The sequence below is a fragment of the Oryzias latipes genome, chromosome 13, assembly GCF_002234675.1.
Source record: "Oryzias latipes chromosome 13, ASM223467v1".
NCBI lineage: Eukaryota > Metazoa > Chordata > Actinopteri > Beloniformes > Adrianichthyidae > Oryzias > Oryzias latipes.
In genome coordinates, this window is record NC_019871.2 from 7,089,529 (window position 1) to 7,212,614 (window position 123,086).

General features: G+C 39.2%; 4 protein-coding genes and 1 long non-coding RNA gene across 8 annotated transcripts; 2 read left to right on the forward strand and 3 right to left on the reverse strand.

Moving 5' to 3' along the window:
• Positions 1-444: 444 nt before the first annotated feature.
• fndc3a (fibronectin type III domain containing 3A) lies at positions 445-54,604 on the reverse strand. Of its 4 annotated transcripts, XM_011482314.3 has the most exons (27): positions 54,507-54,604; positions 53,906-54,076; positions 49,384-49,527; positions 34,398-34,473; positions 23,024-23,100; positions 22,689-22,935; positions 22,259-22,567; positions 21,101-21,159; positions 20,246-20,412; positions 20,100-20,159; positions 19,887-20,025; positions 18,332-18,385; positions 17,316-17,440; positions 16,968-17,142; positions 16,706-16,792; positions 13,173-13,311; positions 12,748-12,816; positions 12,535-12,653; positions 10,461-10,566; positions 9,466-9,641; positions 9,231-9,344; positions 8,993-9,142; positions 6,797-7,140; positions 6,165-6,377; positions 5,880-6,046; positions 4,934-5,058; positions 445-2,908 (listed from the first exon to the last, which is right to left on the reverse strand). In XM_011482314.3, exons 3-27 carry the CDS (start codon positions 49,492-49,494, stop codon positions 2,582-2,584), a joined length of 3,735 nt encoding a protein of 1,244 aa, XP_011480616.1. In that variant the 5' UTR covers positions 49,495-49,527; positions 53,906-54,076; positions 54,507-54,604; the 3' UTR covers positions 445-2,581. The 4 variants fall into 4 exon arrangements, with proteins under 4 accessions (XP_011480616.1, XP_011480617.1, XP_011480619.1 ...); XM_011482315.3 differs by lacking the exon at positions 54,507-54,604 and having other exon boundaries at positions 49,384-49,524; positions 53,906-54,374; XM_011482317.3 differs by lacking the exons at positions 49,384-49,527; positions 53,906-54,076; positions 54,507-54,604 and adding an exon at positions 36,433-37,220.
• A 1,817-nt stretch (positions 54,605-56,421) lies between these two features.
• Positions 56,422-67,687, forward strand: rcbtb2 (RCC1 and BTB domain containing protein 2). Its single transcript, XM_004075287.4, has 12 exons — positions 56,422-56,761; positions 58,360-58,494; positions 59,536-59,686; positions 59,861-60,027; positions 60,107-60,265; positions 61,150-61,257; positions 61,343-61,485; positions 62,944-63,134; positions 64,183-64,309; positions 66,029-66,168; positions 66,252-66,382; positions 66,501-67,687. The coding sequence occupies exons 2-12, from the start codon at positions 58,369-58,371 to the stop codon at positions 66,639-66,641; spliced, it is 1,584 nt and encodes a 527-aa protein (XP_004075335.1). The 5' UTR covers positions 56,422-56,761; positions 58,360-58,368; the 3' UTR covers positions 66,642-67,687.
• A 667-nt stretch (positions 67,688-68,354) lies between these two features.
• LOC110016152 lies at positions 68,355-69,756 on the reverse strand. Its single transcript, XR_002874469.1, has 2 exons — positions 69,030-69,756; positions 68,355-68,825 (listed from the first exon to the last, which is right to left on the reverse strand). It is a non-coding gene; the product is annotated as an uncharacterized LOC110016152 (long non-coding RNA).
• A 6,485-nt stretch (positions 69,757-76,241) lies between these two features.
• Positions 76,242-77,992, forward strand: lpar6 (lysophosphatidic acid receptor 6). The gene has a single exon (NM_001309006.1). The coding sequence runs from the start codon at positions 76,578-76,580 to the stop codon at positions 77,655-77,657; it is 1,080 nt and encodes a 359-aa protein (NP_001295935.1). The 5' UTR covers positions 76,242-76,577; the 3' UTR covers positions 77,658-77,992.
• A 16,826-nt stretch (positions 77,993-94,818) lies between these two features.
• On the reverse strand, positions 94,819-115,123 carry nek3 (NIMA related kinase 3). The gene is made up of 14 exons (XM_023961811.1): positions 115,020-115,123; positions 114,752-114,907; positions 114,559-114,652; positions 114,385-114,482; positions 114,232-114,315; positions 113,970-114,037; positions 113,428-113,514; positions 112,278-112,332; positions 111,861-112,061; positions 111,508-111,622; positions 111,275-111,430; positions 111,046-111,177; positions 110,408-110,525; positions 94,819-95,062 (listed from the first exon to the last, which is right to left on the reverse strand). Exons 2-14 carry the CDS (start codon positions 114,866-114,868, stop codon positions 94,996-94,998), a joined length of 1,392 nt encoding a protein of 463 aa, XP_023817579.1. The 5' UTR covers positions 114,869-114,907; positions 115,020-115,123; the 3' UTR covers positions 94,819-94,995.
• Between the last annotated feature and the right edge of the window lie 7,963 nt (positions 115,124-123,086).

The window sequence follows — 123,086 nt, forward strand, 5'->3', positions numbered from 1 at the left end:
TGCTGAAAATCCAACGACGTAGAAAAAAAACTAATTTGTTAAAAATTTGCATTGAAAATAACCCAAAAACCTAATTTTAGTAATTTTCTAATAATGCCATAAAATAAAAAATGTGAAAGTTGGGTAAATTATGATAAATTTGTAAAAAAACTTCATTTCAAAATTATTATTTAGGGTAGATTGGAAAATGGAAACTGAAGAAATTCAAATGTTAATTTTTAAATGAATAAATGGTTACAGTGTCTCTAAATAAAAAAAAAAAAACATTTTTAAACATTGCATTTAAACTAAATTACCTAGATTTGTGTAGAATATTAAAGATTTGTCAATTTCTGATGTAAAACCACAACATGAGTCATGAAAAAAGCACATTTACACAGAACACTGCTGTCAGAACCACAGACAAAAGTCAAATAAATAAAAAAAAGGCTTGAGAGTCCAACGTGAGGAATTATAAATCTTTTATTGTGCATGGATCCTTTGTAGATATCATGGCTATACAGATACACTTTAGATACATATCTATGATTATACATTTTCCCCATAACGAACATTGTAAAGTGATATGTCTGGAAGTATGTATAACAAATTTTTCTTTTTGGAATGTACGGTGTATGAGGTAACTGCAAACATTAAAATTACATAAAAATGGTCTTAATTTTTTGTGCATGTTTTTTGTAGCATTTCTGATAATCTCTGCAGCCTAAAGACTTTGGGTAAAGCCCGCGGTGAAGAGGCGTTAAAATGGCACACGTTTCGATCGCTATCAAAAATAGGAATTCGATTTTCTTTCAATGACCAGGGGACATTTGCAGAATGTCTGAGGGACCAAATCCATGTAATTCTTGCCGACGTTTTGCAGGGTACCGGCGCCTGGTTTGGACAGCTGGGAACCAAAAACAACACCAGACCTTACAGGCAGATCACCACCGAATGACTCGGTGTTTGCAATCTTTTACAAATACATAAACACACAGAAAAAGGCAAATTTCTTTTTGTTTCACAGGAAGTACTTGATAATACATTTTTGTATCTGCCATTTGCGTTCCACGATTACTCAGGATTTATTGTCTTCTCTGGAGAGTATTAACTTATATTACTTCAATATCATAAAAAAATATACTTCACACATGTATGACTTGACAGCGGAAACCAAAATAAATCTTAATATTTAGAACTACTTTCCATTTCTCTCATGATTACATAACACCAAATAAATGCTGCAAAAGAGGAAATAAAACACATTTTAGCGTTTTCTAAGCCTAAAAGAAAATACATCGGAACATAAATGGAAATAAAAAATAAAAAAAAGAAAATACTCCCAAGATTTTTTTTCGCTCTCCAATTAAGGCCTCTGAAACAACTGGAACTTATTTTTTTCTCCTCTTTTTTTTTTTTTTTTTTTTCTCGCTGTTTCAGTGACGTGTAATGTGATACTACAACTTTTAAAACACCCAAAACACAAGTAGGGCTTGCACAATCTCAAAGTGTGTTCTATAAAATGCATCACAAGACCAAAATGCAGTCAGTCAAAGTTTTCTTCCACTAAGGTGCAAAAAAAACCCCAACAAAATCAATTACTGGGGGAGGACAAAATTGAACAGAACGTACGAGAAAGGATACATTTTTTTGTGCTGAACAACAATATTTCAGAGTTAAGCAGCGGTATGATTGTAAAAACAAGCTACAGTAGAACTATGATAGTAAAAATAAGTAGAACTTGCTGTTTCTTTTGTTTTCTAACTTTATACTGAGCTTTTTTTTTTTTTTTTTCCCTCCTCAAACCCACAGATCCTCGTCTCCTCGCTGTACAAAAATATACTAACATTTCTCCAGTCATTTTTGCATCCTTAAACATTCTGAGCATCAAAAGAGGTCGGAAAGTGCGAAATGAACATTTGAAACCGTGAACGACTTCTCTCTCTCTCTCTCTCTGGACTCTGAAACTCTTCTTTGTTTTGTGGTGGTGGTGGGGGTGGGGGGTGGACAGGAAATATAGCCCCTTCAACTGGCCCTGACGCTTTCTGGCTGTGTGCCGCCATGGCAACAACAACAACATGCAGGTTTTTACAGATCTGGCCTCACCGTGGAAAAACACACTGGCCCGACAGGTCCCACGATCAAATACAGGCAAAACGACGCACCCACAGACGCTTTTTTTCTGGAACATCGATCAAAACGGTTCAGAACGAGACATGGAAATATAAATAACAATTTCTATACATTTGATATATGCACCGGTCTCCCCCCTCTGCCCCCTCGCCAGGGCCCTTTTATCATGATTATGCTATTTTTTTTTCCCTTTGCCAATATGTAGGAATTTGAACTGAACGGACGCCGCAGACGTGGGTGACGAAGGCCAGGAAGGTATACCAGGTGCAAACAGAGGTTGATGAGCGCTGTTCAGCGCTCACTCCACCCCCACGCCGCCACGTTCCTCCTGCTGCACCCCATAACAGCTAATGCAATTACTCTGTTGGAACCGGGAAACAGTCACAGTACGAAACAAAGAATACAAAACAACAGAGAGATGGGGGGAAGAATAAAGCTATAACCCTGCAGCTGGGCGGCGCGGCGCTGCTCATTTGATGACAAAGTACTGGATGACGAAAGCGATGAGGATGGCGATGACGGCGAAGACCATGAGGAGGAGGAAAGCACACTGCTCGTCTGTCAGACTCTGTCTGGTCCGGGCGGACTCCGCGCTGGTTCTGAGCCCTGAGCCCGCGGAGCTGCCGCCCGTGGCGGCGGCGTCGCTCCGCTGAAGGGAGAGGGTCACCGTGGGGCTGTAGGGGCCGCTCAGTTCCGTGGCGTCCTGGCACTGCCGGATCGCGCACACACGGAAACGGTGGTCGCTGCTGGTCTGCAGGTTCTGAGCATGGAAGGACGTGGCGGAGCCTTTGTAGATCTGTGGAGGGAAGACAAAGACCGACGGGTTAAAGCAGCTTGTTTAAAAAAAAAGAGATAAATAAAAGGGCCTTTCACTGAAAATTCAAGAGCCACTCCAAAAAATAAACTATGCGTTTTTGTCATTTTTACATGTTATTGGGGCCTTTTTCTAATGATGACAGACATACATAAAGAAAGCTCAAAATTGCATTTCTGAGTATTTCTTTATTAAAATCTTTGTGAATTAAGAGCAGATGAAAAAAGAGCCAATAAAAGATGATCAGAGTGGGGCTTTAAGATGTGAGGAATATATATGGGGAAAAAATAAATAAAATTGATATTGGCAGCATCTTCTTAACATTAGACAGTCGGCTACTGGATATTATTTTCTTTAAAGACCCACTCTGATGAAAAAGGTGTTTTTAGCATGTTCTTGTGGTATTTCTCTCATTATGGAAGACAGAAAATTCAGACTAAAAGTGGATTTCTGAGTATTGCTCTATTAAAATCCTGGTGAATCAGGACTTGTTGGATGCTCATCGTTCAGCAAATCAACCTTCACCGATTCATGGTTCGGCAGTGGTTTTTGCGTCCCTTTCCTGACACAACCCTGCATTTTATTCGGGCTAGGCAGGGAGACTCAGACTGGCGCCCCCTTGTGGCTTAATAGTTATGGTGAATTCACACCGGACGGCATTTGCGAGTGAAATTCACGTCCACCTCTCTTTTTTGACGCACACTGCTCGATACCCCGGTGGCGGAGAAAACGCCAATGTTTTTCTGGACTTCACTGGTTGCCACATCATGGAAAACATGGCTGATGTTGAGCGAGGAGCTTGGCTTCATACGTTCTGGAGAGTTCTACAGAGTTCACCAGATCATTCAGAGTCTCTCCTGGTGCTCTTCCTTCCATTGGCAGGAGTTGCGCCTTGGTTACGGCCGTTTTAAACGTTACTTCCGTCTGTCTGTGAGCCAGTTTGAGCATTAACCGGCTGGGGGAAACAAAAATAAAACTCGGGGGGTCTTTTTATTTTGATGAACATAAGATAAACATCATAACCCAATGGAGCTGAAGTCGGGCAGCCGACCGCCTACGAGCCAATATCGCTCGCTCGATCCCCCGGCCCCAGTGGGTAAAGAAAATAGATGAAAGTTCAGGACAAAAACCCTAGAACGGCCATATTGGATTTTATTTTCTAACCTTTGATCGAGTCACTTGCCAAAGCCGAGTCCTTGATTGGCTGGCACGTGTGTGAATGTGTGTGTGTGACTGGGTGAATGTGTGTGTGACTGTTAAGCCTTTTGGACCTTGTAGGTAGAAAAGCGCTATATAAGTATACGCCATTTCCGTGCCGCGCCCAATGCCCAAATCGTGCAGCAAGACCTATGATCGCATCTGTACATTGACTCGAAATTCCAACTTGGCATCCCTGATGCGCGATCGTGTCCGGTGTGAATTCGGCTTTAGGCAGACGCATTAAGGTCCCACAATGGGGAAAGAAAACAATTCCTGGTTTCCTGTGTAGCAGTCCTACACGCAGCCGACTGAGCCATCCAGCTCTGACCTAAGTTCTAACATAAATGTCTCTAATGCAAAATGGCTTTCACTTTTGATGTCAACTAACATCCTTTGCCTACAATAAACCCAGACGTTTGAATCGACTGAATCCGACAGGGGAGGACTGTCATGTGTTTCAGCGGCTTGATCCAATTGTCACATACGTGTTAGATTAGCATCAGCCTGCAGAGCTCATTATTCCATGTTAGCGTGGCTGCAGGCCATTACGCTGAGCGAATGTGCCGGCAGGGCTGTGACAGCGGCCATACCTTACTGATGGGGCGCTTTTGCATAAAGGCGAGCTTTTAAAGCCGCCGTGACTCAACTAAAGAACAAACAAACACCTCTGTGAAAACAATGAGGCCTTGAATCCACCTGTATCCTGGGTCGGCAGAACGAGGCTGCAGTGATGGATGATGGGTCGGCTGAAGGTCACCGGGCAGGACTTGAGTGCATGAGTAAAGATTGACCCCCAAGTGCAAGTACCTGTTTGAACTCGGAGTTTCCTATCATGCTCTGCAAGGTGTAGATAACAGGATCTCCCTTCATGGGGGGCAGAGCTTCCCATGTGACTTCACAGGAGTTGTCATCGAGACGCTCCACTTTAGGAGCTGTGGGGTAAAGACAGGAGAGATTCCTAATTAAAAAATGACGTTTTTGTCATGAAAAATCTCCAAATTTTAGCATTTTGTGTGTTTTCTGTTAAAAAAATGAGAATAAACATCTGCAAAAGCTGGTATTGTCTTTAACACTAAAGCTTTAGCTCCGGTGTCGACACTTTTTTAAATTACCGTAACTCTTCAACCATTCATGCAACAGATTTTAAAGAGGGGGAAAGGTGAGGGGACTTATTTACAGTTTAAGTGACAAAGTAGGACAACACTTATATGATTTCTGTTAGGAGGATTTACAGCCTTCCCCTGCTTATTCGCATTTCAATATGCGCGGTTTGCGGTCACGTGACTCCTCCAGTTCATCACAAAAACTCAGCTCAAGACGCTCGTATGAGGCTTTTGTGGCCAAAGGAGGAGGGGGAGTGGAGATGAAGAGCACGCCGGGCTGTCGGCTTCCATGCCGGCTGCTAAGGATTATTTCATAACGGTTTCAAACTTGACACGTGTCGAGAAAAGTTTGGATGTGGTGGGGAGAATCCAGCAGTTTTACAAAATAAAACTTCCTCCAGATTCTAAAAAAATAAATAAAAATAAATTATAGTTTGTATTTTTTCTTTGTGGTGCATTACCAACTGCCGGACAGTTAAAGGACTCCTGGATTTAAGGAGCTGCAGGACTGATAAAAGTCCTTATTACTGGCTTTAAAAAAAAAAGCTTTTCAAAGGCTGCAGCAGAGCAGACCTGCACATATGAACTAGTGAACAAGTGAAAAGGGCCGTTTCAAAGATAAAAGCTAAAATGTCGAGGCGAGAACGTACCTTTCACAGGAGCTGGAGGAGAGCGTGGGGTGGTGAATGTGTAAACATTGGAGAAGGGCCCTTCGCCCGCCTCATTAAAGGCCTGGATGCGGAACGTGTAAGAGGTAGACTCATTAAGCCTCTGGACTTTGTGTGTGTGGCATGGTCCTTTATACAGGGGTATAAATCTGCAATGACGGGAACATAGAGGCCCAGAGAGAAGCGGTTTAATGAGCGGCAAGTAAACATGACAAATGTTAGACCGTTTTTTTTTTTTTGTCCAGCCTGAACGCCGGGGCCACCGACCTGCCGTTTTTGTCCCCCATCTGCAGCTGATACTGGAGCGCCTCCGAGGAAGCGGCCTTGGTCGGGCCGTCGCCCCATTTGAGCCTGAGGGTCTGATGACTGAAGGCGGTGCACTCCAGCCGCGGCGGCTGCGGAGGCAGCGGCTTGGTCTTCAGCTTAAAGGTGTGACTGAAGGGCCCGGTTCCCAGGCTATTCTGGGCTTGAATTCGGATCCTGAGACAGAACCAGGAGAAGTGTCACCATCAAAGAGATACAGAGACGGTGCTTACCTGACAGGTGCAAAGACACATCAAAGAGGGATTAAAGACGTGTTTCTTCCACTGCTAAAAGGATTTTTTCCTTCACTGACTGCACAGTTGAAGATGGAGTACACAGCTCTACATCCTTTAACTTTTACCAAAAGTTCATTTTCATTTGGAGTTTTTTAATAATCTCAGTGAATATAAGTTGAAAATCATTTTTGTCCATAAATAATGGACTTTTAAATGAAATTGTATGTTTAATATTTCATTTTTGGCACATTTAAAGCACAAAAACAATTTACTTTAAAAGTTTTATCAATCTGGTTGATTTTCCTTCAGAGCCAATTGGTGCAGACATGTGAAATCAAGCCGTGATGTTTTATCAGGGACCTGTAGCTGGTGTCCGGCTGCAGATGCTGGATGACGTGTTTGTTGACGCGACCGACCACGACTGGCTGCTTCTCTCCGAGGTCGATCAGGTAAGAGGTGATCTCCGAACCGTGATCGCACGGAGAATCCCAGCCGATGCCGAGGCAGGTGGAGGGAGAGAAGACCGGCGAGGGGCGTGAGACGACGCCCTCTTCATCTTCCTCGTCTTTGTCGGCTGTGGTTTCATACTTCTGCAGTTCGGACTCTTTCAGCTGGTAGATGTTGCTGACGGCGGCGGGCACGGAGCAGGGCGTCTGACACAGCACCGCCTCGCTGAAGGGTCCCACGCCGGCCAGGTTTGCCGCCTGTACAACAGCAACAAGACAGCTCTGACCCGTGCGTGGACACATGTAATTCTCAGGTATGACCAGTAGGGGGAGATGTGAGGTAATCATTACAGACCAGCTCAACAGGTGTGCTGTTAGTATGAATCTTAGTAATAATGGAAGAGTTTAGTCAATATTAAGGTTCATTGGATCAAACATCATAATGAAGGAAACTGAACCAGTTCAAACTAACTTCCTGCTTTGTGTCATTTTAAAAGTCAAGAAAACAAGTGGTTACAGCTGGATGTGCAGCATTTTAGCTCCATGTTTGGAATCACGACTCACTAAACTGACTTGCTTTTAAAATAAAATTTCATTAAGCCGACATAATTTCTGCTGAGGCCTTATCAGAAAATGTCAGTAGTTCAGTTTCATGTTTCTTAAAGATAGAAAGAAAATCTGTTTCTGATTGCAATTATTCCTAATTAAAAACATCTCCCTTTTGAGTAGAAGCAAAAAAAACAAAAAACATGACAGCATCACAGAAAATGACTAAACGCAACAGTGTAGATTGATGAGAGAAATCTGTCTTTGATTTAAGAAATGTTAAGAACCAACAAGCAAAATCAACCGCTTATCTGAAATGTAAAATATAATAACAAAGGACATTTTTCAATGATTGTTTACTCTAAAAGAAGCATTGAGATCAATCCATGTTCTGTCCACTTTTTAACAGACAGAAATTAACGTAAAGAGTTTATTTCTCACGAGTGAATTCTTTGCATACATTTTTTCAAAATAAAGCAAACAGACACAACATTAGGCCAAATTAATCCAGAATATATTTTTACTTTACTTCTACAGCAGGTATTTCCATACTGGCTGGAGTAGTATTACAGGAATCTTCACCTTTATCTTTAATCCAAAATATGTTTTACCCAAAATATACGAGAATCCCATCAGTTTGGAACAACCTTGACCACACTGAAATTGAGTTAGAAGATTAGTCCTTGAAGGACGTTCCAGATTTTTTATTTGAAGTATTTATACACACTAGAATAAACGCAGAGGACCTTTGTGAATCAACACTAGAACTACAGAGGCGGCCATTTTGACTACTTTCAAAATTTGCAACACCGTAACTTTGTACAAATAACCTATGGACCAATAAGAGTCTGACTCTTCCTAAACATGTGTATATTTTATTCTATCATTGTGTTATAATTAAAATGTTGAAAAGCATGCTTTTCATGGAAGGGGGTCATATTTTACTATTTGCTACATTTTCCTGATCTTTCTATAGCTTTATTGCCTTTTTTTATGTAAAGCTAGAACTTAGTTATAGCTACATTCTAAACCAGAGAGAGAAAAAAAAGACCAGTAGTAAAAAAAAAAAGGCCTGATAAGATCAATAGTCCATTCAAATAAAGCTAATCAAGCTACAATGTTTTGATCACTGCGGAACACATAATTATAGTTTTCATTCAGTGTCCTAATGTGTTAATACCTATTCTCCCATATACTCTAAAACAGGCATGTTCAAAGTCCGGCCCGTGGGCCAACGTTCAAATTTCCCCCGTCATAAAGTCAATAATGTTCGTCCATTGGCTGTTTTATAATCAGTGTGTATAATTTCTTTATTGTGATAGGCTGAATCACATTTTACCTTCAAAGTTTTAAGGGCCAGATTGATTTGTCTCTGTGCTCAAAATGCCAATGATTTGTACTTCTGAATAAGACAAATAAATATAAATGTAAGTTTTACAGTGAGCATTTAATTGTTCATCTGTTAATCGAACATTTTTTATGAACCCAGATTCAATGTTGACAAAAGCTTTATTCCAGTCTAACACTCGATGTCTCAAAATAAAATGTCAAACAGGCGTCTCACCTGCACTCGGCAGAAGTAGTTGGTTGCAGGGAGCAGACCCCTCATTTCGTGGCTGAGCGCTGACCCGCTGTAGCACACTTGCATGGTGCCTTCAGCTGCACCCCACTCCAAACGAAACTCTGTCACTGGAGCTCCGTTACAGGGAGGGGCCTGCAAGTCAGGGACAAAGAGCAGCTCCCACAACAATGCAGTTTTAGGGAATTTTCAGGTATATCTGTAATAACGCACGGTGTCTTACCTCCCAGCTTACAACCACACAGGTAGGAGATTTGGATGTGGTTGAAGGAGCCTTACACTGTTCTGGGGCTCCAGGGGCAGTTGTGATTTCACATCGCTCCGATAGCGGTCCGAACTGTTTCCACAGAAGACAAACGCACGCAAATGTTTTTAAAGTAGATTGTTGAAGTTGAAGCAGCACAAAACACGCCCCATGCTCCTGTAACTGAAAGATGAGCTTCAGGAGTCGGCCTCACCCCAGCCTTGTTTGCCGCCTTGACCCGGAAGCTGTAGGTTTTGCCAGGCATTAAGGCCCCCACAGAGCAGTCCAGCTCTGGACCCTGGTAAACCTCCCGGCTCACCTCAGCCTGCTGCCCGCTCACTTCCACGCTGTAGCAGGACACTGGACTTCCTCCGTCTACCTGAGGTGGGACTGAAACGTTTCCAGAAGCCGGATTGTTAATCAGAAAAGGGTTACAGGGATGCGCATGCAAAAGTCAAATATGATGCTTAGTTAAAGTAAACAGATTTGATATAGGGCTGGGCGATTAGTTGTTCTAACCGATTCATTTGAATTAATCGGTTAATCGTTGTTTGGAGTAAAGTCAGTGGGCCAGTCTTTCGCAAAGTGCAGATGTAAAAATTGGCAACAAGCAAGGAGGAGCTACTTCCGTGAGGCTGGAAAAAAAAAAAAACTAGCGCAGCTGCCGGGAGAATGCCCACCCATCCACCTAACTTCTGCTAGTTGGCTCTGTGTAGCTTCAGTTTAAGGATCCAGTAAGAACTGGGGGATAAACCTGTTGGATTTACAGCAGCAAAAGAAAATTTTAATTTCAAATTTAAGTGTTGATTTGGAGACAGCTGTGTCATTACACACCGATGCTACGATGCCATATGCTTCGATGCGATCATGCTATGCTATCGAGCTGTTCCGTGTGTCGCTTACATGCGATCACCGACCACTTTTAAGTCAGACTATAATTTCATGGAGCGGACATTAAGATGTGGCGGATAAATACAACAAATTTTATGCATATAACATTTACGAAACTGTATTTTGTAAATATAATAAGAGAGCATTACAAAGCCGGCGTGGAGTAGAAGAAAACAAAATCAAAAGTCGAATTTGGACTGAAAAAATCTGCGATTTAACGCCCAGCTCTACTTTGATATGAAATGCTTGGAAAGCCATGCATCAGCCGTAGCAACAGATGCATCCCACGCAGACCTAACTTTCCGCAGAATGACTCACCCCAGCGCAGTTGGACCTCCCTGGATTTAGGTTTGCCCACCAATCGAGGGGGCTGGCAAGGCCCCGGGGGCACCGCTAGCGTCTGGACTTGCAGAGTCTCCGACATCTTTCAAAGAGGAAAAACAACACAGCAATTAAGCCCCAAAAGAAAATGACTTCACAATCGCACACCATCATCTCATTCTGCCTCGAAATCTGCTGGATGCAATTGTCATTTCCCTTCAGCTTATCAGGCTTGATCCAGGCTACGACAGAGCAGAGAGGAGGGCACTGTGAACGTACTGGGTAATTGTATTTAGGCAGACGGACAAATGTGCCATTTCCTACGCTGGAGTTAGATTAGCCCACGGGAGGAAAAACAGAGCGAAGTTCTGTGACGAAGTCAAACATGTGAGCCGTATGTCACATTGTTCTGCACCAAAAAAGCACAAACTCATCACTGTGACTCATGTGAGCCTCATCAGGAATAAATGCATGCACAAACAGCTGATATAGAAATGAATGAGCAGCGTCTGCAAACCGAGCTAATTGAGGAAAGCATCCTCTGACACATGCAGGGACGGTTAATTGATTAGAAAGTTTTGTTTCGTGTAGAAACAGCGGAAAGCAAACTCCATAACCATAAAAAACGACAATTTCCGACTCGTGTTTGTAAATCTATAATTGCAATTAAAGCCACAAGTGGTGTTGTATGTGAACTGCAGGCTAAACCTGCCCCCTTTTGACATGCCCTAATGACTGAGCGGCTGCTTCACAACCCTCGCTCTCTCCTAATGCTCCTCTGGTCATTTCTGGTCAAAGCTGCACACGACAAATTCATTCCAAAATGTATTATTTTTTTCCAACATAGTGGCATTTCTGTTGATTTGATCTCCATAGCAACCATTTTATGTTTTGGTCACCTGGGGGTGGCACGCAGGTCTATGTAACTTTTAGAAGAATCAGCAATAGCAAATTTTTTGATTTCCATAGCAGATAACAGAGGTTTTTTTTGTTAACCACCCCCACGTTCCAAATACAGTATGTCATTTCATGTTGTATCGTTAGGAATCATGTATTACATATTTTACAATATTTCTGTTAAAAAAATATGCAAGTAACACAGAAACCTCCCTTTTGCCAGCTTTACTTGCTGCAGCTTTTCAAAATCTACAATTTTTAAAACCAACATTTTTCCAAAATAGCTTCCCAACTTTGCTCGAGAAGGCGACGGACTGAAATCCCTGAAAGAGTTTAAATTTGTAGCTGGTACTAAAAGGGATTTCTTTTAGGAAGATTCAAGATGGCGACGTCTTGTTGAGGCCAAAGGTCAAGGAAACTTCAGTTGTAGATTTAACCTGGAGCTGTGTGTGAAATTTTGTGAAGATCGAACGATGAGCGAAAAGGTGAAACTCGACAAGTTTCACCACAAGCCTCTGGTCCTGTGGCCATCCCATAATAATTTTAATACTTCTTTTCGACATGCCCATTATTTGCTTTATGTTTGTTGCTCAACTTTAAACCTTTTCTCTTTTAAGCTCCATTAGAGATTTTTGCCCCACTCACTTTTTTGATGGTTTCCCCCGCTGTGATGTCATCACCCCCCCCCCCCCCCACACACACACACATTTATTTTCATTTTCTAGGTGTGTGCTAATTTGGGTACATTTTAGAGTATGTGGCGGGGGCAAAAATGTTGCAGTAGGAAAAAAGAATAGCAAAAACTATTTGGTCCTTGCAGTCCAGGACTACCACAGACCATAATAATAACAAAAAAGGATCCGATCAGGGAGGAGCCAAGAAATGTTTCCATAATCTCAAATAGAAGGATAAAGACTCACAATATAAAGACGATACAGCGAAAAAATGAATGAATGTCAGAAGATGATTCAGTTTTCTAAAAATAAGACAACTTTTAACTTTTCTAAAAAGAAAAAGGTTTGGGTAAATAAATGTGAGTTATGGTCTAAAAATAATTAGCTTGGCATTTGGTGCTGCATTAATTACAGGTGATCAAACTTTCTGTCCTTTTGTTCAAAGAGCAAAGCTGGGTGCACATCCATATATGCATGTGTTCGGATGCTGCATGACTCACCGGGCTCTGCCCCCCCTCACTCATGCAGTAAACTCTTGTTTGGTAGGAGCAGCCAGGCTTCAGACCGTCACATACATGTTCCAGGGCTGGCCCGGAGTACACCAGCCCCCAAAATGAACCTAGAAAACCAAAACAACAAACATTTTTAATCAATCTATTACAATAAAGTGTTTTTCACAATTTCAAATGTTATTATTTATTTTTTAAACCTACCACTTAAACCCTCAGACAGCTCCACGACATATTTTGTGACTTCTGACCCACCGTCCTCTTTTGGTGGCTCTAATTCCACCCCCCAAAAAAATAAAAAAATTTAAGTTATTACAATAAAATGTGTGAATAAGCAATTATGGAAAAACTGTTTTTACAGTGATTGTTAGAAATGAATCCAGCTGTGATTCAACAGCATCTTCACTTTGCTGCAGTGAGAAAGCAGACAGCTTCACAGCAGAAACACAAAATAAAATAATCTGCTATCCATTGCTCAGACTACCTTGGACCTTAGACGTCACTGGTTTCATTTAGCGTCAAGGACAGCTCCATGACTAAACAAAATCGGCAAACTGGATTTCACAGGCTGTGAAATATGAGCAAGACTGAGCCGCTTTAGGATCCGGAAACTGGGAAGGGAGGCTCACCCCAGGCCATTTTGAAGCTGTTAGGCAAGACTCTTCCTTTGATGACAGGCCTGCAGGGACTGCTGGGTCTGTCTGGCTTCGTGATGAACTCAACCACCTGACTGGGATTACTCTTTCCTTCTGAATTGTATGCTGCCACCTGTTAAAAGTGGAAAGACAAAAGCAGTGTGCATTAAAATAACAGAAAATAGTAGATGTTGAAGGAGTACAAGAATATTAGATTTGGATGATTATATTTTAGAATTTATTTTCAAACTCAGTTGCTGTTTTGTTTTTTGTTTTTTTAAACTGGTCCCTTCTGACACTTTGGAGGTGAGATTCTATATTTCCTCTCTAAATCACTTGAATATATTTTGATGATGGATCTCCTCACTCAAAGACCCACTCCGATCATCTTTTGATCTATTGTAAAAGCATTTCTAGTGGTCTTTTAACTATGATTTTGCCGTATGTAGCAAAGAAAAAAAACCCTGTCATTTTCAGTTGTGGGCAGGACCGTAGGCGCACACCTTCCTCGTCGCTGAAAGATCTCAGTTTATAAGATCTATCGATAGTTTACCTGGAATAATCCAGCCGTACAGTTTTGAGCCAGATTCCAGCTTAGACGAGGAAAACAAAGACGTACGTGGATGTATTTGTCTGCAAGTAGATGCATCAGAATGGAGCTGAGGTTGTGTCCCGCCCTTTGCATACCCTACGACACATTTAAGCTCTTTTTTAAAACTCGATTTTTCATCTGCTTCTTATTTCCAACGATTTGAATAAATAATAAGTCGGAAATGCAATTTTGAGCTTAATATTTTTCATAAATGAAAAAAGACACAAGAACATGTTAAAAAAACAAACAATTTTCAGAGTGGGGCTTTAAAGTCGAGACGGATTTAAAGCTGTAGCAGAGCCGTACACAGAGACTTAAATGCGTTTTCCTGAATGTTACTAAAGCCAAACCCCTTTTTAAATATATACTCAATTCAATTAATGTTGATTTGCTTCAGTGCTCCAAACATTTTTTTTATCAGAGGTGAAACGCAGCATAAATATGTCAACACCAAAATGGAAATGTTTCTCCCTTTTTGGCAACTAAAAAGAGAACAAATATTATGAGTGCAAGCTCCCCAATTATCAGGCAATGAAGAAAATCACTTATGACTGTGGTTTATTTGGTTTTAATGGATTAGTAGGTGTAATTTCACTAAATAAAAGCGTAGCACATAAAGATGATTGCTCTGACAATAGAACAATGATAGAAGTAGCATTATGAGGTTTTGGGGAATTAAAAAAAATATGGTTTAAAATAAAGGAACATTGAATTTAATCCCACAAACAAGAGCTGAAAGACTGATGTTTAAGTCAAATGCAAAGTCTGATCACCTACAGGATTTTGCTTTAGGGCTTCTTATACTTTTGTTCAAAGGAATGTTTTCATTTTATTTGCAAATAAAAACAATATAATTATATGCAAACCAAAGTTTGACGTCTGTGACAAACAAAATGAATCAGAATCACAAACATGCAACATGTTTTTCTGAGTGTTTGTCTAATCACTTGACTTCCTAGCTTAAAACTTCTCAAAATAAAAGGAACTGAAGTCAAAGCAATTCATTATGCAGCCATTAGGGGGCTTGTTCTGCAAGAGAGCCACATTTTATTCTCTGTGAAATATATAGACACATTACAGAATGAAACCTTTTGACATTTGTGGCTATATGTAATAAACATGACGATAATGTTAAGATTGTTAAGGTTTCTGAGGGGTGTGTTCTTTTGATTGACGGGTACAGTAAAAACAGCTGTCCTTTCTTTTTGTGCTAACTCAGACATTGATTAACATTTTCATAACTATTCAAAATATCACGACGCTAAAGCTTAAAAAAAGGCTTTTAAAATGGATAGAGAAAAAAAGGGGTTTGCTGAAGTTATGATTCATTGACGGAAAACAATTTTTGGACTTTAAAAATGAAAAAACTTTCCTAGAATACAAAATAGAAAGAAATACTTTGAAATAACTGCATTTTTTTCCGTCTTCTAAACAGCTGTCTTCTCTTTCCTTTGCCAAAGGAAGTAAATCAGGGCAGGTGTAGAAGAGCGATAACATGCTTTAGTTAATATTTAAAACCTTTTTTACCAAAATCATGGGATTCCAGGAAAACTGCAATTATTTCACAAACCACCTCATCTCCAGTAGCATTTCAACGAGAAACATCTGCAACAACACAACATCCTTAAAAAGCCTGTGGAGCAGAGCTCATTCGTATACGCAACCAAGACAAAACGAACAGTCCTCTGCCTCCGCTCAGGCCATGCAGCTGGATAATTAGAATAAAAGAGAACGGAGGAGGGGGTTGGTGAAAGTGGGATTGCTTGATAAAGCATTTATCCATCAGGAACATTTTTTTTTTTGTAGTGATAAACCACAGGAACTTGTGGATAACTCAGCTTCTAGTCGATTCGAGAAAAGAAAAAGAAAAATCTCCCATTTCATGCAGACATTGGGAACAGGAAACCAGGAAACAACAGCTATTAGGCAGATAACCAATGCAAACACCTGTGATCCAGCTGCCAGCTCCGACTTATGTAATGGAGTGCCACTGCAAAAGCTGAACACATCCGTCTGTTTGAGGGCGGATCGGTTGGACGACAACAGTCATAAGGCAGGTCTTGTGCAATGAAATCAAACAAGTAGGTGTCAATTCATACCAACAATCGTCCAGACACTATGATTGTAAACTTATCCTTTCCATGGTTAACAATAAGTCAGAATGAAGACGAATCTTTGGTGATTTTTACCAATACAGACATAAAAACTACATCCAAACATTGAGATGTTAACAGCATAGCTTTTACTGCAGTGTTTTGATTCTTTAGACAACTAAAACCCTTGAACTGCTTACACAACTAACATATACTTTCAGCAGATTCTGTCGTTAGGCAACACTTGACTAGTTTAAAGTAATGTAAAGCGGTGCGTATTGGTCAAAAGCGGATATTAAAAAGCTGCTTTCCTCCACTACAAAATCTGCTGATTTGTGTTGATTGTGTAAACCACATGTGTCAAACTCAAGGCTCGGCGGCCAAATGTGGCCGCCGGGCCACCGAGGGACCAGTGTATATCCCTTTCAGGTCTTGATCTACAGTTTGCCATTTGATTCAGAAATGTGAGCCAATTGTTTCTGACTGCACAAAAAAGTCTAGACTTTCACTAAAAGAGAAGAGGAAAAAACAGGAAACATGAAAGGTTGAAAATAGCAAAGTGACTTGGGGGGCAGTCTGTCCCAACACCCTGTTAACATCAGTGCCAGCCAAAAGGCCACATACTGGCCAAACACTTTGCTCCCCGAGCTTCTGACTGAAGATCAAAACCAGAGTCCTGTTCATACTATCAGCTGCCCACCGCTCTGTTGGCAAAATCCTGTAAACCGATGAGTCACAAGGCCGGCGTTATCACAGCAGCCCTCCCCGACGTCGGCCCCCTCCACACGTAGACAATACTTTCTAAATTAAACCGCCAGATATCCCGTTTTGACCTCACTTACCCTAAACTTGTACTTGGTGCTCCTGTGGAGATTCCTGATGGTGTGGGAAAGCTCTTCACCGTCGTAGCTCCGCTGGAAGCCGTATCCCTGAGACAAAGATGGAAAAACTCAGGATGAACCATAACCAAGAATCCCTAAGGTCACCATGCAACAAAAACACACGAACCACATAAACTATTCAACACCGGTTATGTTTAGTTTACTACACCGTGAAAAGAAACAGATAAATATTTTAACTGGACATAATCCAACTTTGGCGTACCGAGCCTTCCTCCTCCATCTCCAAAATGTAGGAAATGTCATCCTCCTTTGGAGAACTGCTGGGCCTCTGCCACTTCACACACAACCAGGTCACTCCCGCCGTCTCCAGTTCTGGAGGGAAGGGTGGCAATGGCACACTGCATGAGGTGAACAGGTCCACCACTTCACTGAACTCACTGGGGAAGGGCAGAGAGAGACAGAGGATGGGAGAGAATGGGAGGAAGAGACAGCAAAGTGTGTCAGACGCACATGGACAGATGGGGACAGTGAGTGGAAGAGACAGTAACATAAAAATGGAGACCGGTGAGGGCACCACCCATGGAATAACTGCACTCATTAGAGCTCTTACCTTACACCCATGTCATTTTCTGCTGCGAGGCGAAACGAGTATCTTGTAGCTGGAGTAAGCTTGGTCACTCTGTACTGCTTCTGAGGTCCACTATAGCACTTTTCAAAAATGCCTGTGCCTTTCCCCTTTCCAAACAAAGAAAACATGTTTAGTTAAAGAAATACACCAATAAGATCGTCTTTACATATACAGTGGTCCCTCGTTGATCACAGCAGTTATGTTCTAAAAGTAACTTGCCAGAGGTGAAATCTGTAAGGTGGTTAACTTTATTTTTTTTCAGCTATTCTAGATTACTTAAAGACCCACTGTGATTTAAAAAATTAGTGTTTTTGATGTTTTTAACACGTTCTTGTGGCATTTTTTGATGATGGAGGACATCTATATACATATATACATGAACAAAAAATTAAGATCAAATTGCACTTCTTAATATTTCCTTATTCAAAGCGTTGTACATTAGGAGCAGATGAAAAAAATGCTGTTTAAAAAAAATTGTATTTTTATGTAGAAAATACGCTAGGAGTGCCACAAGCTCCGCTCCATTCTGATGCATCCACTTGTGGACGACTAGATCCACAGCTGGATAGCTCCAATACTGCTCGCCATTTTTGTTGCACCGGTAATGTTAGGTTGGGGGTGTGAGAGGCTGTGAGCTAGCGGGAGAGATTGTAAACAGACAGCTCTCAGGTAAGAACAAGGGAAGGGAGGCGGGGTTGCTCCATGCCAACAACTCAGTTGCTCTGCAGAAACTATGTCCAAGAAAAATAGATCAGAGGATGATCGGAGTGGGTCTTAAAGGCTGTAAACTTCTACCTACTCACTTTATAAAACAACAAAATGAACACATTGAAAATTAATTTAAATTATTAGGATGCAGAACACAAAAAATGACTCAAAATTTTTTACTAAAAGACTCGCAGAATAGCAAGACCCCAAAAGGATGAACCGTGATATAGCGAGGGACCACTGTAAAACAAAGAAATGTAAACTGTACAATCTGTTAAATAAAATGTTACCTCATCCCATTGAAGAATGTAGTTCAGAATTTTGGAGCCATTGTCACACGAAGCCTGATATGAAGCAGACCGATTAGTCAACGGTAACGAGAAAACTTGAATGTCTTTGCCTTTCATGATCAAATATGAATGCAGGATATGTTTGGTTCACAGATCCAGTACTAAACATTTTATCCAACTGACATGTTGCTTTTAGCTTCAAGTACCATCAGGTGGATACCTCTGAGCAACGGCCGCATAAAAGAGTTTGTTACTCAGGGTAGAAAAGTTGTGCTGCTGACTGTTTAGAAGATTTAAGCTCAAACAGGGATAACAAACAATCCAGGCAACAGTGAAACAGCTGAAGATGATGGATGCTTATTGTTCAACAGTCCACAGAGAGTGTGCTTCCTGCTGCCAGGAAAGAGCAATGTTTAAATTCTGAATCTCATTTGGACATGGCAGAAGTATGTTCATCCAAGCATGCCCTCAGAACAGGATTACCAATATGCTTAATGCAGTTAAAGCAAAAAATAAAATTGATTCTGGGTGTTGTGCTTAAATACTGCTGCGCCTAATGCCTTTTACAATGAGGTTGTATGTTTAACGGCTTCATTTCTGACACATAATTGTTGAACTGCTTGGAAAACAATGGTAGGAAATCCATTTTTATTGACCAAATGAAAGAATCATACAAGACAAAACTAAGCAGGATTACTTAAAAATACTGCCAACTTTTAAATGTAAATTTGTTCAAATGATTTATTGTTCCAGCTTTATCTAACAGCCATTTTTGATCTTTTATGTTTTGATTTAAGGTTGAATAAAAAATGCCTGCACAGCAGTGCCGCTTATGTTTGCGACCAAACCGCTCGGCATTAATGCTTGAAGCTCTTTTGAAGTATTTTCATTAAAATGCCCAAAGTCAGGAGCATTAAGATAAACAACAGGTGGTGCTGCTCTGCAGTCAGCAGTCATTAAGCAAATGCAGGAAAATGATGACATTTAAAGAGCGCAGCTGGAGTCGGTTACAGAAATTCAACATTGCCGTTTAATTCTGTGGATGAAAAAGACTGGGATTATTCTGCATTAATGGCATTAATGTCAAAGGACTGTGATAAGATGCTCATGTAAAATCATAAATGGGTTCACTGTCACTAACTTTTAGCTTTGTAAAGGGGTGGATCTGAACACGGAAGTGAGACTCATTGAGTTTTACTGACATTTGGTGAGCAGCATGGATGGTTGATCCTGAGGTATGCTGTGAAACTGGAAGGAAAGCTGCGCGGCTGGCGTCACGCTTTGTAATGAAACAAATCGAAGCCACTGCAGGAAATGTCCAAGACTTGGGGGGTTGAAAACAATGTGTCACGCCCTTAGAAAAAAATGTAATGTTGCTTTACTGAGTGGTCTACGACCTTAAAAAATGTGTGCGTGCCACCTGCGCACAGGTTTGCTAATTTTTTCCAAGCAGACTGCCCTTATCCACTTGTAAAGACAGTTGTTACTAAGGCATTAACTGTCAATCCTCCTGTAGATAGCATATATTCATTTAAAAACTATATTTTCCTTTTACCTTCCACTGGAGAACAAGGGCATTCTTGGTCCCACTGGCCTTCTTTGGAGGATTGGGGGGGTCTGGCTCACAGCTTAGAGTCGTAAAGCTCACAGGTTCTGATGGGCTTCCCACTATAGAGTTGGACATGGCCTGGACCCTAGAAAAAAATAACCGTTACATGGGGTCTGTCTGTGTGGACAGGATGTTAAGCTGGCAGTAGTTTATGCCAACCTGACGTGATGATCGGTCGCCGGTCGTAGACCTTTTAAAGTCGCACTTAGTTCCTCCCCACTGCATCAAAGAAAGTCACGGTTAGTTGGATGTGAGGGCTAAAACTTTGACAGCGGGGGGAAATGAGTCTTCATGTTTGGACTGACCAATACATAGTCTGGTATTTCCCATCTTTCCCCTCAACTGAGACAGAAATGTCATAGCTGAGGGGCTGTGGAGAGCTGGAGTCATCTTCCACGCTGCCATTCTCATTCTCAGGCCTGGCAGGGGCAACCCAGCTGACTTCAGCTCCTCTTGCTTGGATGTCTGACACCTAAAATGCAAAGGTTGGACAAATCACAACTGTAAAAACACAAAACAGTGCTTTTTAACAGTGTCCGCTAAATGTTTAACACACAAATTCAACAATTTGAGCTTTAAAATAAAAAAGTCTTTTCCCTTAGGTTTTAAAACACAGCACTTGACAAAAAGCGAGAGACTTGGATCAAGTCAATGCATCCATGGTACGCTTTTTTTTTTTTTTCCCCCAGCTGCAGGGATGTGCTGTACCATCCTGAGATTTCTCATTCTATTCAGAGGTTTAGAAATACTCCAAACTATACTGCAGGGGGGGAATTATATGTGGAAGAGTCCAATCAGGTCAAGTCCGTAACTCCAACACTCAACCCTGGAGCTTCACCCAAGGCTTTCACTTTCCACTTTTGGTTTCTGGCAGTTGATTCAAACATGAATAGTTTGTTGGAGTGCTAGAAAATAAGCACTTTCTTTTGTAGCTGCTCCTTTCCTGCCTGTATTCATTTTCAACAGCTCTGAACTGAATTACTTTTTGCAGCTTTACAGGAAGTTCCGACTTTCACACACTGTATGAGATAAATCCTCGTTTTCAGTCTGGGAAATTTGAAGGGAGTCTTTGTGGATTTTAAAACACAATTTTCAACAAGGGCCTAAAAATGAACACAGTATTTTAAAACGATAAAAACCAAGAGGAGGTGAATACTCACCACGGGTTTACTGATGGTACTCAGAAATGCGATCAGGGCCTGAGCCTCTTTGTCAAGCACTAAAAAAAACAACAGAACATTTTGTTATTTATTTTTTTCACAAAAACAAGGTTTTTAAGAATAAAGGCAGAAATTTTGTTTGTTTAAATGTTATCAGATTGGTTCGTCGCTACAACGTGCTTCATCTTTCTTTCGTAGAAAGTGTTGATTACAAAAACATGTAAAATTATACCAGGAACATCTTTTCAAATGCATATTTGCATGGTTTTTGCATAGTTTGTCAAATTTACACACATTTTTAATATTTAGTAGGTTTTTGGTTTCATTCCATAAAACTGGACTCTTTTCTACAGAAGTTTGAACTTTATTTTTAAATTGTTTGAAATGTAAGATAGTTGATGTTAAGGAAACTTTAGTTGGTTATTATGAAAAAGAATGGAAAATGAAACTGCTTCAAAAACCAAAATTACAGACTTATTTGCAAATTAAGGACACATTTTCTGCTGAGCCATATGTTATGTACAACTTGAAAAGAGGACAAAGATCCCTATGTGCTCAACCTAGAGCAGGAGTGCTCCCCCTACAGGTGGAAGCAGGGCGCTTTAAAGGTGTTCCTGAGGAGGAAAGACTCTGTGAGGTCTGTGAGCTGGAAGTGGTGGAAGATGAATTTCATTTTTTGTTTTATTGTCCTTTGTACCAAAAACAGAGAATTTGTATGTGTGAGGTAATAGAAAAGAAATTTCCTGATTTGTTTTGGTTATCTGAAAATAACATTTTACGTTGGCTTTTTGAAAATGACATTTTTTGTTTGGCAAATTTTGTGTCAAAGGCATGGACACTTTGTATTCCGTTAGACTCTGACTAGTGGGGGTTATTGGATTTTTGTGATGGGCATGTTTCTATACGTTTTATGTATTTTGTCTTTCAGTGTCATATAAGCCCATGTGGGCTGGGCACATTAGTGCATGACACTTAAATAAATAAAATCATCAAATCATATACTGCGTTTCTTTTATTTCATTTTACTGCAGTAATAGACTACCAAATGATTTCAAGAGCCTTTATGAAGTCACAAGATGTAATTAACTGTTGTGACCATAGGGCAACACGCCATCCCATCATTAAACTGTAAAACCTCTGGACTGCAGCCTTTTGTACCTCTTGACTCCCCGTTTTTTCCCTTGCTGATCTGCTTGTCTGGACAGGTCACCGGATGCCTGTGCTCTGCTTCCAGTCCTTTCCCACCAATGCCGTTGTGAATGTCCACTGCTGGGGGGCTGTTGCAGGACTTTTGCGGGGAGGATGGAGGACTGTCCTTCACCTGGCCTCCTCCTCCTCCTCCTCCACCACCACCACCTCCCTGACGCTCCTTGAGTTTCTTCTGGAGACGTTCGTGTGTTTTGGTAGTTCGGTCGTCTCTGTGGACAAACGTTGGGCGTCCGTGTTGGGGGTGAGAATCTGCAGAGACTGAAGAAACCAACATAGATGAAGTCACAACCTTAAATGCCAGTCGATGTGGTATTAATATGTTAAAAGACTATTTAAGGCTTTTGGCTAAGAGAATGGTCTGTTGTAGGTTTGAACTCACCCTGCTCTGAGAAAATATGGGCAGGATGATATTGGGAGATGTACTGGGAGCTCAAGTCACCCACACCTCCTGCCATGCTTGTGTACAGGTGAGGAGGAGGGGGCATCATGGCGGGGTGTGGGATGAAGGCAGGCATGTGTGCATGGGGAGGAGGTGGAGGATGATGCAGCGGGGAATGTCCCCCTGGGTGGAAATCTGGTTGCTGAGGTAAAACCAGAACCCGCCGCACTCCGTTCTCTTCTATGATCTAGAAAGAGAAAAACAGCCAGGCTTGCTTATAATCCATGAGACTATGATCACCTAACAGCTGAAAAGAATTAGAGTTGAAGAAATACCTGTGAAACGTATCCAGGAGGCACATAGATTGGAGGCACTGAACCATTTGGAGACATCATGGGAACCTGAGCAGGACCTGTGAGGAGACAGGAATCAATGACGCTCCCTTTATTTTAAAGGCGGACAACATTTTCTTTAATTCTTCGTAAAGTGCCTAATACAACACATTTCTCATCATTTTTAATAAAAAAAAGTATATTAAAATGATAAACACTTATTTTCAACCGGATTTCTTTAAAGTACACAATTTAAAAAAACTTTCACTGCTTGACTGTAAAAAAAAAAAATACTATGATTAAACATTCTGCAAAAACAGGCGGGAAGAAAAAGTGCATTTCTCAAATACTGGCAAATGCAAGCAGACCACTTTCCAAAAGTGCTGAGAAACAAAGTTTCTTGCTCTGTTGTTGAGGCCAGTTCAGCGGCTTAGCTCAGCTCAGAGAAGTGACAGCTCAGCAGAAACCCTTGGAGAGGGAAACACAGGCATCTCTCAGCCAAGCTGCACTTTTCTGTTCTTCTGGAACCATGAAACAAACAGTGGGCTAAAACTGCAGAAAACAAGCAGCACAGGACAGGGATTCAGTCTCCTACCAAGAAAATCCACTTTTTTTCTGTAGCTGTGGTTTCAACAGATGATGTCAAAAGCAACAAAACTAAAAAAAAGAAAAAACCTGAACAACTTTTCCTGCTGACATTCAGACAAAGCCAAGTTCATTTTTTCAAACTCTTTGAAGGGGGAGGGATTTTAATTTTTACAATATAGTTTGCTGTTTTGATCTCTACAAGCACCACACAGTCCAATGATGCTGAACATGTATATAAATTTGCAGGATTTAAAATGTTAACAGCACTAAAAACATACATGGAAGCAGAAATTCTTGGGAGGAGCTGCAGTAACTACCGAGTAAACACCTAAAAGAAAAATGACTCAAGTTCAGAGTTCACTGCTGTTCTCCACACAGCAAAGACTGTGAAACACTAAAGCAATAGAATATGACAAGTACTTTTGCAGTGCAAACTAAAGGCTAAACCAACAACAATCTAGGGGATTATAATAGGTGCTGCATATGAGAGTGCTGGTTTGGTGAGCAGCCGTATGTTCTCACTGATTTCATTCAAAGAAACTTTTATAGCTCAAAGCAGACATTTCATTCCATTCTACTGCAGCTCAAAGTCTCACAAAGTACGTCTGTTGATCTGCTAAGGCTAAATAAATAATTGAAATTGCATAGCCATCTATAGTAAAAAGATAAACAATGAAGGGACTTTACGAGACCTGCACAACAAATCTCAAATTTAACGTTATCGCAATATTAAGCTGTGCAATATGCAAATCGCAAAAGATGGCAAAAATTGCAATGAATGTTTACCTTGAATGTGTTAAAATAATCTTAAGGCAGCTTGACGTATTTAACAAATCAAATAAATCCATTTATGCATTTGACCAATCGGTTGGGCCCCGTCACGTTGTTGACCAATCAGACGGAGCTCTTTTATGTTAGGTGTTCGCCTCCTATGCAGACGAAGGTCATTTGGAGTATAATTGATGTTGACTCTTTTTTTAAACTGTTGGAGTGGAAATTATGTTTTTGGTTGTTTTGCTATTTGTTTATGTATCGCAAGTTATATCGTCATCGCAATACTGATCACTAATATCAGGGGTTTTCTAGAGTACACAGAGATTTTACTCAAACTTAACTGACTATGCAAGGTGACAGAGCATTACTCTTCCATTTATTAGGAAGATGTTGGTAAATACAAAAAAAAAAAATCAAGGCAGTAGCTCCTTAATGTGTGGGTCCGAGCTCAGTGTTGAATCATTGACACATCTGCTGTTATGATTTCATGTTGTCAAGCACCCAGGATGGTATACCATGTCATGATCTTATCGCACTGACCTGGTGGACCGTGCTATCTATCAGCCAGGCCATAACAAAACGCATCCACATCACAGAGAGCTATGACGACACTGTGTAGACCAATGATCCTGCAGGGCACATGCTACAGCTAATAAACCCTCTAACATAAAACCGATAACAGATAGGCAGGTCATATTAAAGTGGGACAACAAACACAAACAGAGCCATTTCTTTACCTGGAAGCACAGCATGCGGAACAAGACTAAATCTGAATGCAGTGAGGGGGCAGCTGCATCGGCTCATCCATTATTGATTTCATATTAGAATATAATTCGAGTGGGAGTTCAAAGTGTTTACTGTTAACTCCACTCGCTTTTAAGATAAATTAGGTGGACATTACGCCTCAAAGTACTCGGCTGTGTAGTTGCCTAATGACTGATAAAGGCAATTCTACTTAGTGCTGCTGATGCTGACGAGCAGCAGATGAGACGAATCGCATTAGTATCCTTTGTTGTCCATTTATTTGGTTTATTCCAGCTTTTACACTCTTGGGATAAGAGGGCTTGTAACACATGGAAGCTAGGATGAATGACACTAAAGCAACTGTTGCAGAGGGAGGGGGAAGGGAAAAAAAGGTGGGCGGGGGGAGACGGTTGGGGGCATCGCTTTTACATCAAACTGACGCACGACTACTAACAGCAGTTGGTAAAAAAAGAAAAAAGTAAATAAAAAAAGATAAATAAAACAAAAGGCCACATCGCCCTGCCCCCTCCCGAGTCAACGGGAGCGCCGGTTGTGCTGACGTGGCGGTGGAGTGCCAGCCTTCCAGAAGAAGCAGCCATGAGAAAAAACATCAGCCATCCTCCAGGGGAGGAAAAACAAACGCACACACAAGGGAGAAGGCCAGATACACGCTGAACACATTTATACAAAGATGTGCTAAGGTTGTGAGTCCACACTGAGAAATAATCCATCTCATAAAGTAAAAAAAAAAACAATACAGAAGACAAAAATAAGGGCTAGGAGTTCACACAGGTCTTATGAGGCACACTGCAGACGGAGGAAATTTAGCAGACTTAGTGTTAAAATATTGGCAGGAATCCAAGCACACTGTCAGGTTAATTCTGCTGTACAAATGACTCCTTGACTTTAGGTGGGGGACTGAAATAACAGATCAAAAATATGTTCTTTATAAGCTGCCTGGATTAACAGAAACAGGTAAAAAAATGGAGGAAAACACAGGATAAAACCATAATAATTCCAAAAAAAAAGACATATTTGTCATTTGAGCCCTCAAGTGATGTAAAACGGACCACAAAACTATGTAGGATGTTTGATTACTGATTAAAATTATTTCCCCCCAAAAAATATCAGAAAACGAGTGAAGTAAGGCAGAACATTAAACAATATAAATAAAAACCAAATACTGAACTATTGGTGACAGACAAAAGCAGCAGTTACAATAATTTAAGACCCACCCAGATCATCTTTTGACGTACTGTCAAACATCCCCATTGGTTCTTTAATTATTATTGTGCCCATTTTTAACCAAAATTGGAAAAACCTGTTGTTTTCTAAGACAGTTTCTGCACAACAGCAGTAGTTCATCAGAAATTTGTCTCTGAGTTTTGGGCGGGACTGTTGGCATTGCTGAGAGCTCTGCATTTACAAGCTCTTCCACTCGCTTACAGCCCCTCCCACTCCCAACCTAACATTATCAGTGCAAAAAAATGGCGAGCAATATTGCAGCTATCCAGCCGTAGAGGTTTGAGTATCAGTATCAGACGAGGAAAACAAAGGTGGATGTAGTTGTCAACAAGTGGATGCATCAGAATGGAGTAGAGCAGAGGGTTTGTGGCCCGCCCAGTGTATTTTCTACATCACTAAAACCCTGTTGCTCCTTGATTTACAACCATTGAATGAAGAAATACTCAAAAATGCAATTTTCTTTTTTATTTCCTTTATCATCAGAAAAATACCATAAGAAAATGTTAAAAACACAGTGTTCATCGAAGTGGGTCTTTAATGATGTTTTTTTTTGTTTGCTTTCCCTTTTTCTTTTTTTCTTTCTAGATGAAAATCTGGCGAACAGTTCTCTTTCAGCACGCCACCGTTTTCTTCCAGGGCAGGAAACGTCCATCAATTAGAGGAGCAATAATTTGCAGTAAGCTTAACATTCTATGGACAGATTAGGCAGCCATGCATGAGTACACTTGCCCTCGGCCAGGCTGCTTATCCAAAATATGCCAGTAAGCATCCAACAACTTGCCAATCCTCCCTACACTCAGATGGAGTCAGAAAAATAGGAAACACTTTTCATGTTGATCTGTTTAAACCAGAGCCCACAGGAGGAAGCAGAGCAGAAGCAAACAACGGAAGACTTTAATAAGAACAGCTATTTTTTCCCCAGATGTTAGTAAACTATGATTTCCCCGAGACGTCAAGTCAGTCAGCCGCATGGTTCCTACAATCCCACTGGAGTGACTGATGTTTACAGGAAGGAAGGGAATCAGTAACCTCATGCTTGTGCTTATTACAAAACATCACAGCCTGCTGCGGCTTCGGCTCTGAGCCAGACTCAACCAGAGCAAACAGAGGCCACAACTGCAGGGGCCTGATTTTTTTTTTCTTGTTTTCCCCAGATAATGAATTATTGGAGTCTGTTTAAGAAATAAAGAATGTACTTTAAAACCTCAGCTTCCTCCCAAGTTCCTGTCTGTAAAAAAACAAATCTTCCGAGCTCAGACATGGTAATTTGAATCCAGAAAAGCAAAAACAGTCGACCTGAAATAGAATCATCCTTTATGTGATTCTAAACAGAGAAAGCTTTATTAAAACATCTGTTTTGGTCTTTTCTCACCTTCTTTTAGCACACTTCTCACACTTTCTTACTCTTTAGTCTGGTTAAAAAAAGCAGCGGCACAAAGAGCCTCGAGCGCAGTCATTCTCAAAGCTTCTTACAGCAGAAGCTGTGAGTGAACAGTCTGCAAGCGCATGTTTGTGTGCATATCCTTGGAGTTAGGTGGGGGAGGTGAGTATAAAAGGAGAGTCTTAATGCGGCTGGTGTGTGCGGTCCAATTATGTGAAGCGTATGTAGCGAGCTTGATTTGTGAAAGGATGCTGTGGATGAGTAAATCATTTTCACAGTTGTGCATATGGGTCTTGTTATTGAATAATTTTCTAATGCAGGTGACGAAAAACCCTTTAGAACACAGTTTGGGTTACTATTTTTATGACTTTAGAGCAGATGTGTGCAGGGAAAAAAAGGAAATGTTAATGCCGTTTTAGTTGGGTGAAAATGTCCTTTCAACTTTTGTACCCATAATTGAGCAACGGAAGCACCGGCGTCTGAAACCTGCTGTGTATAGTTTCAGATTCTTGAGATTTTTTAAAAGTTTTATTTCAGTTATTTAGCGATAGGCAAAGATTCGTGCAGAAAATACAGTCTTACCAAAGAAAAGTCTTAAAGTTAGAGCATTTCTTGGTTGTAGCAGATGGACATCGCAAGGTCTGCAGAGCCGGTGGTGACAGAACAGACTTGAATGAGTATGAGTGCTTTTTCTTGTGTTTCGGTAAAATCATGTTATAAAATTAACATGTTTTTATGAACACATTTATCAGGAAAAGTCTCCAAAATGTGTGTTAGCTAGGTCTCAATCCCACGAGCCTGGAAGATATTGATGAGGTTGTGGGCGGGAAAAGGGTGCACTGTCCTTTCCTTTCCTAATGATGCATCATGCTCAGCTGGACCTGTTGACAGCTAAAAAAAATTAAACAACCTTTCATTTTCTATTTTAGAAACATAAGGTGAGTTGGCTGTATTAGGATTTATTGTCACTGAGAAACAAGCTGGATTATTTTTATTTTCCCATATTTTTTATATTAATTCTTAAATAACTGCTTTTTTTTCCCCCTTTCAGTTATTTGCTATTAAGGTGTCAAAAAAAGAGATGTTTATGTTCATTGATTTAGAAGACTTTTTATATTTGTACCAATTTGGAAAAAATGTAGATTTGTCTTTGCATGGCCAAGACAAGGAAAGTCTCACATTAAAACTACAGGAATATCTACTTTGTCCCAGCTTTTCTTGTCAACATGTAGGTCCTCTTAAGGAGAGCCTTCACTAGCTTGATCCTCCAAAATATTTTGGAATGCTAGATATTTGGTCTGAGGTGCCCGCTTGTCTGAGAGGCTCCTGAGTGAGTGTTGCAGTGACAATGGGTAGTAACACTTTGTCTTTATGAGAACCTGTACCATGTACCTCAGATAAGAAATATCTATGTTATGTACTTCAGATAAAAAACAGGCTTGAAATGGGTGTTAATATTTATGAAAAGTGATGTACCTTTTGGGCTAAAAAGATACATGATAGGAGTTTATGAGCCACGAAAACATCAAAAAAAGGTTACCCTAACACAAGGGTCGGCAACCGGCGGCTCCGGAGCCGCAGACAGCGAGCCGAGCCGCAAGCGGCTCCTATGATGTTCTAAGATTGTCTTTGTGCCTTTAACCCTTGTGCTATCTTAGATGACCCCACCCTTACATTGACGTGTTCTCCCTACCATGACAAAGGTGGATAAAGATGGAAAGATTTCATGTAATCCATGGACACCAGTGAAGATCACAAATCATTGAAGAAAAAAGGTTCATAGCACTGTCTAGTGGGTCTAGATGACCCAACTCCCAATGTTAAAGTGCCTAGGATAGCAAAAGGGTTAACACTGTCAGGTAGTTTGAGCGGGCGGAGGAAGAGAGCAGCATGAAACCGCGAAGGGGGCGTTTCTGCAGCTGGGAACGCCGACCAGAGTCTGTTATGGGATGGAAAGTTGTTCTAAAAAGACAGTAAGTGGCAATCTCGCAGGGACACATGAGCGACCAAAAAAAAGCTCTCCCCCCCCACCCCCCCCCCCCACCCCTAGACTAAAACCACCCATTTCCACATAAAATTAATGAAATTTGTTGCTACGATGACCGTATGTTGCACTGTCTGTGTAGAACACGCTGGAAGGGGGGTGGGGGGGGGGGGGGGTGTGTCCAGGGTATCTCCTGCCTTTGCCAATAAGTGGCCGGGATAGGCTCCAGCAGCCCCGTGACCCCCGAAAGGGATAGAACGGAAGAAGATGAATGAATGAACAAATAGAAACGAGTCTGCATCAAAGTGTATTTGTTTCCATCTTCTCACTTATCTTAACTCTGGGTGTTTGACAGACGGAAAAGTCTATTCAAGGTTGTGGAAAATGGACAAAAGATCAAAGGAAACATCCTTTTGAATCAATACTAGCATTGCCAAATGAACTATCGCGATATTTCGGCAAAAACATTTTTTTTCGAACACACCTAGTGTTGCGGCTCCCTGTGCTTTCATCTCAGTGGGAAACGGATCCAAATGGCTCTTTGAGAGGTACAGGTTACCGACCCCTGCCCTAACCAAATCAATATTTCAAATATTTTGAAATGTAAATATTTTGGTCAAAATACCACTAATTTACAAAATAAAATTAGAAAAAAACTTTAGGGGGAAAAAATAATTAGTCCAGTGCTTGCTGCAGAAAAATGGTTTCAGCGGCTGCTAGGTGTACCCTTGATGCATAGGAAGCACTACAACGCTTTGGAACAAAGGGTTATTGGCTTCAAGGTAGCAATGCAGCTCAAACAGATTATCACTAAGAGGGAAGGAAGCGCGACAATGGATTATATCACTATATTTAGTTCATAGGAACCCTCAAGTAAAAGAAAAGCAACAAAACAAAACATATGATAAAAATAGTGCAGTATAGAATCTCTCTGGAAGAAAATCTACTTACCACCAAACATACTTGTTTTTTTTTGTTTCTTTTAAGAATATGTGTTTTAAGAGGACATAAAAGAATGCCAAATAAAAAAGAAAAAAATGAAATTTTCAAGTTTTAAAGGTTTCTGAGGATGTAGCAAAGTCAGTTCACTCTGGGCTTGTTTTTTATTATCAACAAATGATACAAATCCCAATCTATCCTGATGTCAGAGGGCAAAGTACCTCACAAGGGTACCCTTTAAGATTTAAACTATGAACATTGGTGTTAGCGAAAACATACCAAAGAGGAAACATGTTCACTCTTCAAATAACTTTTGGTCAAAACGTCTGGCAAAAATGTTGCTACTTTAAGAAGCAAAGTCGAAATAGACAATGGTTTATACTCAGAAAATGAATCAGTCAGTGCGATGCTGAATCACAAAGAGGTTAACACTGGATCTAATCACTTCACTGGTCCTGATGAGGACTTACCTCATCAGTCACCTAACTTATCAGCTGGCATGGGATGCCAGAGATGCAGTCTTCATATCTGAATTCATGTGATAACTACTGAGAGAGACTCAGGCTGAAAACATAAGGGCATGTCCACTCATGTTCAAGTTCCCTGTAAGGCAAGGGCGACAATGACCAGAAGGACACTAAACTAATAATCTTATATCGCAAAAGCGACCAACTTTTAAAATACATATGGCAACGGAAAAAAAAGTAAAACGGTTAAACAAACAAACACTATTCCAATTAAAAACAAAAACATTTACAAGTATTATTTCTTCTAAAATAATAATTTGAAAAAAGTACCAAGTAGAAAAAGCCACATCTCCTTTACATGAAAACTACATCCATCAAGATTTCCATTCTGGTTATTTTGTCAGTGGAGAGTGGAGGAGCAGTCCTACAGATTGGGAACTTTTATGTATGCAAAAACTTGCAAATTAAAAAGGGATATTCTGCTCCTAAAACAAGCTAAAGAAAATAAAATAAAATCAACCAACCGCATACGCACATATGTGCTCACAAACAAACCCACACGCTCTTCTTCCTCCCTCCTTGCAAAGCAAGCGGTGAGTCATCCCTCTATTCACGTCACAGAGAGATGAGTGCAACCTGTGACAGGCCAGTTAGTAGCAGTCACCCTGATCTATGTGGCACCTTTTAGTTCCATGCATCTTCTCTGATGGAAAAACTATGTATTCCTTCTACCTATTAGGAAGTTTAGTTCATATGGAGGGTCGGTGTGAGCTAAGTCACTGTGAGCTGGCTGAAGTGTCCCCACAGTGAGCCAACTGTCAGAATGCTGGCTGTGCAGCATCACCTTCTACTTCTCCTTATACTACTTTGTCATCCAATGTTGGGTGCTGATTTTCCTTTCTGCTATAACTCGTAACAATAGATAATAAAAGCAGAAAAGGTAGGTCAATCTCTTATCAAGGGGATGCTAAAAACTAGTCTTTACAAACTGGCCTTTGATTTCACAGCAAGTTTCAAACTCACCCATAATGTAAGCATCTGTAATATTGACCTTTTATTCTTCTGTTGTATTAAATCGACAGTTTAGGTAGCAAAATGGGACTAAGCACAGAGCCATTTAAACATCGGGAACGGCTGTTTAAAAATGCACTCAGGTCATCTGTCTAGCCATTTTAAAAGCGTTCCCAGTGGTCATTATGCCGTTTTTAGCACAAATTTGAAAAACCTGTCTTTGTGGGACAAAGTTTCTGTTGTTGGTGTGGAGCAACCTCCCCCCATTGTTGAGAGCCCTCTTCCACCAGCTTGGGGCTTTAAGCAAACAACAAAAAACTTTGTGACAAAGTTTTCCCAACCAACGAAAATTCACCGTATTTTATCAAACATTTGCAGCTATGAGCTACAACTCACACAGTCTTCAATTCATGCTGTCAACAGTATAGATAGTTACGACTCATTGAGGCTTTTACAAAAGCCAACACAATGACAGAGAACTGTGGGAAAGAAAATAACCGCCATCGGGATAAATAAGAATGAGGACATCTAACTAAAAGAAAAAGGCTTTCTGGCCTCCTTCCACCACTACACACTGTAATTATGGCAAAGTTCACATTATAGTAGATAATCTGCGGACTCTCCATTTTGGTTGCTGTCAATTTAAGAAAATGAGCAGCCATGTTTGGTGAAGTCCAACTAGGCGGCAGCGATTCATCATCATAATCGATGTTCAAACAACGAAGGTGGAATTAAAGACTAGGGTGGAAGTAAAGTTCAGTATTGGTTCCTCTTTGTGAGTTTTTTTGGTCGCAAAATTAACTACCACTTACTAAATGGTTGATTAAGTGGCTCTTCAGAAATTTTTGGAAACAAGTTCGGTATGCCTGACTGTAAAAAGTTTAAATGTAAATGTCAATTTTCTATAATACCTATATTCTAGTGATTTGCACTCAGGGGAGGCAGTAATTCATAGAACATTTATAAAATTTGTATTTTATAGATATAATAAGAGACATTTTGTATGAACCTTTATTAGAAGTGTCTTTGTGACATTTCAGAGCTGGGGTTTAACTGAAAAAAGCCCCCCCGTCGTGAGTGTGCTGCATCTTTACTGTCAATGGCAAGAATCCAAAACGTCATCCTGTTTTTGTTATGATTTCATGTAAAAATCAATCAACTGGAGGCAGAATTAGGAAAAAAGTGGTTTTTTTTTTCAGTCAATCTACTCCCCTTTAGTAAATCTGTCCTCGTTTTCTCAGCAGGTTTGAATTTGACTTTACATTTGGTTCAGACTACAGGTGACTGACTGAAAGCCCTCTTCTCATGGGGGTGTTTTCCAGCAAGAAAACAGAAACAACTTATGAAAGTAAAATATTTCCTAGACGGCATGAAAACGCTAAAAGCAGAGAGCAAAGATTGATTAAAAATCAATTCAGGAGTTCCTTTAAAAAAACAGTTGTTTTTATCTGATGTTTTTATCATGTTGTGGCTTCTTCTCTGTTTGCATTTAACGTAATATTTTTAAAAAAATAACACCTAGAGTTCTTCTTTGCAAAATAATGGAATAAATTGGTTGGTAGATTTTTTTTATTTATTTACCAACTGGTGAGTCAAAAATGTGATTTTGGTCACTGGGGTTGTGACTTCAAACTCGGAGCATCAAACCAAACGCAGCAAAATCTGTTTCAAGTCTGTTGCTACCAAAATTGCTCTGCTGAGTGCGTTCCAGTATTTTATGTTATAAGATGCTCAAGCTAGCAGTAGCTCACAAAACTGCTTTTTTCTTGTTGTATTTAGTTGAACTTTGTGTTAGAGCCAATTTCAAAGGCGATGTTAAATATATTCAATCATTTGTCATTTTTGTTAAAGAAAGTAAAAGCATGGAGAATGGAATGACAAAAATCGCAGTTTCCATTTTTGACAATATCACCCAGCTCCATATTGTAGATTTCCAAAAAAAAAAAATACATCTCCTAAAATTAACTGCTAACTTGTCATTAAGGAAATTACAGACACAGACACCGTTTAATATTTACATTCATATTTTAAATAAATGCAGAACCCAAACAACAGATGTTGTCATTAGACAGAGATTAACGCCAGGAAAATTTCATGAAATCTAAAACCTTTATTTTGTCTTCCTTGTTCCTTTACCTAATTGCCAAAGCGAGCGCACACTATGTAAACAGCGGAATGTTGTCAGAACAACAGATGCTTCCACTTCCTACACACACACACACACACTCAAATCAGCCTTCTTACCTGTGATACATTGAAACTGACCATCCTCTCGTCGAATAGTGAAGGCCTCACCCGGGTTTACCTGAACCAGGATTACCTGGAATAAAACAAATGAAAAGAGATTTAATTATTTAAGTAAAATTGAACGCAATAAACTACAAACAAGCCACATCCCCCCCTAAAATATAAATACGTGTTAGGGATGACAGTTTTCAATTTAAAACTGACCCGTTCACCATGGAACCGAATCGTGGGGAAAGTGAATCGTTGCATCTCTACTGCATTACCAGTATGTTTACACTGAAAGTGTCAAACATTTGTTGTGCTCGATTTAAGGACTAATCATTTATCGCTTTACTACATTACACCAGGCTTAGTATGAGCTAACTGAAAGTTTTTTAGCAACTTAAAAAACAAAAAGATTATTCTGACAGTTCTGTTTTTTGTTTAGTAGTTCACAAATCATTTATTTAACACAAACTAAACTGTGATTCAAAAATATCTGTGTTTGAACTGAATCGTAGAGAAAGCGAATCACGGAACCCCTAATATATGTAAATAAAAGGAAGTGGTACAATTTGTCAGAGAAAAGATCAGAGAGTAAATGGATTTCTTCGAAAGCAAATGAAATCCGGTGCCTAGAAACAAGGCTGTAAATGCAGATCCATTGGCTATACTGGATTTTACTGCTCTTGACGATAGCTGTCCACGTGTTTTTAGACTGAGCTTATGTACTGTGTGTACATGAACAAATCACAAATCCAAAATAGCTCACCGATTGATCCAAACGTTACTTAAACTTATTTTCACAATGAATTTGAATTACTGATCTTCTAAGGTCCATGTCGTCAGCACACCTTAAGGAGAGAAGCTCCAACACTATTCCAGAGGATAGCCATGTTTAATAACACAACTTTTAATTGAATTACAAAATCAAACAAAGCCTCCTATTAGTTTGAAGACTATTGGAAGCATTTAAGTATTTAAAACAGGTGAACTAAAAAGAGATTTAAGAGAATGACAAAATCCACATTCTAAAAGGTTATTATATGCTGCCAATGCAAACAAATTATGGATGGAGACACACTGATGAAAATGGGAAGGTGTCAAGTAACATTTCCTAGTAAAATATGATAAATAATATTTCAAAGTATTTACAATAATTTCAAATAATTATGTAGTTTCAAAAAAGATCACAACAAATAAACCATATTTTGTTTAGCAAAAACCCTACTATGAACAGCTGGACTGAGGTCAGATTTCCTGTCACCCACAGGCTACAATGGACATAACAATGAGTCATAGCATTTTATAAAAGACTGAATAAATACAGACTAAAAAAAGAAATAAAAGTGCATTTTTGATCAATTTGTCAAAACAAAATATTTACCAAACTTTTTCAACAAATAAAAAAATATCAAATACAACAAAACAGAAATAAAGTTATCTTAAATTAACCAAACAATTAGTCTGACTTTGTCAATTTCAATAGAATCCTACATGATGTAAATCCTATTATGTGCAATCATGCCCTTAAGTCTTTTTTCCATCTTTACAGGCTAAAAAACAAGCTTGAATAGGTTTTTTGTTTCCTGGCACTATGTGTGGGCACTAGATACCTCGCTCTTGTGGAAGTCGCTGTCATAGAATCTACTCTCCTCTGGCAGAGGGCTTTGGCTATGGCTGTCCTCAAACACTGAAATCATCAGCACCTCCATCTCTCACAGTGCTCCCATTCATGTGCTCAGCAAAGACAGGAAGGAGCCCTTTGACTGCCACACACAGTCTCGCATGTTCCTACGAACCCATACAAGCTGCGTCAGCAGTGTGTGTAACGTGATGGCGGTGGTGGGAGGGGCAAAAGAGTCTAATTAAAGTTTGGACACTTTCTACTGTGCTTTTTGTTTTTTTTCTAACATTTTTTTTATCTATTAAGAAGAATTTCTGTCTATGTATATTTGACATTAAAAGGGCATGCAAAATTGAATTTAATATGTGTGGGGGACATTTTTTAGAAAAAGGGAAATTTTGCGGGGGGAAAAAAATAGCTACTTACTGTTGCCCGCATTGCTTTTTATCATTCAAGCGTCACTATTCACACAGTCACAGGCAGGAAAATGATGCTCCAGGGTCAGCCAGACCCTCCACCATTCCATTCAGCTCTCATAAGGAATCACATGACCTGCGATGCCAACACATCTTGGTAAGCTGGTCTGCAACACCTCCTGCTTCCATCAACTCCTGCATTAAAGTCCGAGTAAAGACTGACAACATGGACGGGGAAGAGCAACAAGGGGCTTGGTCTTTCCTGCACTGGATGGAGCCTCACGGAGAGCGTGGCATGAATCTCATGTTTGCTTAGCCTGCATTCAGCCGCATCTGCTCCAATAGCGGCGCACTCTGCAGCAGGCGGCTTGTTCACTCCTGCTTCTGGCTTCAGTGCAGCCTCCCTGCCGTTCGTATCCACAGCAACCCCTTCAACAAATAAGCAACAGCAATGTCCATGCCAAACCTTCACAGAAGGATCTGAAACCTAATCAGCAGTGGCCACTCTTCGGAAAAGGACCAGAGAAAACAGGACCAAAAATGACAAGAATTTTGGACGTTGCCTCAGTTTGCTATTCTGTATCCTTCTTGCCTTTGTTACTGACTTGTGTGCCAGCTCAGTTAACGCCTGCTGTGCTCCTTGATATGGCTCATTTCAATAGCATTCCATCAGGGTGTGATCATGGCTTTGCTGAGCCGACAAAGATGTAAGGGGTCCACAGCGTGGGGAATCCTTTGTCTGTCTTATTCACATTAACAACAATGGCGTGAGCAAGCTGAACGACCCACGCAGCTTCTGAGGCGCACATCTACGACTATGCTCGAGTCCCTCTGCCTCCCTCTCTCGCTGCTCACCCACCCCCTCATACTCTGCGTGGCTCTCTCTTCCATTCACAGAGCAACATGCCATACATCCTCCTAATACTCCGATCAATGAAAAGATGAGGTAGTGGGATTCCACTTGCTGAGCTCCAGTACTAATGGGCAACTGCAGCTTTGAGTTTTTGTAGGTCGCTTTTTTTTTTTTTTTTTAAGATAACAGAGCTGTAAACTCTCAATCACAACAAATACTTTATTTTTATAGTGACACCATAAACCTCCTGCTTGCAAGTGCATCACGCCAGCAACGTCTTTCCTCATTTTCTCTAAATGGGTCGCTCCTTAAAGTGACAGTGCTGTTTACCAGATCAGCCAGTGTCAAGTTAATGAATCCCCAGCATCATGCAAACTGCTGAGTCGATAGTACATCAGTATCCTCTATAAAAGATTGTTTTTGTTTTACACTGTAGAAAGTTCCCGAAAGAATAAAACAAGACCAAGTACAAAGCTGATAAACATTTGATTTGCACAGCACGGACACTTCTACGTCCATAAATATTGATGACTTTCCTAGGAGTGTAACAATATATTTTAACGATGCAATGAATATCATAGTCTGTTGTTAGGAAATTTTCCGATATTGATTCTAAACGATTTTAAATTCCATCCATTTTATATATACACATCTACATTACATCTGTTTATTAAGTCAAACTAAGTATCTTAAAAAATGTTAAACATAATATAATTTCTGTTTTTTATTCCTTTTTTGAATTCGCACGCACGCACACACACACACACACACACACCCCCGCACAACATTACAGATAAAAAATTTTTATGTCTCAAATTGTCTATTAAAAAGATGGACGTGTACAGCACTCAATAGTTGCTTGGGGCACCCTTTACATGAGTTCCTGAAAACATACAGGCGATAAGTCTGACTCTGTGGAGGTGTTATATATGCCTAAATTGAGCCTTTGCATCATCTGCAAACAGTGGAGATGTGATTTTAAAGTTTCTGTTACATGGCTGCACCAAGTATTTCTGTAAATGAAAGTCATGAACCAAAAAGGAGGGCAACACTGGCCAAATCCAACTCTTACTGAATGAGTCTCACTGTCAATGCTTGTTTTCAAGCATTATTCATGGATTTAGGCAAGTGGAAGAAGCTGAACTACCTTCCATCTTAGCTTTTCCCTGACTATTTCATCCTTATGAATGTAGATTGTTTTGTAGACGGTGTTTTGTAAGGTGGTTGTGATAAAAAGGGAAGAGGAGTCAACCTCTGATCAAAATTTTGGCTCTTGCTCTGCGCAACAATGTGTTTAAGTGTCACCAAACCCCACATTGCGCCTGTTGGTTAAAGGTTGGAGCCAGTATTGGACAGTGGAACCGCCATTAGTTTGAGAATGTGTATGTGCGTGGGTGAGTGGAACTGTGACTGCAAAGTGCTTTGGGCCTTCTGAGAAGATAGTAAAAGCTATGTAAGTATACACCACTTACCATTTACTAACACTTGGCTTAAAAATGTGTTTTTGTATCAGCTACTGTACCACTGAGTACTCTAAAAAGGAGGTTTAAGGAACATTTGCGTGGTAAAAGCTATACTGTTTTTAGCATAATTTGTTTTCCTTTTTATAGAAGATGTCATATGGCAAATATACATTGTGTACCGCAACAACGTAAAGAAAATAAGAAAAAAAAGATGGGGGATATTTGAATACTACCATTTTGCACAGCTTAGTTCAAAAAGAAATAAAACAAACCTTCACAAGTGTGTTGGAAAATTCCAGATTTGATAGTGGAGCCAAACAAAGTTATGTCAACTCTGTTGGGTACACAGACTGATGAGCGGAGCAGAAATAAGGACGTTGTGAAAGACTAATAACACAAAAAGAAATGACAAGTTCCTCCTTTGATAACTACATAGCAAAGCTGTCACTTTATACAGATTTATACCAAACTTAAAAGTCCATATAGCAAGATAGACGAGGCTAAGTTAACATAATAAATGTCTGTTTTGCCATTTAAGGACTTCTTTTACAAGGATGACTAATACTGACAAACCTGTCAAGATACAAAAAAAAGAGTACTCTTTCACACAGATGAATATTCACTGGAGTGTTCAGTGATTGCCAACTCACATTTAAAATGAATTTTTTTTATGGGATGAGGGTGGGGGGTGGGGGTCAGAGATGTAACAGAATATCTTGAAGTTATAAATGGTGCGCAAGGACAGTGACCATCAGCACACACAGGTGGCAACTTCCATGTTTTATTACCCAGTGAATGAGCCTGCTATGTGCTCCTGACGGTTAGTTCTGACGTATCTCTGCTACTGGTGACTCAGGGTTCGGGTTTTATTATTTTTTTCCTCTTAATTGTTTACTATTCGCTGATGCGACTGAGCAGCTGGGTGGACAGGAAGCAGGAGCCAAATGACACACGAAATCCTGCCAGGGTCAAAAACTAGCCAGGAACTATCGCAGTCTCCCTGCAGCTGACGAAACACACTTACGTGTGTAATGATGACTCAAAGTAATTTGATGATCCTTTTCACTTTGCAAGATCTCTTGGAAATATTATATTAGAGCAAAGTTGAAAGAGGAAAAAAATTGGAAAATATTGTAGAAATGTATAAAAGCAAAATAAACCTAGTATTAGTGTCTGTGTGGGGGGGGGGGGGGTCAAAATAAAAAATGCACATCCGAGACATCAAAAATATTGCAAACAGAGGAAATTTTATTCAAGTATTGTAATAAATGAAATGCTATTGGCATAACCCACTGAATTAAATTTCTAATATGCATCTTGAATATTTTTTACAGTGTTGCAAAGTAACTTTAAAATGCATCAATTGCAGTTTTTTTATTCCAATTTTAGATTTTTGTAACTGTCCAACTTGTCAATTCCAATCCTGCCCATCACTGGCAAGGATTCAGGGTACGTTATGGAGGTTCTTGAACAGGTATTGCTCAAGGTAAACGAAGGAAAAGCATTTTTTTTATGATTAGACGGTGAAAAAAAAATATTTTCATAGAAAATTAGATTTACTTTTTCTTAAAATGATAAACTGTTCAAATGCAATGCCTTATGGTCTATATTCATCAATCTAGCGAGCATCAATGCACACTAGTTTTTCACAGAGACTTTGGGGAAATTTCCAGGGCACTATAGATTTGGTCATCCAGACAAAATAGTGAACGCCCTACATAGTGTATTAGGTCATGAGTAGTGAGGGCATTCAAACATAACCTTTGTTTTTTTATGATAAACATAAAGAAAGCAAAATTATTCACACAAAAAATTTAAATTAATAGATAAATTGGACGCCAGAATTTCTTCCCAGCTATGAAAAAACATACACTTATATTAGTTTTTGCTTTCAAGTAGACGGTAAATTAAGGTAAGTTTGCAGCTGAAGTGGTTTGATGTGTATTTCCATCCATAGGCGTCAAGGGGTTAATCATTTTTCCTTTCAATGCTCATTTTATGCTTTCACCGGTCTCAGTAAAGATTGTAGCCACCCCCCAACTGTCATTAGGTGGGAAGTAAAGCTTGAACTGGCAACCGGTTTTGTTAAATCAATCATTGTCATGTTTAATCAGTGTAAATGAACATGAACTCTTTATACTGAAAACAATACAACAGTGGATGGGGTTAATTTAGTCTCCAGTCCTATTATGAGAAAGCTTCAATCTAATTTTGATAAGGAATTTACTTTAGATTTGCATAAATCTAGCTTTTAGAAAGTCTTTCTGCAACATTTTGAAAATTACCAGTATCCAGTTTCAGAGTAATGCAAAGAAATTACTTCATGCATTTGTTGCCTTACGATTAAACAAGTGTAATTCGTACGTTGCTGAAGGTTTAGACTACTTGGGTTGTTTTAGGACACACCAGGCTTTTTTCTAAACCCTCCTTACTCAACACTTTTACTCTGTCTGGTCTTCTAATAACCATTGCAATCATCACTCATCTTCCTCTGTTTTGCTATTAACCTGTCACCTTCCTGTTCCCTCATTTTTGCAGTTTCAAAAATATTTCTTTTGTCTTTTCACAGACAAGACAATGATTTTAGGTTTGTCCACCATCAACAGGTTTCCTTGTGGTAACCAAACTCGTTTTTCTGTCCTGCTACAGATGTTACAGTGATTTTGTGTTTGTCTGTCTGATTCCTGCTTTCATAGGTACTAACCAATGCAGTTTGTCCTTAAAGAGATATTTTAGGGGGTTTTGTGCATTTTCACTAAGACTCCAGCTGGTAACAGCCAACCCTCATTCTTATACAGTCTGGTTCTGCTGGAGGTTTCTTCCCATCTTCACGCTTAGGTGGATTTTTATCTCCTTACTGATGTTGACCGCTTTCAAAAAACCTTTTGAAGTAATTTGCTGGTCACTTATATGGGCCATAATTAATAAATTAAAACAATCCAATTTTATTCCCTCACATTGTTATGGTATGGAACATTTTGAATGAATTTGGTTAAAATAAAAGTAATAATTGAAGCCTACGGTATTTTGATGTTGATTTCCTTTTTATCTGGCACTTTCAGATAACTTCAGTTGCAAACTGGCACTTTATAGGTAAATGGATTTAAATGTGGTAAACTTTTGAGCACAAACATTTTAAAAGTGTTTGCAGCATAAAAATAAGTTATCCAAAATGCTGGGTAAGTCCTTGAAAATATTACATGAAGAATAAACACTTTTGAAGCCTTTAAGTTAATACAGGAATTTGGGTTTTGGGTTGAACAGTATTAAAACCGTTCTTGTTAGACCTGAACTGCATAGCTGCCCTAAATCTATTTTTAAAGCTTGCTCTAGTGTCTCTACAAGTTAAAAGTGAGACTTTTGAAACTTTTTAAGAACACTCCAAAAATTCTATAAATTTTTTACAAGCCATTTCATGGTCACACTGGCAAAATGTGCAGTGAGGCTCAGAAATGTTCTTTGACTTTCACCAACCTTAATTCCAACAAGGCCACATTAAATTTGTTCGTCCTCAATTTTAGCCTACCTTGAAGAGTTCTGTGATCACATCTCATCATAGGCTTCAAAATTTGCGATCCTTAGTTCTTACTTACAATACAAATTGTGAGGTTGAGCAGGACGACATTACTTTCTTTGCGCCTTAAAATTTTCAGAAATACAACAAATTTTAGGATGTAAATACCATAGTCTGTAAATTGTGTTTTATTTCTGCCTTTTGTCTGTAAGCACAACTATTTTTTGCAGTTTCTTTTTCTTGTTTTGGTCTTTCTTGTACTTAAATCCCAACGTCTAAGGCTTTTTTAAGTTTAAGACTATTTAAGGCTCCTGCAAAAAACTTGTGGTCCACATTCAAAAACGTTCTCAAATCCAGGGCTGCAATATCAGTTAGATATCACAGCCAACATTTTAAAGTTCTTGCAGCTTGTTCACAACACTTTATTCTAACTGAACTTTGTACTAGTTCATACAAATCCTATCTTGTGGTTGGTCAAACATTTGAAGAGGGCGTAAAAACAAATGAAAGAGGATTTTGTGGAGTGCACGCCAATCTAGATCCAGGAAACGTCTACATTAATGAATTATGAAGTCGAGGTAAACAAAAGTTTAAAGCTCATTAAAAAGCTAATTTGCTGTAAAAAAAAAAAGCTAAATCCTACTTGTGAGTAAAGAAGTGTCAGCTGTGATCCCATCATCATGCCTGGGGTGTAATCTCTGTGGACAATATTTTCATCCAAGGGTGCTTCAGTTGGTCAGGTTTAGGTTAACTAACATCAAGTATAATGGCCACAATGGAGTCCAAAAGAAACATTTGAAGTTAAAAGAATCTTTGAGATGCTTTTGGATACAGCGTCACACCCAACCCACCCAACTCCCATTTCTGCTGACACCATCATTGCCTGTCCTGTTAATCTGAATATGTGTTTACCTGAGAATATTGCCAAACGCAATACCAGTAGGTGTTGAATTTCACCACCAAAGAATTAGCTATTATATCAAAGTGTTTTTCCAAAGGATCTGAGCTGAAATGGTTTGTTTTACTGGCTTAGAATAAAGTGCCCTAAACCCTGCTGAGTCACAGACTATCCGCCTCCTCACAGCAGTTGACAAATAGTGGGCTCACCTTCATCTTTACAGATTATTCAGTGAACCAACAGAAAAGAAAAAAAAATAAAATAAAAGAGTATGTTACATTTTTGTCACAACATTTTAAGCCCCCTGGCAATTGTGGTGGGAATGTGTCCATGGATCTGTCTCTAAGATTTGGCGATAGGATACAAGGCCAATGCCTCAGACAGTCAAAATAAAAGTCAGGTCTCTGTAGCTCACAGTACTATTAGCCCACATACAAAATATAGCTACAAGCAGAACACAAAATTGTATTTTTTCTATTTTCAGTTTTTAAAGTCACAATAAGATTCCTGAAGAGAAGACCAACTAGACTATCAAAAAAAATGTTTTTGTAAAGAATGTATTCCCTAATATGCTGATTGTCAAACATTTGACTACCAACCTACCACAATCTAGGTAAATGCAAAACAACTTTATTTTTTTCAAAAACATTTCCCATGATGTATATAAAAGAACTAAAAGTCTATTTTTTTCTTAACAGGTTAGATTTTATGTCATTGATTAACATGGAATTTACACCAATGTGTAATGCTGTCTGAAAGGTGCAAAATAAGTATATAAATTTGTCAAAATGAAAGAACAAAAAACCAAAAAATAAAGGCACAAACTCTATGAAAAACATTAAATGGTAGGTCTAATGAAACTGAGTGATGAAGAAACTGGGCAAAAACATACATATCCATCTGCTCAGCCAATAGCTAAGTGCATAAGCTATTAGCTAAGCTTAAACATTGACAGAAACGGACCAATTCATCTGCTACCAATTTAACTGCAAACCAAACTGCAAGAGCAGGGAAAAAAGGCACAGGGGGAGGGAAGCTTAAGTGGCAGGAAACAGTGAATCATACTGAAGCTAAAGTCATCTCTTAAAAGGAATCATCTTAGGTAATGACCCCAAGACAACAGCTTCCTCTCTGACTCAGAATAATTGGTCCAACAGAGCATTAATTTCAAGTCAGAACTTAAAAAAGGGGGAAAAAACAAGAACAAAGAATGAAGTATCCATGCTGCTTCTCCAACTAAAGGTCAGAAACAGTGGGGTCAGCCATCGCTGTAAATCCTCTTCACTGTCACCACAGTCCTGACTCGTTCTGTCAGGGCCTGGACCCCTGCAGCCGTCTCTGCTACTCACTCTGCATTTGTCATGATTTTTAGGCACCTTCACAACACAAATAAGACGCATTCGATTCACAGCAACAGTCAGACAACAATCAGTTGAAAAGCCCAACATCAAGCCACGGAGATGCTGAGCAGTCAAATACTTACACCACACAACTGGTACTTGATTTTCTTTGTCAAGTCTCATAAGTTTAAGGAATCTGAAACCCTCTACAATCTAAATTATACATTATATATCCATAATGTTCCATTTTTCACTGAGCACACCTCAGAGTTAAATTAAAAACCAAATGGAATTAAAAAAAAAATTTTTTCCACAGCCAATCTCAATCTCCTTCATAAAGTTCACCAAAAATCGTACAACTGATGCAATAGCCAAAGATGACAGGATTGACTGAAAACCAAAGATCAGTCAACACTCTAGTGAGAAATTAAGCTGCATCTTACCGCTATTCTCTGTAAACAGCATAGTGGTGCCTGTCGCTACACGACCTGTAATGGCTACCTCATCGGTCCTCGCATGCGCAAATCTTATGCTACACTTTCATATCACATGATTTGCGAGTCAGAGGCGTCGAGTTTCAATGTCAAATCAATGTATAGATGTGATCTGATGTCCCGCGGCGCGATTCAAGTGTTGGGCTCGGTGCATCAGCAGCGCATTTTGAGTGTTGCAGCACTATTTGGATGTCAGACACAGTGCATCAAAAATCTCTGGCAAAGTTGACAATAAGTCAACAAATCGGGACTCAGCTTTAGGCATGTGACGTTTTCAATGTCTCGATCAGCAGGTCGAATGTAAATCCAATATGGCTGATCGATGCCAGGGTTGTCATCCTAAACTTGCATGCATTTTCTTAACCTGCTGGGGTCGCGGGGTTGCCAGAGACTCTCCCGTCTACTGTTGGGCGAAGGCGGGATGAACCCTGGACAGACCGCAGGGTCTATGGGGCTGGAGCAATCGCACCTGTAATCGGTGGTGGCTCAACGACTGCCACAAAGGCTGGGCTTGCCAACTCGCCGGGCCTAGGTAACGAAGCTGGCTCGCTACGCAGGCTGCCTAGGCGGCAGGGTGGCCAGCAGACAAAGAGCCGGTGCGGGATGGGGAGGTTGCTTCCTGAACCTTATATTGATAGTCTCTTTGATTTTTTATTTGTTGGCAACAGAAAACAGAGGAACGAAGGGTATCTTTCTATGAGGAGATGCCCCGGGCTACTGCAGCCACTTTTGTAACCAAATTAACCATTAATAACGTGAGTGTATTAACTGAGTTAATAAAGTGGCGGTAAGTGTCGTATACTGGGGAGTAAACTGCCATCAAACGAGACAGAAGAAGAAAACATTTGCACATGCGGGGTACGGATCGGGTAGACCCAGCTGCGCAGCCTGATTTTCCATCCAGATTTTTGTTTTTCGTCAACATCAAAACAAACGTTTCATTATAAGCATTTTAAAAGATTATTATTATTATTAACAACATATTCTGACGATAAAATACTTTAGCTAAAGTAGACGCATTTTCGTGCATGCGGGGATCGATCGGGGAGCCGTTACAGATCAACCGAAGAACCAAATAAGAAAAGGCATGTTTTCCTGTGGATCAATTCCCAGAAATCTCTTGCAGGAAAACTCCACCTGATCCACCTGCTGCCACTGTATAGCTATAAAAGTAATTTGTGCAAGTGACTTTGAAGTGAAAGCCTTTCTGTATCGACAGAAATGATGCATTATATGTAATATAGCAAGCAACCTTCTGAAACCAAATACAGATCACATCCCTTGACACCAGAGTCTAGAAACTGTGGACATCATTAAAATAAAAAACATAAAAATACACAAGAAATCGTTATTATCATTTTGTAAATTACGACCTGGAGTGGTTGTGTTTTAAAGAGGGATGGCAACAATTACATTTTTTGTCCCCAGGAAACCGTACAAAAAGACACAGAAGGCATTTATTTATTCTGGAAACATTTAAAAGTAGCAAGGCACGTCAATTCTAAGACACCCTTGCCACTTCTGAAAAAAACCTGATCTCCATGGGAACACAGCATGATTAAAGTGGAGAATAAAAAAAAAAATCAAAAACATTTAGATAGAAAGAAGAGTCTCCACACAAAAGCAAGCCTCTTCAAGAAAAATAAGACAAAACATTTCACTGCATGACTGATCTTATCCCCAGGATAAAAAAGTAAGCCAACCAAGTGAAACTAGTCACCATCAAAATGACAAGAAAATCACACAGCCTTGTCAGGGTTGATCAGTGTCACATGGATACTGAAGAGGCATGGCAAAGAATCAACCCCCAATCAAGACCGAAAGACATAACTAACCCGCACCTGCTCAATATGAAGCAGATTCAACAAGAAACTGATACAAGAACAGGAAAACCCTTTGTGTTGTTTCGGTATTTGGTTGAGGAGGAACTTATCTGCATAGCTTAGTTAGCAACTAGAAAAAAGCTAATAGAAGCCCAAACTTCACATTGGTCTAAATGTGACAGTTTGAACACAGTATCACAGTAAGAAGTACATTTAGAAAAAAATGATAAAAAAATTTAAATCATTGTCTATGTTAAGTTAAAATAGATATTACTGTACTAAAAATCAGTAATGACCCGTTGTCATGGTAACAAAATAACTTTAAAAAATAGGCTCCAGGTGGTTTTCAGTTCTAAAATGTGTCAAAATTGCAAAATTATGGAAAGCAGCAGTTATCTGCTGGAACCTTTGAACTTTCGCTTAAGCATTAATACTTGAAACAATCTCAAGTATGGATCAATCAGCCTTACTTTGATGAACCACTGTGGTCAAAAGTTTTGACTTTGACACATTTTAGAACCGAAAACCATCTGGAGTTTTAAAAGTTTGCTCTGTTACCATGACAATGAGTGATTACTGGTTCTTGATACATTCAGTCATTTGTGTTTTTACTTCAGACAATGATTTTGAGCAGGTGTGTTAGAATTATTGCATTAATCACATTTAATTATAAAAAGACAAATTAGTGTTTTGGTTTTTTTATCTTCTCAATCTAATTTTTAATCTGTAACTATTGCCATGTTGTCAAATACCAAAAAAGAGTCCAACTGTTAACTTGCATGAAATTTTTTTGTTTTAACTCTGGGGAAAACGCCTCTTACGTTGCTCCCAGTGCACGTCTCTTGTCAGCCTTTGTACAGCCGTGTACGTGGTAATGCCGCATTGCTGCTGTGACACCGTCAATGTGGGACTTTGTAGTTCTGCACAGAGCTGACGCAAACAAAGGCCACAATGTAACAGCTTTTATCCATTATCTATCTATTATCTATCTAGGTAAGGGAAGAAGCCCAGCGAGGTGTTTGTTATCATAAATTACTGGGGAACCTAAAGGGCTGATAGCATGGGCTGGTAAACTGCGGAATAAGGTAGGTCAACATATACTATATATTATTGTATTAAGAGTAATGTGGTCAATATTTTTTAGATTTCTCAGAAAAGTGTTCCTACTGTTTCTATGTGTCAAATTTGAGAACTCTGGACCTGATGTTTTGTTCTTGTGTTGTCTCAAAATGTGGCTTTTTACAGATTAAAAATAAATGCAATTAAAAATAGATTCATTAGATCAATTAATTACAGGTCAGGATTAATTAATCATGACAGCACTAATTTTGAATTTTTTTTCTTCCCATTTAGTTTTAACTACAGTGGTGCATCCATGTAACAGTAAAACACAACTTCGGGGCGCTCAAACACAAAACTGCCTTGCTGAGCACACATACCAGCGAAGAAGACAGACGCCAAGTAGCGTCTACACTGCCGCGAAGAAATAATGACGGACATTCTAAAATATCCCCGAACCAAGCACCAGTTGGAGCAACTGGTGCTTGAAATATTCATGTTTTCTTTGTATTATTCTGACAAGCGTGTAAATACTTGCTCTTTTCTTCTGAGTAAAAAAGCGACTTTAAGAAGCGTAAAGTTGCGCAGCGCCACCTTGTGTACAGGAGTATTTCTGTTTACATTAAGCGCCATCTAATGTCAGGGAATGAAATTGCATGTTCGCTCGGCTCATCGTCAGCGAAAATCGCCTGGGTGTGAACACAAAAAACGTGGCGAAAAACGCTGGCGAATAACGCCTGGCGAATATTCGTCCCGGTGTGTACGGGCCTTTAGTCACGTGAACCTGTTTGGAGGGTGATGCAGGTTTTTGGGTTGTCTGGGCACGTGGAGGGTCATAAAGAGGAGTAGCTATATCTCAAGGGGAGCCCAGGTATATCTTGCAGTTCCCTTGAGGCTTGTAAAGCCTCTTGAAGGGACATCATAAAAATGGAACATACCATGGTTGTGTATGTAGTTACTGTAGCGTGAGGTTTTAGTAAGGCTGATGCAAGTTGCACACTCCTGTGATGTGCGGGTGATGTTGTTGTATGTTGTCTATGCACGATATGCAAGTGCCCGAAAAACGCCCACTTAAACTAAGATCTGATTGAATAATTTTCTAATTTCTAACAATCAGGCTCCATGCAAGAAGCCTGGAGGGAGCGCGCCCTTATCAGGTGAACAGCAATTTAAAAATTCTGTATGACATGCCTGCATCGACCCTGCTTCACCCTTATTTTTACGCTTGCGTTTTTCGTAAGTTTCGACTGCCCCCCGCCTGTGCATGAACATTTTTGCTCTACGAGCTCACCGAGTGGTCTACGACCTTTGGTGTGGGCCACCCGAGAGTCCCGTTTTTTTTTTTGCCTGCAGACAGTTCGTATCCACCCACAAGGGCAGTTGTGACTAGGGCTTAAGCAACACTGTGTAGCAAATTCCCTTAAGTGTTATTAAAATGCATGGATGGGACTGTCAACAAATGAAAAATGTGCCAACAGAGGCATAATAATGATGGTGAACAGGGGCCGTGTGCCTACCTGCTGGGGGCCCTCGCCATTGACCATAGATGGTGGGGGTGGTGAGGCCAGGATTGGGAGTTCAGGGCTGAGAAGCTGGCCAGACTCCAGAGGTGGCGTGCGGTCTGCCATGTCTCCCTCATTCACACCACTGAAGAGGGACTGCTGCAACAATAAAACAAAGCTCAGTCAGAAAATCAACAACATTGAAGTCCAGAAGGTGTATGATTGGAATTGTTAGAGTGTAGAGGCTATTCGGTCATCTTTATAGTGATTATTTATAACTTTATTAATTAATTGCAAAATGTAACCCAAAATGTCTGTCGTATTGATCATGTTATGACAGGATTTGGTTCCTTGGAGCAACAGGATTTTAAAGGTTTATCTAGAAGACGTTTCCATGCTCACCAGTACAAACGTTCAGCATCTAAAATACATCTGAAAATGTGAATCTTAGTTTTACCTTTGAAAAGAAAAGTAAGACTTTTTTATCTTGCCATTTCTTTCTCTGATGCAGCACAAATGCAGCACATTTGTGAGAAAAAAAAATCATATTTTTTTAGCTTGTTTTATTGTTAGAGGCCACCATGACTCAATAAATACTGTGAACGTTGAACAGCAGACGAGTGGCTTAATACATGCGGCTTTGCCTATTATTACTAATCTTTGACAACATCTGTGTCTCAATTTCAAGCTTATTTTTATACATGTACGATAAACAAATGCAGCATAGCTCACAATCAACCATCTGCAGAACTGTTAGAAACACCACACAAAGGAGGAAATGGTTCACCAAAGAAATTTGCCCTCCAACATAATTACATGTGTAAAATTTGGTAATTTTATTTAGACAAAGAAAAGTTGTGTGTTTGTTTCAAACTTGACATCACAGAGTGAAACTAAATGGATCTGCAGCCTAATTAGATGCTGACAAAGACAAAGATGGGGGGGGGGGGGGGGCATCCCACGACTTTAAAAAATAATCCTAAACACCAATGATGTTTTTAAAACACATTTGGGAAACCATTAGCGAAATTTAGGTTGATCTAGTGCCCAGCCTTTTTATAGTTTTAGATATTACTTAGTGTGCTTTTATATTGATGAAAATAATTAAGAATGTCGTCAGCGTGCAGGTTCTCTTCCTGTTTATTTATTATACTTTGTTAGGATGGAATCTAATTTAGAGTTTGTGTTTAAAATAAAAGGATAACTTGTTCATTTTAATTCTATAATAATTTTTCCAACAGTTTTTTTTTCATATACTCCAAATTCACAACAATTTCAAAAAAGTACTCAGAAATACAATTTTAAGCTTATTTTTCTCTATATCTCGTTGTCCATCATCAGCAAAATGCCACAAGAACACATTAAAAACACAAAAACACAACTTTTCTCTGAGTGGATCTTTAGGCACTCCAGTAAGGCTCCAAAACTCCAACAAATACTGGTAAAGGACAGCTTTATAGTTGATTTTTTATATATTTGATCCCATCAGATAATGTTTAAAAGTGTATTCAGAGTTCTTTGGAGAAATTAAAAAAATTATGTTCTCAAAAAGAAAACGGCTTTTGGATTTTTTGATGTGAAAACAAACATCTAACTGCATTAGTCTAGATTACTCAAAATGGTTAGAACCATGAGTTGAAACTAAAACAGGGGGAAGCTGTATTTAGCTGCTTTGCTACACACAGATGGAACATGCTTCCTCAAGCGCTCAGCTGTTATAATGGTTTGGATTTATCTGCGCTTTTCCCAGACGCTCAAAGCTCTTCCATTGCGTCCATTACTCATTCATACTTGGTGATGGTAGATGCATGGCTGCCAGTTAGCGCCTACGGTCCCTCTGACCATCACCGGGATCATTCACGCACATTCATGCTGGTTAAGGGTCTTGCCCAAAGGCCCTCACTGGGTGATGTTAATTGCTCACCATTAATATGGTAACTGGCCCCAGTACCATTGTTGATTCTCCTCCGGGAATCGAACCCTGGATTCCTGCGTGGTACCAACCGAGCTACCCAGCCTATTGACCAACTATATTTATATTTTAAGTCCATATTTAAAAAGTCACTGTTTTTGCTGCATTTGTTTAAAGTACTGAACTATCCCAGTATTTTTTTCAAATTTACTTTGTGTGTTGGCTGCAAAGCTTCTGCTCCTCTGCAAAGCACTTTGAATTGCCTCTGTGTATGAAAGGTGCTAATCAAAATAAACCTGCTTTGCCTTGGCTTGCACCTCCTCAAAGTTTAAACCCTATTTTTCCACCAATAGAGGAAGAAAATCAGATGATCGGTAAAAGCCAGATAAATGATAGAATTAATGTTTTTTGTCTTTACTTACATATAACATTTGTCTTACCACTGCAGTGAAACAAACCTCATATTACAATTTTAGATGAAAGGGACAATGCATATGTCTTTTTAAAAACTCCTTCTGGGCTAATAAGTCCAGTGTCTTTTCACACCTTTTAGATCCCAAATACAAAGTGAAAAAATTAACAGAAGAGACGTATTTTGACTACAGATTTCTAGCAACTGTTGAGTGCAAGTAGGATTACAAACAACTTGTTAAATGGAAGGTGGAAAAAAAGTTTACACACAAAAGGTAACACAATCTTACAAACTTGCTGTCATGCCAGGTTGAGGAAATTGGATTAAAAAATGTCAAGGCTGGCAAACAATTTGGCAAAAGTGCAACATATGTCCTTGAACCTAATAACATCAGCGCACGCGTCTCTAAACCTCACAGTGATCTGGCTTATCTGTTGGCTTTAGCCCCTCCCCTCCTTATGCTTAAACAACAAGTCAGTTTACAGTCTGATGGTCAATGAACTGCATTTGAGGGAACTGTTGCTATAGTGCAGGGTTGACATTAGATTAGCCTGGTATTACTTGCAGGCTTAAGATGAATAGCAGACTCCCTGTGCTTCCCCCCTTTAGGCCTTCACTGCAGTCATCAGACACATTCTACAAATATTCTATGATTTGAGTTTTATAACATTCACAATTATTTTGAGTTAAAAACGTTTTACTATCTCTCTGACTGTGCTTCTTTTCCAAAATAAAATATTTTCCCACCTTCAAAAACTATCATTTTGAAAAGTTTGTCTTTGACAGTTTGCAGCAGTTTTTTTTATGTTTTCTGTACCTTTATTCCTTTTGGTTTTAGAGTGAATTCAGCTGATACTACATAAGCAACCAACAGATTCGGATTTTGTATTCTTGCATTAATTTAAAACAAAAGTGTGCTATTCTTCCAGCAGAGTGAGCATTCCAACTGTGGGGACATCTGTTGTTTTTCTTGTTGTGCCTGCACTTTGTATTTGCTTGTGGCTGAGAGTAGTCCTCGAGAGCTCGGCAGATGTTTTTCGGTTGCACAGCAGAGTTGCCTTAAACTTGCAGAACAGTTGAGCAGTTTGCATAAACAACTCTCAGAACCGTTCTAATTTTTATGGATTTGACCAAAAATCAAGTAAATGCAATAAAGCACAGCCTTAAAGTACCACTGTCATCATCTTTTGATTTGTTTTTAAAGTTTTCCCAGCTATGTTTTAATTACGATTATGCCATTTTAGGGGGGGAAAAAAAAGGTTATATGTCTTTCTAAGGCATAGTTTCTGCAGAGCGGTGGTTCATTAGAAATTCACCTCAGAGTTGTTGGCGGGGAGTAAGCCTGCGCTCATTTCCCATCATCCATTTATTTGCACTCTCTCCTGTTAGCTTACAGCCCCTCACACCCAAAACCTAACATTAGCTGTGCAACAAAAATGGGGAGCAATATCGGAGCTATCCAGCCGTGCAGTTTGGACCCAGATGCCAACTTGGACGAGGAAAACAAAGGCGCTAATGGATCCATTTGTATGTAAATATATTATACAATATATTTTTATATATTGTATTATATACTTTTAAACTGCATTTTTTTAAATCTGCTCCTAATTCACCATAATTTGCCTAAAGAAACACTCAGAAACCGAGTTTTAACACGAATTTACTTTAAATATGTCTCACCCTATAAGAAACAATGCAACAAGAATGTGTTAAAACACACACACACACACAATTTTCACTGAAGTGGGTCTTTAAACTGATCAATTGAACGATATATTTGCCGTCCATATATAAAAAAAGCTAACTTTAGTTGACATTTAATCTCAAAATTATAGCAGGTACAACACCTGGAGAAATCCTCCTGCATGCTTGACAGATGAAACAGCTGTTCGGTTTAAGTAAATAATTGTAGGCGAGTCCTTTTCATTAAGCACTTCAGTGTCACAGTATATACACATAGATAAAACAAATGACTCATGCTGGCTAAGTTTATAACGTTAGCTACTTTGCAGCCCCTAGAACTGTTTAGTCTGGCTACAGGTGTGAGCTTAGTTAGCGTTATGTCATAACTGTCTGTAGTCTAATTTCAGCATACCCTTAACGTTAGCCCACTGCAATATAAAAACCTTTCATGGTGTATGTTTCGGTTCCGTTCTGGGTCACGACATAAACATCACAGAATTAGGAGAATTGCACAACAAACGTTTACTCACTCAAGTCAGTCAGTGAGTCAGTTGGCACAGCAGCAGCAACAGTCTTCTTCACTGACACGCCGATGCACAGTGCTGATTCCACTGCAGCTCTTCCCGGAATGTTTTAATGTCGGCAAGCTACGATCGCCAGCTACTTTCTGCAGCACCTGAGACTAATAACTCGCTAGCTGCCTGGATAAACACATGAAAAGGCAAAATGTGACATGCTAGCGTTAGCTAATGCTACGTACTACTAGCTAATAGTTAGCAAGGTGATGTGTTTTCTCGTTGTATAAACAGCGGTGTCACGGACTAAAGACTAAATAAACTGATTAAGGAAACCGGCGAGCAACACAGACGATTAAAATAACAATAACGCCAGCCTAGCAGTTAGTTTAATCGAGGTAACTTTCCATCCAACCCTGTTCCTCGCATTATAAAAGGCAGGAATTTCGCCATCGCTCTGGGAGCTTAGTACGCATGCGTATTCATGCAACTCGCTCGCGACGAATCTCGAATTCCAAGATTGTAATATATATATAGAAATTCCAGACAGTTTTTTATGTGTTCATATATTGAATGATGACAAAATGTAACGACGTTGCCAGCTTAATTTACTTACCTACACTCTCATGGTTAAGGAAAGACTTTATGGTTGACGTGTCTGTGGTCGGTTCGTCCAACCAAGTCAGACAAAAACAAACGAGTTTGCGAAAACGGCTTATTTTCAGGGACCAGTCAGGATCTAATGGAGCTGCAAGTTTCATCATATCAAAATCTAAAATGTTTTTCAAATAAGGTCTTAAGCTGACACACGTTTTGTAAAAAAAAAACAAAAAACAAATACACGCTTGAAATTTGAACTTAATTTGTTATTGTCTAACAATTTATTGAAGGAACTGATTGAAACTCTAAAAATCACAAGATATCACAACAAAGAGTGCAGTACCAAAATAAAAGTTCATTTTCTGTGTATGGTCTTTCCTGTTTGTTTACAAAACAAAAACACTGTGAAAAAATTGTTGAGTTTAAAACTTAAATTTAAATGCACCCTTTGTATTTTTGTTTTTTTACAAAAATAAAATATGCTAATCGGTTAACAGCCAGACACTAGACTTCAAACTGAAATAGCCTAATTACAAAAAACACACACACACACACACACAAAAACCCTAATAGTTATTTCAAATATTAAATTGAAACACTTTAAACTTAACCTTAGAAATGTAACATTACTTTTCTAAGTAAGTCAAGACTGTTTTCCTTTACAGAAAATATTCATGGAAACTGTGCCACATCATGGGTCTTGTAAAGACAGACATTTCTCAGAATTCACTGTCCAGGGCTCCACCTAATGGAACTTATTCATGACTGCGTTTTAGGGGAAACCAACAAACAAATAAACTACCTTTAAAACAGTAGCCTATAGATAAAATTCCACAATATAACAAGTGTCAGCCTATTGGATATCAAGAATAAGATAAATATTCTCTTTTACTTATATTTAAATTGATATTTTTTTTAAATAAGGCCAAAAATATAAAAATAATCAGGTTGTTTTTGCACTCATTTGTCTGATTGACTCTTGTACACCACAGGACGCATCATTATTGAGATAAAAATGAAAACAAATGAATGTTTTACTGCAGGTCTGACACTACAAATCAAAATAGGGATTTAAAACTTAAAAATGAAGAGAGTTAAGTTGGTCTGAAAATAATCCCAATTTAATAACCTTTGTACAGTCTGGAACAGGCACAGTGGAAGGCTCTGGCTCAAATCCTGGCTGGGACCTTTCTGTGTGAAGTTTGAGTGTTCTCCCCGTGCATGCAGGGGTTCTCTCTGGGCACTTCCTCAAAGTGTCCCTTAGTGTGCATGTATGAGTGTGTGTTGGAGTGATTGTGGCCCTGTGACAGACAAGCGACCTGTCTGGGGCGTACCCCACCTTCGCCCTGGGACAGACTGCGGCGACCCCATGACCCCGAAAGCAATAGAGTGGGTTGAGAAAATGAAAACTGGAATAAACTGAATGATTGTGTTAGTACAAATTAGATATTCCCACACACTTTTGATCACATCTATAAAAAACTAAATGTAAAGTATTGATTACATTTTGATGACTTGTACAGCAAATGGTCAGCTTTAATGAGGGTAGTTCTGCTGAACTTTACACCCAAGTTTTATTCCCCACTGTCACCCCTTTACGTAGCCCTGGACATTACGTTAAAAATAAGTAAATAAATAGTTTCCTCAAATTAGCAATTTGTGCACACAGTTTGCCAATTTGTAGCCACAAATTAAAATTTTAGTAGCATTTGTGTGCATTGCTTTTTCACAGATATTCCCCCTTTTGAGATAATCTGTTAGGCAATTACATAAAATGGTATTAAAACACAGGTATATTATTTTTGGCCTTTTTGAAATAGTCTGGACCAAACTGAGCAACTGCAGACAATTAATTTGTCTTTTTTATATTGTTTCTGAAGACAAACCATTTTTATGAATAAAATGAAGATCGTAATTTTTTAAGCACAAACTATTACTGGATTTCGTTAAATATGTCCGACTCGTTATTTCAAAACTTCAAATGTGCTTGCAGTTCACCACATTAGCCCTGAATTTCTAAAAATTCCTACTTTCGTAAACGCACCATCCGGCAATGGGAAGTGAACTGACGTTTGTGTGTGTTTTTTTTTCCCAAGCCGTGATGTAGCCTTCAAAGCTAGCTCCTGCAAGGTACAAGCAAAGCTACCCGACCAATGTCCCGCTGCAGATGTCCTTTTTGTAAAAAAAAAAAAAAAAAATGTTTTATTGATTACTATTAAATAGTAAAAAGACCATTACAGACGGAGCTCCAGCTTGGACAACAACAACAAGGTAACGTCAACAGTTTGAGCTATTAGCTGTCCTGTCTTACGCTAATCACCTGTACATTGTTTTTCGTTTGTTTTAAGTAGACTTCAGATTTTTTAATACATATTTGTTTAGGTTGTAGGCGGTGTGAGTTAGATTTATAAAACTAAAAATAACTGAATTGTTTGGACTGGAAGCGATAGTTTAGGAAGGAGTTCATCATGCTAACTAACTACTGCAACTTCCTATCATCGTCGCCCAGCCAGGTGACAGCAGGAGTTAGTTTCATTTACAACATTAGATTTTGCATACCTCTGGAGTTTAATAAAACATAGGCAAACGCTAGTTCGACCTATATTTGCATGTCTCTTATATCCAGTCTAAGGTAGTAGAAAACGGTGCAGAATTTATATTATTATTTCAATCTGAAGTGGGTGAGGTTAAAGCAAGGGGGCATACAGTGTTTTTTTTGTTTGTTTTTTACTATAATGTATTAAAAGTTGCATGAAAACACACTAAATTGCAGACTGAATAGATTGGTACGTGTTGATTTTTTTATTCTTTAATGTGAGCTTGTAGATTTTATTATATATACACATAAGCTTGGATTTGGTCAAAGTTTTATTACAAAAACAAAAATTGAGTTAAAAAAAACAATACATGTGACTTTTTCTTAAATCAAAAGGAACATTTAAAAGTTTTTCTTTCAGATTTTAGTGTAAGAACTTTAAAATTCAGCATAATGTAATGAAAGTTTGTCATTTGTTTCTGTTTGGTCACAATTATGTGAAAAATGTTGCCAAACAGCCCAAAAAAAAAGTTTTAAAAGGGAAACGTGAACAATTCAGCAATAGTTCTTGGGGTTTTGTGGCATTTTGAATCAAATTATACACTTGTGAGCTTAAATTTAAATATTTTAGTATTTTGGTTGTGAGACCTTGCCTTTAAAAGTAAGTATTAAAATGAGATATGCTAATGTGTCGAGCTGTTTTTTTGTTTAATCAACAAAATAAATGTTATGAATTTTAAAAACAAAAATACCAGGGACTTGTTTGTGTGCATAGAACAGTTTTCTTGTTTTGTTTTTTTTAACCAAATTAGAGCAGAAATGAAGTGTAAACATTGTGAAATCAAAATATTCTAATAAAATAGAAATTCCTCAAAGCTTCTTAGATGTAAAATGTTAAAAAATATTGCTGGACGTGCACTCCAACACATTTGAATCCGCTTTTTGGTTCTGATTGATCAAAAACGGTCTGTTTTTGTCTGCTACAGACATAACACAATGGATAGTTTGGGACTGACTGCAACAAAATAAACAAAATATTGACATATTACATTCGTTTTTCAGATCTAAGTGAACCTCTTACGTTTTTATATCATGATGGAAGTTTGTTAAGAGTCAAAAAATGAAAAGTTGTGACTTTTCTGTTATTGGCCTTCCCTGATCCAAGTTTTGTGTCAAATTTTCAAGTTAATACCTAATATGTGGATTTATGTGATAGAAATAAACCACAATACACATTTGGAAGCTCCGCACACTGTTGTCATGTGCTATTCTTCAACACTTTCCCCAGCTTACTGTGGTTTTGGTTTAATTGTGTTTTCTTCTCTCTTCTTAGCTGAGTATTATGCTGGACGTGGGGAAGTGGCCTGTGTTTGCACTCCTTCCTCCAGAGGAGCTACGGCTTATCCGGCAAGCTTGTGTCTTTGGCAGTGCTGCTAACGAAGCTCTTTATGTCACCGTTAACGATGAGGTAACCTTTGGGCTTTAAGCAGGACAGCCTTAATCAGCTGGTTTGAATGGAGGTGTGCGACCAGCCTTCAAAGTGTTGATACTCTTTTATTTGATCAGTTCGTGTTGAGACTTTAATAAAACGAATGCTTCAGGCTTCCCAGTCTCAGGTGATATAATGAGAGTTCACAGCACAGAGATAAGCAGATAGAATGAGGCTATCTTTAGCCATATCGGCCTAATACCCGAGCAACTTCTATTTTTATTCAGTGCAAAGGGGCCGAACTACTTGATGTGTTCATGCCATCTTAGTTATCCATCTGATTGTGCTTTTGTGCAATTGTGTGGGGAATATGAAAGCCATTTTTAGCAAATCTTTAAGCAACTGCAACATTTATTTGTTATATTTCAGTAGAATGTTGTTTTGGGAAGATTTCTTTTTACCATTTAATACATTGTTCCTATCCAGAATGTCATAAATGTGTTGAAATAAGAGATTATAAATAAAGTCATTAAAGAAATTTGACGAAAGGCTTGAATTTTAAGGGGGAAAAAAGTCTAAGTTGATCAACACTTTGAGGATAAAAAGGTCAAATTGAAGTGTTTTTTAAAGATCCATCAAATGAAAGTTATGTTTTTGGTCGTTGGTTTCCGATGATGGTAGTGATAAAAAAAAAATTGAGCTTAAAAATCCAATTCAGAGTATTTCTTGATTCAAATTGTCGTGAATCAGGAGCAGACAAAAGAGCCTATTTGTGATGTAGAAAATACCCAAGGTCCTCTGCTCTGAGCTCTCAGCAATGGGGAGAGGAAGTGGGGCGGGGTTGCTTTGCGCCAACAGTTCCCTCCCACAAATCAGAGGGGAATTTGTAATGAACTACTGCACAAAATATTTCCTATAAAAATAACACAAATGTTTACATTTTTGGCTATAAAAGGCATAATCATGGGAACATAGGAACACTTGACTTTAAAGGAGGTTCCAGGGATTTTATCCACGTACAGTTGATGTTTCATTCAGTAGCATCAGTTGTACTTGAGCTGTGTTGATCTGTGTTCACAGGTCTTTGCTTTAGGCACCAACTGCAGTGGCTGTTTGGGTCTGGGAGACCTTCAAAGCACCATCGAGCCACGCAGGATTGATGTTTTGTGTGGGAAGAAGATTGTGTCCCTAAGCTATGGGACAGGACCACATGTGGTTATCGCAACTGCAGGTACTCAATCTGAATATATTGGTTGTAAAAAAAGCCACAGGGGGGGTTTTCTCAAGAGGCAGAGAAATAAAAATCCATTAAGCATATTACATATTCGGTGTAAATGAAACGTCAACTATTTATTTTTGAAAGCCACATAAAAGCACAACTGAGTGTGGATCTGCTCCTCTATAGATGGAGAGGTGTTTGCCTGGGGCCATAATGGATACAGCCAACTGGGCAACGGGACCACTAACCATGGGCTAACTCCTGCTTTGGTGTCCACCAACCTCCTTGGCAAAAGAGTGACAGAGGTAGCCTGCGGTTCCCATCACACCATCGCCCTCACCGCCGACGGGGAGGTTGGTCAGGCCTCTCAACAAGTCATTTTTTCTAGTTTTTGCTTAACCTGTGCATTTCATAGAACCTATTGGTGCTCAGGTGTTCGCATGGGGCTACAACAACTCGGGCCAAGTGGGTTCTGGGTCCACTGCCAATCAGCCAACACCGCGCCGGGTCAGCAGCTGCCTGCAGAGCAAAGTGGTGGTCAATGTAGGCTGTGGTCAGCTCTGCTCTATGGCTGTACTAGACAATGGGGAGGTACTGTATGAAAACCAACCATCCTGAAAATGTTCTACAATAGTTTAACAATCTTTTACTCTTTAGTTCAGGACCTCTCTGTACAAATTTACGTTAGGCTGCAACAGTTTATACCTTAAATAGTTGACACGTATTATCAAAGGCTACTGTTAAAATAAGCATTTTTCTGACATTTTTACCATTATTGTACTACTAGCATGCTTGCTAGTTTTGTACAGACAAACAGACGGTGACACAGAAACAGCATTAATGATGAGGAGATGAAGCCTCTTGAAGCTCTGAAGCATTCCTTAATATTTAGCTGAGGAAGTTTCAAAGCTTGAAGGGTTCAGTTAAAGAGAATCCACCATGCAGTAGTAGAGTTCTCCTAAAGCACTCATACTCAGCCTCCTTCGAGAAAACAGGTACATGATAACACTGTTTATTGGCACCTGATTATATTTTATTTGTTGTATGCAAAAATTGGTAAAGATTTAAAAGAAACATTTAAAAAAAAGCCTAGACATTTAGTTCCTAGCGCCACAAAACATAAATTAATAAATTCCATGCTGACACGCTTGCCCACAATCTAAAGGCACTTAAGGTTAAGACTAAATGTTGGTTTAGGTCTACCAATAGAGCTTGAATGAATAATTAATCCTATTTTTTTAAAGCCCCCAAAAGTAAAGGGGATATAATTGCTGCTTAAATAAATATATAGCTGTTTATTTAAAAAGTGCTTTAACACAAACTAAATGTCAAACAAATTGCTGGTTATTTAAAGCTTACAGCATTAAAACTGTTCAAAAGAATCACTAAACATAATTGGTAGAATTGTCATCAACTTGAATAGTTGTCGCCAAAATGTATATGAACAAAAAAATGTTTTTTTTGTTTGTTTTTAGATCTATGGTTGGGGCTACAACTGCAATGGCCAATTGGGTTTAGGCAACAATGGAAACCAGCAGACCCCGTGCAGAATTGCCGCTCTCCAGGGTGTCAATGTAGTTCAGGTAAAAACTCTTAAGAGACCTCCGAATCTCTTCTCATGTATTTTCCTGTTCCCCCCCTTAGAGGTGTTGTTCTTTTCTGCTGTAGGTAGCGTGTGGATACGCACACACACTGGCGCTTACCGACGAAGGCTTCGTTTACGCCTGGGGAGCCAACTCGTACGGACAGTTGGGGACCGGCAATAAAAGCAACCAAGCTCTTCCGACGCTTATAAACACGGACAAGGAGAGGTTAGAGTTTTGCTTCAACTTTTTTGGAGGGAGGGGTATGCAGTGTTGGAAAATGAAGTACGCCCATTTAAGGCTTGAAGGATTTCTATATTATGATGAATCAAAAACAGCAACGATGATATCAAGTATTTAGTGGGAGGGGTTTGTTAGACAGCCTAGTTTGAGGGGGTCTGTCAGTAGAAAGATGCCTTTCAGTCAAAACTGCCCTTACGGACGGATACGGGCTGTCTGGCAGTGAAAAATAGGCAAACCTGTACGCAGATAACCTGTACCAAATATCAAGGAGGAGCCCATAGACTGAAAATGATCATGCACTTTTTTTTCTTTATGCTGCGGGTCATAGCGAACATTTAAACAACACGCAAGGGTAAGTCAGTGTGAGGGGCAGCCGGGTCGCAGGGATACGTAATTTTCATTTTGTAACTCTCCCAAACCCTGCCCACTGTCCACGGAGCCTGTTTGTGCTGTTCACGCGATACATGCGTGCTCCTTGCGGTGCAGCCTGACAGTTGGAATTTAGGAAATTAGACAATCGGAGGGTAGTTTGTGAGAGCGTCCTACGGGCACTTTCGTATCACGTACACACCCAGTGCATGCGCCATTTGGGCGGAGTCGGTAAGGGCCCAGCCCATTCACTATTGACTAGTGTGGCGTGAGGACGGTGTGCGACAGCGTAGGACGGTGTGCGACAGCGTAACCTGTACATCATAAGTGTGTGCAACTTGGATTACAAATACTTAACGGTACACGTACCACATGCACGTCCATTTTTATGACATCACCTGAGGCAGTCACGAGCTTCAAGGCACACCTGTGCTCCCCTTAGGAGGCAGCTGCTCCTCTCTACGACCCACCACAAGCCTGGAAAACCCCAAAATCCGCCTTATGTTTAATTCTGTGCTCTTTGTACAAAAAGTAACACAAAAGCAGAGCAAATCTGCTTCTAGTTAGTTAACCTCAACCTGTATGCTTCTGAATAATAGCTTGTAGTTCATCTCAGTCACTGTCTCTCAATTGTCCCTAATTTATTGTTTTTTTTTTAGTGAAATATGTTTGTTCTGGTGAACATTTATCTGCAAATCCATCCATAATCCTCCATATCTGATCAGTAGTTTGAGATGTTTTGTTTAAAGCCCTCCTGTGTGAGTGGGCAGCTGCCGTCACAGCCAACTGTTTGGTGGTTTAACCCCCCTTCCGGTAGGTTTTTAGGCTGGGATGTACCAACCAACCGTGGGTTCAAATTCACAACTTCTCAACTTTTAGGAGAACTCTCTACCACGAGTCCAATAAACTAAAAGCTTAAACTGAGAGGATGCATTTTCTATTTTTAAAATAAAGAAAGTTTTATGAACTCCAAAGTAAACGTAATTAGGTGGTTGTCTTTTATTTTTCTTGTTAGCAGTTTTAAATGTCTGTGACGACTGTTATGTGTTCTTGAACTGTGTGTTTCTGCTCCAGGATGGTGGAGGTGGCTGCGTGTCACACCAGCCACACGTCAGCCGCTAAGACGCAGAGCGGACAGGTCCTGATGTGGGGGCAGTGTCGCGGTCAGGCGGTGTCCAGCCCACACCTCACCCACTTCAGCAGCACAGATGACGTGTTTGCCTGCTTTGCCACTCCAGCGGTGACGTGGCACCTCCTGTCAGTCGGTAAGAGAGCTGTAGGAAGAAAAGGGGTCTCTCAGGTCAGCTCTTCTCCATAATTAAAGGTTATTAAACTCTTCAAATTGTGGCCATTGTTCTATTTACACTTTGACCTGTTAGAGACACAGTAGTTATACAGTAGCAACATGTGCTAGTCTTGGACGCAAATTCCTGGAAGTGGTTGTGAAAGACAAACAGGAAATAGGGTTTTCCTTTCTGTCAAACAAGTTTGTTTGAACTCGGGTCAGCTCTGCTTGTTCTTTACCCCTGATTGATTAAGCTAATGACGTTAAAATAAAAAAAGTTTCTTAAATAACTCCCACTCCGACCATCTTTTGAACTAATTTCAAAGCATTTCCAGTTTTGATTACGATTATGCCGCTTTTAGCCAAAATAAAAAAAAACTGTGTCGTTTTCTAGGACATAGTTTCTGCAGAGCAGCAGGAGTTCTTTAGAAAATCCCCTCTGGGTTGTGAGAGGGACAGTTGACGCGGAACAACCCTGTCTTCCTCCCATCATCCGTCTGTTCAGACGCTCTCCCGCTTGCTTACAGCCCCTCACAACCCCGAACCGTACACCGGCCCACCCAGCGTATTTTCGGCTGCCTGCTCCTGATTCAAAAATGATTTGAATAAAAAAAAAAAAATACTCACAAAGGCAATTTTAAGCTTAATTTTCCTTACGGTATATATGTAATCCATCATGAAAAAAATGGAACAAGAAAATGTTACAAACTTTATATATTTGGCAAAAAAGTTGATTTCAGTTATAAATAAAAACACAACTTTAACCACAAACAATTTTATAGATTTTTCTTTTTATTCATTCATTTTACAGACATGCTATTTAAAAAAAATGCTCTCCTCTTTAACTAAACTTATAACATCTACTGTAGGAGAATGTGACTCAAATAATTTAAATAATTTCCATATTTCTGGGGAAGTGGGTCGGCTATATTTAATTTTTTTAGTAGTTAATTTAAGACATAAATTAGCACTGTGTTATTTTTTGCTGTTTCTGAAATTAAACTTTGGTTTTTGTGTTCTTTTACAAGACGGTGACGACTATTTGACAGTTGCCCAGTCTTTGAAGAAGGAGTTTGACAGTCCGGAGATCTCCGATCTGAAGTTTTTAGTGGATGGAAAATGCATCCACGTTCACAAAGCCCTGCTGAAGATCAGGTGAGGAAAGGTCAACGTATGTAAATGGCCCTAGTTATAAAGCTACAAATAAGGACATTTTCATGTAAGCTACAGCTTTTTGTGTCAGAAAAACTCAGACTGGTGAGAGGTTCTTGGGTGTAAACAGACATACTGGGTTTTTTTTGGTCATGTATTTGTAAACGCACCGCTCCTTAGGCCAGAATGAAATGAATGGTTTCTTGATGTTCTACTTGTCATGCAGCATCTCTTCACATTTTACTCCTCCAGTCTTTTGCTTTGGTCACATGATTCTCATTGTTTTCTCCCACATTCAGAGATTTTCTGGATCAGTGATAATTACATCTAAACCACACTGGGGCTTTTAGGGGAAGAGGAACCCTCGTTGCCCTTTCTCAATTCCGCATTTTTAGATATAGAAACTTTGAAAAGCGATACCATCATTTCATCCATCAATAGTCCTCTATTTGAGAGTTAATCCCCAGGGTTTTTTCTTCGGTTAAACTTAACCTGCTCCGCAGCGTTTCCTGTTGGGCGTCGCATAGCAGAGAGCCGTCTATTGTTTCCCGTGCTGCTTTTTATAACCACGCTCAAGCGCCGATCATCTGCATTCCAGTTCCTTGCTCTTTTGCACCGTCAGGAGGAAGGAGCCAGGCTGTCTGCACGGTCAACCTCAGTGCAAACCTTCACACAAACGCGCAGCGCTGAAGAACTTCTGCTTCGTTACTTACATAACTGAAATATCAGTAATTTAAGAGAAAAAGAAATAATAGTAAAGAACAGCAGTGCTGTATTTACATATATTGAACTCTATGAAGTAGCTTTTGGCATCTATAAACAAAGAAAATCTCCAATAGATTTTTTTTAATAAAATAAAAATGAAGCCTAAAAATGGATGAAGTTGAAATTATTTTGAAGGATAAAATGAAAATGAGTAAAAAAATTAAAAAAACTTTAGAGATCCACTCAATCATATTTAGATTTAATTACGACTATGCCGTTTTTAACTCAACTAAAAAAAAAACAATATGTGTCGTTTTCTAGGACACAGAGCAGCAGGAGTTCATTAGAAAACCACCTGTGAGTTGAATGTTGGTGCAGATCAACCATGTCCCTTTTTCACCTTCCTGTCACCCATCTGTTATCACGCTCTCCTGCTACCTTACAGCCCCTTAAACCAAAACAAAAGTGGCAAGCCATATGGCAAATACACAATTTTCATCAGAGTGGGTCTTTAAGCACTAGGAAGAAAAAAAAATACAGTATTTATTTTAGTATTACTGCAGTGTGTAAATTATGTAAAATGTTCTAATTAGCCTTTTAACACAAAAAATGTTTTAAATTTGCTGCCAGAGGCATAATATATTGATATTTAGAACTGCAATGATCGATTTGATACTCCGATTCTTTGCACTGAGGGGGTGAGCGTGTTTGTTAGGAGAGATTTCTGGAGTGTTAAACTGAGAATGAGCGTCAAACTGCAGATTTTCATAAAGGAGGGATGTTGGAACACATATTTGACTTTTTTAGTGGTTAAAATCTTTGATCTTTTTTGTGTGTGTCTGGTTGAAGGAAAAGGATTTAAATCTAAATTGGAAAAAAGTCTACTACTGCTTTCTAATTGTCTGTCTGCAGGCTTAACACAGGCTTTGAGAAGCAGACTTTCTGTTTTTTTGCGGTTTGTCGTAAATGCAGATTTTCAGCTCCTACCTTGTGTTTTTTTTAACCCCCTCTCTCCAGGTGCGAGCACTTCCGAACGCTGTTGAATGAAACGGACGAAGACGCCATTGAAATTCAGCAATTCTCATACCTGGTGTACAGAGCCTTTCTGGAGTATCTTTACACAGACACCATCAACCTGCCACCAGAGGACGCTATTGGTAAAGTGTACTCAATAGAGAAGCAGAGGGTGTAAACGAATCAACAGAGGGGTGTTAACGTGTCTGGGTTTTTTTCTTTCCAGGACTGCTGGATCTGGCCACGTTCTACAGGGAGAGCAGGCTGAAGAGGCTCTGCCAGGAGACCATAAAGAGGGGAATCTCCGAGGAGAACGCCATCACTCTCCTTTCCGCTGCCGTCAAGTATGAGGCCAGGGTAAGCTCCTAACCTCTGACACACAGTCGAGCTCCTCGATGGCGGGGGGGCCTGCACTGCACGGTGGCTAGCCAGTTGTACCCCTCAGCACTCAACAGACAGCCCTCTTCATTTTTAGGACCTGGAGGAGTTCTGCTTCAAGTTTTGTGTCAACCACCTAACAGCTGTCACGCAGACCCAGGCCTTTGCAGACATGGATCATGACCTGCTCAAGAACTTCATTAGTAAAGCCAGTCGCTATGGGGCCTTCAAAAACTGACTAGAGGACTGAAGAGGTTTGATCCCGTCACGTAGGACCACTGACCAAAGCCAGACAGGTCTGTGGAGACACTAAAGAGGCTGACTGTTACTCCCATGCGTCTGCTGGAGACGTTGTTCAAGCTCAAGCGGAGAGGGTGAAGCCCCACCTGACGGGGGCCCAAAGACGTGGACGGCATACTCGGTTTTGTTTTGGTCACCTTCAGAAGACGCACAAAAGGGTGTGGGGATGCCGGACGGAGCTTCATCTAAAACTGTGGCAACCGTGGATTCTAGTGTGATTAAAAGAAAAAAGAAAAAGCCCTGAACATCCGCCTGTCACTCATGCAAACTCAGCAATGAACCCCTCACATTGTGCTTCTTTTATATCCTAAATGTTTGCTGATACCGCCTTATCAAAGGTATCTTTGAGCGTGTATACTGATTTGCACATTGGCTTTTTTTTTTTTTTTTTTTTTTACATTAACGTGAAGAAAATGTTTAACAAGAAAGATATGATTACCGGTTTACAGTCCGTTTGGCACACGTAGCACATCACAGCTTAGCTGGCAGTCAGGTGGTGTCTTCTGCTGAAACATGAATGCGTAATGATCAGGCCATTTGTTTCCTCGCTGCAGAACAGCTGCATAAACATCTGGCACCTCTGTTTTGCATGTCAAGTCATTTATATCTGATTCTTATGCCGTCTTATCTTTTTACACAGCTGTGATCATGTGGTTGTCCAAACACTTGGTTGGTGTTTAAAATTCATCTTGACTAATGCTCGTACTGTTAGGAAAAAAAAACCAAGGACATGATATTGAAAGATAAATTTGACTGTCTTGAAAGCACTGGCCGTGTGAAAACAGCCTGACTCCCACAGATGTGTCAACTCCTTTGGGGATTTTTTTCTTATTTGGTTTTGCAATAAAGTTACTTCCTTTGGTATGTTTACACCTTTTTTTTGTAACTCAATGGCTGCTTTCAGGTCTTTTTTTTGTCAAAACCTGTTCCTGATGGCACCTTCTGGTAATAAAGTGGTGTTTGCTTAACGTCATTTTCAACAAACTGCATTCATTCTGTTGCATAGTTAGTCTGAGCCGAGAGGAACATCAATCTATAGAACCTTCCAATAAATCATCGAAAAATGTCTATTTTATTTTGTTTGCTGACAATGCCTGGAGTGTTTGACATTTCATTTGCATAAACTTAAATAAATCCTTGACAATTTAACTTTTTTTCTTTTCTTTTAAAGCCCACTCTGATCATGTTTTGATCTATTTATTCTTCCCAGTCATCTTTTAATTATGATGATGCCCTTTTTAGACAAAATCTAAAAATCTGTATCATTTTCTAGGACATAGTTTCTGCAGAGCGACAGTAGTTCATTAGAAATTCACCTCTGTGTTGTGGGCGGGACTGTTGGCACTGGGCAACCCCACCCCCCCTTCTCCTCTTCGTTGCCGAGAGCTCTCTGTTTACACTCTCTCCTGCTAGAACCCCTCACAATCCCCCAACCCAAATTACCGGCGCAGCAAAAGTTGGCGAGCAATACTGGAGAGATCCAGCCGTACAGTTTTGAGTCGGGTGTCATCTCAGACGAGAGAGAAGTGTAGTCGTCTACGATGGGGCGCTCATTGTATTTTCTGTGTCACAAATTTGCCGCTCCTTTCGAACTTTTATGTCTGCTCCTGATTCACAATGGTTTTAATAATGAAATACTCAGAGATTTTGAGCATAATTTTCTTTATGTCACATTGCCACAAAAACATGTTAAAAAATGCTGTTTTCACTGGAGTGGTTGAACACTGGTAGTGTAATACAAAATGTAGCCACCAGGGGGCAGTAAACTTGACTGAATTTTTTCACAGATTTGATCAACAATTTTTTGAAAGAGAATTTATGCATTTATGTTTGATTTGCTCCAAAAAGCCATGCATTTCTTTCAAATATGTAAGAAAAACTTGATATTTTCTGAGTTGAATGCAGACTTTTCTAGAGCATGTCATCATTGTAGTGATACATGTAGGAAGTGGCCAGATTGAGCTTCTGTAGTGCAACAGTGCTTCGAGCTTTGCGTGTGACAAGCTGTCCTTGCTTCCTGCAAACAAGGCCTGTAGTTTCACATGCGTGCCTGTGCGCTTCCCCGAGTGAGCTTTCAGAGGCTTCTGCTCTCACCTCTATGTTGTTAGCACCTGTTTACGTCCTAAAACATCAGATAACACAAAACAAACATTTACAAGTACAAAAAAAAACATGCAAGTTCATAAAAGCAGAAGCTTCTGTTAGAATATGCATAAATAATCAAGTGTGAGTTGCACCATCCTGCAACTCTATAGATGCAAAAAATTATTGACACATGCAAGTCCATTTTCTCAGTATCTTCTGCAAAGCATAAATGTCATTGCACCTCAGAGCTGAAGTTGTCATTGCTTCAGACTGGCAGGCCAAAGCAGAGCTGATCAAAGTAACGAAATTGCTGCGCATATCAGATCCAAGTGGAATGGCCGTGCGTGACGAAGAAGTCCTTGCAGCCGCCAACAACACCTGGCCCCCCACCACATCATCCTGCTGTCAGTGAGTTTTAAATCCTGAATTATTTGCACGGTCAGGCCCCATTCATGGGATGAACAGGCTCTGTAGCAGAAAGTGCTGTGCAGAAAAAAAAAAGTCCAGCATTTCCCTTTGGAGTGCTGCGGAGTGGCTAAGATGTGAAGTGCCGGAAAATGGAAATGCTCAAGTGGAGTGGGCTTAAGTGCAGGTAGAGGGAGTGGATTTATTTAATTTAGTGCTCTCAGCCCCCTACTGTATTCACAATGTAAAAAGATGCCTGTTTTATAGGAAGTTTTTTGGTCAAATTACGCTTTAAAATAAAGCATAAGCCTCTGTGTTGTTGGTTTAAGATTAAAGACTAGTTAAGTAAAGCTGATAAAGTGCAGTTACCTCAAGACTGTCAATATTCCCCGCCAACCAGGTCTTCTGAGGTTGATAGATGATTTGCTGCTTCAATTCCACCTGCTGTTGGAGAACTCAGGTCAATTATGTGATGACTTTTCCACACCTGTGACAAAAACAGTTCAACTGTATTTTTGGTGTTTTTAACATGTTCTTGTAGCAAATTTCTGATGAGAAAGGACATAGATAAAGAAAATGAAGCTCAAAACTGCATTTCTGAATATTTCTTCATTTAAATCGTTGTGAATTCAATTCAATTCAGTGTTCTTTATTCATTCATTCATTCATTCATTTTCTACCATGTTATCCCTTTCGGGGTCACAGTGTTCATTATTTCAAACATAAATGAAAATAAACACAAGAGTTTTAAAATAGACAGTTTCATTACTGCACCAGCTTTATCCTCTTAGAACTTTAAAGTACTTCTAAAACCATAAACCCCATTTGTTGTTGTGTCTGTCAATCTCGTAGGAAGATATTAGCTGACCATTCTTGTCAAAATATTACATTTAAGAATAATACATTTTTTTTTAAATCAGAATTTCATTTACTGCTCTCAAAATTTTGATCTGCACTGATCTGGATCATAATAATCTAGAATGTTAAATGTTAAAATGTGGGAGAAAAAAAATCAGATTTTTCTTAATTTTTTGTTTCTTTCTTTTAGTTCAGTGCTTTTAAACCAACAAATGAAACAATCAGTATATTGGTTTTTGTTTTTAAATGTACGTGAAAGTCAAAAACATGCTAAATGGCATATACTTATTTAGCACTTCTAAGAAGGCTACTTCACAGTCGCAGTCCCATTCACACACTGATAGCGGCTCCGCAGGCGGGAACCAAACCTGCGATGTTCCAATCAAAGGTTGACCGCTCCACCTCTGCACTATGGCAGCCCAATTTTGAGAAATGTTGGTTAATTCTTAAAGAAAAAACAAAAAAAAAAGGTACCAAACCTTTTTCATTATGAACATGGGTCATTAGAACGTTTTTGATGTGCTCTCGTGTGTTTCCATCTTCATACTGCTTTTAATTAATACTACCTTAGAACATGTGTGTGCTTGCATGTGTACATTTACTGCATGGAACAACAGTTTCATAGAACTTGTCGGACTTTATCCTCTGCAGAGGAAAACATCTGTTTGCATTAATTAATGAGATCCTATTTTAAACTTTCATTCATTCATTCATTTTCTATTCCGTTTAATCCCTTTCGGGGTCACGGGGCTGCCGGAGCCTATCCCGGCCACTTGTTGGTGAAGGCTGGGGACATCCTGGACAGGTTGCTTGTCTGTCGAAGGGTAGACTGTCCACAATCACACACAATTTAGAGTTGCCAATTAACCTATGAAGCATGTTTTTGGATGGTGGGAGGAAGCCAGAGACCCCGGAGAAAACCCACGCATGCACAGGGAGAACATGCAAACTCCACACAGAAAGGTCCCCCATTGATGTTCTGGTTCACTAGAACCGGGGGCCTTCTTGCTGTGAGGCGAGAGCGCTAACCACTGCGCCACCGTGCAGCCCAAACTTAAGTGTATGATATTTTCGGTTTGAAGAATTGTGTATTCTCCTGACTACCAGCATTGCAAATGTATCCTCTGTGGAGGACATTTCTAAACCCGAAAACAAAAAAACAAACTATTATTGGACTACTTTTTTTTTACTGTTTTACTGTTTCTCTTTCGGTAAAATGTTGCCAAATCAAAAGTGCGAAAGTCCAACCTACTTTTGGTTTTATTTCCGTTTTAGGTCATGTTGTAAGTCGTAAAGTTTAAAACATTATTGAGCCTCTGAGGGTGAGAATGTTTTTTTTTGTAGCCTGAAAAACCAACAACAGATTTCACTTATGGTTTTATTTTTTCCAACTTTGCTTCATATATATACATTTTTAATATATGTAATTTAACTAAATGAAATAGTTTATGAGTTTTACTCACAGCAAGCTCACTTGAAATAGAATAGAAGCTTTTATAACCCTGAAGAAATTCAAAAGCAGCCTGAAAGCCTGCTTGCATTCACAACCACACATCAGAAAAAACAAAACACAAAAAGAATGAAAACAACAAAATATTAAAATCTGTTAATTGAAAATAATTCCAAATATAACAAATCCATAAAATATTCACAAAGTCAAATCTAATACGACAAAACCATAAAACTTTCAGAAAACGCACGTTTGAATAAACTGAATCATGACGGACAAAAATTAAAAATTGAAACCTAAAAAAAATCCTTCCTCTTTTGATGTACGTGCTCAGACAGCCCTGTTGAGACCTGGAGAGTTTCAGTTCATGTTGAGTGTGTTATAAAAAGCAACATTTCTTAATTTCTAATTTGTACCCACGCTTTGGAGACAAACAGTTCTGTTAAACTCATTCTGTTAGCTAAAACCTTACATTTGCATCCTTAGTGTCTGTAAATGTTGGTAATTTAAAAAACCGTGGAATATTAAGCACAAATATTAAAGTGGTAGTTTTTTTGCATAGGCGCATGTCGGCCTTTTCCAAGTTTTAGTCACACTTTTGTCATGTCTTTAGAGTATGAGATTGCCTCTAGGGAAGTTGGAAAATATTTATGAAAAAGCAGGAATCTTTTTAATGTGTAAAATAACGTATAAAGTCAATAAAAACATTTATATTATATGAACTTTAAACTGTTTGTGTAATGTTTTGTGTAAAAAAAACAAGTTTTGTTCAATAAAAGGTCAAATCAAATCACTTTTGGGTTTCAAAGTGGACTTTTAAAAAATAATAATAAAGGACCTTAACTGTACCAAATCATGTATAATTTTACTCATTTTGCATTAATTTAAATTGGTCATTTACAGACTTGCAGCTTACACAACAGTGTTGTTTCTGCTGTCTTGGCCTTGAGGGTGCCAGACAGTTTCCTTCCATTGTGAGAAATTTAACAGTCCAGGGATTTCTGCCACATGCTTTTGTTTAGTGGCTGCATTCTTGGACATGAAAATCTTCTTTTTATGTGCTGCATGGAACCTTTTTTTTTTTACCAGAAAAAGACAATAGTGAAAAGGTTTTTCAGCTCTTTTTTTGTCTGAAAACATCTGGCTCCAGCCTCCTTGATGTTTATTTTGCAGAAAACGTACAAACGGTCTCAGTGACCATAAAACACTCTGTGTCTCTTTGATTCCCAGTGAGATTTTCCTCCATTTGTTTGGCTCTTCTTGGTACTTTTTGAATTTATGTTTGTCCTATGATCCCAATCTCTAAAGTCAGGGAAGTATTGTTGTATCCAATATCAAACATCTGAGGCCATCCTAAAATTCAATTGTGTGTTGTTGTTTTTTTTATAAAAATAGGAAGGAAATTATTTAATCTTCAAACTTAAAGCCGAGCAGCACACGAGGAATTTACTCACTGAACAAGAATGCATTCCCCTACAAGAGGTTTTGGAGGGTTCAACTTTCAAAAAAAAGCTGCTGATTTTACAAAGGACACGTGCATGACTGAAGCCTCTTTCATAAAAAGTTACAGCTTTTTCTGCAAAAAACATCAATTCTGTCTGAAACAAAGTGATCGACTAACTTATTGTTTTACATTGGTTTCGATGACATTTTTTTCGGTTTTATTTTTGTGTCTTGACAAATTTACCGCTTATTTATGTATTTATTTATTTTACAAACTTTCTTACTGTACTTAATTTGTGTTCAAAAAAGGTGTGTTTGCTTTTGATTGGCAGCTGACTGTCAAAGCCCAAGCAGCCTCCTACGGAGACCCTGAAGTGCCAGTCACATCAACAAATCACTCAAATGCAGAAATGTATTTAAAATCACAAAAATATGGTAAAATAAATAATTGACAAAAAAAACCATTGGATTTTAGAAAAAGCAAAACAAAATTCTGGAAACCAAAACGTTAAAAATATATATATTCTGAAAAACAAAAAAAAATTCTACAAATCTAAATAAAATGTTAAGAAATAAAGCAAAATAAGAAACAGGAATCACTGGACTTTTGCAGTGACTGTGGTCAGAAGCTTAAAGAAAGATATCACCATGACAATCAGTGATGTCCCATAATCCTTTCATTTTGATTTTTGGAAATTACTTTTGTTTTCAAAAACATTTAACAATTTTTGTTTTGTTTTCCTTTTTTTAAAATTATGTTTTTTTTTTTTATTGCATTTATGTTGCTTGACTTTCTTTCTGATTTTTAATTTGTTTTGCTTTGAAATTGTCATTGTGATCTTCAATAAGTTTTTGCGTTGAGTGATTTGTTTGATGTGATTCGCCCTTCAGGGCCACCGTAGCATTCTCCTGTTTGACTATTTTTAGAAAAGGTCAACATAAATATTGTTTTAGACAATATAGAGATAATAAAGCAGAGCCCATTAAAATGTGACCTAAAAACCAGTTCAGCCGTTGGTCATGTGACTTCTGCTTTATAGACAGATAGTGTGTGTCAATCGTTGTGGTTTATTGATCAGATTAAACCGCCAGATTGTTTGTGCCAAAATGCAGTCTGGGCGACAGGTGACTTTCCTGACAAGATTACATCACTGTGTAAACAGGTGGGGCAAAAGAACCTGACGGTTTTGTTTCGCTTTTCCGGAGCCTATCAGTGAAAAGGCCACGCCCTCATTTGAGTCCAATCTCTCAAACAGAATAAGTAATGAAATCCATGGCAAATAATCTCAGATTATATTTCAAAAATCCAACTAAGATGTCAATTTTTGTTATCTGAAATTTTTTTTAATGTCCCGCTTGAGTACCGGTTTGAAGGGACCATTTTATTTTAGTAATTCTTCTTTCTTTCTGCGCCTTCTTTTTGTTGACCTTTGACCTCAGGAGTCCGGCCTCTTAATAAAAAATAAAAAATAAAAAAAACCTTTAGTATCAGCTACAAATTTAAACTCCTCCTAGGGATTTCGATCTATCGCCTCCCAACTCCTTGAGCCTCATAAGAAAGCTACTTGGAAAGAAATGTTTGAGTTACAAGTTGTAGATTCTGAACGGCTTTAGCGTGGCGAGCTCGCAGAGGTGGGGTTTCCATGTTGTTCACACATTATTTAGCGGAATGTAATGAAAATGGGGTGCTTGAATCTCGGTTTCAAGATGAGCAAAATTGTATAGCAGACGATATGACTATATTAAGAATGTGGGCGTGGTTACCAAAAAAAAACCTCTATTGCTTAGTAAATCTAAAGGTTTAATTTCGCTGATTATTCTGAAAATTCCCGAGACCGTGTCGCCACCCCCAGGAGACCAAAACATAAAATGGTTGCTATGGAGATAAAACCAACAGAAACCCCGCCTTTTTAAAAAAGTTTTTTTTTTTTCCGTACATTTCTCTTGAGGAACGGGGGAGCAGGCCAATGGCACCTCATTTTAGGGAGTAATGGAGCTGTAGAGAGTGTCTTGTCATCTTTTTTTAAATTATATTTCTGTTGAGCTGACATGTGTTTCACACGCCTGACTGACAGTTTCCTCTCTCTGACATTTAGCAAACATAATGAAAGTTCCCTCACCACATTTTGTTTGTCATGTTGTTCTTTTTTTTTCCTGATGCCCGCAGGAAACTATAGACACCAGCTGGCGTAGGCACAAGTCATCAAATCAAAACTGAAGTGTTCCTCTGCCCCCATCAGACCCACGTGGGTGGTCACCTCAGTGGTTCTGGAGTTTCCCTTCTACCTTTCTCCAGCACCTTTGTCCTGCCTTTATCAGCAGTGTGGCAAACCCTCTTTTGATTTGTCATGTTGCACAACATCAAAGGAAGAATTGAAATAGGCATAAACATATGAAGAAACAAAAAAAAACATTGAAGCTTCTTGTTTAAAAAAGAAACACCACTTACAGAGTGAAACTATTTTTTGGGAGGATTATTCAAAACAATCTAACAGTCATGGTGGTTAATTCTATTTGAGAGGTAGTATAAATAATTTCCACACAAAAAATGTGTCATTTCCAAGCAGATTCAGAGGGAAACACCCACTGTGGAAGCATGTGACGATTGAATGGATTCCTTCACATTTGTTTTTATTTTATTTTTTATTGAAACAACGATTCTGGTTTAATTGCATTGAAAAGTCATAAAGAATGATTATTCCCTTCGTCTGGAGATGGAGTGCTCCAGTCCATGAGCAGCGTTGGCAGGAGTTTTTGTGTTCAGGAGCAAACAAAGGAGGAGGAGGAAGAGGAGTTGCCTCGGAGGAGGAGTGGGAGGGTTTTTTTTTTTTGCTCTGCCTTGCACTCAAAGTACAAAAACTGTGTGATACCGGCACAAAGGAGAAGCAGAGATTCAGAGTGTGATGAGTGCTGTGCAGGAGCCTGCTGGAAGGAGAGCCAGACGGACCCATTTGGACGGTTAAACGTAAAAGAAGAGGAGCAGATTCTGGGGTAAAACCTGTTAAAGACTCTCCTATTGTCACATGGAGACAGGAACCGGGAGGTCAACTGCAAGCTTTACCGCTGCTTTTGGGAGGAGGCATGGTGGTGGGTGGTCAGGACTTTTGGTGACAACTGCGCCGGTTTGGATCTGAAGCGGACTAAAACAAAAGACTGCAGTTTGACAAAGAGGAGGAATCTGGCCATGTGGGCGCTTTTTCAGCCGTCCTGAAAGGAAGGTATACTCCTCATTCGAACTGTGGAGCCAGCAGCTTTCTCCAAACATGGACCATGTGAGTTGAAAAGTGGCGCCTCTGAGTGAGCGAGTGAGTACCTAAAAGTAAGTCAATATCACTCGGGGTGAAGTCTGTTTAAGAGAGGCTGTGCAGGGGGAGGGGAGGAAGCCTCAGCCTGGATCTCTGTCCTCTGGGAGGGCTGCAACCCCCCAAACCAACCACATCAGGAGAGTCAGCCACCATGTGCAGCCCCCGTCTGAGATGGACATCCAAAAGAAACACTTGAGTTCATGACATAAGACTCTCTCTTTGTTTTGTTTTCTTCTCGTTTGTGAGGGTATTGTCCGAGGAGGCCATTCATTAAATAGCCATTACATAAGCCACCCCCCACCCCCTCTCCCCATTGCCTCTTTGTCTCATGATGTACAACACTACTCCTCAGATGGACAATGTCTCACTGGAAAACAGCCCCAACTGCACCAAGAACGATGCCTTCAAATACCCGCTGTACAGCACGATCTTCAGCATCGTCTTCGTCATCGGACTCATCACCAACGTCGTGGCTATCTACATATTCACCTGCTCCCTCAAGCTGAGGAACGAGACCACCACCTACATGATTAACCTGGTGGTGTCCGACCTGCTGTTCGTCTTCACGCTCCCGTTGAGGGTCTTCTACTTCATCAACCAGAACTGGCCCTTCGGAGGTCTGCTCTGCAAGGTGTCCGTCTCCCTCTTCTACACCAACATGTACGGCAGCATACTCTTTCTCACCTGCATCAGCGTGGATCGCTTCCTGGCCATCGTGTATCCTTTTCGCTCGAGGACAATCAGGACCAAGCGCAACGCCAAAATAGTGTGCGTCGCCGTGTGGCTGCTGGTGCTCTCAGGAAGCCTCCCATCTGGATTCTTGCTGAACAGCACCACGAATGACAGCAATGGAAACGCCACTTTCTGTTTTGAGAACTTCTCGTCCAAGCAGTGGAAGTCCCACCTGTCTAAAGTAGTGATATTTATAGAGACGGTGGGCTTCCTCATCCCTCTGCTACTCAACGTATGTTGCTCCATCATGGTTCTACAGACGCTGCGTCGCCCCCAGGCCATAAGTCGTGGAGGGGAGATGAACAAAAAGAAGATCCTGCGCATGATAGTTGTGCACCTTTTCATTTTTTGCTTCTGCTTCATCCCCTACAATGTCAACTTGGTGTTTTACTCCCTGGTTCGCACCAACACGTTAAAGGGCTGCTTCGCAGAGTCCGTGGTCCGAACCATCTATCCAGTCGCTCTCTGCCTCGCTGTGTCCAACTGCTGCTTTGACCCAATTGTGTATTACTTCACCTCGGAGACCATTCAGAACTCCATAAAGAGACCTTCTCAGATGGGCCGGTCGTATGACGCCAAGTTCTCGGAGGCCTTGCAGTCAGAAACCCACTCCCCCATTCAGTGGAGCCTGAGGAGCATAAAAGCTAAAGTCTTCCACAATGAGTCTTCAGTGTGACCCTCTGCCCATCCGTCCAGACCTTCACGGGGCAGAGCCCCCCCCCCCCCTTCCCTGTGGAACACACAATAATATTGGGAGTTACTCAAAATGGACAACAATCAGTGAACTACTGAGAGTTGAAGATATTGCCTTTTTTCTGTATAGATGTGGTAAGTTTTGGTGCTAACTTTAGATATATCTATTGTATCTGTTTATTAACTTAAGAAACAGAGGCATGAATGTACAGAGCTTTTGAAGGTCAGGCGGCATTTGAACTTTGACTCATTGAATATTAAATGCACTGACAGTCATCCTGCAGTCGTGTGATGAATAAAACCACATGCTGACTCTAACACACTCTTCTGCTGTGATGTGTCATAGAACGGCTCGTCCCTTTTGGTTTGCACAGGGCAGGTGAGGCCGGCTGAGGAGCACAGGTGTGCCTTTGCACAGTTTAAGAGCTTAACTGCCATGAAAGTCTGTCATCAGTGCAGAAAAAGAGGTACAAGAAGTGAAAGTGAACAGCTAGATAGTCTGACGTACTCCGTCGGTGTGCTCCTAGCTTCCTGTTTGGCAAGCAGCAGTTAAAGAGAGGAAGTCTTAATCAATGGGAACGAAAAAACACAAGACGCTTGCAAGAAAACGCTTCCAAAAACAAGTCTTTCATAGGTGGGGAGAGTGGCTGGCTGACTGCAGCAGGATGATAAAGGAGTGATATCAAGAGTTTAAGCTGCATAGTGTTTGTTTTCATTAACCTAGACTGGAATTTCTTTTTATCATGTAGTCTTTCCTCCCTCACAAGGACAGGGTGTTTTTTAATTTAATCCAACAAGGCTGCGCCCCTTCACCAGGTTAATGCCAGCAGCTGCACAGTAAAATCGGGATGTCTCTCATTAGCCAAGGATCCCAGAAAAACAAAACAGGTCTCTTTGAAATAAGTCAAACATTCTGGCAGGTTTTCTTTAAATAAGCAAAAAAAAAAAAACTGCCACTGGAGTAAGATAAACAGTTAAACCAGTAATTTCTGAGTCATGTTTTCTTAAACTCTAATGAAAATTGTTTTTTTTTTCTAATGATGAAGGACATATACTAACAAAATTAAGATTAAAACTGGGTTTCTGAGTATTTCTTTATTCAAATCATGGTAACTCAGAAGCAGCAAAATAAATGCAGCTTTAAAAAGCTTGAAGGTGCTACACGTGCAAAACTAAAATGGGCACGCCACAAGCTCCCTGCTCCTCTCCGTTCTGATGCATCCACGTGCAGACAAATAGATCCGTGTACGTCTTTTTTTTCCTCGCCCGAGCTGGTATCTGGCTCAAAACTGTACGGCTGGTTATTTCCAACATTGTTCGCCCATTTTGATGCACCGGTAATGTTAGGTTGGGGATTTCAGGGGCTGTAAGCTAGCAAGGCTCACTCCCTGTTAACAGTCCCGCCAAAAACAAAAAAAAAACGGCACAATCATAATTAAAAGACCACAGGGAACACTTGGATTAAAAGAAGATCAGAGTGGGACTTTAAAGTTATTTTTTAATTGAAAAACTCTCTTGATAAGATTAATTTTATTGCAGGGCAGAAAATAAGACATTTTTAAGTGTTGCAAGAAAATACGGAAGCAAAAGTTCCCTGTGAGTGTGCGTCATGCACACACACAAAAAAAGGTTTTTGGTTTGTGTCGTGGCTTACTTTTTAGTTTTTTTCCCACTAAAATCCTCACACTTTGGTAAACATCCTGTAAACATGAAAACACAGAATAACATTTTTATTAGTTTCTTGTGTGCTTTCCCCTTCAGCCTGCAAAACTTCCCCTCTAGGTTGGAGCATGTATACATAACATGGTTAGCCTGTGTTTAAAGGACTAACGCCATTGTTTTGCCTGTTGATGAACGTAATGCTTACCAAACACACACTTGATCTTCATGGATTTTCTTGCCCTCGACTCATATATTACCAGATTTTCAGGCTCAGGCTTCCAAAAGGAAGATTTCAGATGCTGTTGTTTCAAATCAAGAAAAGGGAAACTCCTTTCCTTCTGACAATAACAGTCATTTTTCTGTTCAGAAACTCACATCAGCAGCTTAAATACAAGCTCCCGAAAGAGTCGCAGAGCGTTCCTTTGAAATGTGAGTCTGGATGAAGCTGTTGCTGCTGGAAATGTGCAAAACTTTTCCCCTTCAAAACATAAAATGAAGCGTTAAGCACTCGTCGTGCTGCTGGGAACTTCAAAGCAGCGAGGAAACATCGCAGCGTGAGAGGGAATAACAGAACGCACATGGTGCTCTGACTTTATTGATGTAGCCATGAGGGGTCAGTCGTCTGCACGCTGCAAAATCCACAACTAAAGCTGTGGATTCGAGGCTCGCCGTGTGAGTCAAGGTCAAAGATTTGAGCTGTGGTGAAAACAAACACGTCTATGAGGAGGAAGGTGACCACTGTCTTAAGGGGGATACTTCTGTGAAAACCAAAGAAGGCGTCACCGCCTCTTCCCGCCATCAAATATTCTTTTTTTCTGACTTTACATGATAAACAAAATCTTGTATTCTGAGAAGATTTTCCACATCTGTTTGAGCTTCCCACATGAACGGTTATTGTTGTAGCCTCTCAAAGCCACTTCCATTTTATTGATGTGCCATGTGAGCGTAACATCTCTGCAGAAGGATGGGGGGCCGCATATTACCCCAGCAGGCTCCTCAGCATACACAGCCCTTATCTAATCAGGTTGACCTGTCTTTCCTAGCAGGCTGCAGGATGAGAAAACACAGATGCAGCCCTGCTTGTCATTGCTTACATTCTGTCCTGGGTTCCATCGGAAGAACGTCTTTCCTCGTTAAAGAATACTGTTTTGGCTTATTTGTTGCTGAGGTGATTTCAGCCTGAGGCAGAAAAGAAAAAAAAAACATGTCTGGATGTGGATCCTTTCAGCTCTGGGTTTGCATCACCCTGGGATTTCTGCTGTCAGTGCTTTCCCCAGGAGTGATGTCAGTCTGTGTCATGTGGGGCCCGAACACTGTCTGCGCACTTTCATGGGAACAGCAGTTTGGGTGGAGTCACCCGTGACATGGGGGCGAGGTCGTCATCCTTGCAGTCACTCCACAGCTCCGGATCACATGACAAGGACAAGGCCTAATAGATCTGGGGGGGAAGGGGGTCTGCAGTGGAAAATCACCCAATTTTCCCCCAGCATACCTTATAAATTAAAGAGGAAATGAATGCAATTACTCTGATATGCTGGAGCCAATTTAGATATTGACGCTATTTTCTCACGTTTACCATGAATATTTTTGAAACTACTTCCCTTCTGTCCCAGTTTGATGGTTTTATTTTCAAACTTGCTGGCAGAGGGCAGGAAGGGAAGACCCCCCGGGGAAGACAGTTTTCCTGGCAGGATAGGCTGTGAACACACAGGAAATAATCCCACCAATACCTGGAGGCACAACAGCTTGACTCACAAAAACTGAGTCTTAAAAACAGCTTCCTTCTAGAAAACAACTTTTTATGTATTACTTTAAAAAAATACCACTAGGAAAGTTTTACTAAAGTTTACTTAAGGAAAAATGTTTTCATAAAAAAATTAAAAAGAAGAAAGAAGAACAAAAAGGAAAAATTGCTTCTGGACTTTTAAAGTTAATTTGCAATTATTAATTGCCAAAAAAATAAATACAAATAAAAATAAAAATATTACTACTACTACTACTACCACCCACACCACTAATACTACTCCTACTACCATTACTTCTACTACTAATAAAATAACATTAATAAGAGTAATACAAAAATAAAATGCAAATACAAAATAAAAGAGAAAAGAAACATTTAAAAAATATTGTGAGATAAAAATAATTTAAAAAATGAATACTACTACAACAACTACTAACAATAAAACATTAAATATAAAAAAATATCATAACAATTAGCAATATAATACACAAATAACAGAAAAATATATAAAAAAATATAAAGTGACAACATTATAATAATACAATTAAAACAAGAAAGAAATTAAACCAAATCAAATTAAATTAAATTTTGTGGTTTCTTCAGGGTTAAATTGTAACCCACAGAAAATACTTTCTATTAAGCAGGACAACACCAAATTTTTAAATGTAAGAAAAAAGAGAAAAAAAGGAAGAAATTGATCATTTGTTCTGGTTTTGGGCTACATGTGGTGTAGTGGTCAGTGCTATCGCCTCCCAGTGAGAAGCCTCTGGTTCAAACCCCAGCTGGGACCTTTCTGAGTGGAGTTTTTGCATGTTCTCCAGTGCATGTGTGGGTTTTCTCTGAGCATTCTAGTTTCCTCCCACATTCCAAAAACATTCATAGTTTAACGGGTGAATCTAAATTGCCCCTGGGTGTGAGTCTGGCCCTGAAACAGACTGGCAACCTGTTCAGGGTCGCTTTTGCCCAACAGTTATTGGCTCCAGCAACCCCAAAAAGGATGCAGCAGGTTTTGAAAATAAATGGATGGATGGATTTTCTGGAATGAGAGCAACGTCAAATAGTTATGATGACACCCCTTTTAACAGCAGACTGCTGGACTTTTTTGTATTGAAAACCACTTGATTCATGTCTTCATTCCAAAGCTATTGTAATGACTCACAACAGGCCGTAGTTGAAAACGTTTCACAGGAAGATTTTTAGGCTCCTGTTTGGTCAGATCACAAACATTCCTCATCAATCTTTTTGTAGAGTTATGTGACCAGATTGGCCTTTGGTTGTGCAGCATCTTAGGAATGAAACCGGGAACACGAGTAGCTTGTTGATAAAACCCTCCCTAAATGGCAAGACTATGGTGAAGATGATGAAAAACTGAGCATAGTGCAAAGTGTCAGACGTTTTCTAAAAAAAAACGACTTTATTTTGCAATGCCACTACTCATCCAAAGGAAGACAAACCATACTTTCTAGTAGGCGTAGCGTGATAACTAAGCTGTAGGCAAAGTCTCAGCATGTTGCGGCCTGTCTGTGCGGTGTCTAAGCGGGAGCCAAGAACTCCCAGCTTCAATGGGAGTTGAAATGTTTTATTTGTGACATCTGCTCTGCTGTCTGAGTTTTGATAAGAAATGATTCATAAGAAGAAAAAAGGAACCAGCCAAGAGGAAAACCTTTGCAAAAACCCTTAGAAATACACTAAAAGTCTCACTCCACTGACAGAGTTTGTTTTAAATAAGCAAGAAAATCATTCAATGGGGTAGGAAAAAACAATTCTAGTCACTAAGAGAGGTTTTCTCAAACTAAGATTTGAAAAATATAATCATGATATGTTTATTTTTCTTCCAAGTCATAAAGATAAGACACTTTTTCTCGAAACAAGTGTCTTTTTGCTTTCTTAAGATTCCATTTTTACAGTGTAGGAGGGAGGATGCTGTATCGTAAGCAGCCACAGTTTTGCACAGAAGCCACAAGCCGCAGCTTGAAAAAGGGTGGCAAACAGGAGATAAATGTTCTGACTAAGTCCATTCTGAGAAACTAGCTAGAAACTCCCTTGTGTATTCACCTATACTGACACATTCTGTGATAATTCTGCAAAACATTCAGGCGTCTTCCTCCCAACCAACTGAGAGAAGTTGTGGACAAAAGATGAAACTTGTTCTCTTTCCTTTAAAGAGGCTTTAAACAATGGCAGACCAGCAAATGGCAAGAAATGAATCCTTTTGTGAACACTGCAAAAACACAAAATGTCGCTGAGTATTATTCATACTTAATATCAGGGATGCACCAAATATATTCAGCTGAAGATTGCTAAAATTCAGCTTTTGGTGGTTGCGAGTTTAAGTAAGGCCAAACGGTGAGATGTGATGGCGCAAGTTTGGTTGATCAACGGGCATCGCTGATCTAGCGCCTTCTTCAAAATGTCGGCCGTGTGGAGGCATTTTAAAGGGACAGAGAGTGACAAAAGAACTGGAATTTCGGATCTAGATGTGTGCTAACTTTTTTTAGCACCACTGCATTCAGATTTCATTAAAAAGCAGAACACCCGAAACAGCACAGCTAATTTGGAAAAGTTGAAGATAATGAAAACTTAATAGTGCCAAAGCGAACAGAATTACAAATAAGGTGACAGAGTTTATGGCTTTGGATGACCAGTCGATTAGTGACGTGGTAGACATCGGCTTTTGGAGGCCTGTTGGAGTACGTCGAACCCCGTTACACGCTATTACTCAGATGTGTCCTTGCCTGAGATGTACGAGTGTGTTGTATCTCCATCCTTCCTTTTTATTGTAATGTAAAGTATTGTTATTGACAAATTTGTCAACATGTTGTGTAACTGGATAAAAGTTTTCTCTTCTTTGTTTCATGAGCCCATCAACTGATCAAATGGATGTTTTGATGTGAAAGAAACATTTACCATCTTTGAAAAACATGTTTAAAATATTTTCTGACCTATTTATGCAATTTTTATCAGTATCCAGCTTCCGCCACAAATGTTCAGTTAGGTGCATCCCTCGATTTAGGACAGAACTACCTTACTAATAACTCAGCTGTAAGATGAACCAACTAGTTTTTGCCAGTTTTATCTAAAAACATGTAAAGAGAGCTTCTATTCTTCTTTTTATTTTGTCTAAAAAAAAGATAGTTGAACTGTTGTATCACTTAAATTATATTTATATATTATTTGGTGGGGGTGGTATAACAACATATGTTTCTATGTAAATGTAGCTACTAAAAATGAAATGTTTTATGAAAGCAATACTTATTTTAAGACATAGTATTTCCAATTATCATCTGATTTCAGGATAAAACTTGGTCTTAAAAGAGCCAGACATCCCAACTCAGAAATCTCTCCAAGACAAATTCTACCAGTTGTATTCCAAGATGAAGGGAAAACCTCTTTTTTAACACATGTTTTTTTTAGTGAAGCTTCTAATCAGAGGGAAGAGCCCAGTGGTGCTGCTGACAGCTCACCAGGAACAGGAAAGGCTCCCATCCTTGATGGGAGCCTTTCCTGTCCTATCTTGCGTGTAGCATCACCTCTTTTTCTTTTTTTTTTTTTAGGATTATTTGAGTTTGAAAATTTAAAGACTTTTTTTTTTTTTTACTTTGCCTGATTGAAAAGGACTTCTCCTGAGCAGAGAAACATTGTGGAACTAAAGAAAATGACACCAACCGCATGGCAGGATCAGGGCATCAGGTCATCCTGAAGGTCGGAATGTTCTCTATTGGGAATTTCCACAGAGATTCTCCAACCACCTAATATCCCGGGGCCTCACGAAATCCTACATTTTCTCAGCCACATTTCATCTGAGAGTCACACTTTTTACCTCTGTTGTCTCCTGTTTTTTGGGGGGATAGATTTATCTCCACCTGGGGCAGCTGTTGTCATGTCAGACTCGGCTCAAAAATCGGCCTGGATGTCCTTTTTGAACCCGAATCCTGGAGAGACAATTTACTGACACTTTGTCCTTGAAGTGGGGAGGATATAGTTCATCGATAGCCCCGAGGTTATCTGCCCTGCTCTGAACATTTCGTATTTTCAGCTCCACATTACAGCCCGGTAAGCTGTGGACGTTTCCACAGAAGATTGTGGAACCAATAAGTTTTCAATCCAAGAGTGTTGTTTGTGTTTGTTTTGATTAAAAATAAAAAAAGTAATGTTTTATGAACCTCAGTGGGTACACAAAATTTAAAAAAAAAATTGAAAAGCAGCAAAGAACAGAGTAGTATATTAGAGAATGCTACTTTAATTTACAAATTGGAACAATTTATATTAATAATTTGGACATTTCCCCAAAATTATTTCATGATTTTGTATTTTCCATTTACAGTGGGCCACAAAAGTATTTACCATTCCCCGTATATTGCACATTATTTTTCTTTCATGTTTACACTATTGTTTAAGAGAACTGGACTGAGTGACCCCGCCCCCCTGACGTTCCAAACAGGAACAGTGTAGAACTCCAGTTTCCTTCCACTGTCCAAAAACATGCTTCATAGGTTCATTGGTTAATGTAGATTGCCCCTATAGGTGTGAATGTGATGTGCATGGGTGTGTGATCGTGGCCCTGCGACGTGCTTACGATGTTCCCTGCCTTCGCCCACGAGTGGACGTGATAGGCTCTGGCAGCCCCGTGACCCCGAAAGAGACAAAGCAGGTTTAGAAGATGCTGAATGTTGTGAAGCCCAGATATGAGTGAGGTGAATGAAATTAAAATGTTTTGTTTGGTTGACATCTTTACCTTGAGGTCAGGAAGATGGAATATTCCTATGTAGGCTCAATTTGGAATCTAAAAATCCAAAGTTTTCAAGATTTGGACCCTTTTTTGCATTCTGTTTCTGACAACTGATGTGCATGTATGATAAACATGAAAGACCACTTTTATCTTTTTAAAGTCCCACTCTGACCATCTGTTGATCTACTTTGAAAGTGTTCCCAGTGGTCTTTTGATTATGATTCTGCTGTTTTTAGCCCCCTAAAAATATGTTCTATTTTCTAAGCCAGTTTTTGCAGAGTGGCAGTAGTTCATTAGAAAATTCACCTCTGAGTTGTTGGCGCTATTTACACTCTCTCCCTCTACAGCCCTTCACAACCCCAAGCTGACATTACAGGTGAAACAGAAATGGCGAGCAATATCAGAGCTATCCAGATGTACAGTTTTGAGCCAGACATCAGCTCAGACGAGGACAACAAAGACGTACATGGATTCTACAATTCTACAAGTGGATGCATCAGAATGGAGCGGAGCAGGGAGCTTGTGGTCCACCCAGCGTATTGTCTACGTCACAAAAGGCATTTTTTCTCCTGCTCCTGATTCGCCATATTAGAATCAAGAAATACTCAGAAATGTAATTCTAAGCTTAAACTATTTACATGAATTTCAATATGTCATGTATCAAGGAGTCTTTGCCTTCACCAGGTAAGTCTCGCATGTCCCAGGAATGGGTGGAGCAAAGACCAAGTTTCTAGTATAATTGGATTATTTTTGAGGAATTTTTTTCTTCTCAAATTCCTAATTTTTTTTGAGCACGTTTTTAGGAACTTCCTATGTTTTTCCTTATCATTTTGTTAAACATATCACAGTTAAAAATAAAAGAAAACCACTCTAATGTATCATGTGTTGTCATGTTTTGATCTATTTTTTATGGCAAGTACTTTTTGTTGGGCATATTACATCAATTACGCAGCACAAGTGATTGAGTAACTTTTTATAGCGAAAGAAAAATGCCACAAGAACATGTTAAAAACACAAAAAAGAACATTTCACCAGAGAGGGCGTTCAAATATTACCACAGCTGAGCTAGATCAGACTGAAGCTCTTACCTCACTGAAGCCCAAACACTGCAAAGAAGTTTCTAAACTTTCCCTTTCAAGTATTTTTCACTATAGTTATATTTCTTGTAATCCTAATTTCCGTTTTGTTTTGTTTTTTACCTTTGGTGCCCAGAAAGACACCATATAGATAAACTGCATTATTAAATATTATTATTTTTGTTTGTCATTCAAACCTTGGTCACCATAATGACACCTTAGTTTCACTTTCTATGAAAAACATGAAGAGAATTAAGCAATAAAACAAACGTCCAAAATTATTGACTGTTCGATTCAAGTGGTTTCAACTTAAGATTGATTTTAAAAGAGAAGGGGGAAAAGTACCGTCAGTGTACTTTTTTTCCTTTACAGCTGCTGCTTTTTTTAAACAAAAATGTCATGGTTTGAGGTTTTGTGGTGTAAGATCTTGACATATATTCTGCTGATATGGAGCTATTTTCTGTGTCTTACTGTTGAAGTCACAGACTGGAAATTCTTTTAGGCAGTATTTTGTCATCTAACCTAAAATTTCTAATTTTAGAAGATTCCTGTGACTGTCTGTGAGTTGGAAAAAAAAACAGTTTTAATTTATCATTTCTTGACCTAAACAATCAGATTGTCTGTTTAATTTTCAAAAAAATAAACAATGACAACAAACATTTTAATGCTTGGATAACTTCGGTGACCCTATTGGTATATTTAGTTCAATTTCATTTATATTCTTGTATTTGTGGGAAAAGCATTCAACCAGTGAAGTAGTTAAATGGCACAGTATTTGCAAAAGTTTAAAATAACAGTACATTTCTGACGTATATTTATGATATCTGTTTATTTATGTTCTGTTTTAATTGGAAGGTTATCAAGCTCTCATCCATTCTTTGTTGAAAATAAAAGAAGTTAAAATGAGTGGAGTTGTCCTGCGTCCTCCGTTGTCTCCTGAGCCATTCGAGTTAGGCACGCATGGAAAATGAAAAGAAATAACTCGACAGTCTCTTTAAATTTTCATTTTTATTTATTTGGCATTTATTTGTTTAATGTCTTATGGTCTTACTTGGTTATTCTTTTTAATATTTTCATCTTTTAAAGTTTAATTGTTTAATGTTTTTAACCCACAATTTTTTTTTTACAAAGATAACATTTCAGAGCTGCAGTACAGTATACTTAGACACAGATTAAATCTGAACATTGAGATTAACAGTGGTATCAGATTTTTATCTGTGAAAACTGTGCAGCACCTCGTGTTCTTGCACAGCGTGTGTTAACAGTACGTATTTATGATAAGAGACTTTGTGGTGAAATGTGTATGAGGTCATTGCTTCTGCTGCTGTCTTTTTGTCCAGTTGAAAATATATCAAATGCATCCAAATTATTATTGCAAACTTTAACTACTGGAAAGGACACAGACTTCTCCGAGTAGCTAATGAGACATTGCAAACTTGTCACTTGTGACCTGATTGTACCTGTAATATAAGGCATTTTAGAGGCGGTTTCTTAACTAAAAAGGAAGCTTCCTGTTCATCTACTGTTGAGAAAAAGGGAGGAGGGCAGAGACACTCGCCTCGAACGAAGGTGAAGGGCACTTAATGCAGACCCACTCTGATGAAAATTGTGTTTTTAACATGTTCTTGCAGCATTTTTCTCATAATAGAGGCCATATATTAAGCTTAAAATTGCATTGCTGAGTATTTCTTTATTCAAATCATTGTGAATTAGGAGCAGATGAAAAAATGCTGTTGGAAAAAGCTTGTAGGTGTGATGAATGTGCCACTTGCATAAAAAAAATGAAAGGTTAATGATGTATAATTACAGTCAAGACCATAAATATTTGGACAGAGACACATTCTATTTTTGTTTCTGTACATTACCACAGTGAATTTTAAATGAAACAACTCAGATGCCATTGAAGTGCAGACTTTCAGCTTTTATTCCACGTGTTGAACAAAAAGATTGCATAAAAATGTGAAAAACTAAAGCATTTTTTAAACACAATCCCTTCATTTCATGGGCTTGTAAGTAATTGGACAAATGCAATAACTGAAAACAAAATGGTCATTACTAATATTTGGTTGATGTTGTTGGCAATGACAGCCTGAAGTCTTGAACTCATGGACATCACCAGATGCTGGGTTTTCTTCTTCTGAATGCTCTGCCAGGCCTTTACTGCAGCGGATTTCAGTTGTTGTTTGTTTGTGGGCCTTTCTGTCTGAAGTTTAGTCTTCAACAAGTGAAATGCATGCTCAGTTGGGTTAAGATCAGATGACTGACTTGGCCATTCAAGAATATTCCACTTCTTTGCTTTAATAAACTCCTGAGTTGTTTTGGCTGTATGTTTTGGTTCATTGTCCATCTGTATTATGGAACGCCGCCCAATCAGTTTGGCTGCATTCACCTGGATCAGCGCAGACAGTATGTCTCTGAACACCTCAGAATTCATTGGGCTGCTTCTGTCCTGTATCACGTCATCAATAAACACTAGTGTCCCAGTGCCACTAGCAGCCATGCACGCCCAGACCATCACACTGCCTCCAGTGTTTTACTGATGATGTAGTGTGCTTTGGATCATGAGCTTCTCCACGCCTTCGCCATACTTTTCTCTTGCCATCATTCTGGTAGAGGTTGATTTTGGTTTCATCTGTCCAAAGAATGTTTTTCCCAGAACTGTGCTGGCTTTTTTAGATGCTTTTTAGCAAAGTCCAATCTAGCCTTCCTATTCTTGAGGCTTCTGAGTGGCTTGCATCTTGCAGCGTACCCTCTGTATCTACTTTCATGCAGTCTTCTTTTTATGGTAGACTTGGACATTGATACACCTACCTCCTGGAGAATGTTGTTCCCTTTGTTGGCTGTTGTGAACGGGTTCCTCTTCACCATAGAAATGATTCTGCGATCATCCACCACTGTTGTCTTCCGTGGACGTCCAGGTCTTTTTGTGTTGCTGAGTTCACCAGTGCTTTCTTTCTTTCTCAGGATGTACCACACTGTTGATTTTGCCACTCCTAATACTGTAGCAATTTCTTGCATGGTTTTTCTCAGCTTAATGATGGCTCCTTTCACCTGCATGGAGAGCTCCTTTGACCACATGTTGTCTGTTCACAGCAAAATCTTCAAAATGCAAGCACGAGTCCTCTTATCAACTCCAGGTCTTTTATCTGCTTCACTCATAATGACATAACAAGGGAATTGCCCACACCTGCCCATGCAATAGCATGGAAGTCATTTGTCCAATTACTTACGAGCCCATGAAATGAAGGGATTGTGTTTAAAAAATGCTTTAGTTTTTCACATTTGTATGCAATCTTTTTGTTCAACCCATGGAATAAAAGCTGAAAATCTGCACTTCAATGGCATCTGAGTTGTTTCATTTAGAATTCACTGGGGTAATGTACAGAAACAAAATTAAAAAGAATGTGTCTCTGTCCAAATATTTATGGTCTGTAGGTGCTTGAGTTGGCGGCTCACAAGCTCCCTGCTCTGCTCCATTCTGATGCATCGATTTGCAGACAAATAGGTCCATGTACATCTTTGTTTTCTTCGTCTGAGCTGAAATCTGTATCAAAACTGTACGGCTGATAGGCATCAATACTGAACAGAATTTTTGTTGGGGTTGTGAGGGGCTGTAAGCTAGCAGGAGAAAGAGTAAAACAATGGAGTGATAGGAAATGGTCCCACCTACAACTCTGAGTCGAATTTCTAATAAGCTACTGCCGCTCTGCAGAAATTACTAGAAGATGACACCGGTTTCATCATAACAAACAGAACAAAAATATAAATGAAAGGCTTGTTTCTTTGCTCGCATTTGTCATGAGATGAACTGAAAATCTTAAGCATAATCCACAAGAACAAAATAACCACTTCTCTCACATATTATTCTCAAATCTGTGATAGTGAACCCTTCTCCTGTGCCGGTCAGTATCCGATGTGACCACCATTTGCTTCGTGCAGCAACACATTTCCTTTGCATAGAGTTAGTCAGGTTGTCACTTGCGGTCTGTGGTGGTGGTCACATCAGATACCGGACAGTTTTCTGAGCTCCCCCCCCATAAGACAAAACGACACGTTTCAGATGTGCCTTTATCGTGGCCAGTCTAAGGCACACCTGTGCATGATCAGCATCTTGATGTATCACGCCTGTGAAGTGGGATGGAGTATCTCAGTACACATTGCAGATTTGTGAACAATATTTAAGACAAACGGTTATTTTGTGTGAAAATGTTTCAGGTCTTTGAGTTCATCTCATGACGAATAAAACAAAAGTGTTGCATTTTTATTTTTGTTCAGAGTAAAAGACCACTGGGAATGCTTTTAAATTAGATCAGAAGATGATTGGAGTGGCTTTTTAAAGGGTCTTTAAATCTGCACAGAAGACACAATATTCCACTCAGCACAAACCAGCATCTTTGTGTTTTTTTTATTTTTTTACTTTGAGGTGCTGATGAATTGCTCCATGGTAAAACTGCTCCGCCACGTCCATTGTGTGCTGCAGACACACTGAACACTGGCAGCAGACAATGGCAGGTCACTGTAGAGCTCTAGAAATAATCATAACAATGACAGCCTTCATATTTATAGCCGTCGAGAGACGTCCAGCTGTGCCAGCAAACCGCTTTGTTGTGAACAGGAAGAGCTGCTCCCCCAGAAGAATAAACAACTTTTGTTTCAGTTGGTGACTCATGATCTTGAGTTTTACTTTCTTCTTCATACCAGTGAGGCAATAAATGTCAACGGAAAGTAAAGTAAAGAGAGGAGTCAAATGCAAAAGACTCCCTCAAACAAAAAAAAAAGGGGCCAAAGAGGGAAAAAAAAAATGTTTTGGATGGAAAACGGCTTTCTAAGCATCAGTAGCCAGACAGAGGCTACTGGGTCATCACGCATCTGTGGGGCTCTTCCTGAGTGAAACTGCCCTAAAAAGCAGGGCAAAAAAAACAGACAAAAGGCAGAATAGAGGCTGCCTCACAGAGCAAAGGTCAATATTTCATCAGGAGCAATGACAGCAGCTGATTTCCAAGGTGTGCAGACGGCTTTCCAGATAGACAAAAAGGAAAGGCCTTCATGTTGTTCGATTGTTTACTTCACTGCAGGAACAGAATGAGTGAATCACTTCAGATGAGCAGCCACGCTTTGACTCAGAGTGTACGCCAAACGACAGGATGTCTCACGCTTTAAAGCAAGTATGCAGAGCGAGAAGAGGAAATGGCACAACACCCTTTTAGAAAGCCACCTTGTTTGTGAGGTGAGACTCAGAGGCGACATTTACTAAAGCATCTTTGGTTTTTATTCAGGTTGCTGTCAACAAGCTGGAAAGATACAGTGACAGCACAGCGTATTTAGGACACACCACATAACCCTCAAAAGATGTCACGTTTAACTTTTGGCTTCCAAAACCACATGAGCAGAGACTCACACGCGTGTTTATTTCTATTCATTTAATAAACTAGATGAAACAAGTTTGACCTTTCCCATAAAATAACCTCTAATATTAATGATGTTTGCACTTTTTAGGATTTACATATTCAAGTCTTTTTTTTTTAAATCAGATTTTTCAGAATAATGGAAATAATTTGATAGAGAATATTCTATCATATTCAAGGGTTTTTGTTTTTCTTTTCTTTTTTCAAGCTTCTTCCAACCTGCAGTTGGAAGAAGCTTGAAGCGAAACTCATACTAACTAATCTTTTAAAGATTTGGGCGCAAAACGGAAACCGTTCACCTCATCACCAGCATGTTGCAATGCAGATATACCATCATGTCAGGTGAGTGGCATTGTTGTAGTTGTGGAGCGCACGTTTTTCGAGGGTGGTGTGAATGTAGCTTCAGAGCTCTTTCCTGACGACAAAAAGATCTAGTCTGGGGTTGCATCAGTAACATCTGATTTCTTGAGAAATCTGTAGCATTTAAGCAAAGAACAAAAGATGTTGCCTCTAAGACAATTTCCAAAACTCATTGTGAAGTTGATAAAGTACCACTTCAAAACTGGCTTCTCTACAAAAAGCAAATGCAAGGCTCCAGGAAGGAGTAAACAGACACTGGACTGGCTTTAGTGCTAGTTTGTCTCCAAACAGGAAAAGGATAATAAAACCCTTTTAGGTGAAAGGTTGGTTTAGTCTAACAAAAGGGCTGCAAAATTAAAAAGTGACACTTTAATGAAGGAAATGAAGCTCAGCCAAAGTTCAGTCCAGAAGACACCCGGTTATCATTACTAATCAGCCTCTATCACAGATCATTCCCGTTTCCTGAAAATAATGCCCTTTAATCTGTAAGTTGTGTATCTTGCACTCCTTTCAGTTGTGATTGGGGAACTACTGCTACTTCACCTGAAATTCAACCCTTCTCACTTCCACTAGATGACTCATCCCAAGTCCTTTTTATCGCTGTGCTGAATTCCAGGGAAATTAGCGCCTTGGCTGAAGCATTCTCTGGATTTGCTTCAGGAAGAAAATCCTTCCTCCCACTGTTAAGGTGCTAAAGAATGTCTTGTACTGATTTTTTTAAGGCTATTGTTAAGTCTTCAGTTTGAAATAAATGAAAAAAAGATCTTCAACTAGAAAAATAAGCATTTCTCAAAAGACAATATAAGGGGGAAAATTGCGTCAATATGTGGATTAAATTAAAATAGTACAACACTTTAGGCCCTGTTTTAACAAAAAGTAGCAAAAACAATCCAAACTTCTGTATTTTTGATCGATTATTTTTCAAAAACCTTGTATTTCGTTGTTGGTATATAAGTTCAAAATTGTTCATAACAAAAGTAAAGTAAAAAAAGTTTAAGAAAAAAATTTAACAAAAGTGTGGAATACTTTAAATTGGTGTCTCTGCCTCACATGTAGTAATAGTAATGATTCCTTTTAACAATTTGAATCATATCATAAACAACTAAGATTCTTTCTTATGGGTTTGAGACTAGGACAAAAACAACACAAATCTTTATCTGCAGTGTGCACTATTCTATTTTTTTGAACCAACAATAGTTTAGCTTGCATGTGTGGACTATTTTCATTACATTTAATTTCCATTTACACTTAACTTCTGGAAAAATCATTAATAGAATGGCGAACCTGTTAAAGGCAAAACCCTGGAGACATAAAGACAAAGTGATACTCAGCATCATTAAATACTGACAAAAATACTTGTATTTTCTTGATGGGAAACTTTATCTGCAGGACACAGAACATGATGATATTTTTACTCAGCAATAGCGTTTCTGTATCTTCACCAAACATTGACTACTGAGGGGATATGAAGGGAAATGAAACATTATTTCAAGAAAGAAGGCAGGAGGGGGATGCACTACAGGCTCTGGATAGGGATTCATTGCTGCCTTAAGATAAGAGCTGAGTTGCAGCTCTGGGCTTCCTCAATGAAACACATCCAGGTCTGATAGATGCTTGTGGTGTGGAGCTCCACTGTCAGCCGCGAGACAACAAGGCTAATCCGTCCCTGATGTGACTGTTGGTGAATCAGCACCATTAGGGCTGGCTCAATGGTCTGGAGGAACCACATAAATCCAAAAAAAAAGTCCTGGGCGAGGCTTGGGATTGCCATCAATGTGCTTTTGTTTAACTCCTTGATGTCAAGCTTTTAATTAGACAATACAAAGGCAGTAACAGGTTCTGCACGAAAACAATGGAGCTGGGGCTGCGAACAGAGAACTCTCTCAAATCCGCATGTGAGCAGGATGAACACCCGTGTTTTTATCGGTCTACATGTCCCATGTTTAGATTGGGTGAGGCTATAAATTATAGCTTTTCCCCCCACTACCTTCCAATCTAAAGGGTTATTAGAGGTTACAACTCCACCTAGTGGTGCACAAACAACACAAATAGGAAAACCACAATTTTTCTCGAGTCTGGAGCGCGGTGACAATAGATTAAAAGTTGTGAATCATCTGGGAAGCTCTCCCGTTGAACAGCTGACACACCCAGGAGTCAGTACTCAAACGTATTTTTTAAAGGTTTTATGACAGTATTGGTCAAGATTCAAGCATTTTGGTACAGATGACACAACAGCACATTTAGCATGAAAGAAAATCCGTATTTTTTTCTTTGCACAAGCAAAATGTCAGTATTTTGCACAAGTTTAGATGTTTATTTTCATGACAGGAGGGCAAAGGAAGGTTTTAGTGTTCTGAAAACATCTTTTCAACTTCTTCCATCCAGTCGGAAGGAGACTCTTCCTCAAAGTCCCTGTAGGGAGAAGACAAAACGGCATGTATCGAGTGCAGAATGTCACCTTTTCATTTGATAGTGATTACATCAATTGTAAAACACAAGAGCTTAGGCAGAGTTTAGGTGTAGAGAATAGATCTTTTCTAACTGATTAAAGGTTAAGCAGAATAAACCAGCATGATAGCAAGGAAATAAGCTGCTTTTCATTGTCACAGGCAGGAGAGGAGCAGCTACTGAGATAAGAAAAAGAAGCATTTCAACTAAATCTGGCAAACAAATTATCCAAAATGTACACCAAGAGTAATTCAGTGCCAGATGGGAAAGTTTTTTAGCAGCAGGCAAGATTTTGTGTTGCGACACAGATGGTTAACTGTGGGAAAATACAGTAAAAAAAACAACAACATTCTAACGCAACAATAACACAGAGTCAAAAATTCCTAAAAAGGCTTCAGTTTGAATTGTTTTCAGTGGGAGAGATTTCAGTTTTCTGCAGGTTACAGCATGTTTTGTCACACACAGTTTGGTTCAGCGACATCTTGATGAGACAGTAATCAGAAGTTTGTCCAAAGCTCAATACAAACACAGGAATATTCTTCAGTGCTTCCTGTTCTGCTTAGTAGTCCCTTTCAAGTAATCTTGAAGCTACTTTTTACCCCACCAGTACTAAATAACACCTTTTGTTGCCAACAAAAAAAAAATGTTGACGTTGATTTGATAACAGCCCTGATGCAGGAGCCTGATTCTTATCACATCTCTAACTGTCAAATCCAAGGTAAATTGACCTTAGAGCGTAAAAACTGTTATAACCACTTTGACATCTATGAAATATTTTATACTTTTCTTCAGTCTTCTCTAGTCGGCATTAAAACTACCGTAAACTTTATTCTTCTATGTTTTACTCAGTATTAAAGAGTGTTAAGAAAACTATTCCCATTAATGATCCACTCCAATGAAAATGGTGTTTCTAACAGGTTCTTTTAGCGTTTTTCTGATGATGGAGGACAAATAAGAAAATAAAACTAAAAATCACATTTCTGAGCATTTCTTTATTCAAATCATTGCAAATCAAAAGAAGAATTTTTTTTAAAAAAATCAGCTTTTAGAATATTGTGTTTGTTATGTAGAAAATACACTGGGTGGCTTCTTTTTTTTAGCTAAAAATGGCATCAGAATTAAAAGACTATTATCGGGAACGCTTTTAAAACAGATCAAACGATGATCGGAGTGGGTGTTTAAGCGCAAATCCATAAATTCTTAAACCTGGTAGGTTTATTTTCTTGGCAAAGACAGGACATTTTAAGAAAATACATTACATCCATTTAAAAGAAAGTAATTGTTTGATTAATTCCTGTTTTACCCACAGTATACTCTGTCTTGCGCAGAGATCACTGTCCTTCTTGGACCATATTAATGGACCATATTAATTTAGCTGCATAGGTTGTTAAGATTGTCCTTAATTAATGATCTTATTAAAATAATAAACTAGTATCACTATCTATGCATTTCTCCTTCAGCAGGCGTGGTTTCCTTTCACTTTACCAGGGCTCTGCAACCTTTAACACTAAAAGAGCCACTTGATCCAGTTTCTTATTGACCAAAACGCGCTGACAGCTGCAAAGTCTCACTTCTTCCTTTGGTGCCATTAAGCTATTCATTTATAAAATGTAGCTTATAAATATTTACAATAAATTAATTGTAAAAGGGTTTCTCCATTTTATTTTTCTATGTATAACAATCCTGCGACAGATTGGCGACCTGTCCAGGGTGTCCCCTGCCTTCGTCCACAGGTCGCCGGGATAGGCTCCGGCAGCCACATGACTCCGAAAGGGAATAAACGGAAGAAGATGAATGAATGTAAAACAATTGGAACTTAATTTACAGCAGTGCGTACAAATTCCTTTCCAAATAAAACATACCCAGTGTTAAATAAGATCCTCCCATTGCAGCAGATTTAGTTGAAGAGAAATGCAAGAAATTCAACGATGAGGTGCCGTCACCCTGTTACTCATTTTATCATTGAACATAAACAGAACTGTAAAAACATTTTTTTATCTACCGGTATACATGTAAATGTAATTGTAAATGTATACTTTAAGAACTTTGCCTCTGAACAGAAACGGCATACTATTGTGCAGGAGAAGATAAAAATATGTGCTAATGAGCAGATTCTAATAGCAAACCACTTTCACTAACCTTTTACAATAATTTTGCTCAATTATTGGACATTAAAAAAATGTAAACATAAATAGCAAAACTTATTTAAGAAAGACAACAAACCTAGTCAATTAGTTTGTGTAATTCTAACAAAGAGCCACAAAAGAGGGTTTAAAAGAAACACATATGGATAGTAAATGAAGATAAAAGGTTTGGTCAACATTTATGTTATTTTGTTTCTATGTTAACATTTAAAGTGTTTAATTAAAGAATAATAAACATAATAATAAAAAAAATAATGGTGATTATGTTTGGTCTACATTATATGTATGTGTATTTATAGTGTTCAATAAAAATAAAACAATAATTATAATGATTTTAAAAAATGGTTTGGTCTGCAAAAAATATACAAAAATACATTAATAAATATATCAAACAGGTGTGGTCTGTAGAAATGTTCTTGTTTGGTGACGTCACAACCCACAACACTCGCCGGCGCAGCTGTGAATACAAAGTCATTGCGAACAAGTTCGGCGTGCACAAGACCACCGTGAAAAAGTTTGTGTACTCCTTCTGCAAGTGGATGGTCTCCTCTGTGATTAACCACCTCATCAAAGTGCCCACGGCGAAGGATGCGCGCGCCATTGCGCGCAGGTTTGAAGAGAAGTTCTGCATCCCTCAGGTGGTGGGATGCATCGATCGGACGCATATCCCAGTTTTGCCACCGAGTGATGGATTCAAACACTTTGTAAATCGCAAAAGGTGGCCGTCTTATGTTCTGCAGGCCGTGGCGGATGACATGTGCCGGTGAGCGATTGTGTGTGTGTGGTACTCAAGTCACGTGAGCTGCAGAGAGCAGGAAGTCCTTCAAAGAAATTTGGATTTAAAAGCCAAAACACATCAAAAATATTGTAGGAGTTCGAGATCAACACAGACTTTTATTTTATGTTGTCTAAAACAACTTAGAGGCTGTATTAACCTGGAGAGAAATTTGATGAATTGCCTTGCCCAAGGACACAAATACTAGAAAACATGGGATTTGAACCCCATTTAACTTGTTTAGATAACTGCTGAATCCACCAGCTCCGTCAGAGATGGGCCCACAAGTCCCAAACCACTCTACAACAAACAAATATAGGGCAGAGACAACATTTTAAAGTCCCACTCTGAAAATACGCTAGGTGAGCCACCTGCTCCCCGATCTTCTCCATTCCTATGCATCCATTTGTAGACGGCTAGATCCATGTATGTCTTTGTTTTCCTCGTTCGAGCTGCCATTTGACCCACAACTGCTTGGCTGGATCGCTCCAACATTGCTCGCCATTTTAGTTGCACCTGTCATGTAAGCTAGCGGGAAAGCACGTAAACGGAGGGGTCTCAGGAACGGAGAGGGGAAAGGGGGCGGGGTTGCCCCATGCCAACAGTGCCGCCCACAACTCAGACGCAAAATTCTCATGAACTCTGTAGAAACGACGTCCTACAAAATGACACAGATTTTCAAAATTTTGGCTAAAAAGAACATAATTATGATATAAAAAGACCACTGGAAACACTTTTAAAATAGATCAAAAGATGATCGCTGTGGGTCTTTAAAAATGTCCAAAACAACGTTTATTTAAACTAAGCGAAATAGGATGCAAAAACTCTTAAAACCTGGGATTTAAACACTGATCAACCAGTGAAGATGACTGCTGAACCCACCAACTTCCCCAAACATGGGCATAAAAAATCCCAAACTGCTCTATAAGAACCAAATATAGCAGTGGAGCACCTTACAGACACATGGGCAGGTATATGGAAATTAGCCTGTGGCTATAATCTGGCATCTTTACATTTCATGTTTATTAATATGCATTGTCCCTTTCTCAATAAAGTAAATTAAAATATAAAGAAAAGTAGGCTTAAAATTGCATTTCTGTGTATTTCATAATTTAACTTGTTGTTAATTAGGAGCAGACAAAAACATGCTGTTGAATAAGATCACTGGGGGGGCCACAAGCTCCCTGCCCAAGGCTTTAGCAACAGGAAGGGGGGACAGCACTGCTGCACGTCAACGATCTGGCCCAAAACTTAGACGAAAATTTCTAATGAACTCCTGCTATTCTGCAGAAAGAATGTCCTAGAAAACGATTGTCTGATTGTGGCTAAAAACAAAAAAATCATAATTTAAATAAAAAATAAAAACACTGGGAATGGTTTTTTAAAATAGTTCAAAAGATGATCAGAGTGGGGCCCCAAAATAAACCGCATGGACCTTTTTCCACAAAGGCCAGTTTGAGGGCATCTAGCCAACACTCCAAACCCCCAGAACATCTGAGAGCCTTTAGCTGGTTTTCTGACCGCATCCTCCTGCACACTCACCACCTCAACATTTTTTCCGACCCTTTTCAGGTTTTGGAACATCAACTGTCAGATGCCCGGAAGTACCGCTGATGCAGACGTCCTCAGACAGTCAGCCTTGTATAACCAAGCACACATGTTACCACAGGTAGGCTCTTCCCTGTCACGGAGGAAAGGGCCTTTCGGCCGCACTAACCTTTTGCTAAACTGCCACCATACCACTCATGAACACACCCTCCCACAGACAGATGTGGATTCATACCCCAGTGATGTGTGATGAGAGTTGTGTCTGGGGAGGTACTGGCTCTGTCAGAGTCAGATTTACAAACAAACAAACCCAATATATTAGACATCTACTGATTGAGTTTCATAACAGCACTCTTTTTATAAACATAGCAGGTTTATACTGGACAAAGGGGTTTGTAGTACAGCATGACTCAAAATAACAACTATAACATAGACACCGCACGATGGAAGATGCACTCACACACAAAATTTGCACTAACTGTTAATTGTAAATGAAGTCCATACGCCTCTGCTTCTGGGCTAAAACTTAGCGCAAGCCTCATCCTTTATCTTTTAGTTTTAGAAGTCCCTCAGTCTCATGGAAGATGTGTTGGTCCAGAGCTGGTCATCCATTATTTATTACTTAATGTTTTGATTCAAAGTTTAACATTGAAACATTTTCTAGATTATACTCAACATTTTTGCAGCCAGTCAGAGCAAAACATAAAATACGAAGTCCTGAACATATGGAGTCCTATACTGTTCATAATTAAATAAATAAATATTTAATTAAATAAATAAATATGACGTCATGCAAATACACAATCAACCAATAAATCTCTCATAAATATATAAAAAGATCATGAAATTGTGAAAAACCTGCACACTGATTTTAAATTAGCCATTATATTATGCAATATATTTCATTTTGCTTTAAAAACCTGTTCATTATTTTAAAACAGCATTTTAAAATATTCATCTTTAATCATGTGGAATATTATTATAATTCTGTCTTTTTTTCAGAAGCTCGTATTTCAAAATCAATATTTTCCAAAGTAGCTTTGTTTTTATTTCATGTTGCTGTTTTTCACAATGGCTTTTTTATTTCATGAAGAGCTTTTTCAGGAGAATGAGTCTATCTGTCAATCAGTGAAAGTGGGCGGGGTCTAAACGATTATTGGCTCATCCATGGAAATCGACTCTTATTCCTCGATACCCGCTTAGCGGTGTACCAGTCAGAGAGATTACATATTTCAGCGATATCCGCGCGGCTTTGCTGACATTATAGATCAAATAGAGACAAACAATCTGTCTGCTGCACCAAACATTGACAACTCTGTTTTTGTAGTTTGAGGGTTTGTGTGGACCAAACCACAGAGGAGCTCCGGTTGTCCACGTCTATAAGTCCCCCGTTGAAACACTCCTCATTCTTACGCCATTCACTCATAGCTCACATCGTGCCTCACACTGTGTGTCGGCTCGCGGGAGGCGAGCTGCGCAAAGCGGAACAAGCCTGCTGAGGCCTCCTGAACCTTATATTTTTCTATTTACATTGAGACAATGATTATAATCAGGTCCTCTGATTTTATTTTTCGCTCCCGGGAATATGTTGAACCTTTCCTGCGATGACGTTTCTGACTGTGGTCGGAAAACGCAGCGGAGATCCAGGATTGATTGAGCAATTCTGCAGCCAGGGCTTACTCCATAATCAGGCTCTGTACTTTGGAGGAAACCTTTTTTTACTATTACTTTTCCGGGGGACTGGGCAACAGACCCTTAACTTGCGCTCACACATACACTCTCGCGCTGCCTGGGCGCTCTGATTTACACGTAATTTAAAGACGTAGTTTGACTGCAGGACCTGAAGCAGAGACTCTCTGGGATGATCTCATGAACTCAAACATGGAAACATTGTTATCGTGTGAAACTATTCAAAATGAATAAACCTGATCTTTTAACACTCCATGTACATTGTGCATCCATGCATTGTTACTGAGATAAGCGCAGGCAACCGCTCCATGTGGCTATCAGGCTAAAAACATTAGGTGGTAGCCCCTCCCACACGCGGCATGTTGCATTCATGGAACTCCAGTTCATAGAAGTTTTGTGGAACTCCAACAACCACTCAGCCTAACTCAGACCACTACTAGATGTTCATGAGAAAATGAAAATTGCCGAACCGACCACAAAATCACCCGAATTATGCACACTCGCCCAAAGCCACTTTTGTCCGCAAATGTAGAACAAAAACTGCCCAATTTCGTGTAACACTGTGGATGTGTTGAGGTGCATACTTCCCCTAGTGTTGAGGAGAGTGCATTGCGCCGTCAGGTTTGGTGAAGCATCTTCGATCGATGTAGTCAGGGTGCTGCTGCTCATGTCTGAGTTAAGGAGTAGCCAATCACAAAAGTGTCTCCGCCTTGTCTAGTTTGATTGACAGACAGACACAGTCTCCTGAAAAAGCTCTTCATGAAATAAATACGCCATTGTGAAAAACAGCAACATGAAATAAAAACAAAGCTACTTTGGAAAATATTGATTTTGAAATCCAAGGTTCTGAAAAAAGGCGTAGAATTATCATAATATTCCACATGATTAAAACGAATATTTTAAAATGCTGTTTTAAAATAATGAACAGGTTTTTAAAGCAAAATGAAATATATTGAATGATATAATGGATAATTTAAAATCTGTGTGCAGGTTTTTCACAATTTCAGGATCTTTTTATATATTTATGAGAGATTTATTGGTTGATTGTGTATTTGCATGAGGTTATATTTATTTATTTAATTAAATATTTATTTATTTAATTATGAACAGTATAGGACTCCATATGAACATGACATTCAAAAAGGTAAAAAAAAAGGAAATTTTGTATTTTGTGTGCACAAATTTGCATTTTGTTATCATTTTGTGCACAGCATATAATATATTGTGGGCACAAATTATTATTACGAATTATTATTTTGTTAATATTTATCCACACCGATTAGTATTATGTACAGAAATGAGCATTTTATTAACATTTGTGCACACCAGTTAGGATTTTGTTGGCACAAATGAGAATTGTATTAACATTTGTGCACACCATATATCAGTTTGTGGTAACATAGTATTTTACTAACATTTTTGCACACTAATCAAAATTTTGTTGGCACAAATCAGCATTTTATTAGCATTTTAAGCACATCAATTGGTATTTTAAAAACACAAATAAGTATTTTGTGGCCACACTTATTAGCAGGAATTGATGAGACTAAAAAATAAATTTCTGCACACAAATGAAAATTTGTGTGCACAAAATACAAATGAACTGATGATTTGTGGCCAGAAAAATGTTAATAAAACTCTGATTTGCAGCAACACAATTCTAATTTGTGTGCACAAAAAAAAGCTAATTTGTGGCCGAAATTAGTAATTTGAGGAAACAAGCTTTTTCTTGGATGTCATGTGGAGGGTTCTGTATTAGAATCGCAACTCCAACTGAACTTTCTTAACAATCACCAAAAAACAAATGTGAGCTCATGAGCGCCCTCTACATTTAGGCAGAGCTACTGTCTGCCTTACCTTATGTCTGTCCTTTATGTCAGATTTGAACACTAATTAAATGGCATAAATGGCAGACAAACGTGAAATACATTTCACATTAAATAGAAACTGAAGAGATGTAATAAAAGTCTACACCATATTAAATAAAATTAATAAAACATTAAACTATTACCATTTGCTGAAGTAGCTAAAGATACGGGCTCAGCCCAGTTTAAATGGGCTTAGTCATTATATTAGTCAAATAAACATTCCCACTCCGCAAACCTTTTTTTTTTTATCAAATTCTTGACAATCCTAATTTTTCCATTATATTATTTCTGTCTTCTTCTTTCTCTTTCGGCTTTTCCCATCAGGGGTCGCCACAGCGAATCATCCTTTTCCACCTCACTCTATCATGAACATCTTCTACCCTAACGTTAGCCAACTTCATGTCCTCTGTTAAGACATCCATATATCTCCTCTTTGGCCGTCCTCTTGCCCTCCGGCCAGGCAGCTCCATCTCCAACGTCCTTCTACCAATATATCCACTATCCCTCCTCTGAACATGTCCAAACCATCTCAGTCTGGCTTCTCTGACTTTGTCGCTAACACAGGCAACATGAGCCGTCCCTCTGATGTACTCGTTCCTTATCCTGTCTAACCTGGTCACTCCTAAGGAGAACCTCAACATCTTCATCTCCGCTACCTCCATCTCAGCCTCTTGTCTCTGTCTCACTGCTACCGTCTCTAACCCATAGAGCAGAGCTGGTCTCACCACTGTCTTGTACACCTTTCCTTTGAGTCTTGTTGACACTCTTCTGTCACACAACACTCCTGACACTTTCCTCCAACCGCTCCAACCTGCCTCCACTCGCCTCTTCACCTCTTTTCCACACTCCCCATCACACTGGACTGTTGACCCCAAGTACTTAAACTCCTGCACCTTCTTCACCTCAGCCCCCTGTAACCTAACGCTTCTACCTTGATCCCTCTCGTTCAGACACATGTATTCTGTCTTACTACGACTGACCTTCATGCCTCTTCTTTCCAGAGCAAACCTCCACCTCTCTAGCTGTTCCTCCACCTGCTCTCTACTCTCACTGCAAATTACGATGTCATCCGCAAACATCATTGTCCAGGGAGATTCCTGTCTTACCTCGTCTGTCAGCCTGTCCATCAGCATAGCAAACAAAAAAGGACTCAAAGCTGATCCTTGGTGTAGTCCCACCTCCACCTTGAACTCCTCTGTCTGACCTACAGGACATCTCACCACCGTCATACTACTCTCATACATGTCCTGAACTACTCTGACATACTTCTCTGCCACTCCAGACGACCTCATACAGTACCACAGCTCCTCCCTCGGCACCCTGTCATACGCCTTCTCTAAATCTACGAACACACAATGCAGCTCCTTCTGACCTTCTCTGTACTTTTCCATCAACATTCTCAAAGCAAAAATGGCATCAGTGGTGCTCTTACGGGGCATGAAACCATACTGCTGCTCACAGATCTCCACCTTCTTCCTAAGCCTGGCTTCCACTACTCTTTCCCACAGCTTCATTGTGTGGCTCATCAACTTTATTCCTCTATAGTTGCTGCAGTTCTGCGTGTCACCCTTGTTCTTAAAGATCGGAACCAGAACGCTTCTCCTCCATTCCTCAGGCATCTTCTCACTCTCTAAAATCCTATTGAACAACCTTGTTAGAAATTCCACTGCTGTCTCTCCTAAGCACTTCCATACCTCCACAGGTAGGTCATCAGGACCAACGGCCTTTCCGCTCTTCATCCTTTTCAGAGCCTTCCTAACCTCATCCTTTCCAATCTCTGCTACTTCCTGCTCCACAACAACCACATCTTCCTCCCTTCTTTCCCTGTCATTTTCCTCGTTCATCAGCTCCTCAAAATACTCCTTCCATCTTTTCTGTACACTCTCTTGGGTTGTTAGCACCTTTCCATCTCTGTCCTTAATCACCCTTATCTGTTGCACGTCCTTCCCATCTCTGTCTCTCTGTCTGGCTAGCCTGTACAAGTCCTTCTCTCCTTCCTTTGTGTCTAACCTGTCATATAGCTCATCGTAAGCTTTCTGTTTGGCCTTTGCCACCTCTCTCTTCACTCTACGCTGCGCTTCCTTGTACTCCTGTCTACCTTCCTCAGTCCTTTCTACATCCCACTTCCTTTTAGCCAACCTCTTCCTCTGGACGCATTCCTGTACTTCCTCATTCCACCACCAAGTCTCTTTACCGTCTTTCCTCTTTCCAGATGACACACCTAGCACCTTCCTACCTGTTTCCCTGATAATCTCTGCTGTAGCTTCCCAGTCCTCTGGAAGCTCATCCTGACCACCCAGGACCTGCCTCAACTTCTGCCTAAATTCCTCACAAGTTTCTTCATTCTGTAGCTTCCACCACTTGGTCTTCTTTTCTGTTTTCCCTCTCTTCTTCTTCCTGACCTCCAGAGTCATCTTACACACCACCATGCGGTGCTGTCTGGCTACACTCTCTCCTACCACCACTTTGCAGTCATTAACCTCTCTCAAATGACCTTGTCTACATAGGATGTAGTCCACCTGAGTACTCCTACCTCCACTTCTGTATGTCACTCTATGTTCCTCTCTCTTCTGGAAGTAAGTGTTGACTACAGCCATTTCCATCCTCTTCGCAAAGTCCACCACCATCTGTCCCTCCAGATTCCTTTCCTTCACACCAAACCTGCCCATCACCTCCTCATCACCTCTGTTGCCCTCACCAACATGCCCATTAAAGTCTGCTCCAATAACAACTCTCTCTCCTCTGGGAAAACTCTCTATGACCTCATCCAACTCACTCCAGAATCTCTCCTTCACTTCCAACTCACAGCCAACCTGTGGCGCATACCCACTGACTACATTCACCATCACCCCTTCAATTTCTAACTTTAGGCTCATCATCCTGTCTGAGACTCTTTTCACCTCTAGAACACTGTTTACAAACTCCCCCTTCAGAATCACTCCTACCCCGTTTCTCTTCCTATCAGCACCATGATAGAACAGTTTGTATCCTCCTCCAATACTACGTGCCTTGCTGCCCTTCCACCTTGTCTCCTGCACACACAGTACATCTACCTTCCTTCTCTCCATCATGTCTGCCAGCTCTCTGCCTTTCCCTGTCATTGTGCCAACGTTAAGAGTCCCTATTCTCAAACCTATGTTCCTGCCTTTTCCCTTCTCTCTCTGGCCACGGACCCTTCTGCCTCCCTTCTTTCTTCGACCAACAGTAGTCAAATTTCCACCGACACCCTGTAGGTTAACAGCATCGGTGGCGGTGGTTGTTAACCCGGGCCTCGACCGATCCGGTATGTCTAAAGTGTTGTTGATGATTCGCATGGTTATTTTGGCAATTTTTACGCCGGATGCCCTTCCTGACGCAACCCTCTCTATTTATCCGGGCTTGGGACCGGCACAGAAGTAACTGGCTTGCAACCCCTGTGGCTAGATTCATTATATTATTTCTGTAGTGCAGGTTATTTAATTAGGAACTGACCAATCAGATTCCCCAATAAGTGTGGTCTCACGTTCGAAATTTCCTGTAGACAACTTTCAAGTGGTAGGGGTGTGGCTTTCCAACAAGCTCACTCCTGATTGGTGGAATGGTTGCCATAGAAATGGTGACTCCCTACAGTGACTGGTGATTGATCTGACACGGTGGCATCTGCATGACATAAAAATAGAGACTGAATTGACATTATTTATTTTAAGCCAGAATTAAGCCAATTTCTATGGGAGACATCACACTCACTCGGTCCACTTCTCTAATAGTGCATCTAACTGAACTGGAAATAGAATTTTAAGCATAGAAATAATTAGAACTATACATGTAAATTGCATTTGTAGTACAGATTAGTGGACGCCTATTTATTTTATCAATATTACGTTTACTAATATGGCAGGTGAAGACGGTGGCAGGTGAGGCACATCCCTGCCACAGCCACTTACATTTTATTTTGGTATTTTAATATTTTTTTTAATGTTTTTTTGTTGTTGAAGGAACCCAAAGAAATCAGTGGAACCTCAGTCAACCTTTTCCTTCTAGGCGACGCGGCATATCCTCTTTTAGACTGGCTCATCTCGGACTACACTCCATCCCCACACTTGACCGCGGAGCAGGAGTCCTTTAACGCCTATCTGAGGTCCGCCAGGACGACGGTGGACATTGCCTTTGGGAAGCTGAAGTCTCGCTGGAGAGTGCTGCTCAGGAAATGCGATTTCCACTACACATTCATACCCTACGTCATCGCCACTTGTTGCGCACTCCATAACTTCTGCGAAGCCGAAGAGGAGGGCTTCAGCCCCGCGTGGACGGAGGAAGCAGCACGAATGGAGCGCCGGATGCCACAGCCAGATGTTTGCTCGTGCAGCGAATCGGAATGCTCCGATGGTCAAAAAGTCAGACTTGCTTTAACAGAATATTTGAGAGCAAATGTTCCTCTGCACAAGTCAGAGTTTTGAAGAATTTTGTAATGAATAGACACAAAAACGTTTTTTTTTGTTTTTTATTCACAGTATTGTAAAAAATAAATAAAAAGTCTTTAAAAATTTTTTTAAATCAATCAATGACCTCCTGCTTAATCTCCTCGGCTAGTGGTTCTCCATGTCGCACGTGGACCTCCTGGTCTGACATCTGTGATGTGTCCAGCGACGGCGATGGCTGCAGGCTGTGAATCGTTTCCACCAGAGCGGACACCACGCCTGCATTGCTTTGGAGGATGCTGTTCACCAGCCGCTCCTCGCGCTCCTGGCTCTGCTGGATGTACTCCATCCAGGTGTTCTGCATCTGCTGCATCCTTTGAAAGAGCTGCTCCAGATCTGATGCTTGGCGCCTCCTCCTTCCAGGTAATGTGATTTTGGGTGTTGCTGCTTAAAAAAAAAAAAAGTTTATAGGGATTTCATTATTTGGATTTGCCGAAGGAAGTAATGTGATATGCAACAATTTTTCTCATTGGATAAAAAAACTTTGCAGGAGAATAAAAGATACAAAAACATTTGTGTGTTTTCTTTTTTTGGTGGAAGCCAAATAGTTTAAATGTCCCACTCCAATCATCTTTATCACTGTAAAAGTGATGTGTTAATTAGGATTATGCCATTTTTCGCCAAAATAAAAAAACAAAAAAACTGTATTTTTCTGGGCGATAGTTTCTGCAGAAGGCAGGGGTCCATAAAAAAATCCAAGGACTCTGGGTGCAGAGTAAGCCTGCTCTCATTTCCCATCATCCCATTGTTAATAGTTTGTCCCGCTAGCTTACAGCCCCTCAAAACCCAAACCTAACATGACTGGTGCAACAAAAATAGTTTTTTTGTTGGGTTTTGAGCCAGACGCCAGCTCAGACTGAGACAAGGAAAACGAGCATCGTCTGTAAGGGGAATGAAACTGAGCAGGGAGCTTGTGGCCCACGAACTGTGGCCACTATGTCACAACTACAGGATTTTCCAACGTTCATTTTTTTCGTCCACTCCTGATTTACACCGATTTGTATAAAGAAATAATCAAAAAAAATCTTCATCTAATTTTTCTTAATAAAAGGTGTCCTCCATCAAGAGACAAATGTTTAAAAATACGATTTTCATTGGAGTGGGTCCTTGACCAAACTGAGGAGCTCACCTGAAACCGGAGGTGTAAACCCGATGTCTACGCCGTCTTCAGTGCCTACAGGCAGCGGTCGACATCCCAGAAGCTCCTCCAGGGTGCTGAAGAAGGGGCAGGCCGCCGGACCGTTGTCGTCTGTGTCGTTTTTTTTCTTAGCGCTGTAGTAGGCCTGCTTCAGGTGCTTCCAGCGGACGCGAATCTGCTCCGGTGTCCTAAAATCCCGCACCTTCCAGCTGGTCGGCCACTTTTCGAAACAAGACGCCATTGCGCGTTTTCCAACCGTCCATGTACTTCAAAATGTTCAGCTCTTTTAACTGACCGAGCATGTATTCCGTCTCTTCGTCGGTCCAGAAATGTAGAGATTTCGCCATAGTTGTTGTCAATATTTTTATACGTCACTTCCGGGTCAGACCGCGCGGACTGTCCCCCCCCTTTTTTTCCTTTTTTCTTGTTTTGGCCCGGGATGCAATTATTATGATACAATAATATTATTTACATTTTCTGTTCTAAATTTTTGAATAACCTCGTCAAATCATATTTATATCATGATTTAATAAATATAATTTATTAAATATATTATAAATGTATATGTATAATTTCTTATACATTTTTTATATTGTCATTTTATTTATATCTTTCTTCCACTTTTGGCTTCTCCCATCAGGGGTCGCCACAGCGAACGAGTCGCATGGTAAATTTGGCAATGTTTTACGCCGGATGCCCTTCCTGACACAACCTTCTCAAACCGGGCTTGGAACCGGCAGAGGTAGAGAAGGGAACAGGGAGCAGCCCGGAGTCGAACCCGGGTTTCACGGATGGAAGGCGCCGCAAACCAGCACGAGCTAAACTGGCTTTTATTTATATAGTATTTATTATTTAATTTATATAATTTATAATTTCTTGTTAATATAATAATTTGATTTAAATTTATTATAAATCAAGCTCAGCATGTCTTTAGTTAATGATCACTTTATTTAACTAAGCAAATGTGATTAAAGTTTTTTTTTTCAATAAAACAATCAATTATAAGTCTGTTTTTTCAAATAAAAAGTCTTTAAAATAAAATGCCACAATTTTTTAAAGACCTACTGAGATGAAAATGGCATTTTGGTGTTTTTAACATTTTTTGTGGCCTTTTTCTGACGATACATGACTGATATTAAGAAGATTAATCTCAAATGGCATTTAGTACTATTTATATTTTGAAATCATTGTGAATCAGGAGCAGTAAAATAAAAATATTTTCATTTTGGCTAAATATATGTATTTTCCTATTATTTAACAATCACTGTGGGTGCTTTTAAAGTAGCTTAAACGATGATTACACTGGGTCTTCAAAATATTTCCATACGTAGAAAAAAAAGTGCATTTTACATCTTTAGCCAATTTGAGCACAAACATACTACATATCAACAGTTGAGCAAACGCCAGCAAAACTATAATCTTCAAACTAATAAAACATGTAGCAGGATATAAAATAAAATAATAAAATAATAATAAAATAAAAATAAAAACTATTCATAAATGTATGTATAACCTTACATATGGTTTAGGAATCTATTGATCATAAATTTCTTTCCTTTTTTAGATTTTTTTAATATAAAATAAGATTTGAGGTGACACTAAGGTGCACCAAGAACAGTTGCTACCTCTCTGGTCTTTCTATAAGGTGAATTAACTGGTATATGTAGTATTGTGTGGGAGTAACTCTTACGTGTCTTCATCATCGGAGCGTGGCTTACGTCTGTCCTCATCTACAGCCACCCCTGGGTCAGGGCCATCACTTTCATCACCCTGTGGTTGGGAGAGGGGTCCCATCAGAGGATTGTTGCCTAAAAATCAAATTATGGAAAATAATTTAGACCTTTAGCCCATGTACAACTGTGGCAGTGTATTTTGGAGAATTTTAAGGGTAAGTTTGCTGTTGGTCAAGATCATAAAATGAGAAAAATCTCCACTATGGTTTATTTTATTAAATGTATTAAGGTAGCAGGATTTAGGATATTAACTGTCATTGTTTTCTCGTTTGAAGGGACTTGGACAACTTGCATTAATTGATGTGATTATTTTAAAAGATATTTTTTAATATAATTGAGCCCTGTACAAGACTACTGAAAATTAAAAATGGAATTGCAAAGACATCAACACGACTAAATTATTGATGCAGGCCAATATTAATAAGCGATGCTTTATAAAGAAACACTGACAACAATTTAACTTATGTTATAACTTTGATTTTTAGGGTCTTAATGAGGTTATTTTTTTATTTTATTATACTCTGACTTCAATTTTAGAACGGGAAGGAAGTGTGTACTTTCTTCTTCATATTGACAGTAGAAAAACATAACAAACCTGTTGTGTTTATTAAATATGTGCTGAAAGCTCTGTTCAGCTGGGCTTTCTCCAGAATACTCAGAAGCTTTTGGGGAGGATCCTTGTCCCACAGTCTCCTCTGCCGTCTGTCGACCGGCTCCTCTGACTTGACTGCAAAAACAGGAAGACGGTATCCTTGTAACCAGCTTCATTCTACAAAGGTTTGCTTTATTATTTTCAGGAAATATAAATGCCACGGCTGTCATACTTCCATGTATTGAACTAGATGACGCCATGCTGTCTGATGAAAGGAGGCTGGCGTTGGCCAACGCCTGCAGCACGCTGTCCGGTGGATCCGTCGTCCACTGCTTTCTTGCGCCAGGCTTTTTGCTTTCACAACAGGTTTTAGGTAACTCCACAGCCGCTGCATTCAGTTAATGAGTAATTCTGCATTAATTTCTATTTATTGCAATTTAGTTTATTGTACTGAGTCAACTCTACCTCCAAATACTGATGTTCTTTGTAAGCTCTTGTCTCCCAGAAACTGAGCCACCTTCTCCCCCTCCTCTCTGTTCCATCTACCAGGACGTCTGCCATCTTTAGCTTTTTCTATGGCCTGGAAAATATTTGAAGCAAAACGTTAAAGACTGAACCAGCAACTGCAAGTTCAGGGTCAGGCTCCGCACAGAGAAGAGGAAGTTATTCATATAGAATTTGAAGAAATCTCTGTGTGTTTGGAGAGAAACCTGAGATTGGTCTATTAATGGTCTTGATTTTCAAATAGCACAGGTTTTAAATGTCTTTTTAGTGACATGAAATTAAGTCAAGACAAACAGGAAGCTGCTGTTTTTCACCTGTGAGGGCAGGTGTGAGCGAAGCAGTTTGGATACCCGGTGAGAAGTCAAGATGGTTTGCACAGACGGCCTATCTTTTGGGTTTGTCTTAAATATTTGCTTCATCAAGTGGAGCAGCTCGTACGGCAAGTGCCTAGGGAGTGGTGGGTATGCCCCCCGACACACCTTCAAAATAAGGCTTTTCCAGCTAGAGGCCTGAAACTGGAACACAGAAAACAAGTGTAAGGATATTGGAGAAAACAAAAACATCAGAGCTTGTCAAAACACACCACAGGTATTTAAACTCAGCTGAAAATACTGGCCCTCCTTTCATTGACGGTTACTGTGCTCTAACATGATTAAACACAACAGCACATGGCTAACTTCTGGAGACAGTCAAGCTTGTGGGACACAAAGTAAGCAAAGCAGGGGAAGTACCGGGTGTTGCAAAGCGCAAAGCTCGTAAAGGACGCAGCCCAGTGACCACACATCACTGAAAAACACAGAAAACACAGAGGAGGTTACTGACTCTCATCAGACTCCATCATCTACTGGAACACAAAACTGCATAGGTTACAGCCACAAGGCCAAGCTGAGGACTCACTCAAACAAACATTGCAATTTTTTTCTGCGTAGAAATTGAAAGAATGAAAATTGATCAAAAAAAGAAACAACATTTATTTGATTGAGTTACACAATGTAGCTCCCCAATTTCCCAATAATATTAGGATCAACTAAGAAGTTAGTGGTTCTTTTTTTTTAACTTTCACATATATATATATATATATATATATATATATGGCCTTTATTCTTTCTAACTTCAAAATTTTTCTTACTTCCTTATTTTGAAATAGCTTTTATTCTCATGATTATTTTTTATCTTCCATATTAATGTTTAGTTAATCACTATATGCACATTACCAACATGTTCTTATTTTGTATTTATTGTTTTTGCATGTGTTTATATTTTGTACACATTATCCTTTTGCACTGATATTGAGACTGCTTTTAGTCGCGATGTACAAGTAGATAGAGACAATAAAGCCATATCTCATTTTATCTTATTTTATAAACGAATCCCACTTTGTGTTTGACTTACTTATTGCATTTAAAATGGACTAATTTACCTTTTTTTGAAACTTACACAAATCAACTGTTGCAAAGGGGAAAAGCTGCAAGAATCAAGGTATTGTTAATATTTTTGTTAACATAGTAAAAGATCCCAATCTGACTGCAAACACAAAAATGTATTATTTTTTGTGCAACGTTTTGAGGCATTTGGTTTCCAGCTGCTCTTTGGCTTTTGGTTAATCCTTTCTGGAGTAAAACTAACATTTTCTGCATTCAGCATCAGTAGTACTCCATTCATGCTCCCATAACCAGTAGCTGAAATACTTCAAGCCATACTAAGATGGTAAATACTTGTATAGCGATTTCTTTCAAGCTGTTCATGCACTAACTACATTTAGATATTTTAATTCCACTTCCCTAAACAAAAATGTAGAAAGTGTTGCAATACATTTCCTCATTTGTAATTTTTAGATTCTTAAAAAACAAAATAAGATAAAAAATATTTTGTGCAACACACCTTTTATTGTTGTATGGCTTGTTGTCCCAGATTTCTGGTGCCACATAATACGGTGTCCCAACATATGCATGAGCGTACGCCTTTGAGCTGCAACAAATCACAGATTCGAGACAGAAAAAACAGTAACTATGTAATTTACGGTCTAAAAATGCAGCAGCCTCATGAGCGGTACGGTCCAGTTTAGAATGGATTAGGTGAGCTTTTGCTTTTAAAGTTGGACCGTCACGATGCATATGGGGTGTGGATGACTGCTTTGTGTCATAATACTGTGACTACAGCAACAGTGATCCAGCCTGACTCTGAATCACGCTATTGCCAAGGATGGCAAGGAGCATTTGTATTTCCAGTGCTGACCAGGCATTGCTGTTTGTTGCAGGCATCTTTTACCGATAAAGATTGACTAAAAGACAAAAAATTGAATGCTGGGAAATGTTGGCTTTGTCTTAATGACCTTCTGCCAATCAGCGGAAGGTAGCTCCGCCCTAACCGTTCCTTTCCATTTTTCTTTGTCATACAACCAAAAGTAGTACGGTTTGATGTACCTGTTTAGAACACAAGCAGAACCAAAGTCCCCGAGCTTGACTGAGCCATCACCTGTCAGAAAAATGTTCTGGGGAAAAAAAAGCGCAAATAGTGAAGTTAAAATCTTTACATATTGTGTAGAAGAGATGTTGATGCCCTCTCTTTTTTACCAAGATAATTACATGAATGAAACTAAAGTGATTGATATGGTCATATATTTAGTCTGTGCTACATCTACAGATAAAACTATAAGTAGTTACTGTCAAACTCACAGTACAGTACCTTGGACTTTAAGTCTCTGTGCAGGACTCTCTTGTCATGGATGTGCTGGGCACCGGCACACATCTGAGCAAACCATCTCAATATCTGGGAAATTCTCCGTGGTTATTATAGGAGCACAAATAGGAACTTTTTTTGTGTGCGTTCAAGACTTACATTTTCAGTGCAGAAGTTGGTCGCTTTCTGTTGCTGAATCCTCTGGAGAAGATCTCCTCCACTGCAGTACTCCATAACAATACACAGGAGGTCAGTCACTGAAGAACAATCACGTTTTTAACTCTGCAACTCAAATCCAAAACACTTTAAAAGAATGAAAGTGAAGATTATTACTCTCAAATGCCTCCCTAAAGGCCACTATGTTGGGATGTTTCATTCTTGACAGGAGGATGGCTTCTTTTCTTGAATCCCTCAACTTGGACTCATTCTATAAAACAGAAAATAAATTATTTACTTTTGGGAGGCAGAATGAGATTTAAAAGTCTCAATTCTTTCATATTTTTCACGGTGATTTTTTTGTACGTACCTTTGGCAGCTGGATTTCCTTGACTACATATTTTTCCTGAGTGCTTATCCATTGAACTAACACGGCCCGACCGAAAGAGCCTTCCCCGACGACCTTAAGCTGCGTGTATTTCTCCATTGAGCCTCTTCAAAAGCTCACATATAGACAAAGAGGGGGCTAGTAAAGACAAACATGAGCAAAAAAGCTAAAAGTTGACCATATTTCTTTTATAATTTTGAGACTTATTTTTAGGTTTTAGTCATAAAAATGGAACATTTATCATCCATACACCGGGAGAATGTAGCAAATCCTCCGGCGGCGTGGTTGTCTTCTACTTCCTGTTATTGTATGACGTCAGACATGTCAGTACTGCGCATGACTGCCACTAGATGGAAGCATATCACAACTTCTGAACTCAAAAAAGGTTTAAGTTCGATTTTATAATTAGATATTAGCTATTTAAGCTTCATATGAAGTTATGACATAAGTATATTTTTTATGAAGTTGTTTTATTTTTAGCTGTAGCTTGTTCGTTTCATTCTGTTCCAAAATACACAATAATTAATGACGATGTATGACAGTTTTATATAATATCAATACAATTTATGCAATTAAAGTGAGCAAAATAAAAGAGATATAAAAACACCCTTTTCATCATCATTCTATATAATAAAATAATCAAGAGTATAATAAATTATCCTAATATGACCAAAATGCTATCTAAATTTTAAATTGATTTTTTAAACATACTATTATATGTATGTGTTGCTCACTGGTACATTCAAATAAATAATGAAATACTTCATGTGTTATGATTAAATTTCCTAACAATGTGGTTTAAACCTTGATTCTGGGTTACAGTTTGATTTTGGTTTGAAATGATTTGTGTATTACAATTCATCAATCAAATCAAATCAAAATTACTTTATTTTTCCAATAGAAACTTCCTTTGCTGGTGTTACTCAGAGCAGAGACAAACAATCATCAGTAATATTAACTCATTAAAACACACAATACATGCTCAGTCCTGCTAAAGCAACCAAATGAAAAGTGTATTAAAAAAACTACAAATAATCTTTTTTTTTTGCTGCTAAGCAAGCAGCAATGACGAAAAACCTTTTAGTTAGTTTTTACTGAGGCGCAGTGTAATGTAATAAAACAATAACTTTTATATTCTTTTTAAATTGAGCACAACACATGTTTGATTCTTTCAATGTAAACACACTGGTATGCAGGACGTATGCAACTATTCACTGTACCAACGATTTGGTTCAATGCATGGTGTAACACACGGTTTGGTTTTAAACCAAAAGAATTGTGACATCCCTGATGCTTAGATAAAATGCCTTGTGGATAAGAGGTGAAACATCTTCAACTGTGAAAACCAAGTCCAGATGACAACCTTTAAACCTACTACTGTGATGGAATCTACCTAGATGAATGAGAGTCTTCATAGAAACAGTATAGATGTTTGCATTCATCAATAAGCACTTGATTTTGTTACTTGTAAAGAATCTATCTGATCAGAACCGGATGACGAAAACTATAAAATGAAATAACTCAGTTGGGGTGGGATTATATAAACTTGCTTCTTACCACTCCTTTTCAAGCAATGAATCAAGCTCTACTTAACTTCAGATAATGATCACTATATTTAATTAAGCAAATGTGACTTAAGTGTGTCTTCATTTTTGTTTGTCTGTTTTTTTCTATGCATTTCATCATTTCTGTTATAAGTTTGATAAATCTGTTTAGTTGTTTTATTGTATTGACTACAATTAATGATTGAAATAAAAAGCAATCAAATCAAATCAAATGTGCATGGTAATTTTAAAAAGCTTTGTTGTTGTTATTTGTTCTTGCAACAAACACTTCTTCTTTTAGCATACATTAAAATAGTTTAGCCCAAAAATCGCACTGACATTGAAAATAAGTACAGGCCACATCTTTTGCTAAGATAACAGGTAAAACAAAAACAAAAAAGAAAGAAAAAATACTTCTGTAGTGGTTTTAGTCAGCATTGTTTATGGTTCTTATATAGAACTTAACCTTGACGTGAGGAAAGAGATGTGTTTCTTTTTAATGGGGGGGGGGGGGGGGGGGGGAAGACACATAGGAAATGAAAAGAATTTTTCCAGCCTCAGGGTCAAAGCTTGGGTGTGGAGGTACAAAAAACTGACTGCAAAGGAATGCAGTGAGGTTATATGAAATGTTTTACAATAGATGCACACTTCTGCTAAACACGAGTGGGTTTACAGACCAACTCCATGTATTCTACATTGAAATAAGGCTCTGGAGAATTTTATGTTACCCTGAACAGTCTGAAATTGGATACAAAAATGAATTTATAAATGAAACATTAGAAGAACTAAAAAATAAAAACACCAAGCCATCATTTTCCAAAGTGCAATTTTTTTACCACACAGTTGAAGAATGCTCTTCACAGTATGAGGAGCTTTAAATTCACATCACGTAACACTTTTTTTCCAGACACAGTTAGTATGTTTACTGGTAAACTCTAGACTATTTGTTGAAAATGACCTCAACTTGAGTCCTTAGGTTCAGTCAAATTATTACCCCTCGTGCTTTAATGTTGTTTTTGCTATAATATTATGACCAGATATTTGTGTATTTACCTCATCAGTACCTGTTGTGACATGTTCAAACAGAACTTTGTGACCCTGACTTTTATTTAGAAATCAAGACAACTTTTGCATTTTTTTTAAAGACACCACTGACTTCAATATGCTGCTTTTAAAAAAAAAAGTTTTAGTGTTACGTGATGTTCCCCCAGGGGATGGATCAAATATGTTCCCCATATTTGATCCATCCCCTGGGGGAACGGTGGGCTGCCATCTGCAGCCGGTAACCATTTGGTGGTTCAACCAAATGCTGGTTCAAATCCAAATCCTTTATTTCTAAAAGTTAAGCAGGGAGGCAATGGGTCCAACTTTTAAAGTCAACTGTGGGTTTGAACTCACAACCTTCAGGCAGACACTCTATACCACAAGGCCACTGCGAATACCAGCTTGAAGATTTTTTTTATTTTGTCCCATCAAAAAATGCTTTAAGTAAAAAACAAAAACAAAACCCTGTATTGTATTTATTTCTGCCATCAAAATAACCAGAAATTACCATAATTTAATCCTTCATTTTTCATAATTTTTAGGGGTAAAACAACCAAAAGAAATCAAATCTAAGGTAGTTTGATACAAGTAGTTTTAAACTAAAACTTTACCAGCCAAAATGACTCAAGGTAATGCACTTATCCGGGAAGTGTCTCCTGGGTGGAGAAGTCCTTAATCCAGCTGGTGTATTTTCTTCCAATCCTTGAGCTGCTCCTGAAGATTAAAGCCCCACATTTGCAGAGTAACAGAACAGAGAAGACAATCTGGGCCTCTCCTCTGGTTTCCTATTCAACTCAAATATTCCAAAAATAACTCAGTCCTAATTTTAAAGGACATTAATCAACAGATCCAGAAGAAAGTAGCAGTTATCTGACATTTACAGAAACAAATTGGATTTATATTGATTTCTACATTACCAGTTATTGAATAAAATTCAAAAGGCGATGTGTCACCAGCGCATACTAATAAAGTGATGTCATTTCCAAGAGCTGAAGCTCATTATGGCCCCTTATTGTTCAGCAGATTTCCTTGTGCAGCATAAGCAAAATGTATTACAGCCAGCTCATGGCAGAGTGGCTTTAGGCCTCTAATGTTTACCTCATCACATTCTATATTTTTGCTCTTCAACCAATCAACAAATGGTCAGTCACAGGAGGAAAATAAAAGTGATAATGAGGCATTGTGGTGCAGTTTGTTGGCAGTGCCTGGGTTATGCTGTACAAAGTGTCTGGAAAAAATGTGGTCCACATTTTGTCTCGTTAGGTCTGGAAGGAAGCCCCGGAGAAACCCTAAGTGGAGTCTGCAGCTAAATGGCTCCGGACTGTATATATTGTGGGTGGATTATTCCTCCAGGCAAGACACTAAAAGGTTCTTCATTTTTACCTTGTGGAGTCTGTAAACACTGCAAAGGAAAATAAAAGAGTAGGTGTGGAACCATCTTTACATAGCAAAAGTGACAACTATGAAAATAATTCAATAATGGACTCTCAACTGAGACATATGTGGGTTTTTGTCACATTACAGCTTTGCATCCTAATGTTATATTTGTGGGGTAAATGAAGTGTAATGAAGTTGTTGTTTCTATGACAACAGTCATTGCTGTTTGTGGTATAGATAGTGCAAAACAATTACATGCTGCACGGTATGAGTGAGAATGATGGACTTTTCTTGGTCAAACTGCTTTGAAAGTGACACATGAAGGAAATGAAGGAGCTTCCAGTAACATATTTCTGAGTGCCCTTCAAAATTCAAGGTAAAAAAGATACAAATCCCTGTATTGTATTGCGGAGGTTTCTCCTGCAGCTTACTCTCCCATGGGACATTTCAATTCCAATTTTATAATCAATTCATAACAAACAGCATAATAAAACAGAATTGTGATCTTAAAAGACAACACACATAATGTTAAAAAGGTTCCCAGTGGTCTTTGATTTATGAATATACCGTTTTAGCCCAAATCTAAAAACCTGTGTAGTTTCTGCAGAGCAGCAGGAGTACATTAAAATTTGCCCCCCGTCCCTATCCCCATCACCCATCTGTTTACACTTTCTCTCGCTAGCTTACAGCCCCTCACAACCTAACATTATTGGTGCAACAAAAAATGTCGAGCAATCTTGAAACGAGTTCAGGCTGTACAGTTTTAAGCCAGATGTCAGCTCGGACGAGAAAAAAGGAAGACATACATGGATCTAGTCGTCTACAAGTAGATGCATCAGAAAAGCTTGTGAACCATATTAGATTATAAGCTTTTTTTTTTTTTTTTTAAAAGAGTTGTCTGCTCTTGATTCACAACAATTTGAATGAATACATTCTCAGAAATGTAATTTTGAGTCTAATTTTCTTTATATAAATTGTCCATCATCAGAAAACATCCACAAGAACATGTTAACAACACTAAAAACACAATTTTCATTTCAAGGGTCTTAAATTCTTTAAATCCTGGAGGTCATCCATGGTAAACTTGGGATCAGAACAGGATCATTTAACTTAAGGGCTACACTCGGTAGGCTTTGGTTACATCTTGCTTCTTGAATCTCCACTATTTTGTATTGAATCCGCTTTTGTCCTTTTCCCAGCTGGGGTGGGGGGTGGGGGGTTAAAGGTTACAAGTGCTCCAATTGTCACTGCAATTGTTGTAGTCACTTCCTGCATCTCTCTTCTTTCTGCTCCTCCTAATTTTTCAAGTTTTTTCCTGTGAAAATTGCTGCTCTTCTTACCATCGCCTCCACTTCAGACAGCAGAATCTGATTTCCTCTTCTAAACCATTTACAGCGTTCACCGAGAATCAAATGACTGCCTCGTAAATACATCTACATTCCCTGCCATCACAGTGTCCATTTGGTTTGGCAACAACAGCTTTTGACCGGGGATCCAGTTCATATGTGACCTCTAACAGTTTGTAGCTTACGTGTTCTGCAAAAATCAATAATTTATTTAAATAAGTAACATTTCACTCAAAGTCTTTTGCTTATTTCATCCACTATAAATCGATTGTGAATAGTGTAGAATTAGAGAAAAATCTACCAAGAAAAAAAAAACATTTGAATTGCAGTAAGATTTAAAAGAGTTCATAATAGTTAATAAATCACAAAATATTGAATTGGTAAATGGTGTATACTTATATAGCGGTACAGCAGTCCCATTCACCTGCGCACACACACATTCACACACTGATGGCAGCTCCACTGCCTTGCATGAAGCGAACAACAACCACCAAGAGCAATGTGGGGTTCAGCGTCTTGCCAAAGGACACTTTGACAACGCAAGGCAAACCTTTTACTGTAAAAACAGGTCGACTCCTCTGCCTCTGCAGAAAACTGAAATACTGTACACACTTTACCAAAGGGAAGTTTGAAAGACCACAGGAAATGAACATGTCTTAGACATTTCTTTGAGAGGTGAAATGTATTGTGACAGATGTTGTTTCTGCTACATTGCAAGTTAGTAAATTAGCGTCTCTGAATAAAAGGTAAACCCCTTCATGCCATATGTCGCTATTTTGCAACGTACAATTACAGTTTTTCTCAGTTGCTTTAGTACAATTCTCAGATCAGAATTGAAGTTTGCAAATACGTGTGTGCATTTCTCAAAACAATTTGTACAAACAGCAAAACACTATGGATGTCTTGCAAAAGCCTGTAACTTGCTCAAAATCTTTAGTTCATCTCTCAAAACTAAGTCTTTATGTCATTGAACATGTCAGTGCCATCAGAATGTCAAGTCCTTGTGTCATTGTCTATGAACAAGACAGTCAAATTACTTAGTCATGTTGTCAATATAACTGTGTACTTTAGAGGGAGGTTCTGATGTAAACTATGGCTAAAGTTTGGATGACAATTATTGTAAAATGTAAGTTACACCTTTTTTGTTTGATTGCAAGAGACTGGACAAGATTCACATTTACACTTTTATTGTTCATATTGTAATTTGTTGACAGACCACGTCATACAAACATAGAAAAACCCACTGCAAACAATAACACAAAGGAAAAAAAAAGATAGGACAATATTCTGTACAACAGTACAGGCAGTGCAGTAGGAATTGGTGTGGTCTTCCTACACCTCTTGTCCTTCCTGTATGTTAGGCCACAAATTCTCATCCACATCACAGCGAATATCCTCTCTGGTAATGCAGCAAAATATGTTTGTCACATTATGACAACTTGGTCAACCATTTTGCAGTTAATGACTTATATGATGAACTAATGACTAGGTGTTTTGAGGAGTAAGACTATTGCACAGTGAACTATATAATACATTTTGATCAACATGACATAAACAATTGATAATGTAGCAAAGAGCAGAGAATTTTACATAATCATTTCCATGGATGTACCAAAGCAATTGCAACTTGTTCAAAGAAGTGAGAAACGGCTTATATGATGTGCACAAGTGACATCATGATGTGAAGATTGAACAAATAGATTTGGGAATTTCATTCTGATCTGAGAATTGTACTAAAGCGACTGAGAAAAACTGTAAATCCACAACTCCACTTAATTTAGATTTACGTTGAAAGGAAAAAACACAGAAGAATACTCTTATCAAATAACTGGAAATAAATCCAGCCATAAAGGGATTAAATACAAAAAATCTGTTTTAAAATGATTTCAAAACTAAGACTGAGTCAGAAAAAGAGGCAAAACCTAATCTGATAGATAGATAGATAGATAGATAGATAGATAGATAGATAGATAGATAGATAGATAGATAGACGGACGGACGGACGGACGGACGGACGGACGGACGGACGGACGGACGGACGGACGGACGGACGGACGGACGGACGGACGGACGGACGGACGGACGGACGGACAGACAGACAGACAGACAGATAGATAGATAGATAGATAGATAGATAGATAGATAGATAGATAGATAGATAGATAGATAGATAGATAGATAGATAGATACTTTATTGATCCCTAGGGAAATTACATGAAAGTCTATTGCTCCATAAACCAATCAGATCACTCGCACAGATTATACACGCATTAAAAGAATAAGAATATCTTAAAATATGGTAATTACCCAACAAAAATAATAAAAAAAAAGAATAAAAAGTAATTTGAAATTCAGAGGGGCTATGCGAGTTTTTTATGACAACGGCAGCATTCTCCCTTGGTGATAGCCCCCTCCTTGCTTTGGATGTTCTCAAAGAGTACAACAAAGACTCAAAGTTTCCAAACTTCTCATGTGATGACATCTGTGGGAAGTAAGCCCAGACCACAAGGACCCCACCCCAAACCCACAGCCCCAGAAAGATGTAACGCTCACATTCCAGCACCAGACATCATGAGAAAAGGAAGATTTTCCTTTAAGATTTTACAGACTCAAAAGGAGAACATAAGCTTTAAAACTGTTGGAAAATCTTTATTCTTCCGGTAAATATTATTAACTGAAGTAATAAATAGAGAAAAAAGGGGTTTGTGGCTTCGCCCTCCATATTTGACTTCTTCTTTGTAATTCAAAACAAACTCTTTCATGACCTTAAGCTAAAAAAAATCAAAAGCGTGAGGTTCAAAAATGTTATTTAAGCTTTTTGGAGCATATTAGATTTAGACAGGAAGTGAGAAAGGAAAAATAACAAAACATGAGATTATCAGTAACTCAATCCAGACGAGGAGGTAGTACTATTTAAAGTCTGGGCCTGTTTGGTCTGTTCAAGAGGAAATTCTTTAATTTAAGGGTGGATGAGGGAAATAATACACCATGTGTTAAAATCTAACA

Excerpts from the sequence above, each read along its gene's own strand:
- fndc3a (XM_011482314.3), bottom strand. The coding sequence starts at position 49,494 with ATGGCAGACCGCACGCCACCTCTGGAGTCTGGCCAGCTTCTCAGCCCT. Across the intron at positions 7,141-8,992 it reads ACTACTTCTGCCGAGTGCAG|GCGGCAAACCTGGCCGGCGT; the intron begins GTGAGACGCCTG and ends GCTGTTGTACAG. Across the intron at positions 6,378-6,796 it reads CAGCCGGACACCAGCTACAG|GATCCGAATTCAAGCCCAGA; the intron begins GTCCCTGATAAA and ends GTTCTGTCTCAG.
- rcbtb2 (XM_004075287.4), top strand. The coding sequence starts at position 58,369 with ATGCTGGACGTGGGGAAGTGGCCTGTGTTTGCACTCCTTCCTCCAGAG. Across the intron at positions 63,135-64,182 it reads GTGGCACCTCCTGTCAGTCG|ACGGTGACGACTATTTGACA; the intron begins GTAAGAGAGCTG and ends TTCTTTTACAAG. Across the intron at positions 64,310-66,028 it reads AAAGCCCTGCTGAAGATCAG|GTGCGAGCACTTCCGAACGC; the intron begins GTGAGGAAAGGT and ends CCCTCTCTCCAG.
- lpar6 (NM_001309006.1), top strand. The coding sequence starts at position 76,578 with ATGATGTACAACACTACTCCTCAGATGGACAATGTCTCACTGGAAAAC.
- nek3 (XM_023961811.1), bottom strand. The coding sequence starts at position 114,868 with ATGGAGAAATACACGCAGCTTAAGGTCGTCGGGGAAGGCTCTTTCGGT. Across the intron at positions 113,515-113,969 it reads TCTGCTTGTGTTCTAAACAG|CTCAAAGGCGTACGCTCATG; the intron begins GTACATCAAACC and ends GATTTGTTGCAG. Across the intron at positions 112,062-112,277 it reads TTTGCGCTTTGCAACACCCG|TTTCAGGCCTCTAGCTGGAA; the intron begins GTACTTCCCCTG and ends TCTGTGTTCCAG.